Consider the following 136471-nt stretch of genomic DNA (forward strand, 5'->3'; position numbering starts at 1 on the left):
TTCCATATCATGTCATTCATTAACTATTCTTTCCCAACATTAGCCTAAATGGCTGCATCATATCAATGGAATGTTTCTGAATGAGAATTGACATTTACAAAATGTTTGGGGAAGACTAATCTAGCAGCAGGATTTAGAATGGGGGAAGCATGGAGGCAAGGAGAAGTTAGGAAACTATTGAAATAATACAGGAGAGTGGTGATAATGAGATTATATGGCAAGGAGTGAATACAGGAAACACTGGGAAAGAAAGACTCAATAATCTTGCTCGAGGGTGAGAAATGGTTCAAAGCTAAATCCAGTGGGAGTGCCCTGGGTTTCAGGATCATCCACTTGGGAGATGTCTAGAAAGAGACAGATCATCTTTCTTATCTTTGATCCATAAATCTATCTGGGTGTAAAGGTTTAAGGATGGAAATTAACTTTCTAGAGGAAGAGCTTCTTTCAGGAGAGCAGCAGACTTTAAATCTCAGAGCCCAGGCTTGACACCCATTTCAATGTAGGGATTAATTATTTCAGAGACTCAGTGGTGAGATAGAAAGACCACATGCTTGAGTGTTAAAAAGATGGCACTGCACATCACTGATTTGCCAATTATTGTAAACTTCAGCAAGCCTCGTAACCTCCTTGAGCCTTCTGGTCCATAAAATGAGAGTGATAATATATACTTCATAGAGTTGTTTGTGAGAATTCAATGAAATGATGAACCTACGATGCTGGTCCATAGGCAGCAGGTATTTAAGAAGTGGTGATTTCTTTTATCATTGTAAGAATCTATCTATACTAGTATATATAGAAGGCTAAGTGTCCGTCTGCCCGACTGGTAGCTATGACACACACTAACCACCAGGGGGCAGATGCTCAATGCAGTAGCTGCTATGATGTGCACTGGCCATTTAAAAATAAATGGCACCATGGACCTGGCGCAAACAAACCAACACTTGGCTTCCCCCAAGTGGGACATGGGCCCCGCCACCACCCCGAGCGACACCCCACCAAATTGCTATGGCTAACCTAGGCATGTCTGTTTGGCAATGAAATTACTCATCAATGAAAAGTTAATTTCTGAAACAGCCCCTTTTGTGAGTAGCTGTCTGCACAGGGGCTTATTTCTTGAGCAGAAACTCCAGGGATATGCTGGGGGGTGGCTGGAGAGATTCTATGTGTGCTGGATACCTCCAAAGGTTGTCCCAGCACACTGCAGAGAAGTACACAGCAGAAGCAATAAGGACCTTAAATCAATACCAACACACTTGGTTCTTTTTCTTCTTTCCTTCCCCTTTTACTGGCCCAATATTTCTCTATAGTCTCAGAACACAGGCACTGATTATAATAAGTCTACAGTCAAATTAGCCTCTCTCAGTTGTAGTCTTTCCTTCCCTCGAGTGGAGATTACTGCTCAGGGTAGATCTGAGGAGCAAATGGAGTACTGCATTTGAAAGTGCCTACCATGATATCCAAGAGGAGTGGACACCACCTACTATTGAGTTTCTTTTGGGAACCTCTCTAGGCCAGCAGTAAGTAAACCAGGCCAGAAAATGGAGTTGTTTCAGCTGCCTAGAAACCATCTAGTGTATGATTAACAGAGACATCTAAAGAGCCATCACTCCCAGCCCCCAACTTTCCACAGCCAACAACTCTCCGACACAGCAAGCAACACAAAATATCCATCCTCCTAACTTAACTACTGTCTCTTGAGGTTGGAGGAAGAGAAAACTTTGACCCAATTAACCACTCCCCATTTGCCTTAGACGACATGAAGTGCATTCCTACATGGCAGTCAACAAATGCTTCTCCAGAGAACATGGTGGGACCTGAGGGTCTGTCAGAGAAAGTAAGCCAACATTTATTTGCTCGGTATCTAGTACCGTAAGGCAAGCCCTGTTATGTGCACTTGTTTAATCTGATTTCACAACAAGCTCATGAGATGGTATTACCCTCATTTATCAGATGAGGAAACAAAGACTCAGAAAGATTACGGCGATGCACAGCACAGTTGGTAGTAGCTACCTCTCCCCTATCCACCTTTCTTTTAATTTAGTTTCCCAACATATGTTCCTGTTATCTTGGTTGCTTTACAGACCAACAAACCTCCAGCCCACACAAAAGGAGGAGCAGTAGCATAGACCATATTTCCATTTTTGGATCAGTGTGCTCAGTTTCATTGGATCCTAGACACATTAAATTCAGTGACAATAGTATTAAACTTTACTGTCAATCTACTATGAACAGTAAACAGTAAAGGTGGAGAATTATATTTTTTAAGTTAAAGCCTGTTTACTCATTAGTTGAAAACAAATTTTCACACAGTATGAACCTGTTCCTGATTTATTTTAAACAAGACTATTACGTTTTAAAAGTGAAATGAATGGAAATGTGCTGTTTTCTGCTGCCCGTCTCCCTGCTCCTTCTCTTCCACCCAGTGTGTGCATATTACGGGTTCCTTCCCTCCAGAGATGCTCACAGCTGTTTCCCTTCCTCTCTCTCGAGCTCTCTAGGGCAGCCTTCATTCCTCCACCCCAGCACACCTCCAGCCCCATGGAAACTCCCCCACAGTATGATTGCTTCCACACTTTTATATGCTTTAAACAGAATACAGCTGAGAACTGCTTATTGATCCTGAGTGGGGAATCCTCCCTTACAAAGCAATTTGCCGTTGATGGAGGAATGTGGAGGCATCCTTTCTCTACTTCCTGCTCCCCACCTCCATGCCCACCCACATTCTGACACCCTCCAAACCAGGCCCACCCGCTCCAGTGCCTCCTTTCCTAAGTATTTCTGATGAAGCTGACTTTTCTGTTTCTCAGACACTGATTACTTGAAATGCCGAATCACTCCACTTTAATTAATCTCTATCTAGTTTAGAGATTTTATTTTGAAACCTAAATACGGAAAAGAGTCAGTTGCTCCCCAAGTGAAGTCCCAAGAAATATGGGTTCCACCTATTCATCAAAGGCTCATACCTTCTTCTACCCACAAAGCCACTCAGGGTTACTATTCCATTAGAAGCATTTCCCACCACGAGTTAATAATAATGGAGATAGTAATAAGACCTATCTATGGGGTTACTGTGAGGAATAAATGAAATAAACATCTAAAGCACCTGATAAACATTAGGCATTATAACAGCAAACCTTCAGCTTGGCCTGAATGCTTCAAAAAGACATTTCCACTAGGTCAGGAATGTCCCACTCACTGATTAATATGAAATTATGGTGTCTCATTTTTAAAACTGTCCTTTCAAAATGGGCTGACACATCAGTTGGCTTTAAATAGTCCCAAATGGTACAAAGCCTGCAAGACCATCCACAGATAGGCAGGTTTCTGGATGAGCAGGCTTACCAGTAACCAGTTCACCTGCGCCTGCCACTTCCTCTGAGGAGGCTTTCTCCCCTTGTCCCAGGCTGTGTTGGGCAGATTTATAAAGCTAGGCTCCAGAGCACCCTTGCTTTCCCTTCAGAGGCATCTAACATAACACCATTTTGAAATTTGCCATTTGCATCTTCCATGAGACATAATGCTGTAAGATCAGGGATTGTGCCTTATCCATGTCTGAAGCCCCAGGGCCCAGTACAGTGTCTGGCATATTCTCAATGAATATGTATTGATTGAAAAAAAGAATGAATAAATATTTACTAGATCTAGAGGAGGTTAGATGTCTGATCCTGTATTTGGAAGATCAGACATGATAAAAGGAAGAAAATAATTAGGAATAATCCTTGGGGCTCATTTTTCTCACCTAAGAGCAGGTATACTTCAATGCTTTCCTTTATTTGGGACATTTCCAGATTAATACCTGGATTGTGGTATTTTTGTGATTGGAAGTAACTCTGCCAATCATTCACAAACAACTACCTTCCGTTCTCTTCACCCCAGCTCCTGCCTTTCCTTCCCAGGGTTTCCCATTAGTTCTCTACAGATTTTCAACCATGGAAGCTCTATATTCCAAAAGGGAAAGGGAAAGGTGACTAGAACAGGACTAAACAGGAAGAGTGAATTATCTACAACCAGAGTTAATAGACACACGCACTAGTTTCCATTCTCCTTCCTTAACTCATAACATTTCTATTGGAGCATTGCTTATAGTTGAAATATAGTAATTACTATTTGCATAGCACTTCTCAGCATTTCTACAATGCATTTATCAACATATTTAATTTAATCATCAGGACAATCCCATTGGATAAATTCTTATTCTTTCTATTGTATAAATTAGCAAATTGAGCTCAGTGCAGTTAAGTGACTTGCCTAAAATCTCACAGCCTGTAAGTCTTGGACTAGGGAAGAACAGAACCAAACCCAGCTCTGACACTCTACTGCATGGGTCCTCAAACTTTTTAAACAGGGGGCCAGTTCACTGTCCCTCAGACAGTTGGAGGGCCGGACTATAGTTTAAAAAAAACTACGAACAAATTCCTATGCACACTGCACATATCTTATTTTGAAGTAAAAAAACAAAACGGCAAAAACACCCGCATGTGGCCCGCGGGCCGTAGTTTGAGGACGCCTGCTCTACTGTTTCGCGTTACAATGTCTACCCCATGTTACTTGCTATGCCTACCCCGGAGCATTATAAATGAGGCCAGAGTCCTTTTCTTATTCATCATTGTATTCTTGACAGCACTTACCATGCTTTGCTCCTAGTCAACACACAATGAAATTCAAGAAACTAAAAGTCTTTAAAGATCTGATATAATTACATGAAGCGAATTGTAAAGTGTGAAGCCTTACCTTGTAGACTGTGCCCAGGTAAACAGCACCCAGTGGAGCCAATTCCACGTGTGGAATGCAAAGTCCAATGCAGAAAGGTGGGCAGCTTGCAGCTCACCATCCCAAATCCCCACCACGCCAGGAAGGAAATGCTGCTTGACCAGGCACCAGTTTCAAATGCTTACTCCCAGATGACTTAAGGTACTTAAGAACAGGTGATAATAATAATTAAAAGCAAAACCAAACAAAGCACCTGTGAGCTGGGCCCTGCCATCATCGTGCACTAGAACCGCCCTACTGTAACTTATGAGAGGCTGCGATGGTGGAATCTGTGCAAAGCAGGAACTGCCTGTGCCCTGGTTTCCTTGCCTGTAAAGGGAATGCTACTTGTACCTACTTCGTCAGGTTGATGTGAGGATTAAATGAATTAATACATCAAATGAGCTTAAAACAGGGCCTGGCACACGGAGTAAGCGTGCACTTATCATCGGTGTTATTGCAGCTACTACTGCTGTTAAAGCTAGAGCAACACGGATATTTCAGGAGATAAAAACAAAAAGTTGGCCAACCTCAACCAAATTCTAGACCAAGCCACTTTGTTTTACTAACTTAGATTTAATGGCCACACCTGAACACGCAATGAAATAATTTGGTTAACTCAACTTTGCCCTTGAGTGGAACTGAAGCCTCAGAAGTCGTTTGATATCTTTCTAAATCTCCAGTGGGTCTTCTGGATAAAGTGAAAGATTAAAAATGAAAACACCCCCTTTTCTTTTCTGTCTCCCTACTCTGTCTTCCATCTGCTGGAGAACACTTCTCCAGGCCTATGAGCACTCTGCCCCTCCTATCTGTCACTCTCCTCCTTCCCCTGCCAGGGTCTCCTATTTGTCCTTGGGTCTTTTATGCCTTTCCCTGTGACCGTGAACCTCATTTATCACTCATTTCTCTGAATCCCTATGGCGCTCACCATCTGGCTTACATGGGTCCTTGCAATTTCCTGTATGTTAATCTTATTTCTCAGAGAGCAATGAACTCTGCAAAAGTAGACCAGACACCTGGCCCGCCAAGTTAAACTGTGCTCTGAACTCCTGCTGCCCGCTCCATACGAAGGTACACACTTTCTCTGTCCTTTCAGGAAAAATTGTCAGTGCGTGTGATGGGTTGAGAAAATCTAGTCATGTATTACAAAAGACCTTCAAAAATGTAGACTAACATATGCCAGAATAACACAAACCAGACATTTATTTTAAAAAAATTTTTCCTGGGTGCGAATTTTTTACATTTTAAAAAATTGATTTGAGAGAGAGAGAGAGAGAGATTTGTTGTTCCACTTATTTATGCACTTATTGGTTGCTTCTTGTATGTGCCCTGACTGGGGATCAAACCTGAAACCTTTGTGTATCAGGATGATGCTCTAATCAACTGAGTATCCAGCCAGGGCCTTGGTGCTAATTTTAAACTCTCTTCTGTTTTCATAGAAGGTGCTGCTCCCTTGACATACAGGTTGGGGCAAAAGTAGGTTTACAGTTGTGAGTATGTGAAACACCGAGTTTATCTTGTATTAATATGTATTAGTTATTGTATTATTTTCCATATGAATAACTGTAAACCTACTTTTGCACCACCCTGTATATCTTGAAGAGTTTTTCCTTCCCAGGTACTTGCAGGGTGCAGCCCTACCCAGTTTTGACGCTAGTCTGACAAAGACCAATGTGTTTTCCAGAGATTCACACCATTATTTGCTTCTGCCTTTATTCCCTATTGAATACTGCCTTCATGGGCTGGCAGGCACTCTGCCCGAGTCTCAGTTCACTGAGCCATCCAGCCTGACTGTCCATTCCAGACTCCCATGGCAATATTCCATTATAAGCATTTCCCACCAGGAGTTAACCCGGATTTCAGCCTTAATCGTCAACAAACTTGAGCTTGCCTCCTAAGGCAAGTTGAAAGCCTTTTGGCTGGCAGTTCCCTGCTCCCCTAACCCAAAACCATAAAGTCGTGCCAGGCCTGACTCTATGTGACTATCCTCTATTGATTGCTGCCATATTGATTCATTATATGTTGGACCTTCTTGGATAGCAATGGCTTCTAGCAAGTCTGAATTCACTGGCCCCCTCAATTGAGCCCTAGACATTGGTCATCTTTCTAGAAATGAGCTCCTGAGTCAGAGCTCCTCCAGCTTCCCACCCTGTGCCTCCAGCCCCTGTAACAGAATCCCTGCCCAGCCTGGTGCCATTTCCTCTGAGACTGCACTTTCTAGAGTTTTCCTTCATGGGAGCCAGAGTTCAAAAATAAATCTAAGGATGAAAGACCACACCGGTCCTTGCCATGTTACCTAGAGGCTCCCGCCTTAACATGACGCCCAGTTTACAGTCCTTTAACCAAGGTCCAGGAGCTGCCACTGGCTCATCAAAACAGGGCAGCCTGGTACTCTTCCCCCGCCCTCATTCCCCTGATGCTGTCATTTCCAACTAAGAGGGTTTTTATTCGGTGTGCCTGTTTGCCAAAACCTATATAAATCAGAATGTGCACTTTGCAAGACTTAGGTTTGATTAATCTTAAAAAATTTAGAAGCTGCATGAGTGGGGTTTGAGATTAAGTGTGCAAAGATGTTAGGATCAGCCTCCCCACCAGCCTTCAGATTGAGATGGATGAGGAGCAATACCAGGTTTGAGCTGCCCATAATTGAAAAAGTGTGTGCCCAAAATATCATATTTATCCCGCATTTCTCTGAGAGCCATAACTCTAAGGCCTTTCATTAGAACCTCGATAAAGTAAAAATGTCTTCAACTGTAAGAGTCCCAGGCCCCCTGGGCGTTCATGAATTGCTTAGAGAACAGGGTTAGGAATGCTGAGAATAAAAGGTATTGGGGAGGAAGAGAAGGGTGAATTCCCTAAAGGCAAATGGGCCCTAGGTTTCCCTGAGAAAGCAGCACAAATTGGAGGAGAGTAGCATCTGTGAGCGAGTGACCAGTGGGAGTGTCAGTGTAAACCACCAGAATCCCATTGGCTAAGCTGGGAAGGCTGTGCCCCTAGTAGTCACATGGTCCTCCCAAGGGCATCGCGGGTGCAGAGCTGTCAGGTGCCCAGCTCTGGGTCGGCACTCACACTCTGTGCTATGTAAGCGGACATGGTTCCTGAGGTTGTGCATCTTGGTGGCTGTGAGCAGTGGAAGCCACTAGAGACCCAGGGGCAGGATCACAGATCTTCTGGCCCTTTCTCAGCCCTGAATCTGTGCCAGTGGTGTCGAAGCTGAGGGACGGCACTCTCGTGAGAATTCAGCAAATTCCGAGCACGTGTCCTGTGCAGTTGTGTGCATGGTATTGTGGGGGATGCAAATATGCCTGAGAAACACTTAGCGACCTGAAGAAGCATGTGGGGATGGGCTGCAATCTCTTACCTGGCCACGGCTCATGCCTGACCATGATTTTAATGTGCTGACACCTGGGCTGCTGTTCGCTCCCTGACCACCCAGCCCCATCCTTGTCCATTTCACCCACCTTTGTTTCTTAAGTCCGCTTGTTTTAAATGACACAATGCAGACCCCAAAATATAAACAACTATAGATTAGACACTGGACTTCGAATCTTTCCAGAAAATTCACTTTGTTCTCTGCTCCCTTTGGAATACTCAGATGTTGACACTGAAAAGTTCTACTGGTGTTTTGTGTGAGTGTGTGTGTGTGTGTGTGTATGCATTCACACCCATCACCCGCACACAAAGGATTCACAGAGGACATTTGTAGTGAAGCTCAGGCCCAGGGCTATAAAATAAACTTTCAATGTGAATCATAAATTAAACTTAAATATTAAAAAGTTGGCAAGCAGCTTAGCACGAGATTTTATTTTCATTGCAGGTCTGTGAATCAGGGTCACGCATAGTAACTAAACAGGCTGATTCTCCTGTTTACTTTTTGAAGGTATAACACAGGGGCTAAAGAAACAGTGTTCACTGGCACGGTATTTTGACTACTCGTTGGAGCTGGTGGAGCTGGTAACACAAAGAACTAAGGGGCAAATTCACAGACACGTGACCTGGTGTGAGGCTCACTGGAGGGCAGTTCAGAGCTATCAGCACATCAACACTGCCTGGGCCTGTGCAGAGAGCGGCGTGGCACCCCAGGCTGTCCTGAGGTCCTATGTGAAGAGGTCTGGGATGATTTACTTTAATCCTCACTGAGGATCTGTTTTTATTGATTTTAGAGAGAGAGAAAGGGAGAGAGAAAAACATAGATGTGAGAAACATTGGTCAGTTGCCTGTCGTATGCACCCCAAATGGGGATTGAACCCACAACCTGGGTATACACCCTGACCGGAAATTGAACTCGTAACTCTTTGATGCATGGAAGGACACTCCAACCAACTGAACCAGGGCTCTGGGGGTGATTCTGACAGAGGTGGCCAGGGGACTGTATGGAGAAACTCACATGCTCAGTGAAAACTGCTGACCCATGGTGCATCTACATGAAGGGCACACGGGAGAGTTCATTGGACTATTCTTGCAAGTTATTCAGAGGTTAAATTTGTTTAAGATACGAAGTTAAATAAAACAAAAGACCCATCCTCTCACAGTATGCCAAATTCCCTCAAACACAAAAGCAACAGGACAAAGGGAGGGGTGTGGAATTCTCCCCCAGCCCTCACTTCTTGGCTCAGGCTGGGTCTATGTGTGCCTTGAAATTCTTCGACACTTGTTGAAAAGCCACATAGGGGATGCTTAGTCAGAAGTCTGGCCACTTCAGATCAGGCTGGATGACAGACTGACAGCACATAGGAAGGGGTCCTTTTGTCCGGGACCCTCTGGAGGACAGAAGAACGGCCTGCCAGACCCACAGGTGTGGATGCATCTCCCCCAGGGGGTGAGGAGCCGCACTCAGAAATTCTTCTCCTAGGGCTAAGCACCCAACATATGCGACTGATTAGAGCTAATATCTCATTTCTAATTCCATTGATTCCTCGGAAAGAGCAAGTCCCAGAGACCACGGCTATTCTTAGCAATTGCAGCTCCTCCCCCACCGCTCGCTCACGGATTCGGAGAGGGAGAAGGTGGCCAGCAGGGACTGTCAGACGTTGGCAGCGAGGACTCGGCCCCCTCTGACTGTCGGTGGGGCACGGTGTCCAAAGCACACGCCTGCGGTCAGCGCAATACAAACCCACACATGGGTCTCTCCCGCCTCGCGTCTTCCCCATTTCCAAGCCACAGCTGTGGCAGAGCCACCATTAATAATGAGAAGGCTCCTCTCTGGGCCCAAGAACTCTCTGACTTCCAAAACGCGTTCCTTCTCCTTAGCCCTTTAATCTTCCTGTGGTTTGGTAGGAAAGCTGCTCCATGGCCTTCCTTTCTGTTACCACAGGAAATAAAGAAAAGGCCTGGGTCTCATCCATCCAAATAAAGGATTCCAGTCCTCAGAGGGGATTTTTCAATGCAGACCTAGTGATATCCCAGGAGGCCCCTCAGCACAGAACTGAGAAAGGAGGGCCTTGCCCAGCCTGCTGAGCCCGGGGGGTTCCACCTGATGCCTCACTGGTTTTCCCCGGGGTGGACTCAGGGAGCGTTTGTTAAGCTGAGCTGAATTAATCACAGGGAATCTCCCCGAGCACGCTCCAGGTGTAGCCTGCCCTTGTCTGTGAGAGGCCCTGTGGTTTCCCAGATCGCGCCTCAGACCCAGAACAAATGGCTGACGTCTGTTTCCAGCACTGCCACTAAGGGGCTGTGTGACCTCAGGGAGGTCTACTGACTTCTCTGAGTCTCGTTTTCTGCATGGGTGAGAACAAGAGCCTTGATCCCGAATTACTCGTTGTTTTCTATGCTCTAAGGAGGTACAAATAAAGATCTGGGTCAATGCTGGTTTTCCCTTAAGTGAAATTTCCACCAACTTGCCAAAGGCCCCTGTTCTTCTGGCTTTGAAAACAGACCAAGCTGAGTGTGACCTCATGGTTCATATTTTTTAAAAAAGAAATGGTTTTATTGATTTTAGAGAGAAAGGAAAGGAGAGGGAGAGAGAGAGAGAGAGAGAGAAAGAGAGACATTGATGAGAGAGAAAATCGATCAGGTGCCTCCTCCACGCCCTCTCTCCCCATCCCCTACACATCCACTGGGAATGGAGCCTGCAACCTGGGCATGTACCCTGATTGGGAATCGAACCAGTGACCTCTTGGTTCACGGGTCAATGCTCAACCACTGAGACACACCGGCCAGGCAGTCATATTTATACAGCAAAAATCAGAGACCCCAAAGCTAGTGCTAGGGATAAAATGATGATAAATGGAAACTAACTTTATCATCCAAAAATACCCCCTCAAACTCTGAAGAAATATTGATAATAACTCTCCATCTGCTGAATAAATCAGAACAAGACTGGAGAGCCTACCCAACATTGTTTGAGTATGGAGGACAGCCAGTAAAGTACTAGAGTTTCATGAAAACTGATCTCAGGGGAACTGACATAAATAAAATATGTCAAAATTTTAAAGAGGAAAATGAAAATAAAAGCAATAGCAGAAGTATTTTCTGTTTATTATCATCCTCATTGTAAAGAATCTTTTCAGAAAGGCCTAGGAATTCAGATGCTTGACTTCTAATCTAATCTTTACCACTATTCCCACCTAAACTTAGTGAAATCATGTCACCTCTCTATACAGAGAACCTTGCTTGGTGACTGGGAGGCATAAATAAAAAATGAAATAAAACATTTACAAAGTCTGTGTGTGTGTGTGTGTGTGTATTCTGCAAGTGCCTAAAACTAAGATGTCATGTGAGTAAACCACATGGATAATTATAAATAATAGTGAAATAACTTCTCCAAATACTTCAGGAAAAGAGCTGTGTCAGGCAGCAGCTGCTTTAGGGCGCCCCCTGCAGGTTGGCCCAGATGTTGGCACCAAGCTAGAGCCCAACATGAGGGAATCTGAGCTGAGCCTGGGCTAAGCAGTGAGACCTGTGGTGGGGATGAGTAAGGGGTGGGGTGGAGGGAGCTGAGTGAGAAAGCTCAGTTTAGCCTTTACTGCCAAGATTCCTACAATGCTATTATTAAGGCCCGGTGTCCCCTCCCTACTGACAAGCCCCAGATCTGTTGGACAGAGCCCAGGTTTTAAAAGTGAGGCTGTTAGTTCTCCTGGCCTCTTGCTCTCTTCAATCTAAATACCCTGGAGGAGAACTCAGGTTCTCCCAAAAGTCATCTCAAAGTGTGGGGTGGCCCTGGGTGACTGATGGTCTGTTGTTATTTGGGGTTGTTGTTCAGGTTAGGGGGCCTCCACCAGGCTGAAAAACTGTTGGCTTATATTTGGATTCTTGTTGCCTCCAGTGAATATCTATTATGTTCCCCACCCCCAAACAATGTAATAAATGTAGTCCACGGTCTAAATGACTAATCAACCATATACATGGACCAAAATATCTTCTGGGGCTAAAGTAAGAACAGCTGTAATCACTGTAGTACATAGCTGGAAACTCAAACTGGGATAAGTCCAATAATTTATAGGTATCTCTGCATGTTTATATGAAAATGATCAAATGCCAGGATTGCTAGCATGTACCATATGAAAAATAAAAATCATTCTTTTGCAGCGAGGGGGCTCTCTTAGATATCCTATCTGGGAAAGGACTTAAAAATAAATGGCATAGACAGTAGGGCAACCAATCCGCACTACATATAATAATCTTTGGGAATTCAGCACCACAAAAAATTCTCCTTTTTAAAAACGGTGTTTTCCAAATTTTTCATCTTCTTTCTCCCTCTTCCCCAGGTCCTGAGCTTCTGATGCTGATGAAATGCCCGAGGCTGCAGCTGCAGAGGCACACCACCATCGCTCTCAGGCCTCTGAGATGATGTGTGGGAGCATGGAGTGTCAGAGATGGTGTCTGACTTTCTAATATTGATGCAGGGGTAAGGGGTCCCCAAAGAGAAAGAAAAGGGGATTGAGTTATCACTTGGCTTCTCAGTCATGATATAGTCAATTTCCACAGATTTTAGGGGGTTGAGAAGAAAGCTGGGTTCTTGGAACAAAATGTTATTTCAAAAAATCATAGAATTTTAGAATTTGAGGAAAATTTAAAGATCATTCTATTTTAGAGATGAAGAACTCTTCCCCAAAGAGGTAAAGTGGCTTATTTAAAATGTATTAGTATCAGAGCCATGACTTCCATTTGAAAAGATGTGTAAAGAGGCAAAATAAAGAGGAAGAGGCAAAGGAGGGAAGTTATTGGAGAGAGAGAGAGAGAGAGAGAGAGAGAGAGAGAGAGAGACACAGAGAGAGGAAGAATAAAGAAATACACAAGAGACTTGAGAAAAAGACAAGGCAGTCTTGTAAGAGGGCAGAAAGACAAAGTGGCTGTTGCACAATTATGAGAAAACACCATGATGTATAACAATATCCCATGCTTCCCTCTCTTGACTTGCTCTGTATATGAACCAACCCTCCAATTTACCAAATGGGACATCTTGGAAGAAACCTGATTTCTGGGCAATCTGGGGCATTGGAAAGCCTGCCACCAAATAGCTTTAACAAATAATCCTAATTTGGAAAATCAGTGCTTGGAAGAGATCTGAGAAATCATTTTTTCATTTTCAGTTTCGTGTGTTTTTCCCCCTCAGCCACACCTAAACCATTCCAGAGGGATGAAACTCCAGTGATTCTATTCACAGAAGGAGCTGACTGCCTTGAAGCATCTGGCCTGGTGCCCTTGTGTTGTCACAGCTCATAGCTCATCTTTCTCTATGCCCTGGGCAGCTGATCTGAATATAGAGTTTACATGAACTTCAAAGGAAGCTGGCAGGATGGAGTTGGGGCCTCGCTGCTTTAATCAAGATGGATTCAAAACCTTTGCTTATCAAGTAGAAAACTAAAACCAGCAATGGAGAACTAATTGACACTGACTAAAAAGGAAATGGCAATGGAAAGGTGCAGGGAGCTCAATAAGATTATATTTAAAGTGGTAATACTCTCCTAGCAGTTGATGATGGATTAAGTTTACCTCTTGCCTCCATAAATAATATTAGCACATGGAATAAGATAGCCTCCTATAAGGTATCAGATGAGAAGTTCAGGAAAATGTGCAAAAGCTCAAAAACATTGTTTCCACATGCATGTCATGGTAATGATATTCCTCCCTCCTAGGGCGGGGGGCTGTCTGTTTAAGGTTCTTTAGCAAATTGTGGGAGCTGCACCCCTGGCCACGGTCCACAACTCTATACCTCAAGGGGACATCATTCAGCACTCCACCTGCCTCTTCTCTTCTCAGGCTCTAGTTCATATGGGGACCGTTCACATGAAATGCATCAAATGTTGACTTAGGTTCTGAGTTATTGTCCCCCAAGTTAGTCCCCATGCAGGGAAACATGGAGTCTGGCACACAGTAGGTGCTCAAAGATGCTTGTTGAATAAATGAGGGAAAATAAGCTATTGTATCATTCCTGTAACCTGGCCCAGGCACCCAGCACAGTGCTAAGCACAGAAATATATCTGAGCTTCATTCATAACATAGACTGCCCTGGGGACATGATGGAGTCCCTATGGCTCAAGACTAAGGAATTCATTATGTCCTTTGCTGAGAGGACACTTGACAGCCACTAGTAAGCCTTTCAATGCCAGAGCGGGAAGAAGAGTTTGGGGAGAAGGAAGGTGGACGGGAAAAGAGGTGACTGGAGCCAGTCCTGGCCATGAATTTCTCATTAACTTTTTTATGGATTTGTTCTTTTTTTAATCCTCACCCGAGGATATTTTTCCATTGATTTTTAGAGACAGTGGAAGAGAGAGGGAAAGTCAGAGAGAAATATTGATGTGAGAGAAACACATCGATTGGTTGCCTCCTACATTCACCCTGACCAGGGCCTGGGCCAGGGAGGAGCCTGCAACTGAGCTACATGCCCTTGACCAAAATCGAACCCGCGACCCTTCGGTCCGCAGGCCAATGCTCTATCCACTGAGCCAAACTGGCTAGGGCTGTGTGTTTTTTTTTTAAAGGTCTCTCCTTCTCAGACAAAGAAACATGACTTCTAATACCTCTAGTTCCCCCACTCTCTTATAGATATCAAAGGAGGAATTGTTCAAAAAACGGGACCCAAAGAGAAAGATAGGCAGTAACAGATTGGGAGTTGTTACTCTCCCTTAGGGGAATTTTTTTCAAAGTACACAAACAAGAACATTGTCCCCTTCCCCTGATGTGCTTCTGCTGTACAGTTCTCTCCAAGCAAAAGTGCGACCCAGGGATACACTGGGATTTCCCCTGATATTTTAAGGGGAAGAGGAGAGGGAAAAGAAGAAAACTAGAGAGAACTAATAAAAGCCAAATCTCTCTAGGAACATGTATAGTATTTTTAAAAATAGTTTTCAAAGAAGATATATTAGTGGTTAATAAGCACATGAAAAGATGCTCAACATCTTAGTCATTAGGGAAACGCAAATCAGAATACCACCTCATGCTCATTAGGAAGGCTAAAAAAACAAACAGATAGTTACAAGTGTTGATGGGGAGGATCTGGAGAAACTGGAACCCTTGTATTTTGCTAGTTGAAATATAAAATGGTGTAGCTTCTTTGGAAAACAGTTTGGCAGTTTCTTTAAAAATTAAACATAGACTTATATGATCCAGCAATTCTCCTAAGTATACACCCCAGAGAATTGAAAACATATGTACACATAAAAAGTCATACACAGATGTTCATAGGTGTATTATTCATAATAATCAAAAGATAGATACAACCCAAATGTTCTTTAACTGATAAAATGCTCTATATCCATACAATGGAATATTATTCAGCCATCAATGGAATGAAGTACTGATACATGCTATAACATGGATGAACCTTAAAACCATGGTAAGTGAAAGAAGTCAGATACAAAAGTTCACATATTGTATGATTCACTTATATGAAATGTCCAGATTAGAAAAACACAGAGGCACAGAAAGTAGACTAGTGGTTGCCAGGGGTTGGGTGGAGGGGATAATGTGGAGTGACTGCTAATAGGTCAGGGTTTCTTTCAGGAGTAAGGAAAATGTTCTAGAATCAGATAGAGGTAATAGATGCACAACCTTTTGAATATATTAAAAACCACTGAATTGAACATTTTAAAAGGGTAAACTGTATGGTATGTAAGTTATATATCAATAAAAACATTTAAAAGAAGAATTTGATATTGCTCGAAGGCCCTAATTATAGGGCCTTGCTGGAAACTCTATTCCCTACTTGAAAAGTTTTTCTAGTTTACAAAGAGTGCCAGCCCCCTCCCCTTTACCCCACAACTCCCCCTGCACCGCAGCCCAGATCCACAATCCCTAAAGAAATAACTAGGAGGAGAGACGTCAATCAGCAGCTGGAGGTGAACTGAGACACACTTGACATTTGCAGACATTTTCTGCAAGAGGGTGGGGAGGAGGGTGGACAGAGGAATGAGAATAATGAGAGATGAGCTGCCAGATCCTGAGAAGAGATCGCGTGCTGAACATGAAAGGAAGGCATGATGTTTTCAGAGAGGCCTCTTGAACCCCTTCCCAAGTGTTGACTATCCGCTAGTGTGGCCAACATAATCTGCTTTAGACACAGTCGTGATTTGACCGGAAGATGGGAGGTCAATTCTGAGCAAATGCCAGGCTTGTCTGCCTGCTGGGCTCCTCCCTGGGTTCCCACTTTGCTGGCCTAATCTCTCCCCCGGCTCAGGGCTTCCAGTTCCCCGCCCTCAATCCCCTTCTCTCTCCTAGGAAGTGTGACATCCTCTGAAGGGATGTCAGTGTACTTACTACACAATTAGTTGCTTATTTAACCACTTACAAAGTCAATTTTAAAAAACCAAATTCGTATCTTTAGAAGACGTTGGGGAATCAACTATTTTAAAAAAAAAAAAAACCTTTATCCTGCCTTTCTTAAGCAAACTATACTACTGAAAAACAAACAAAAACTATATGGGTACTGAATTAGAATATTTCTTCAAATTAATGAAGGAAGAATAATAGAATTGAATCTTAATGAATTAAGAAAGAGTATTGGATACCAATAGCTACTAATATCACAAAAAAGAGAGAGACCTTGAGACCTGCATGCCTCCTGATGAAGAACACATCACTCACAAGGTTGTCATGCCAAAAAAACAAAACACCAAAACCAAGAAGCCCTGGGTTAGGATAAGTGGAAACATAGAGACTAGAGCAGTGGTCAGCAAACCGCGGCTTGAGAGCCACATGCGGCTCTTTGGCCCCTTGAGTTTTTAGCAAAGGCCAGCTTAGGAGTACCCTAATTAAGTTAATAACAATGTACCTACCTATATAGTTTAAGTTTAAAAAATTTGGCTCTCAAAAGAAATTTCAATCGTTGTACTGTTGATATTTGGCTCTGTTGACTAATGAGTTTGCCGACCACTGGTCTAGAGGAACAGACTAAACTTTGTTCTGGGGAAGCCACCAGAAACATCCAGACTGCAGAAAACTGCAGATAAGTGATCCCACATCTTCAATAAATAAATTTTAAGAAAAATAAGGAGATACAGGAAAAAACCTATGGATCAAAAGATGCTTAAGAGATTTTTTTTTAAAAAAACGCAGGCAAAACCTATGTACACTTAGGTGACAAGACTGTAAAGAAAAGTAGGAAGTGGTTGCAATTAAACTTAAGATAGTGGTTACTCTAGCAGGGAGGGCGGGGTGGTGGTTGAGAAGGGGTCCTACAGGGGGCTTCCAGGGTGACTGGAAGAATTCTCTTCTCATGGGTTGTGTTTACAAGAGAGCTCGCCTTAAACAATTATTTAAACCTGCACATTTCCTTTTTATGGTGCTCTGTTACTTACATTCTAACAATAAAAAGTTATATCTACAGCCTGGTCGGTGTGGCTCAGTGGTTGAGCGTCAACCTGTGAACCCAGGAGGTCACAGTTCGAGTCCCAGTCAGGGCATATACTGGGGTTGTGGGCTCAATGCCCAGGGTGGAGCGTGCAGGAGGCAGCCGGTCAATGTTTCTCTCTCATCATTGATGTTTCTATCTCTCTCTCCCTCTCCCTTCCTCTCTGAAATCCATAAAAATATATATTAAAAAGTTATAACTATAAAAAAAACTTTCTAAAGTAAAAATTAAATTAATTAAATAATCAGCTATGATGGGAAAGAAAACCCAAGAAATGGAGAGGAAAATATTAAGAACAAGAGAGGAAAAAGGATCACATTTATGACCACAAAGAACTTTTTGTAGCAAAAGCAGACCCATTTCTTTACCACAAGGATGATTCTTGGTGTCACCTGGGGCTTCCCTCTTTAAAATGCACAATTAATTTAGCCACCTGTGTCTGTGGCAATGGAATTAAGGCCGGCTAGGGGACAGTACGTGTGTGTTGGGGGAATGGGAACATCTCGAGGCCACGGCTTGGCAGAGGCCTGGGTGGCAGCACGGGAAGCATGGGGCACAGTGTCTGCATTGACCCCCGTCAGGGAGACACCAGCATCCCTGGGAGCAGCTGGAGGTCAGGAGCCGTGCCGGGAGATGTCAGCTGTGTCACAGCCTTGGGGGCAGAAGAGTGAGGCCTCTGTGTCTGCCTGTCCACATGTCTGTCAGCGTAACATTTTGGGTCAATAAATATTCATCAGGATGCACCATTTCAGCTGACCCACGCCACCCCCTTGGCTGGCGGAGAAAATAAACAGGGCCTGTGGATGCGGAGGACTTGGGCCCCCTCGGAGCTGCCACTGTGCTCTGTGTGTGAGCCAGGAGCTCGGACACATTTTTGCTTCCCTGAGTCCCTTGGAACTTGTGCCTGTATTATCTGGCATGGACCCAATGCCTTCCCTGTGTGTTACGTGGTCACAGAGTGCCATCGACGTGTCAACTCAAGAGAATAACGTTCAAGGGGAGGTTAGTTAGTTCATCAATGAGCAACTCTCTCTGTAACCTGCCAGGGGGAGGGTCCCCCAGCACAGTTTCTTTCTTCCTCCTCTGTGCCCCTGACATTTATTTCCAGACATCTGTTTTGGCTTTTGCGCTCATTGCTCACGCATTGCTATTGTCTATGTATCTGTCTCCACAGCTAGACTGGGAGCCATTTATTGAGCAATTCATATGCACAAAGCATTATGCTAGATGAAGTGGCAGACAAAATAGTACCTACCTCCTAGAGCTAAGGGACAGAGATGTAACGAACATACAAATAAATGCATAATTGCACATTTTGTGAGTGCTAAGAAAGAAGAGAAAAAGGTAGGATGAGTGATTACATAGGGGCATCAGTTTGATATTGCCAAATCAGGCAAGGCTTTAGTGAGAAAGAATAAGTAGAGACTGGCCAGGAAAGAGTGTTGCTGGGCAGGGAGTGTGTCCAGAGCACAAGAGTGAGAGGAACACTGGTACAAGGCAGGGATGGAGAGGTAGGCGGGGCCATAACATGAAGGGCCTGGAAGACCTTGACAAGGAACCTAAGTGCAAAAGGAAGGAGCATATGTTTAGAAATGGGTAGACCCGCCCAGGTGGCATGGCTCAGTGGTTAAGCACTGACCTATGAACCAGGAAGTCATGGTTCAATTCCCGGTCAGAGCACATGCTCGGGTTGCAGGCTCAATCCCAGTGTGAGGCATGCAGGAAGCAACCAATCAATGACTCTCTCTCATCATTGATGTTTCCATCTCTTTCTCCCTCTCCTTTCCTCTCTGAGTGTGTGTGTGTGGCTTAAAAAAAAAAAAAAAAGAAATGGGTAGACTCATAAGGTGACTATTTCAGTGATGATGGAGGGGTAGATGAGAGTAGAGAAGGTATTGATGAAGAAAAGTCAGCAGATGTGAGGTGTATCTGAAAGGGAGATTTGATAGGAATCTTGGGTGGAATAAAGGTTCATTCCACAACTTCTGGAAAGAATACCCAGATAGATGGAAGGTACCATTCATTAGCATAACCCAATATACAAACAAGACTAGCTCATGTATATGCACAAATGCTAAGTCATGACTAAACTCATTAGCAAACCTATTCTGAGTTTTGGAGAGTTTCCCACATTGTAACCCCTAAGGTAGAGCCAGAAGTCACTGTCCCAGGCTCCCTGGCTGTTGCCATCAGATGTGTGAACTAGGTGTTGCCAATCAGATACACCCACGTGAGTCCTCAGCTTGGAAGCTAATGCTACAAGGAGGTAGGTATGAATGGCATCCATCCCAGGTGAACATCACCACAGGGGCTCAATGGCTCAACTTCTGGCATCCACAACCAAGCATTATAATGCAAGCTACAGTGTCTCTCCAAGAAGTAGAGTTATTGCCAAGTGTTGGCAGCGATGGTGTTTTCACTGGAGCAAATGCCACAGTCTCATTTGGTGTTGTTTCTGGCCTCATCGCTTCTAAGTCTGGTTCCCTTGCCCTCCAGAGAATTCTGAGTTGCTTAATATTTATAACAAATTATTTTTTTCTGTCTAAACTAGCCAGAGTGGATTACATTTTTTGCAACAAAGAACTGTGCCTAATAGTATTACCTTTATCTCCATTTTATAGATGAAGACATTGGGTTTTCTAAAAATGGAGAAAATTTCCCAAGATTACACAGCTAGTAAATAGTGAGAGGCAAGACACAAGTCCCAGACTTTTGAATCAATCTCTAGGCTCTTTGGGAATTGAAAATGAAGATATTCCAATATTCACCACGAAGAAAGCTCGTAATAAAAACAAAGTTACCATTTAATGAATAATTACTATGTGCCAAAATTGCACATCAGCTGTGAGAAGAATCCTAGAGCTCGTGTTAACCACTCTAACTAAGGAGAACAGGGCCCAAACCATGATGGAATTTGGCCACTGTTGCTCAGGGAAGTAATGGCAGTGTGAGAGAGAAACCCAGGTTGGTTGATGCCCATTTCCTTTACATCCTGGGAGGGTAAAGCCCTTTCTTAATCCACATAGAAATGCTTATATTACACAAGTCCAATGCCTAGATGTAAGTCCTGTTTAAATGTAAGAAAAAATAAATATTAAATGTATAAGGAATAACCACACTTAAAATATTGCCAACCAGACATATGGACACTCTGGACTATACCACCATCACCCCTTTGGGGAGTGTAACTGCGAAGCCTAAAATAGCTTTTGAGAGAAACTTCATGAAAACATTGCCTGGGGAACTGAGATCACATTTCCACCTGGCTCTGAAATACAGAATTTAATTGACCAGGTTTGATGCAAGAAAACTGTCATTTCTGCAGAAATTGGAAAAGTTGTTAGAACCCTTGTTAATCTGTAGAAAAAAGTAAGATTGAGTGTCTAAATTTTTTTAAAGCAAGATATTTTTAAATAGACATTACTATCTGCACATACATAGATAATAATTTTTGTTTCAATAAAATCCAAGATTTATTTTACCCTAAGGGCCATTTCTATTGACTCTGGGGGAAAAAAATCTTGTGTCATACAAGGAAAACTGAACCCTTAAATTTCTGATTCATTTCCCTTTAAATCATCCAAATATTGCTTTTTATGGGCTATGTAATAGCCAAACAGTCTCTAAGGGGGTATTAAAGCATTTCAAGCCTTGCTTCCCTTAAAATAAAATAAAATAAATGTTTAAAAGGAGGAAGTAGGCTCCAAGTGAATCCACTTGGTCTACAAAACTTCTCATCAGCCCAAGATCTAAAATGTCTAAGTAGGCTTCGGAGTTGCTAAATTCTCATTTTCTCGTTAAGACTTGACCCCTGCATGGAGGCTGCTTTGAGTGCTGAAACCTATTTTTCTATCAGAAGAGAAGAAATTTTGTCCCTGAAACAAGAGCACCCTGTTTTTCTCCATCAGAAATTACCTCAAGATGTTTCAGGATGAAGATATTATACCAATCTAAACCATTTCTTGTTTACATCTAATCCAAGAAATAGTCATTAGAAAGCTATACTTAATGAAGAGAGTCTACTTTTCCAAAACCATCGAGTGTCTCAAGTAGTTCAGTGTACAGTTCATTAATGGTCAAATTAAGTAGAGTCACAGATTAATATAATGGTGACTCCTTCCTTTCTTTATCACTATTTTTGAGATGAACGCCTCTGAGTTGTTGAAAGAAATCAACTACTAAGGTCATTTTTGCCTTAAACTCCCCTTTATTTCATTCTCCCATGAGCCTACTTAGATGAATAACTTGGGTAATTTGGAAGAAGGTTTAAGAAGTCTAATATTAAAGAAGCCTTTTCTCAAACAACAGTTTAAGACACTATGCCAGTTATTATGAAGAAATCCACAATAAATTCTCCATTTCCAGACAATTGGAGAATTGGCCATTTGGATTTTTGGCTAAAGACTACTTTGAATCTGAGGGCACGCCTAGCAGAGATAACAACATAGCATCTTAAGCAGAAGTCAGAGGAAGCCATTCAGAAATTAACTAATTCATTCCATTAGTATTTATTCATTGCCAACTATGCATAGGCAATATGTGTGGCACTGATGATATGACAGTGAACTAAAAGAGACATGCATTTTCAATGCAATTGGATTACTGGAGATCTGTTTGGGAGGGCCGTGATTTGTTAATAACATGTGCAAAAGCCTAGCAGTGTAAAAGCAAAGGGATAGAATAAAGAATTCAGAGACTGAAATATCTATGAACATTTGGCTTATGATAAAGGTGACATTGCAAACTGGGTAAGGAGGAGAGAATTCAAAATTTTTTCTCAATGGTTAGACAACTGGCTAACCATTGAGAAAAAAATATTAAAACTATATTTCTCTCATCAAACATAAATTCCAGATGGTTTAAAGATATCTATAATAATAAAAGTGTAATATGCAAATCTACTAAACGGCTGAACAGCGGAAAGACTATCGACCTTCCGGACAAAGCCGGGGCTGCAAAGGCCTACTCTTGCACAAATTTAGTGCATTGGGCCTCTAGTAAATGTATAAAACAAAGATTTAGAAGAAAACATAAGGGATAACAGAGACCTTTCCTTCCCATTTAAAAGGGCTGCAAGCATGTCAAACTCAAAGACTAACACACAGGCCAATAAATGAGGCATGTGGCCCGTGGGCCTTGAGTTTGACATGCTTGGTCTAGAGAAAACGATGCCTCACAAAGGAATGGAAACAGTTCCTGATGCCACCAACCACAGTGAAAAACCTCCAAACTCACGGGGCATCAGGTAAAGCGCTCAGAAGAGTTCTGCCTCATTAATGGGAAAATATTCACCAGGCATCCAATGAAGCAGGAAAATATGGCCCATAATGTGAAGAAAAATCAATCCACAAAACCAGACCCAGAAGGGACTAAAATAATAGCAGTAATATATAAGGACATTAAATCAGTTATTATAATTCACACATCCAAGAGGTTAAAGAAAAGATTAAGCATGTCAGGTCTTATCCTTGCATTCATCATCTAGTAGGTCATTCAAATAGAAACCAAAAGAGTCATTTTCAATACCATCTTCCTCTTTTTTATTCCTCACCCAAGGATTTTTCCATTGCTTTTAGATAGCATAGAAAGCAGAGAAGGAAGAGGGGGGGATGAGAGAGAAACATCGATGTGATAGAAACACATCACAATTGATTGCAACCCAGGTACATGCCCTTGACCAGGAATCAAACTAGGTGCACAGGCCAATGCTCTAACCACTGAGCACATGGGCCAGGGCAATACATTTAAGTTTTGTATACGTTTCTATATATGAGTGACAAAGAAGCAATAGATTCTGCTTCCCTCTTTCTAGTACATTTAACTTTTAAATTCACGAGATTTGTACCTGTGACCTAGTTCCACATGTGGCTTGGCCATAAACTAGGCACAACCATCACTTCTATGGCTACTTCCAGGCATAGTTTGTTCTCATAACAGAAAATTGGGCCTTAGCTATTTCCCTCTCATGATTAGACCCAATATTGTCTAACAGAGCAGTATGTTGGGAGTGGGTGGAAATAATGAAGACCTTCCCTGGATTATGGACTAGAACAATGGTTCTGAGTCAGAGACAACCACACAGTCACCCAGGAGAGGCGAGGAATGCTGCTCCGTCCTACAGCGCACAGGACAGCACCTCCCTCCCTGCCCACCCCCAACAACAAAGATTATTTGGCACAAAATGCTAATCATGCAGGGTTGAGAAACCTTGGCCTAGAATAACCTTAAAGAGAAACTCAGAGAGAAGAGAAGAGAGTTTGGGAATATGCCTGGTGATTACAAAATTAATCAGCAGAAAATAAAAGCACACACATAAAAATGGTTGGAACCGAGGATGTAAGATATCAATTTATAATAGCAACCAAAAAGAAATAAAATTACCAAGAAATTGACACAATTCACAAGAATAAAACTTTAACATGCTACTGAGAAACACACACACAAACACATATAGACAAATGGAAGAGCGTATCATGTTGTTGGGGAGGAGCAAGCAATATCATAAAGATGCCTACTTTCCCTAAATTAATCTATAAACTTAACATGCCCCTGATTTTTTAAAATTCTAAAATGATATTTTTTGAACCAGACAACCTGATTTTAAAATTCATATGAAAAAAAGGGAAACAGCCCTAACCGGTTTGGCTCAGTGGATAGAGCATCAGCCTGCGGACTCAAGGGTCCCAGGTTCGATTCCAGTCAAGGGCATGTACCTTGGTTGTGGGCACATCCCCAGTAGGGGGTGTGCAGGAGGCAGCTGATTGGTGTTTCTCTCTCATCGATATTTCTGACTCTCTCTCCCTCTCCCTTCCTCTCTGTAAAAAAAAAAAAAAAAGAAAAATCAATAAAATATATATATTTTTTAAAAGGGGAAATAAAAATTCTGAAAAAGAAGTAATAAAGGTGAGCTATTTCTATTAGATAATAAAAATTTCTGAAGCTACAGATAGTTAAAATAATGTGATATTGGCATGATAGACAATTTAGATGGAACAGACTAAGAATCTCAAAAAGAAGCACAAATGCAATGGGAATTTTATATATTATAAAAGTAACATTTCAACTCTATAAAGAATCTATTATTCAATAACTGACATTGGGACAACTGGGTAGCCATCTGGAAAAACAAAAAACTTGACTTATCTGTCATTTATGGTATATGAGTACTAGAAGAAACCATGGAATTTTTAAGAAACAATCTTAAAGTGGGAAAAACTTGTCAAAGTATGTCACAAAACCAAAACCCAGGAATCATGAAATAATGATTTCAACCCCAGTGTGGCTCAGGGGTTGAGTGTCGACCTATGAACCAAGAGGTCATGGTTCGAATCCTGGTTAAGGTACATGCCTGGGTTGCAGCTCGATCCCCAATGTGGGGTGTGCATAAGGCAGCTGATCAATGATTATCTCTCATCATTGATGTTTCTATCTCTCTCTCCCTCTCCCTTCCTCTCTGAAAGAAATAAAAATATATTTTAAAAAAGTGTAAATAGAAAAGAATGACTAACAGGAAAAATATATTTGCAATTTATATCAGAAGGAGCTAATCTCCCTAATATATAAACAGCCCTGCTAAATCAATAGAAAGCCAGCAACTCAATAGAAATGTAAAGAAAGGAAATGGACTGTCCACTGAAAAGGGAATTCAAATGGCTGTTAAATTTGTGAAAAGAAACCAACCTCACTCACAATAAGAGAAATACAAAAAAATGACTTACTTTTCCCCTATTAGATTGTCAAATTCAAAAAATTTTGTGTGTGGGGGGGTCGGGGAAACAGGTATTTTTAGACATTAGTGGTAGGTATATATTGACAAGTCAGACTTGAACTAGACACCCTGTTGTATATACCTTTTAACCCAGGAATTTTATCCTCCATATCTACTCACACATGTGCAAAATGTTAAGTTATTCAGTGAGACATTGTCAGTAATAAAAACTTTGGTAAGATCCCTAAATGTTCATTGATAGTGACTATAGAAAATCGGAAAGAATATAAATGCTCATTAATTGTGGACTAAAACATTATATAGTACATTTATAGTATCGATCCTATGTAGCCATAAAAATACTAACGGAGATATTTATGTGTGAATTTGGACTAACCAATCTCTAAGACATATAGCTAAGAAGAAAAGCAAAGAGGATAGCAATGCACATAATATATCACCATTCGTAAAAACTTGGAGGTGAGGAGATACACATAGATATAATACATACTTGATTGTATATACATGAAATATCTCTGGAGAGGTATCACTCCATAGAAGCATGCTACGCGGATTGCTGCTTCAGAGTGGGTGGGTAGGTGTCAGGAATAGAAGCAATACTTTCTGTTCACCATATAATACTTCTGTACCTTTTAGATGAACCAAATGCCACTATCACCGATACCAATCACAAATCAATCAATGAGAACATTTGAAAACAAACCCTGCCGTAATCACCATGGCCTCCAGCTCTGGTCAGCCAAGTTTCTTGTCCCTTCCCTATCTCTCCTGCCTTGTACAGGCTGTCACTGCTGAGGAAAACTGGGAATAGAGAGTTTAAAAACATGGGGTTATCTTTCCTCCACACGCATCCAACCAAGGCTAGAGCTCTGCATGGGTTCCCAACAGCCTGCTTTTCAATCCACAGGGGTGGGGAGCTTAGCTTATTTTTAAATTGGGTGGAATTCAGAAGAGAACTGCCAAAATGATTAAATAGACTGGAGAGACTGGTTCATAAAGAAAGATGAAAAGACCGAAGTGTGTGTAATTTGGCTAAATGACAGCAGGGCCAGGTCGTGGTCAGCACCTACAAGTATTCAACAAGTTCAAACACCAGGACTGGAGAGGAACAGTCGAGGAGGTGGAGAGGAGAAAGATGAAAGTATGAAAAGAAAACAGTATCTCGGTCTTTTTGTCTGAATGTATCTCCAGAGCAGCCTCCCTAGGAAAGCGAGGGATATCTTGTTCCTTGGATCACATCCTAGAAAACCTTTACCTTTGCGGAGTTATGAGCCCACACCAGCTCCCAGCCGGGGGTGAGATGTCACCACCGAGGCCTTTTCATCTCTATGAAGCTCCCCTTCCCCACTACCCGTCTCCTTGAACAGGTTCTCTCCTGGATCCAAGTGGCCACTTGGCTTGCTTTTCCTCCCTTTTCCATGCATACCCAATCAGGGGATGCTGTCTGTGCACAGTATAGTCATCATCTGCATATCTCAAAACCTTGCTGGGTGCCTATGATCAGACTGGAAACAGAACTGCAGTTCCCTGCTAATATCATGAAGTTCATGATAGCTCATGATCGTTCTACCATCAAGAAGTGACCAGTGAGGTGGCCAGGTTGCCACAGAGCAGGTTAGCAGCAGCACTGGGCTGTGCCCTAGGTCCATCTCCCTAATCAGCCCCTCATTGATCCTATCCCTGGAGCATATAGAAAATGTACTTTATTGCACTGCCATTAAAAAATGAGTACCATGAGGATGCTTTGTTCTTTTGTAATCTGCCTGCCTCATCTTTTTAACTGCATTTCTTGTATTTTCTTTTAGCTGAACCTCAATCCACATTCCTTTGAGCTTGTGTATCAGTGTACCAGAGTATATGTATCGATGTGGGAGTATATATAAAAGTCTATGTGTGCATACATGTTTACATGTACCAGTCTGTGTGCATTTCTGGGTTTACAGTTCATGTTGCTGTGTATCTAAGAAGATGCATATATGGGTAAAATGAGCCAAAAATAATGAGTCACCAGGCCAGCATGGCTCAGTGGTTGAGTGTGAACCTATGAACCAGGACTTCAAGGTTCTATTCTGGTCAGGGCACATGCCTGGGTTGCAGGCTCAACCCCCAGTGTGGGGTGCGCAGGAGGCAGCTGATCGATGATTCTCTCTCATTGGTGTTTCTATCTTTTTCTCCCTCTCCCTTCCTCTCTGAAATCAATAAAAAAATATTAAAAAAATAAGATGAACCCAAAATAAAAGTTAAAGACCACTCTGGCAGGGATTCCAAAACAAATGCCTAAGAGTATATTTTAAAACTATTTGTGGTTTATGTCTATTTAAAACTAGAGGCCCAATGCACAAAATTCATGCAAGGGGCTCGGCCCTTGCAGCCACAGTGACTGCCTCAGCCCTCACAGACCCTGCTTCGTCCAGAAGGTCGTCCGGAAGGATGTCTGGTCTAATTAGCATATTATGCTTTTATTAGTATAGATTGTCACCATTTATCAGATGAAGGAACTGAGCTGTGGCTAAAACTTGAGCCCAATGTACCTACTATTTGGTAGCAGCAGGTGAGAACACACCCCTGTGGGCAGAGTAGGATCTGAGGGAATAATCATTATAATTCTCAATTATCTGGAAAAGAGACAGCTTCTGGGTCAGGAGATGGAAAAATTGGCAGCTGGGCCTTATGCTGTGGATAAGGAGAGAATTACTTCTCTCTGAGCAATGGTTCTCTTGGGAAAACGTTCTGAGGAGTCTAGACACACTAAAGGGCTTTCCCATGTGATGGAGAGAAGCTGGGCTCTGCCATATGCAACCAGATCAGGAGCTAAGCAGCCTCAGAGCAAGGGTGAGAGGCTGGCTCATTGCTGCTGTGCTATGATTGGGTTTGCCTACAGATTACAGAAAACACAAACACACAGAAAGGAGTCCCAGAGTAACTATTCCAAGGATACTGCGGTGACCATGTAATCAGGGATTCTATGACTTTCTCTCTGCTCTACCATTCTCAGCACATGAATTCCAACCTCAAAACCACCTCCTGCTCTAAGATGGCTGCTGGAACCCCCGTCATCACATACTCACTTTGGGCCACAGAAAAGGCAAGTGAACATGGCCCAGTTGTATCAGCTCCTGCAAGGAGCCTTCCCAGAAGTCCATTTCTGTTGTGTTCGCCAGAACTTAGTCTTGTGACCATACCTAACTGCAAGACAGGCTGGGAAAAATATATTTTTAGCCTGCTTCATCCCCCAGGTAAAACTGTTTTTCTGTATCAAAAGGAGAGAATGGATTTTGGGGGTGGAAGGTTTTTCTGCCATAGGTGAGCAGAAATGTGGTCTATAGCAAACAGACTGCATAAGGATGTACAGCTGCCAGCTGGAGAATGACTTTGGTATATACCGTATTTTCCGGCATATAAGACCACTTTTTAACCCAGGAAAATCTTCTCAAAAGTCGGGGGTCGTCTTATACGCCGGGTGTCATCTTATAGGGTGGGTATATCCCAAACTCTATATTTTAACTGGAAAAGTTGGGGGTCGTCTTATACGCCCAGTCGTCTTATACGCCGGAAAATATGGTACTTCCGTTCGGTTATACCTGAGGCTGTACACACACACACAAAGTGATATTAAATGTTGCAACCAATTGGTGGATGTGCTAAGAGGTATTAAAGGAAGGATCTGTGTCCACTCTTGGGCACAGGGGAGAGCAGCACCCAGAGGCAGTGTGGTGGTGGCTGTTGTGGCCTCAGAGAGCACTGGTCTGCACCAAACCGCAGAGAACTTTCTGTAGCAGCAAATCCACTTCACACTCAGAGACAATATGTCTAAGTTTTTACTACTGAGGGGGCGGTGGCAACATAGCAAGACACTTCCTAGAGACCCCCTGAGAAACACTGCAGGGTAAGAACACCTCTGAAGTTGGCCAGGGTCCTGCTATCCCATAGGTGAAGGTGACCAGGTCAGTAAACCTTGTGCTGAACCATATATACCTGCTCATGTATTCATGAACCACGAGGCCTGGGGGATATCTGAGTGATCATAAATAAAGGGTGCATATAAAATAATTTGTTTTGTAAAGGAAGAATTGGTTAAGAAATGTGGATGCATGAATTCTAGACTAAGTCCCAGCTTTTTTTAAGTGAATTTTTAAAAGAGGGTTGGTGCTCACTTTGGTGGCTGGTAAACTTCGTGATTTTCAAGGCATGTTTCATAGAACTCTCTAGTTTCATGGAGTACCTCAGTGGCCAGAGGGAGGCCAAATGGTCCGCCAACTTCCGTTGCTTACACCATATTCATATTTTTGTATTCCATATAAATTTTCACTTGAAAAATTAAAAATTACTGGCTTAGGTATTAAACTTATTAATGATGATTAGCTAATAAAATTAGTCTCATTATCTTAAACAGAGAAATACTGCAGAATAGCTGAATAAAAGAACATGAATATATACCAATTCTAAAAAATAATCCCAGCCTACACCGACATGAACTGAAATATGCAATACTAGGCACTATGATTTAGATACTAAAGAAGGTTCTGGACATCATCAACTAAAACATTTAGGAGGAAAGGAAGAGATTATACATGAAGACAAGCTTTGAAAATTATCATTTATTCATCTGGAGGGAATGGACAGATGGGTAGAGTAAGTAATAAAAATCTGATTAAAGTTTTCCAAGTCATGGAGGATTTAGAAGTGGTGAACCATAGACTCTTTAACCAAATCATGGAGTTCTCAAACCTGGTGCAACAACCTGAGTTTAAAAGAAGCAGATACAACAAATAAGAGGAAGTACTATTCACAAAGCGGAGAGTGAATTTATAAAACCTATTATCTCAAGTGGGCATACAGGTGGAATATAAATTAGGCACAGAAAAGATTTCAGTACATTGTAGATCACATGAGTTCTTTAGGTCTTGACTTCTATGAATGGACCTTAGAAACCTGCAACAGGAAAATTGAGATAAGCTAGAAATGGCTTGAAGCCCATCCTAATCTTTGTGACCAGTATTTTTTTAGGGACTCATTACTTTCCACACACAATCCTGGAATTCTTTCAGACTCAGATACTGGTCTGGGTGAACCCTGGACTGACATGTATTCTTATGGGTGTTTATATACTGGTAAGTACTAAAACTTCCTCTACAGCCAAGTTTTCCCAAAGCAATGGGCTAAAACATAAATTTATAAGACATATATTGCTGTTACTGGCCATGTGAGAACATATGCCTGCTTTGCATGATTGGCTTTATGCTTTGTTTACCATAACACGGATGGTAATTACAACAAGCAAGTATTTATGTCACACTATGTTAATAAAAATGCTTTTAGCAATGGCTACAGACAGGCCATTACTCCTGATTAAAAATGAAATGTCACTGAATGCTGGCTTTGTGCCATAAATTAAGGTACTGTAGCTATATACTTACAGTTTTTTATTCAAACTACCTTTATTACTGAAATCCCAGCAGGAAAAAAACATCAATTCTGTTACTGAAAATTTAAGCCTTAATCTTCTAGCACTTCGCTTTGCTTTGAAACTATGGGACTGGGGAGCGCAGGAGGTGACTTGAGGTATAATTCTTGCATGACGACAGAGCTGCCTTCAATGGGGAGCTTTGACTAGACACACATCATTATCAGCAGGAGGAGATGTGATTCATTAAAGAGAAATAGCTGGGCTGTGGTTCAGGCCACTCTGGAGAGTCTGTTCCAACACTGTGAGAAGTGTGGCCCTTCGCAGAGAAGAAGGGGATCGCTGCTGAATTAAAAAGCTGCAAGTGACCTTCCAAGGTCATCTAGTTCATCCCCTTCAGGCAGAAACCCTTTGAACCCACAGTGATTCGCTGCTACGGCGGACTGAGCCTGTGCATGCATTCCAGAATCACTCCAACACTGAGAACTTCATTGCCAAGAAATTCTTCCTGGATTGAAATTTAATTTCTCATGCTATGGCTAATTTGCTTTTGTTTTTGTTTTCTGTTTTCTTCTCTTGAAAGACAAATAAGCTGGTCCGGTAAGACTAAAGGACCCAAAGAATACAACCTGGCCAGAGGTGGTGAATTCAAATCGAGAGAACGCATATATCCATTCCTTCTCCCAGGTCTAAAGAACAGCAAATGCTATTCTTGGCAGGCAGAGGACACTGGCAGGAGGCAGCTGGTCTACCTGTTTGCGGATAACTAAAATTCTTTACGGCTCAGGGTACAATGCACCAGGGAATCATTTCTAGTGCCAACCAAAAAAAAAAAAAAAGTACGAAAAAAGGAAGGAGAGCAGCAATTTAAAAGTCTATAAAAAATATAAAACACGAAGGTACGTGGGTCTGAGCCTGGTGCTTGAGCTTGAGGGTGAGCAGGGGGTCTCTTTTTCACCCAGGTAATGATGGTGTGAGCCCCATAAGGAGATGGTTAAATCAAACACTGAGATGACTGCTCTTAAGAGGGGGAAAATATGTCAATCACACTTTGCCTTTGACACAAGGAAATTCCTTGAAACTGAGAATGGAGAGTGGAAGGGAGGAGAATGTCTCCTGATGTGGGTGGCCAGGAAACCAGGGGCCAGAAAAGTATGAGAGGAGAGAGGGAAAAAGAGACAGAGAGGGGAAAAAAACACAAGATTGAATTCTAATCAAAATGCTATGAGGCGTTCACACCAGGCCTTGAGAGAATATTAACAAGGTTACCCAAGGGGGGGCCTTTAGCCCCAGGAATTATTAGTGAATATGGAATTATATTTGCACAAACATTACCAGATGCAAGGAGCTAAATGTCCTGCAGATGTGGAAGGAGCCGGCGTATGTTCCAAATAGGCGGCAGCTTTATTTGTTTTACCCTTCTTACAAGGCTGGGCAGCACGCTTCTGAGGGGCTACATTCTGGAATGGCCACCCCAGCACTCGGCCCCTGTCTCAAACAGCAACTGCTGCTCGCACCAGCCTCTAAAGCATCTCTAGCCAGGGCGAGGTGGAGTGGCCCCCGGGCAGGTTTCACAAACTTAACCAGCTCACCTCCACCCCGTCCGGGTTCCATGACGCTCCAAGGGATCAAGGTGCTCCAAGAGGGATTTTCTAAAAAAAAAAAAAAAGAGAGAGAGAGAAAGAGTTCAGAGTCAGGTAAATCACAATAATTGAAAAGAGGACTTTTGAACTAAAATATAACCAGCTGATTCTGGGGGAAGAAGACAGCAAAATACAAAAAAAACCAAAAAGTTTCTTTCTGATATGCCACTATCAGATCCTCAAAATTTGATTTCATTTAGATTCACCACTGCTGAAGGAGACCTGTAACATCTCTGTGGTTAGAAAGTCATTGTCTTTGGGGAATCTCCTGAATTTGTAACCATAAAGCCCCCCCGCCATCTTGCTCACTTCCAGCAAGACTAGCCAGTGTGAAGGACAGAACTCCTCAGCACGTGGATATGACACATAGAGGCAGGCGACTATGAAGCTAATGGCACGAGACCTTTCCAAGTCTCTGGTGGGGGCTCTATCCTTGTGTGGGCCTAGTTATATGTTTTTGTAAAGTTTATAAAACTAAGGTATTTAACACCAATTGGTTAATACTGCCCTGACTGTCCCTCTGTCCCATTTCACTTTGTATGGATTGATTTTGGAGTTGAGTTGAAGATACATTTAGCTTGAGTGGAGTGGGATATATTATGTGGTTCGTATCACTTCTGTGTATGGTTGGTTGCTAGCCACCTGGTTGTGGGAATGAATTCTAGAAACACTCCTATCACTGTCATTGCTTCTTCATCCAGGGAGCTGCGAGAGCAAGGTATGTCATGCTGGGATGTGAATGTGTCCTACAATGCCCAACCCCGAAATTAGGAGGATAGTGGAAGAGAAACAGAATCAGAAGCTAGTCCATGGAAGACTTATCTAATTCTTACCACTCTTTATTAAAACCTTGATAGAGCCTGGCCGAAGTGGCTCAGTGGTTGAGTATCGACGTATGAATCAGGAGGTCACAGTTCGATTTGTGGGGTTGAGGGCTTGATCCCCATTATGAGGCATGCAGGAGGCAACCAATCAATGATTCTCTCTCATCATTGATGTTTCTATCTCTTTCTCCCTCTCCGTTCCTCTCTGAAATCAGTAAAAAATAATAATAAAATTAAAATATATATATATATATATATATATATATATGTATACATGTATACACACACACACACACCAAACAACAACAACAAAAACATTGATAGAAGTTTTTCCAAATTTGACAACAATTATAGAATTTTGCATATGTTACAGGGAACAAGTTGTGGTGCTGAAAAAAATTTCCCAAACTATCAATAATAAAAAATAAAGTTTGATGAATCATACTGGAGGAAAGTTGAAATATGTTTTTGTTCTCTTCATACATATTTACATGATATAATTTTTTGTCATGTGAAGAAGCCATCAAAATATGTAGCATATGTATATCTGTATGTGTGTATTTATAAACATACTTGTGCACACGCACGCACACATAACATAGAGGTATTTCAGGTAGTTAATAAATTAAAACTTCATGTTGTTTTACTGGAATTTGTTATGTTTGTGATGTTTGTTTGTTGGGCACCTTTTTAAGTGATTTGTTGTGATATCTTTTCTCATTCTAAGTAAATACTACCTAATTTTATAAACAAACTGTGTATTGTTTTTTTTTTAAAGAAGGTCTCCAATAATGCATAAGCCTCAGACCCAATATAACCCAAATTTGCCTCTGGTGTAAGCAATTTTCATTTTATTTTACTTCACTCACCAACTTATAAGGCTAGTCTTATTCAAACCATTTTCCCCCTTGAAAACTTTTTGTTTTTTAATCATTTTTTATTTTTCAATTACAGATGACATAAAATATTAGATAAGTTTCAGGTGTACACACCTGACATTATATAACTTACTAAATGATCATCCCAATAAATCTCATACTCCTCTGATACCATTCATAGTTATTAGAATATTGTTGACTATATTCCCTATGCTGTACTTTACATCCCCATGACTATTCTGTAACAACCAATTTGTACTTCCTTTTTTAAAAAAATATATTTTATTGATTTTTTACAGAGAGGAAGGGAGAGGGAGAGAGAGTTAGAAACATCGATGAGAGAGAAACATCAATCAGCTGCCTTCTGCACACCCGCTACTGGGATGTGCCCGCAAACAAGGTACATGCCCTTGACCGGAATTGAACCTGGGACCCCTGAGTCTGTAGGCCGACGCTCTATCCGCTGAGCCAAACTAATTTGCACTTCTTAATCCCTTCACCTTTTTCACCACCCCACAACCCTCCTCCCATTTGGCAACAGTCAAAATGTCCTCTGTATCTATGAATGTGTTTCTGCTCTGCTTGTTCGTTTACTTTGTTTTTTAGCTTTAATTGTTGGCAGATCATACCATTTTTAAAAAAGGCACCTGAGACTTTAATCACATAACTTCTAAGTGGCTTTGAATACAAGGTCTGTCTTATTCCAAAGGAAGTCAGTTAGTCCTGGCCCTCACTGTATTTCCCAGCCCCACCAGAGGGCATGCTGATCCTCCTATGCTTTATCTAGTTTGGTTTAATGGCTTCCACTGACACCCTTCCCCCTACCACTCTAACCCATCTGCCCTTTGAACTACCTCATTGTTAAGAGATCTGAAAGATCTCACTGTCAGAAAACTTCTTCATTTCCTCTCCATTACTCTGAAATGTGCCCTTGTGGACCTTCAGTCAATTCCTTCTTCTTGTGATACCTGACAATTTTCTTTGTGTGGTGTTTACACTGCATAGAAACAGGAAAGACATTTCAAAGCATCTGGGCTGAAGAACACACCATCTTTGAAATAGTTTTTTTAATTGAAATTCAAAGCACACCCTCTCCAGGAAGCCCACCAGATTAATTCCAGGCAGCAAAATCCCCATGCCATCCCCTTAAAGTCCCTTTATAACTTGCTATTGGCTATTCATAACCACATTGGATGTGTTTGCTTATATTCTCTTAGAAAGATCAAGATTAGCAATGCCTAACAATCTTTACTACTTAAACCTAATAGCATATTTGGATTCCAAAATTTTTGTGGGAACTCAGTACAATTTTCAGACTATATAATATAAGGAAGTGAATTCTGTTGTAATTTTTCCTTCGCTACACCTCAGCATCAATCATGTTGCTTTCAAAATGAAAAATATGCATGTCCATTTTGTGTAAAAAACAAAAAAACCTCACTTCTGTGGTAGAACAAAAGCTCATCAAACTCCTGGCCTGGGTCTCCCAAGCTCTAATGTATGGCTTTAGCTCTTTCAGTGTGTAATAGTGGTAGACAAAAATGCTTCAGTTTCTCTATCTGTAAAATAAGAATCGAGTTATTTCTTTCCCATTCACTTCACAGAAGTCTCCTGGGGAACAAGAGTTAAATGATTAATGACGGCAAGTCCCTGGAAAAACACAAAATGCTTAATAAAAATAATCCCTTCTGACCACAGTGATAGGCACCAATGACCTGATGCTAAACCTTGACTGCGATTCAGATAAACTATAGGCCCTGCCCATGGATCCAGGCTTCTTTTCCCCTGGTGAGGACATTCTGGACTCCTGTTCCTGGACTCCCTCCACTGACAGGCTTCTGTTCACAACCCTCCCGCCCCCAGTGGCTCATACCCAGCCCCCAAGTAACATGAAAATCCGTTCCCTGGTTGTGGAGGAGCAACATGTGGGAAAATGAAATGCCCCATTGTGAAGTCACTATAATTTTATTCTCCCTTTTCCAGGGAACATGCTTGCTCAGCCCATACCACATTATTAAGAAATAATGATGAGCCTGGACGGCATGGCTCAGTGGTTGAGTGTCAACCTATGAACCAGGAGGTCATGGGTTTGATTTCTGGTCAGGGCACATGCCCAGATTGCAGACTCAATCCCCAATAGGAAGTGTGCAAGAGGCAACCGATCAATGATTCTCTTTCATCATTGATGTTTCTATTTCTCTCTCCCTCTCCTGTCCTCTCTGAAATCAATAAAAAAATATATCTTAAAAAAATGTGCCAAGGAAGAAATCTATATGAGATCAAAACTCAGTTTTTCATCTAGTTTAGGTCCTTCCTAAGAGAAGCTCATGCATAGCTAGGAAAGGGACTCCAGGTGAAATACACTTCCTGTCAAGACTGAATAAAACCGGGTGTGCTTAAAAAGCATATACCTGTCTCTTGGTAGGAACTGCAAAGGTTATTTTAAAAGGAAATAAGGGATTCTGGCATATTTTCAGTTTACTGTGTTTATGGAACATAATGTATTCCTGGTGTTCAGGTATAAGACAGCCAAGTGAAATCACCCTGAACACAATCTGTGTGTAAATTCAGAAAACTCAAGATGCGTACTTACTTGACCTGCTCTGCTGCATGTTAAACTGTCTTGTCCTAAATTACTTTCTTTTTATTCTCTTCTTTAAGAGAATGAAAGAAAAATAAGGGAGTTCCCGTTAGAGAAAAGAACCACCAAGCTCCGTTATGATTCATGAAGCAACATGAGGAGCTGGGCTTTGGAATCAGACAGACCTGGTTTTGGAATCTTAATAATACCAGTTACTAGCCATGGGGTCTTGAGCAAGTTATTTGACTTCCCTGAATCCATTCCCTTGTCTATAAAGATGGATTTAAAAAAAAGTATATACATCCTAATAAAGAGTGAATAGATATTGTATCAAGTGCCTGGCAGAGTGCCTAACTTACAATAGACAACCAATACATAATAGCTGGTAATAATCATAATAATGAAAATAACAATATATTTCTGAATTGTCAATAAATCTATTATAGCAAATCAGCAAAAGTTTTGGAGGAGCTATGGGAACTAAAGGAAAGGAAAATACAATGACTTATACAAAATAAAAATGGCCCTAGAAGATCAGACCATATAGTTTCATTTTTGAAAATGTTCGTAAAAGTATCTCTTTATGCAGTCTTTGCTTTTGCTTAAAGTATATGCCAACCATAGCATAGGTTCTTAAGTTGGACAGGTTATAACACTATACCACAATACACTCATTCCTCAGAAACACTGCATACCATAAAATTGCATGTTAAAAGTCAGAGGGAAAAGGAGAAAAATATATTCAACTTGGTAACCAGAGCACTAACGAAAACAATAATTATTGCGTGGGACATAACTTGAATGCCCAGGAAGGCAGACCCGCTAGAGGTTGCCTCAGGGGTAATTTTAGAATGAATAAAAGCAATAGTGTGGGACTTCTGCTTCTGGCCAACATGGAGTATAAAGAATTATATTTACCCAGTTGTGTAAAATAACTTAAAAGAAGAAAGAAAAATAACTAGACAAATATATGAAACAATAGCTCTCAAGATATTGGAAATAAGCAGGTCATTGATTTCTGAGTGATGAAAAGCAAATGAGGTGACCCCCAGGATTGCCTAGCTTCCTGAAGAGTTTCCAGGACATCACACAGAGAGAACTTGGGTAGAGCCCAGTGATCTCCTTGAGTTGAGGCAATGGGACTGGAAGTACAGGTATGCCAATGTGGCGAGAGTTCTCAGAACAGAGGACTACACAGGAGATAATTGCACAGAGAACCAAGATGTTTAAAGGGTTCCCTTCAAGGTTTTGGTTGGTAACTGATCAAGAATGTGACTAAGGAAACTATCTAGAACTAAGGGATGAACTTACAGGATAGGAGCACAAAACTAGAAGAAAGATAGAACATACTAAATAAAGTTATGACCTTCTACATATAAAAACTAAAATATCTGAAATGTAAAAATACACTGAATGGGATTGACAGCAGATTAGACTTCACAGAAAGAAAGATAAGTGAACTTGGAGATACAGTAATAGAAAATATCCAAAATTAAACATAGAGATTTTAAAAAGAACAAGAAAGACAAAACAAAACAAATAAAGCATCATTGAACCATGGGACAATTTCAAGCGGTCCAATATGTGTGAAATTGGAGTCACTAAGGAAAAAAAGGCAAGGGGAGGCATACAAAAATATTTGAAAACTAATATCCAAAGTATTTTCAAACTTGATCAAAACTATAAACCCACAGACCCAAGAAACTGAATGGACTTCAAGCACAAGAAACATGTAGAAAATTACACGAAGGCACATAATCCATTTGCTTAAAACTAGTGATAAAGGAAAAATCTTAAAAGAAGCCTAAGAAAAATGACACTCTACATACAGAGAAATAGCAGTAAGGATGATAGATTTCTTGTCAGACACTATGCAAGAGAGAAGATAGTGTACAACATCTTTAAAGTACTCAAAGAAAAAATACTATTCAACTAGAATTCTGTAGTCCACAAAAATATCTTTCAAAATTAAAGTGAAATACTTTTTCAGACATATTAAGAGACAAAAAAGAAAAACTAAAAGATAATCTATGATCATCTCAATAGATAGACGAAAAAGCATTCGGCAAAATCCAGTATCTATTGGTGATTTTAAAAATGCTTCTACAAACTAAGAATAGAAAAAAATTTTCTCAACTTAAATACGATCTAAAAAAACCCTACAGCTAATAATCATACTTACTTGTGAAAGACTAAATGCTTGTCCTCTAACATCAGGAATAAGTAAAAGATGCCTGCCCCATTTCGTCTATTCAATATTATAATGGAAGTTCTAGCCAAATAAATACATGGTATCCAGTTGGGAAGAAGGAAGTAAAACTGCCTTCCACCACAGGTGACATGATAACCTATGCAGAAAATCCTGGGGAAGCAACAAAAAAGCTATCAGAACTAATTAGTGGGTTCAGTAAAGTTGCAGGATACAAGATCAATATACAATAACCAATTGTATTTCTCTACACTAGCAACAATGAGAAATTTAGAAATACCATTTATAATAGAACTTAAAAATATAAAATAGTTAGGGATAGACTTGATAAAGGATGTTTAATATCTGTATACTGAAAACTACAAAATATTGCTAAGGGAATTTTTAAAAGACCTAAAATATAGAATGATACATTGCATTTATGGATCAGAAGATTCAATATTGTCAAGATGTCAGTTCTTTCCAAGTTGACTTCTAAATTCAATACTTTCCCAATCAATACCCACAGGCATTTTTCTATAGAAATTGACAAGCTGATTTGAAAAGTTATATGAAAATAAAGAAGCCCTAGAATACTTAAAACACTTTGAAAAGGCAGAACAAAGTTAGAGAACTTACACTATTTGACGTCAAGATGTATGATAAAACTATTGTAATCAAGACAATATGTATTGGTGTCAAAAAAGATAAATAGATCTATGAAACAGAACAGAGAGTCTGATCAACTGATTCTTAACAAAGGTACAAAGGCAATTAAGAAGAGCAAAGATAGTCTTTTAATAAATGGTGCTGACACAATTTTATATTCATATGCAACAAGGGGAACTTCAATCTATAACTCACACCATATACCAAAAATTAACTCAATATGGATTATACATCTATATGTAAATCCTAAAATTATAAAACTTCAAGCAGTTGCTTATTTGCTGAACCATTTGATGTAAGTTACAGGTACCACAATATTTAAACCTAAGTACTTCAGCATGCATTTGAAAAAATTGATTGTTCTGTTTCCATGTTGCTGTTATCACACCAATAAAGTTAACACTGATACAATAATATTTCCTGATATGCAGCCTATATTCAAATCTCCTTAATTGACTCAATACTGTCCTATTCTTGCTATTTTTCAATCCGGGATCAAATCAAGTGTTATGCATTGCATTTAGTTTTCAAGTCTCTTTATCTCTATAATCTAAAATAGTCCTCCCCCTAGACTTTAAACATATTTATGACATTGATATTTTTTAAAGGCCTATGCCAGTAGTCTTGAAAGATGTCCAACAATCTGGATTTGTCTGGTTGGTGCCTCAAATTTGGGTACAGGTTAAATATTTTGGGCGCATATACTACATGGGTTATACACACTTCCTGTTGCATCACAGCAGATACACCTAGTGGCATTTGTCCCTTTGGTGATGCTAATTTGAACCACTTAAGTAAGTGGCATCTGTGGAATGTCTCCACTGTAAAGATATCTTTTGCTTTGTAATTAATAAGCATCTGTGATGTAATATTTTGAGATGTATGAATATTATGCACTCCAATTATAGCTCAACATTGATTTTTTTAGTCTTCATTTTTTATTGAGATATAATGGACATAATATATCTGTTTCAGATGTACAATGTAATGATTTAATATCCTATCTAATAAAAGAGTAATATGCAGATTGACCATCACTCCAACACACAAGATGGCTGCCCCCATGTGGACACAAGATGGCCACCACAAGATGGCCACCAGGGGAGGGCAGTTGGGAGGGACCAGGCCTACAAGGGAGGGCAGTTGGGAGCAATCAGGCCAGCAGGGGAGGGCAGTTGGGAGGGACCAGGCCTGCAAGGGAGGGCAGTTGGGAGCGATCAAGCCTGTAGGGGAGGGCAGTTAGGGGTGACCAGGCCGGCAGAGGAGGGAAGTAGGGGGCAAACAGTCTGGCAGGGGAGCAGTTAGACATCAATCAGGCTGGCAGCAGAGTGGTTAAGGGGTGATCAGGGTGGCAGGCAGAAGCAGTTAGGGGCAATCAGGAAGGCAGGCAGGCGAGCAGTTGGGAGCCAGCAGTCCTGGAGTCCCAGATTGGAGAGGGTGCAGGCTGGGCTGAGGGACACCCCCTCCCCCTGCACGAATTTCATGCACCGGGCCTCTAGTATGTATATATTGTAAAATGATCCCCCCTATACTCTAGTTAACATCCACCACTGATCTTTATTTTTTTTAATATATTTTATTGAGTTTTTACAGAGAGGAAGGGAGAAGGACAGTCAGAAACATCAATAAGAGAGAAACATCCATCAACTGCCTCCTGCACACCTCCCACTGGGGATGTGCCTGCAAACAAGGTACATGCCCTTGACCGGAATCGAACCTGGGACCCCTGAGTCCGCAGGCTGATGCTCTATCCACTGAGTCAAACCAGTTAGGGCTGATGATCTTTATTTGACTCAATCATTGCATGGATGGTTGCAAAATGGTAAATTTGTAATTTTATCATTCCTTCTACATTAATGAATTGACATTCTTCTGTACTAAAGAGCTTTCCTCCCTTCCCCTGCCTTGCTTTCTTGCCTCTAACTGCTCTCTCCCGGTCTTCTTTTAATGAATAGTCTCATATTCTAGCCTTTACTTTCCAAGTAAAATTTTATTCCCAAAAGAGTTACAAACAAATGTTCCCTATTTCTTTTTTTAAATATATTTTTATTGATCTGAGAGAGAAAGGGGGGGAGGGGGAGAGGAGAGAGAGAGAGAGAGAGAGAGAGAGAGAAGAGAGAGAGAGAAACATCAATGATGAGAGAGAATCACTGATCAGCTGCCTCCCACACACCCCTTACTGGGAACCAGCCCACAACCCAGGCATATGCCCTGACTGGGAATCAAACCGTGACCTCCTGGTTCATAGGTTGACACTCAACTACTGAGCCATGCAGGCTGGGCCAAACAAGAGTTCCATATTTATTTAATCTTTGTTAATTACAAAAGAAAACACTGCCACTGTATCAAGTGTACATAGTACAGATGTCTATAAAAGCAAAACGTTTTTTCCTGAACCCCAGAGGTAAGTTATGACAGTGTTTATAGGTTATTTATAAGAACAAATTCCCAGTGATGGTCGCTAATGGAAAACACTCCTGTGCACTATTGTTGCGTATATACATTGGTTAATGTTTTTGGTGATAGATTAGGAGATAATTATCAAGATGCAAATATATATAAACTCAAAATTAGTCATTCCACTTAAAAAAATTTCCCTGCAGATACTAAGATTTATTTTCTTATATGTACAAATATATATTCACAAAGATGTTCATGGAAGCTTTGTTTGCAACAGTCATGATTTAAAAATAATCCAAATGTTGACAGAAAAGGGACTGTATAAACAGACTAGAGGCCCAGTGCATGAAATGCGTGCACGGGGGCTGGGGGAGGCAGTGTCCCTCAGCCCGGCCTGCGCCCTCTCACAGTCCGGGACCTCTCAGGTATGGTCCCTAGGTCTGGCCGAGATCAGGCCTATTGGGGCTTTCCTTCCCCCGGCTGCTGGCAGCTGGTCCCACCCCCGCCGCTGCTGCTGCTTGCCATCTGTGTGGTGCTGCACCTCCCAGCCCCTGCCACTGGTAGTCTCCCTCTGTGGGTGACAGGCGTGGGGTGCGATCGCTTGGCTGGTCTGGGCCTCCCTCTGTGGGGCAATCGCTGGCCCCACACACCTGCCACAGCGTTGCTGGCTGATAGCCTGGGCCTCCCTCTGCGGAGTGATCAATTGTGGAGCCCCCCTATTGGTTGCCCCGCAGAGGGAGGCCACACCCACTCAGTCAGGGTTCCGTGATTGATCGCTGTGCAGAGGGTGGCCTGGGCCTCCCTCTTTGGGGGCGGTCAATCGTAGAGCCCCCCCCATCGATTGCCCCGCAGAGGGTGACCTGGGCCTCCCTCTGCAGGGCAATGGCGCCCCCCCCCACCCCACCCCCGGCCCCGACCAATCGCATCACACCCGCCTTGGCTGGCCTGGTGCCAGTGCATGTCATAGCATGGTCGTCCAGACAGTCGTTCTGCTGTTTGGTCGTTTGGTCAATTTGCATATTATGCTTTTATTATTATAGATAATGATATTCTCACTCAACAGAATACTATGAAGCTTGTAATTTTCTTTTAAACTGAGATATTGATGTTTACTGATATGTAAAAGATGCTTAATGCAATAAGAGAAAAAATGAAGTTGTAGAGCTTGTTGGAAAGGAAAGCATGTGGATATTAGTGGCATCTCTGTACTATGCAGAGGATGCTTCTGGAAGGATGCGCAACGGCTAACAGTGATTCTTTGGGAGTGGGATTCCGGAGTTGGGGTAGGATATTGGAGAACAGAACTTTGACCCCTTGTTTTGTATTTTTCTTTACAATGTGATTTTTTTTTTTTTACCCTGTACATGTATTCTTTTTAAAATAGAAAACAAAAGGTATTTTAAATAATCAATTTCCAAGTCCTTGGGCATGGCTTCTAGTTCCAGTTCCCCGTTAAGCAGATCATGATGCCTTCATTTCCCACTTGTCCCAAGAGCTTTCTTTTTTCTACATCTTTCCTTTTCAGCAGCCATTCCACACACCAGAGGAAACACGGTTGAGTTTTGTCTAAGTTATAGCAGGCCCAGAAGGGACACGGTGAGCAAGCTGGGCTTTATCTTACATAATTCTTTGTTGTGCTATCATAACACATTTAAACTCCAGGCAACACACCAAGATACGCTTAAGCAAAAAGGACGAGATCAGGAGATTTGAAGTGGATTGCTTGGGGTGGAGATGTGCCCAACATCTGCCTCCCTGACGATGATCCGACCATTACTAATTATTTGTTCTGTTTGTTTACTTTCTCAACCCTGGAGACCAGAAAATAGTTTTCTCATACCAAAATTACAGTTGTGAGATATGCATGTTTATTTACTTTCTTATCAGGGAATATTTGACCAGTCTTTACTAGAGAAAAATTAAGAATTACTAGAACTTGTAAATGTACAGCACAAGGAATATAGTCAATAATATCGTGATAAGTATATGTATGGTGCCTGGTGGGTACTGGAAATATCGGGGGAACATTTTGGTTTTTGTTTCTAATTTCAGAGAGGAAAAGGAGAGGTAGAGAGAGACAGAAACATCAATGATGAGAGAGAATCATTGATAGGCTGCCTCCTGCGCACCCGCAACTGGGGATCGAGCCTGAAACCTGGCCATGTGCCCTGACTGGGAATCGAACCATGATCTCCTGGTTCATAGGTCAATGCTCAACCACTGAGCTACACTGGCTGGGCTCAGGAGAACATTTTGTAAAGTATATGATTGTCTAGCCACTATGCTGTACATCTGAAACTAATACAAAATTATATTGAAGGTAAACTGTAATTGAAAAATTACAAATACAAAAAATAAAAATAAATAAAACAACAGAAAAAGAATTCACTAGAACTTACGAAACTAAGTTCTAGTGCAGCTCATGAGGACTAGAGCTTCACTAAGGCTTTATGAAATAACGTCTGACCACCTTGAACCTATAAAATATTTACAGCCACACAGAGAGGTAAGTACCGGCTGACCCTCAGAGCTGGCCAAGGTGAAAACCAGGTAGCACTGGACTGCAGGACCAACGGCATCTTATTCTGAGGAGCCCCAGCTGCACCTCAGAGTTGCAGCAGAGGATGGCTGGCCATGTCATTCCACAGCACTAACATCTGCTAAAAGCGCTGGATGGCATATTGAAATGAAAAAAAAAAAAAAGAATATTTAATATCATGTTTAGAATATTTAGAAGTATTTTGTAACCCCCGCTGGAAAAGTGCCGGCTCCTTGGACCAATGCAAAGCCAGGGCCAGCAGTCCCTGCCAGAGAAGAAACTAGCGTCAACTGCTTCTGAGAAGTCGGGAATGGTATGAAATGGCACCAGGGTGTGCTGCTGTCACTGGTGTGATTTGACTTTTAGAAATTAATCAACAGTTCCCCTCCTTAACTAGGTACCTGAACAGTGTTATTGTTCAGAGGTTTCTTGAAATCCTGCACTGCTGCTTAAGTGAAGGCAAAGCCTAAGTACTTCCCCCGTCATCTCTGACCCACTCCAGCGACGGAAAGCCATCTGCCTGAGCCCAGAACAAGTCAATGCTCTGTGCAGTGAACTGCCACTCCTCCCACCATCCAAACACAGATGTCGGCCTCAGTCTGCAAGGGACTGAGGGAATGGGCGGTTTCTGTTGCAGCTGTGGGAAACCCTAAACATCTGCAACCCACTCTAGAGTTTTCAAAGCATTTTCCCTCATATATCGTGCTCCTTCTCATACACAACCACAAGTTAGAGGGCAATTAAATGTGGTGTGTGTTTTTATGTATTCAGTCTGCACCACCACCCCTCAGCCTGTCAAATAAAGCTGAAATGCCATTGGTGAATGTTTATTGGAGAATTGTGGGAACATTTTTATGTTTTCTTAGAAACAATCGATTAAAATTAAAAACCATTTTCCAGTCTTCCAAGATGAGAGTTTGACTTCAGATGTTTCAAAATGTGCCCAAACCAGTACCTACATTGTTTTGTTCTATTCAATCCAATGAAACAGTGATTTATTGAGCCTTTCTTGGCTGTTCTAGGAGGATCTTAGGGGGTCTGTGGAGAACAAAGACAAGTCAGGAGATGGGATAAGGGGTGAGGGACCCTATGAAATATGGGAGCGTGGGGTGCCGACGGAGCACCAGGAGGGGTGCTAACCCCACCTGGGGAGAAGAAGGTGTCTCCTCCGGCTTTACAATCGATAGCCATCACATCGTCACAGTATGTTAAGGAGAAACATGCTGTTTGGATTATAGAAAGTGGTGTGAAAGCATCCTGTTTGAGGAAAGCAAATGAAAACATGCATATTTGCCTCTTGGCTTTGCCCTTGTTCATCATATTTTCTTCCAAGTCCCTCCCTTATCTCCTCATGGGCTCTGACTCCTCGTGAGCTGCACAGAATGCTGGCTCTAAATAGATGGCTGGGAAAGGGCCTGAAAAATGCCTGTGTCATGCCAGGTCGTGGGAGGCAGTGATGAAGGAAAAGGCACCCATAAAACAGCCATGGCCAGGGATAGGCAAGCCCAAAGGGCCCAAACCTTGATATTGATCAGACCACTCAACTGAGATGTTACTTTTGGGATTCTCTACTTGCCACCTCTCCACCCCAAGGCCAAAGTGACACTTGTGTTCTATGATAATTTCTGTTCAGTTGCCACCCCTGTTAAACTGTATATATAGTTCAAGAATTTTCTTTATCTCCAGTGTCTGCCATCATGCTTGGCTCACAGTATCTCTCAGAAAACATTTGTTTCTATTTTTTAAATTTAAAAAATGCTGGGAATCCTCAAATTAAAGTAAAAGATACTCTGTTAATTCCACTGCTTTTAAAAAATATTATAGACATGTAAAAGTTCCCCTTTCATATCCTTCCTTTTTCTTTTGCTAAAACACATAGATCAATACATATAGTAAATGCTGGTTGAATGAAGTAATAAATGAGTGACTCAATAAATCTAAAGAGTTGAAGAGACTTAGAGAAAAAAAAAAAAAGCCAGAAGTTAAGCCAACAATCAAAAGGATCATCCCCATCTCAAGATGCTTAACTTCATCCCATCTGCAAAGTCCCTTTGCCATGTTTCTGGGCATTAGGAGCCCATTATTCTGGAGCCCATTATTCTGTCTGCCACAGAGCCAGGGGGAGGAGGGGGCGCAGAGGGACAGAAGATCTAAGTGCTTATTGGTTCGGACTGTTCTTCTAAAGAACAGTCTCATACACTTGACCTCATACACTTTCCTTCTTTGGATCTTAGTTTCTTTATCGGTAAACTGGGGAAATTCATTCAACAAGTGTGTTATTAGCCACACACATGCTAAACTTAAGGAATATAGAATAAAACAGACAGGAGTCATTGTTCTTATGTGCTTACATTCTAGAGGAGAAAAAAAATGAATTAAGTAAAATATATTAGATGGTGCTCTGTGTTGAGCGGTGGGTGAGGAGACCAGTGTGTCCTGAGCAGAGCAAGGCTGGGGGAAGGGAGGCTGGCATGAAGAATGCAGATCACTTGGGTCCTATAGGTTTGGGTAAGGACTTGTTTTTTCTCCCAGTGACATGGAAAGCCACAGGAGAGACTATGATTTGACATGCATTTTAATGAATTCCTCTGGCTGCTGATTGAGAGAACAGACTGAAGGGGACAAGGATGGAAGCAGGGAGATGTGTTAATACCTTATTCTCTTGACCTTCACCTTTTTGTACACCTTGTTCAACTACAGACCCAGGTTTCCTTCATGCAGTTATCCCTCTTAGGAGCACCTTGCTCCTCTTTCCAATTCAAATTCCAGCTCAGCACTCATCTCCGAGCTGTAAGGGCACCCGAGCAGCTCATTACCCTTTGCCCCCATTCTTGGATGTGGAAACTGGGGCGCAGACCCTGCCCAAAGTCATTCAAGTAACGGGTAGGGGAGCCAGGACTGCCTCTAACGTGTGAATTGAAGGAAAGTAAAAGATCTTCTTGATACAAAGATGTTTTCCCTGAAATTCTGTTTGCTAATTTCAGTCTCCCCCATTAAATCGTGATCTCAGAGAGCGTGGAGATCTTATTCAGCTTTGTGTACTTAGCACTTAGCACGGTGTCCGGCACATGACAGGCACTCAGTATTTGCTAGATGAGTCGATAACAGAAAGGCAAGCCCTGGAGAGTCGGTGTTTGTGTTTATGTGTTAGTAACATCACGTGTCCCTACTCCACCGCACCCCACCACTTCATCATGTTAAATGTCAGACAGTGGAAACGTCTAAGAATCTGCGAGAGCTAAATTGAGTGTTCTAGGAAATGATACTTTACTTTTTTGTTGTTGTTAATCCTCACCCGAGGATACTTTCCCATTGATTTTAGGAGATAGTGGGAGGGAGTGGGAGATACACAGAGAGAGAAACATGGATGTGAGAGCGACATATCGAATGGTTGCCTCCTGCCCATGCCCCGACCAGGGCCAGGGATTGAGCCTGCAACCAAGGTACATGTGCTTGACTGGAATCGAACCCGGTACCCTGTGGTCCACAGGCCGACACTATCCACTGAGCCAAACCGGCTAGGGTGATACCTTATTTTTTAACAACAACAACAACAATAAAATGTGGCACCAGGATTGGAGTGGGATCTTCCTAACACAGTAAGCATCAGAGCTAGAGAGCCCTTTCTTTTCCTTTCCTCCCTGGTTGCCAAGGATAACAGAGATAAAATAAGTTCTAAAGGGATGTTATTATTTGAGAAGAAACCCCAGTCCCATTTCCTGTGACCTTCTGTGCCCTAGGCATGTGGGCCTTGTTCTTACTGAGGTGAAACTAGCAGTGACAATGTAACTGGTAAGTGTAGCCAGGGCTGGTGTGGGAGCTGTGCCTGTGACTGGGAGAGAGGCCCTGAAATGTGCATGCCTGTTCTGTCTGTGAACTTGTGGACTCATACTGTTATCTAATTGCTAATATTTTAAAACTTGGGGGACTTTACAGTACCATGTCTGTGCTCTAGAATGACAGCTATCCTGTTATAGCTTAACGATTTTACAAAAAAAATCTTCCTCGCTATCCTCAGCTTCTCCATGGTGAAATCCATGTCTTTATCCTCTGTGGATCCTCAGTACCTTAGCTGTCCAGGTGAATAGTAGGTGTGGGAGGGAGAAAGAAGGATGGTAGTGAGGAAGGGAGGGAGGGAAGGAGGAGGGAGGGAAGGAGGGAGAGAAGAATGCTGGCTTTCCAATTCCATTTGTCTCTGAGGTTTCAGAGTGGGAACTAGGCAACTAGAGCCAAGAGAAGAAGGTAATACATATGGTAACATATAAAAAGAAGTATATGTGGTACCTGTAGTGACACAAGATTACCTTTCTAGTCTTTAGTTTTATGCAGTAAGCATGCATTAAATATTTTAAATGAGTGAATTGTATGAATGAATAAAAAGGTATTGGCACCTCTGCCTAACAAACTTTACATGGTTCTCCCATCTCGTCCAGTTCTTACTCTGCCTCCAGGCTCTCTCCTCTGGCACTAGCTCCCAAACACCCCCTATAAAGCATATGGTAATACTAGAAGACTCATTATTCTACCTTTGCTTATTAGCTAATGATTTTCTCACTAACAATGCTCTCTCCAAGTTAGTCACAGTTCAGGTTCAATTTCTCCAATACTAGGTTAGCGAGACACAGTCTGGACAACGTTACAAGTAAAGAATCACTGAGGTCCCAGCAGGACCAGCTGTCACAAGGGCAGGATGTTTCACCTGTCAGCCTTGTAGGTGTTACGTCCAAGTACTGGAAGATCCTTGGGTTAAAAATGGGACACCTGCAGGAGCACACAATTACAGAACTAAGGGCTGGAACCGTGATAATCAGTTGGTTCAACCACTCCCATTTTTTAAGATAAAAAGCAGGCTGAGAAGTTAAAAACTTCCCAGTGTCACCGTGCTAGTTAGGGCAGAGTTGGGATTGGGAATTGAGTTGTGTTCTTTTCAGGAACCTGCTACCTCCTGGAATGCAGTCTCTTCTCTTCTGTCTTGCTTCCCATTGTCTCAACCCTCCTAATGGAAGCTGATCCTCTTAGATGCAAAACTGGTATGGATGTTTTAATTTTTTAATGTTTGAATCCTCACTTGAGGATATGTATTTATTGATTTTTGGAGAGTGGCAGACAGAGAGAGAGAGAGAGAGAGAGAGAGAGAGAGAGAGAGAGAGAAAGAGAGAGACAGACAGACAGACAGAGAGACAGACAGAGAGAGAGAGATGTGAGGAACATTAATCAGGTGTCTCCCATACGTGCCCTCACCTGGGATCAAACCCACAACCTAGGTATGTGCCCTGACTGGGAGTAGAACCTGCAACCCTTTGGTGTATGGGACGATGCTCCAATCAACTGAACCATCCGGTCAGGGCTGGACAAATTCTTAAAGAGGGATGTTGGCAAACAGAAAACTTGATGATAAATAGGGAGATGATGCAAGAGAAAGGGCTGAATCCAGAAATAAATCATATCTTCACATAGTGTTTACAAAAATTGTGTTTTGAATAATTTCCATAGAAATTATTTTACCCACCACAGGAATGCTGCTCCCTCCCACAGGGATCTGACCAAACAGAAAGAGAAGCAGAATGAAGGAAAAGCAGTAATTTAGATTTATATATAAAACATTAGTTGGAACCTAAGTAATAACCCTCGACTAATCAGAATATTTTATGCATTCTGCTTTTTAGTGGAAAGAGCAAACCACAAGAAAGCAAGCATATATCAGAGATTTAGAAAATGTTTCCAGGGATTATTTTAGGCTTTAAAATTTTCCCCCCAATTCCCTGCACTGTCTATCTTTAAAATATCTCACCGCACACCTCCCTCTTTCTCCTCACATGTGTTCATCTGCTCATTTAATCAACCTGCCAATATTTATCGCGCTTTCCTCTGATGTCAGGTCCGCTTTTGGTCAGAGATGAAAATGTGGTCTTGCCTTCAAGTTTAATGCCTGGTTAGAAAGTTATCCTAAGACTACTCAGATTTTTATCACTTTTTTCACAGTTATATTTCTAGTTCTGTCCTAAATATTTCCATCTGGCCTTCCAGATCCACTATCTACCATTTTTGCATCCTGTTTTGTGCTTCTGGGGGATGGTGGGGGGGGGGGGCGCGGCGAGGGGGAAGGACTGACCTTTATGGTTCAGATAAACAAGTTCCTTTGCCCTGAGGTTCAGTGAATGGAGAAATCAAAAGACCAGAAGATCAGAGGGTGGGAAGAGATAAGCAGAGCTGTTGCCTCCCCCGCCCCCCAACACACACCTCATTCCCCACACCTGCCAAGTTGTGGGGGGACAGTGGCTATATTCCTCTCCTAAAGACCACAGAACCTATTGGATAACATTCTCCTGGAACTCTCAGGGATCAGCAGCTGTCATACAAATCATTGTGATGGCCAATTACACAATAACGAGTACATTTCTGAGAAACAACAGAAAGCAACACAGCTGAGTTGGAACTAAGGCACTGCTACCTAAAGTAGCCGGAGAGAATGAAAATAGGTCAAGACGCTCTTCCTACTTACCCTCTGCAGAGAGATCTGTGGAAAGCCACTTCCTGCTCACAGCTGGGTGAGAAAAGTTTCCTATTCTCTGTCCTTCATACACCGAACGCTGCCATGACAAGATAACACGGAGGGGCAGTTTTACTTGGTTGAGAGTAGCTGCGTGGTGCACCGTCTTGAGAAAATTTTGCGACCCCTTCTCAGTATTTGTATCTCGGGATCTGCCATGGCAAAACTGAAGCTGTCTTACTTTGGGCACATCATGAGAAAGCTGGGTTCTTTGGGAAAGACAGTCAGACTGGGGACAACAGAAAGCAGCAGGAAAAGAGGGAGACTAGCTATGAGATGGATTGACTCTATAAAAGAAGCCATAGGCATGAGTCTACAGGACACTGTGGATATCACTCATTCATAGGGTCACCAGGGGTCCGAACTGACTCAACTGCATGTCACACACACACACACACACACACACACACACACACCTGACATGGACAGGAGTTCAGGTGACATGCTTTGCAATATGGATCCTGACTGTAATATCTATCTTTGCATCTCTAAATGAATCTAATTTGGAACCAAACAGAAACTAGTTTTTAGAACCACAAGAGTTACAATGTATGTCATCTAGCCCTGTTATTTTTTACTCTTTTCACAAAAAGTACATATAGGTTAAATGGTTCACAGAGATCAGTAATGGGTCTATCACAGTGATTTTCAACCTTTTTCATCTCATGGCACACATAAACTAATTACTATGTCTGGCATGCAGAGACAACACAGTAAAATGTTCTTTCTGAACTTTAATTAGCTAGTTTTTAAGCTCCACTTCCTCCATGGAGCACGTCTTAAGACCGAGGGTGAACAGTGGGCATGGGGGATATTGAAAATAGTCTCTTTTTTTTTTTCTTTAAATATATTTTATTGATTTTTTACAGAGAGGAAGGAAGAGAGAGATAGTTAGAAACATCAATCAGCTGCCTCCTGCACCCGCCCCCCAAACTGGGGGTGTGCCCGCAACCAAGTTACATGCCCCTGACCGGAATCGAACCCGGGACCCTTGAGTCCACAGGCCGACACCCTATCCACTGAGCCAAACCGGTTTCGGCGAAAATAGTCTCTTACCTTTCTCCAAAAGTATTATTTCCATTCCAGACCTACACTTTATTGAGGGAGCAACTTTCCATCTTCTCTGAAGACTTGTACTCTGCTGTCGAAACGGCAATCTGACAAAGAGTATCGAGAGAAAACATTCAATATGAACAGGGATCCCAGGGCCTGAAACATCCTATGTAATCCATTCTCCTCGTGATCCTGCACCCTAAGGACTCCAGAAGGAATGGAGTCAGTTCTCTGAAGATCAACATAGGCAAATTATTCACCCAGGTCTGCTCTGACTCTCCCCACCCTTCTCACCACCTCCCAACCCCAGTCAAAATGACCATCATCGCAGAGTAGGATAGAGTCCCTAAGGTAAGAAGTTAAATCTGGAAAAAAAACAACGATGGCCTTGGCCCCTAATTTTAAGGAAAAGGTATTCTGAGAAAATTTCTAGTTTGCTATATACATCACCCAGTTTCTCCCTTAACTTTGCTAGCTGACATCTTCCAGGAAGAAAGGTCCTAGTACTATAATGCCTCCCTGAAAACCCCTAAGTAGCTTTCCCAAAGACCAGTCAGCCTCTGATGATTCTCCTCACACAAAGAAAGGGCTATAATTTGCACTTCCAGCCCTTTAGTAGTTAGCCGTTTCTCGCTCTGGGGATGAAGCATGGCCCAAGGATGTGTGTTTCTGTGAAGCCTTTCCCCTGGACCAGCTCTGGCTGGAACTACTCGGCGTCATAGAGCTGTCACTGAAAGTAGGGTGCTCATCTGGCATGGCTGGTGTGACTCAGTGATTGAGCGCCGACCTATGAACCAGGAGGTCACCATCCAATTCCTGGTCAGGGCACATGCTCAGGTTGCGGGCTCGATCCCCAGTGTGGGGAGTACAGCCAATCAGTGATTCTCTCTCATCATTGATGTTTTTATCTCTCTCTCTCTCTTCCTTCTTCTCTGAAATCAATAAAAATGTCTTAAAAAAAAAAAAGAAAAGAAAAAGCAGGTCACTTGTCTGGAAATTAAAGTTCTTTCTATTCCTGCTCTAATTCCTAGTGTGATTTTTGTCAAGATACTTGATATCTTTGGACTAGCTTTATCAGCTATAAAATTAGGGTGGAATTAGAATTAAGACAAAGGTGAGAAAGAACAAATCTCCAAATCATGATCATGGTTTCTCGTATAGTTAGACTCTTGGAAGTTATCTCACTCAAGGGCAGACTCTGCCTCACTTTAAGTCCTTTTAATGAATCAAGTATAAGACAGCATGACCAGGGAATGATAGTTGCACCCAAAATTATGAAAAGAAGGGTTTGCTTGCATTGTGGGATGTATGCCACTATTTTAAAAACATATGCAATATCAATTAAAGGTCAGAGGGGAATGGCTGTGCCTTAAGTAAGTTTTGAACACAGATGCCATCTAGTCTCTGCATTCTGCAAAATTCTTCTTTAAGTGAATAAATGTGTAGGATAACTCTCCATTACCTTGATCAGCATCTAATATCAACCTGACACTTAGAATTAAATTAGAGAAACAAAATTGGATACTTTGAGTCTTGAGGGCTGATTATACTATTGGAGCTGGGAGTGGATTTAAACTCTTTCCTTATCCCATTTAAATCTAACTAGATATAAACTCTCCATTACTGAGGAACAGAGGTGTGTCTGCAGAGGTGGAGGTTCCCCTTGATGTTCTTGGACAAGGAAACCTAATCCTTTCTTCTGACACACATGGTTGCAATAGAAAGTGTTCCCCAACTGCCAGTCTGGTTTTAATCTATTGTTTCAAGCAGGACAGGATTTGTAGGGAATGTGAAGAAAAGAGCAAAATTACCAGAACTTACTATAAAATAAAAAGTGTTGATGAGAAATCAAATTTTAAACAAGTGTTCAAAATTGTAAGCATGAACCTATTATACAGCCATACAGTGCATAAGTGTATGACTATAAGGGCTTTTAATTGTAAGTCTATCTAAAGTCTGCTTCCAATACAACATTTGTATCTCATTTTACGAAAATTCTTTGGCTTACCAAATGATAGCAATGGTAAAATATTGCAATAAATACAATGTTGCTTCATTTAAACAACACTCTTGCACATGAGATATTCCATAAGTGAACTTCCCATGTAACCAAACTAACTCTGCATTATATAAACTTTAAAATGTTAATTAACCATTTTGTATAAAAACATTTCAAAAGTGTATTACATATCTTTTCTTTAAAAGATGCACCCAACAACATTATCTTTTCCTGAAGGTTCAGGATTAGCATTTAAAATCCTTATTAAAATATGCTTAATATACTGTACTTCTTAAAAGAGAACAAGATGGTGAGCTTATATGATGGTGAGCTTTTTGGTGATACTTTCCCCAACACCAAAAGGTTTCAGAATGCTGCTGTAAAAAGTACAAAAGCAGACAAAACTAGCTTCCTCTTAGTGGATCTAGTGTCTTTTCTGCTGTCCGCTGTCCCTTCTGGCATGTCAAAAGCCTATCAACCTCTGAAAATTAATCAAGTACTTTGTCAAAATAAAATTTAGATTTAAAAGATATGCCTACTCTCTGTAAGGCACTCTACTACATGCTGGGGGAAATGTAAAAAAATACAAAATATAGTCCTGTCCAGGGAGCAACCTTGCTGGCGGAGTGACACTCAAGTCATCAGGTCACCACTGTGGTGGGAAAACACAACTTATTACCTCTAAGTGTGAAAATAATTTACCTAAAAAATACAGGTACTGAAATGACTACACTTGTGTTCTGATATACCTTCTTCAATGGGAGTATGTCTCACGTGGAAATATCAGTCGTGTGAGTCTTAGCAGATAAAAGACGAAAATTGCTGCTTGAGGAACTAGAGTAGGCAGACCCTTTGTCAGCTATCTGCTGTAACCCTCATCTTATTTTTAGGCTTCATTTTACAATCCAGATGGCGTAGGATGTCATAAATCTAATCTTACTAATTCCTAAGGTCAGTGAAACTAATTAATAACATCTGTTAAAAAACAACAACACACAACACCCTGTATTTTAATGCTTTGCTGGGTATATGAGTACAAAACATTTAGACATTTTAGAAAACTGCATATATACAAGGGATACTGTGTATCGTTTTAAAGATCATCACTGGCACTCGTTGCTGGGTTTCAGTGTTACTACATTTGGAGGTTTTTAAGTACCGTATCTTTTGGTTACTCCTACTTTTATTCCACAAACACCTGGTTTCAAAGACTTCCTCCTTGGTTTCAATTACCATCTGATTCCTAGTTCAGACCTCTCTTCTGAGATCCAGACAGACTTATCTATCTAACGGGCGTCACATTTGGGAGTACCGTAAGCACCCCTAATTTGACAGAGACAAAACCAGTTTTGTTGAAGAATGAGACTTAATTTTCTTAGATGCTCCCCTCCCCGCCTCCCCATCCCTACAATTCCTTCCCTGCTTATATTACACCAATTATGCTTGAACTTCACCAGTGCTTTGTACCACTCTTATGAGATTTTAATGTATGGCTTTAATTTATAAGTTGTGATTTCACCTGTTAGATTCCAGTTCCTTGAAGAGTATGGGCAGCCTTACTCCATTTATCTCCTACTTCTCCCTCTGGAAATGTGGTGATTTTTAGTATGTGTTCCATGGATAAATACAACAAAAACGGAAAGGAATTCTGACGAATCTCTGCGTTGTATTTTTACTGCTGTCTGTCTTATATGTCTGGGAGCTGTGGGGTGCAGTAACAGAAGCAGCAGCACTGTGATCTTCTCATAATTGAACTCAAAACAGAACAATTCTTCTATCAGGTATCACCTTCTTCTGAGGCCTGCCTTGGACGGGTCTCAGTCCAACCCGAACCACCCTTCCTCCCCAATCTTGGTGTGGGCCTCTGGGACAGCTGAAACACTGCATCGTTTATGTATCTACTCCCCATAGGCCGTACACTTCGTGAGAGAAAGATGTGTGTCTTTGTACCTTCAGTGCTGTGCCTGCAGAAATGAGGCTATCTATCCAGGTCTCCATAGAGGACTTGCTGCTCTCCAATAGGACTGCGAAGGCCCCATTCCTACAGAAACTTCTTTAAAGCTGCCTCTGGGTGGCTAGAGTCCCAAAAGCAACTTCCTAGCCTTTCTTCCCGTCTACAACGCCGCCCAGAGCCTCTCCCTCCAGGAAGCCGGTGCAAAGATTAGGTCTCCCAGGGAAACGCTGAAGTTCAGCCCCGCCCCGTCCCTGTCCCCGTCCCCACCTGCTCTGCAAAGACCTGACAGTCCAAGGCCGGTGCACAGCGACCCGCCCCCGAAGGCAAGAGCGCAGGCGCAGCAAGCAGGAGAGCAGCGCACAGCCACGGGATCTCCGAGCAGATGTCACTCAAGACAAGAAAGCTCCGCCCTCCTCAACATGGCGCTGCGCTCCATGCGGAAGACGCGTGGGTGCTGGGGCTTCATCCGGGCACTTCATAGAACACCCGAAGCTGCTCCTGTTCCCCAGGTAACCAAAGCTGGCCCTTCTCCCGCTCGTCTCCCCTCCCTCCCTCCCTCCTTCCCTCCTTTTGCTTCTCTCTCTCTCTCTCCCCCCGCATCCCCCGGCCCCCGTTTCCTCTGGAGAGTGCCCGGTCGCTTCTCCTGTAAAGTCGTCTCCCTTAAGACTGCCCTTCTACCTGGAGCGTGGTGACGTTGCAGGGATGCGTGGTGACGTAACGCGCCCCTGGTGGGAGGAGCGTACCGCCGCCTGCGCACTGGGACTGCCCACCTTCTGGTGTCCGTGCGGTCTTCCGGTCCTTTCCCTGATAGAGAGCCTGGGGCCCGCGGGGAGTCAGAGAAGGCCTGTTAGTGATTGGGAGGTTCACGTTGGTGCCGCGCTGCGCGGTACCTGAGCGAATGTCGGTGCATTTTCCAGTGTTTCCTCTCCTTTACCCCAAAGTAGATCTGCCCAAGTGCGTGGTCCTGTCCTGGGCCTGGCAGCACTGCTGTGACCGTTACTCTGTCGTGCTGAGAGCAGGACACGGCCTTCAGCCTGTGCGTCAGTATTTGGAATTTTACCCTCGTGGCAAAAGAAAAAATAATATATATATATATGTGTGTGTGTGTGTGTGTGTGTGTGTGTGTGTGTGTGTTTCATTCATTCAGACCTTTACTAAACGTCTTCCAAGTTTAAGCTCACTGGTAGGCACATGCCATACATCTCTTGGGAGCTGTCTTCCGGGAAGTAGGAAGAAACTCCAGATTCTGTGACTATTGGGTGATTTCCTGGCATCTGTGCACATTCGTTGTGGTATTGCATAGGCGTGAGGATGTGGTAGGGCAAGTGGGTGTTTTGGAAAGAGCACTAGCCTGGAAGTTAGGAAACCAGAGGTCAAGGGATTTGTCAGCCACTTGCTAGTGGGGTGACATGACAAGTCACTCAGTCTCGCAGGGTTTATTCTCTTTAGGAAAATGGGTGGAGGAAGGATTGGACCGATTGCCACATTTATGTTCTTTCAAGCTTTGGGAAATCTATGGCTTCATGATTATGAATCCAGAGTACAGCAATGAGATTATGAAAACCAAGATTTAAGTTCAACTTGTTTTTCTAATCATCCCATAAATCTCTTAATTTTCGGTACTTAAGTTTTCTTCCTTGATATGAGCCTAATAAGATTCTGGTGAGGATGAAGGGTATTACATCAGAAAGCTCATCATCAACACAATAGCTATTTAAATGTTACTTTACATTTCAGGCAGCAATGTTAGGGAAGAATTGATTAAAAATTAGATAAATCCAATACTCCCCTCTTTGAAACCCTAAGGCCGGATTCTGTAGAACCTGAATTGGTTGATTACTATATTTATAGCTAATAGTAGCCTGTTAAAAGCTATGGTATCAAAGTAACTAAGCCTTAGACCCCAACTTCCTCTCATTCCAAACAAGAGCTAAGAAGGTCATGAGAAATAGAGAATCAAAGAGAAAAGAAAAAGAAACTACAGCCCACTAACAATTGCCCAGGGAAATTAAGGGGACTAAATCATTATAAATGCTAAAGAAGAAGTTCCTTAAACATCTATTGTTTCAGTGGCATTTACCAAAGTGATTATCTTGGAGTTAATCAACTATTAACCTAGATTGTTTCAAGATGTAGAATTTCCAGAACAGAATAGTGTTTCTAAACCTTTGATTTAGCTTTGATTAGAATAAGAATTAAACGTGAGAGTATCTTTTAAAATTATAAATCTACATATAATTTTCAGTCATTAAAAATGATGGTTTGAAGGACACTTTGAAAAAGACCAATTGAAAAAGATACAAAATTGCATTAATAGTGTAATTATAATAATATGTTTGTAAATAAATATTTCTATAAATATATGCACAGAAGAAAAAGAAAGACTGGAAGGAAACAACCATTCTTTTTTTTGTTTGGCTAGGTTTTCCTAAGTAGTGGATTAAAAATTATTTAAGCTCTGGCTGGTGTTGCTCAATGGTTAGAATGTTGGCCTGAATGAATGGTTAGACTGAAGGGTCTTCAGTTCAATTCCCGGTCAAGGGCACATACCTGGGTTGCAGGTTCGACCTCTGGCCCAGAACGAGGTGAGAGTAGGAGGCAACCAATCGATGTCTGTGTGTGTCTCTCTCTCCATCCCTTTCTCTTTCCCTCCTTCCCTCCCACTCTCTAAAAATCAATGGGAAGAATATCCTTGGGTGAGGATTAACAAAACGAAAGTGATTTAAATTTTCTTCTTTAAGCTTTTCATATTTTTCATATGTTCTAAATTGAAGATATATCACTTTTAGACCCAGAATAAGATTTTAAAGTGTAAATCTCCGTATAAATGCATAGCCATTAATATCATCTGTGCTATTTTAGGTCTTAGAGAGATACTTGTCCCACAGTGCTGTTATTAAAATGGCCTTAGAAAAGGACTACTAAAAATTTATGGCCACTTTTCCTGTGTGTATCTTCTTTTTCTCTTGAAAAGCTTCCTTTGAAGTCAAAGAGATTTTGTGAACAGATGCAGAAATATGTGAAGGAAGAATTGGATTCTTAAACCAGATGCATTAGACATTTTTATGATATCTCATAACCTTTGTAGAAAACAAAAATTATTTTTGCAAGAGAGTAGTATAATAGAAAGAAATGCATATTTATCATATGGATGATTCTATCCTAAAACTAAGAAATAGCCAAGTTGCTTGTTAGTAGTTTTGGCTGCACAATTACTCCCTGAGGTGAGAAGCAAAATTGGGGGAGCTACAGCTCCTTTGTTAAAAACTATGACTGATAAAGTATTGTGATTCCTCGGTTGTTTTGTTTTCTTAAAAAAGCAAAATCTTGGGTAATAAACTTGGCACTGGGGACCTTTAATTATCTCAGAGGCAGGCTTTTGCGCCTCAAGGCTAGATGTAGACTCAAGTTTAAAATAAAAAGGAGGGGGGAAGCAGAAATAACAGAGTATCAAGCAATAGTCATTTTGAGATGCCTACAACTTATATGAAAGCGGTTTTATTTTGCCAGGTGTTGCCTGACAGAAAACTGTTGAAGTCTGACAGGATGGGAGTAGTCCCAGAGTCAGAATGGAGGTCTGACATGTTATGTTTAAATGCTGCTGGCATTAGGTAAATAAAAGCCTGTCATCATTAGTCAAACACAGACTCCATACTTTCTCAAACACTGACTTAGGATTTTATTGCGCAAAGAAGGCAATATTGATGGTTACTGGAGTTTTGCTTGAATATTTATAATTATTCAGTTGAAATATAGAATGGCCCCATTTTATCACACTTGAACAACACACTTTGCTATTAACTGTCCCAACCTGGGTTTGGCCCATACTGGATTAATATACTGTTCCTAATGGCCACTAAGTGTAGCCATGAGATGAAGGAATGATGCCTGCAAAAACAATAGACAATGTGTTAGGTTTTTTTTATCTTGTATTTCTTTCTTACAATAAGGCTTTTTTAAAATTGCTCTTTTTAAGTAAAATTATTTTAAAATAATTTTAGATTTGCAAAGTTGCAAAATTTGTACAGAGTATTCCTATATACCCCTCACCAAGGTTCTTCTTACATAATCACAATCCAATGATCAAAGCCAGGAAATTAACTTGGTGCAATGCTAGCAGGTTTTCTATTAGCCTCTTCCTGGCCCAGGATCAAATCCAGGATCCCATACATATTGCATTTAGTTGTCATGTCTCCTTCAATCTATGGCACTTCCGTAGTCTTTCACGACCATGGCACTTTTCAAGAGACTTGGTCAATTATTTTGTAGAACATCTCTCAATTTGTTTGATATTAGACTGGGTTATGGATTTTGGCAAGAATACCATAGAATCCCTGGTCAGTGTGGCTCAGTTGGTTGAGCATTGTCCCATGCTCCGAGAGGTTGCTAGTTTGATTTCCAGCTGTGGGTTCAACCCCTGCTAACCTTTTGCACTCGGATGTCGAGTGTGACTCGACACGGTTAGCATTAGGATAAAGGAATCGAGAAAAAAGCAAGCGAGTGCAAAGGGCTAACAGGCATGTGGGAGGCAGCTGATGGTTCCCTTTCTCATCGATGTTTCCCTGTTTCTCTTCCTCTCCCTTCCTCTCTCTCTCTAAAAGGATCAGTAAAAACATAGTTTTTTTTGTTTTTTTTTTTTTTAAAGTACACCACAGAAGAGGTAGGGTTCATAACAAGGCTTTAAGGCAGGTATCAGCACCTTCTTTTAAATCACGAGGAAGTAGACTTTAGTTAAGTAACTTGCCTAATGTCACAAAGCGAATTAATTGGGGAGTTAGGATGGTAAAATTGACGAAATGGGATTTCGTTCCATATTTTGCAATTAGTATTTGTTATTGTAGGTCTGTGATCTAATGACATTAAACACTAGTGGTTCCAGTGACTTTATCCTTAGCTCTTTTCTGCCTTGTATTGTCCACCCAACATGCAACATGAGCTCATCAGCATGGAGCGCTATGAGGAGCTGCTTTAGCCATCCGGGAATTTTGCTGGATGATAACTGTGCCAGTTCGATCAGCCTCTCCATCTTTCTGTGCTTTTCTTAAATGGTAAGTAAAGGTATTGCGTGGGTCCACTCTAAAACTCCTCTTAAGCTCAGTCAGTCTAAGAGTTCGTTTGTTTAAAATGCTCTATAGCCCTAGCCGGTTTGGCTCAGTGGATAGAGCATCAATACCTGTGGACCGAAAGGTCCTGGGTTCGATTCCATCAAGGCACATGCCTGGGTTGCGGGCTTGATTCCCCAGTAGGGGGCGTGCAGGAGGCAGCTGATCAATGATTCTCATCATTGATGTTTCTATCTCCCTCTCCCTCTCTGAAATCAATAAAAAAACATTTAAAATAAAATAAAGTGCACTATAGGTTGGTTTTCCTTGTGAACTGACTTAGCTTATTAGAAGTAATATTTCACTTTAAAAAATATCTTTCAGTTAATGAAAACTCTTAGTATCTACAAAAATATCGAGGAGGAATAGTAGATCAATGCTGAGGATTTATGCCAGCAACTATTATGGCAGCTACAGCCAGGAAATGCAGAAGAAATTGAGGCCACTGACCCCAGATCCTTTCTCAGCATATCTGTTGCATGACTGCAGGTTATAGAAGAACTGTCTGCAGAGGCTTGTACCATTATATATTTATACATTCCTTAAGCCTACAAATATATGTATATACACACACATGTCCCTATGTCTTTCAGAAAAGGAACTAACAGTTAGCTAGTGCCTGCTATGTGCTAAAGCCTTGTACTATGTGCTATTCATACTTTTATATTATTTACTTCTCACAACAATCCTGTACATATTATTTTTTATATATTTTTATTGATTTCAGAAAGGAAGGGAGAGGAGAGAGAGAGAGAGAAACATCAATGACGAGAGAGAATCACTGCCTCCTGCATGCCCCACCCTGGGGATCAAGCCTGAAACCTGGCCATGTGCCCTGACCGGGAACCGAACTGTGACCTCCTGGTTCATAGGTTGACACTCAACCACTGAGCCAAGCTGGCCGGGCTTACCCATTTTATAAAAAAGGAAACAAAGGCACTAAGAGATTAGGTCACTTTCTCAAGTCACAGAGCTAATAAATGGCCGAACCAGGATTCAAACTCACCCTTGCCTATGCTTTTCCCATTTGCCCAGTAGTGGTGTGTTATCAGATGTAATATTATATGAACCCGGGTTAGATACATCAGATAAAAGCAGAGCTTTTCCGGTTGAAGGAGTAGCGGCAGCCCTGCTTGTTGACCTCTGCACCCCACCACGCCCCTCCCACCAGGGGCCTCTGAGGTGGTGCCACACAATCTTGGATTCTTTATGATGCATTCGAAAACTCCTTCAGCTTCTTTAAATATCCAAGTGAGTTTGTTGGCTCAGGACCACGTGTGATGGATGGGTTCGTTTTAAGGAGCTGCCCTGTAAATGAGTAGTTTGGGAATATTTACTTTGATATATATGTACTTTATCAGTGAAATACAACATATATTCTATTTATCTAAAGCTACACAAGTACTTCAGATAACAGCAGTCAATTTTCCTTCCTTCTTTCTCTCTAGACACAGCTTCCTTCTGCATAAGGTGCTGATCTTTGTGCACAAGATGATTTTATGGATTCATTTAGTCAATGCTATGATGAACCTGGCCTCTTGCCTCCTCATAAAGAACACTTACTCCAGGTCTGCTCTTGATTCCGTTCTACCACCACCACTTGGGGCTCAGGAATTTCTCTTCTGGAGACTGCAACCTGAGGCCCGAGGCTTCTTCCTGAATTTCCCCAGGAAGAATTTACTCCTTTCGGGTAAAGCTGCCCTGCCAGTGTGAGACACTAGATGCAGAGAGATAATTTATAGGCGCAGGGATGATCCATTGGCTCCAGCTTGACTTAATTTAACTCGGCTCAGGCATTCACAATTTGCTCTATATATCATTTCTGAGCAATACTCTATCTTTTATTCCCAGTTGGAGGGTTAACACTTTTTCTTCACTTCCCTGCGTACTGAGCGAAGCAAGGTCATATCTAGGTCTTCTCACTGTCCCTTCATCTGAGGTCTATTGGTCCTCCAGTTATTTGTCAGAATTCACCTGGAGCTCTCTTTTTTCTTGGCCCACAGTCTTCCTTGCATCTCTCGAACCTACTCAGGTTGGCTAAGGGACTGCCTTTCTGATTGCCCCTCTGTCTCCTAAAAGCAGAGTCAAGCCACCCTGATTCTCACAACTTCTGCTTCACCATCCATTGCCCTCTAGGCCAGGACACTAAGCAGTGTGCAGGGATGTCAGTCTCCTTTTCATGCCTGTTCTGGTGTTCCAGCTGGGACTTACTACAGTGCCAGGCAACTCCACATGGATGGAGCCCTGAATAAATGACCTTGGTTATGTTTTCTTTCTTTAAATATGGTTTTTAATTGGTTTTTTAGAGGAAGAGAGAGGGAGAGAGATATAGAAACATCGATGAGAGAGAAACATCATCAATCAGCTGCCTCCTGCTTGCCCCATGCTGGGGATCCAACACACAACCTGGGCTGGGAATCGAACCAGTGACTTCTGGTTCATGGGTCAATGCTCAACCACTGAGCCACACCACCCAGACTGTTGCTTCTTAGCCCAGGTCCTTGAGATGATAGTTGTAGATTTTTCATGAAGGTATTTGAAAGCATAAAATAAAAGAACAAATCTGGCCTTGTAAAACATTTTCAAGTGGAATCTCTTATTATAATATTTAAAATGCTTCATGTTTGCTCATTAATCTTCATTACAAATACAAAATTTCACTATTTAGTCATCTAAAATTTTTACTCACTGATTAAATTTTCATTGTCTTCCTATTTTTTAAACCAATTTTGTAAGATGGTGAATCTAAATAAGTAAATGTCAGTATTCCTTCAAGTTTTAGTTCAGGGGGTATTATTTTTTCATTTGTACTAAAATTAGTTGGATGTGTGATTTATTTGGGGGACCCGATTGCCATTGCAATTATTACTAAACATGATGATGGGAGAGGTGATACTAGCACACATCTATTGGGTACTTACTATGTACCAAGCATGGTTTGAAGCACTTGACATACATTCACTCTTTTAATCCTCATAACCCAATGAGCTAGGAGCTAATATTAGTCCTGTTTTGTAGGTGAGGCTACTGAGAGGTTAAATAACTCACCCAAGGTCCTATAGTTAGCAAGTGTTAGAGCCTCAGTATAAACCCAGATAGCCTGATTCCAAACTGTACACTAACTATAATAGATAATAAAATGATATTAAATTCTGAAACAAATTATCTGTGATAATAAGCTGATGACTGCTTTGCACCTTTTAAATCTCTTCCATGAAAGCCACTTGTGTATCTTGCCATGGTGACACACAGAGCAGAAATGATAAATCATCCTTTGTTGTTGCTGTTCCTACAGTCTTGTTTGGCTCCATGAATTATGAGAAAGGAGCAGAGCTGTCTTGTAAATTTATCTCCATGTCTCTATTTGGCTACTGCCACTAGGATTACCCTGTGTAAAATAAGGGCTTTTAACACATGAGTCCCAAGGTGCATGTAGGAAGTTCTGTTTATACACATTCTATAGTGAAAAGGTCAACCTGTGCACAGCCCTGCAGGCAGAGGGGAGGTGGTGAGTGTTGAAGCAGATGGATGACCAGGGGACCACTATCTAGGGTCTAATTGGGATTTATGGCTAGAGTACTTTCTTCAAAAGCAGCAGAGGTGCAAAGTGGGAAGAGGAGAGAGATGAAAGTAATTAGTGTGGTGGGCCATTTTAGCAAGGGATAAGTTAAGAATTTTATTCCAAAGGATTCTGATTCCAAAGAGTTCTTAAAGGGACCTATAATTCACTGATTGAATTAAAGTGGATTATTACCAATTAGTACATTCATTAGGAATCTATTGAGGCTTTAAACTTAGCAATGTTAAACAGTTTATTTTATACACCAAACAAAGGGCTCCTCATGAACTGTTCCTTATCGTCCCCATGGACAGAGACTTTGCACAGGCCCTTCTACTTTATATTCATTCGGCCCCATGCTTTCCTCGCTGTGTTACTTTAGGCCCCTTTTGGGAAGCAGGAGAATGTAATGGTGAAGGGAAATGGAGCTGTTTACTCAAATCCCCGAGTTGGATTCCTGTCCTCCCATGAGGAGAATGGTCTAAGCAGCCAGTTCATAAATTTGCTGGAAGAGAGGAGATCTCTTGGGCTGGGGGTAAGTGTGCAGGATAAAGGTGGAGTCCCAAGGGAGATATTAAGAACCAGACTATGTGGAGCCCTTGCCAGTTCTGGGGAGAGAGCCAGGTTGGCCCTCTGTGGATACTAGTTACCTGGCCATCTTGGTTGTGAAGGAAAATCCTTCTCTGCAGGCAACTTTGGCTTCTCCACTGGCTGGCACCTTCCCAGCCTCCCCCATGCCACCAAGCTGTGAAACGCAGTAACCTAGAGAAGCAAGTGTCTAGAGGATAAGTGGTCCCAGGAACATTATACTTGTCATTTAAAGTTGACCGGCTCTTCACCAAGAGGAAGTGGATAAAACAGAAGGTGTGTGACTTTGGGGATCAGTTGGGCTTGGCTCCACCACATACGAACTGTGTGTTGCCAGGCAAGCTATTTGACCTCACCAAACCCCAGTGTTCTCCTCTATCAGGTATTAATAATAATACATTGTAGGAATTTTATGTGGATTCGAGATCCTGCCATGTACATAAAGTCCCTTGGCCAGTAGCTCAGTACCTACTGGGTCCTCCATGCCTGGCGATGATTATTTCTTTAATTATATGTAATTCTATTCAACGACCTTTCTCTCCTCCACCCTTATCAATCTTAATAATCCTTTGATTCCCCCCATAGCCACATTCTCCTGTCCCCTCCACCCCCAAAAAAATCAGTCTGACCAGATTAATCTCCCAAAAGCAGAGCTCTGATTCTTCAAGCCCCTTTGGGGGCTTCTCATAAAGTTTAGACTCCTTGTAGCCCCACATTCAAGACCTGTCACCGTCCAGATCCAAAACACTTTCTAGGCCATGGCTGTCTTCCATGGATCCTCTGCCCTGGCGTTCATAGAATTGCCACGTTTGCTTGGAGCTGTTCCCTTTCACTTCTTTGTTAAAACCACTCTTCTTGGAAAGGCCTTTCTCCCCATCCCTGTCGGTATCCCACCATTCTTTAAAAATGAGGCAAAACCCAAAAATCACTCATGTGTAGGTTCCAGAAAACTTCGTTCTGAAGCTGGAAATGATTGCTCCCATTTTGAAATTTTATAGGACTTTATACTTTTCTTATAGAAATTAACATATCCTTCCCTATATTCTGTCTCTGTTTATAGGTATTTGCTTAGGACAGATAGAGAACATGCTCTTTATAAAATTTAGATCTTTCTGAACTCTCCAGCAGGAATCAGTTTGTAATAAATACCTTGTTCCATAGGTACAGCCTTAGGCTGCCATTCAGCAGGCAGACCTCACCAGGAGTATGTACCTGCTCACCTCCAGTAGTGAAAGGTGGGCAGGAAGAACTCTTTTTTTTTTTTTTTTTAATTTCTGTTTGTTTCTTAAATATTTTTTTTTATTGATTTCAGAGTGGAAGGGAGAAGGAGAGAGAGATAGAAACATCAATGATAAGAGAGAATCATTGATTGGCTGCCTCCTGCATGCCCCACCATGGGGATTGAGCCCACAACCTGGGCATGTATCCTGACCAGGAATTGAACCATGACCTCCTGGTTCATAGGTCAATGTTCAACCACCGAGCCACACTGGCTGGGCAGAAAGAATTATTCCTGTTGCACCTTAGCTGTGATAACTATTCATGTGAGAAAGGGAGGTATTACTTAAATCTTTGGCTTACTAATTCCTGTATCAGAAAGAGTTCAGTAAGTATTTATTGGGTTAATGAATTCAGTGAAAAATAAAACTGAGATAAGAGAAAGTACATCCCATTGGCATTTAGCATATTGTTGAATTTAAGCCATACATTTTGTGTATATTTTAAGTATTTAATTACAGAAGATGCTCAGTGTTTGCTAGAGTTAACAAGTGATCTCATTATTGCCCCAAATATCTAGATGATTGGGAGTTAATATTAATGATTTTCCAAGTAGGCTGTGAATTTCCAACTTGCTATAAATGACATTTTTCATTACTTTAGCCCCAATTTTATTTTTCATAAGTGTAGCTAATTATACTGGAGTTTTCTACCTCTGTATATTATAGTAAAGCTTGTTGCCTCTGCATATAGAAAAAAGTATAGGGTTAAGGATTAAGACGAGACAATTTTATTTTGAGGACCATTTTGCCTCAAGAGACTGGTTCAGTAAATGTACCGTATTATCTATACAACAACTGACATTGTAGTTTTTACTATTATAATCAAAAGTATGTTTTCTCCAACTCATTAAGGAAATAAGTTCACTTATTGTATTAACTTTGCCATTTTTCTTAATTGTTTATTTTGGGTCCCTTTAAAGCAACCTGTCAAACCATGCCTAGTACCTTTGCTTTATAGATCTTGGTATGTTCTGCGTAGATACAGAAAAAGTCCTATGTCTCACTGCACTGTTACACTATGTAGACAATAAGGCCATTTGTAAGCTTCCAACCTAGTGCTATTGCATTTTTCTTTGCACCATGATAAAAATGAAATAGTGTGACTTAAGTGCAATTTATATGTACATTACAAAGAACTTACATTTTCTTCTTTTAAAGTGGCTGGTAGTTGGTAAGGAAATTTAAGTAGTTGGTAAGGAAAGTTTCATTGTTACACTTGCTTATCAGTTTATCATTAACATGTTTCATAAAACCTGAAATAAACCAAGCTTAATCATAGAACTGTCACAGAATGTCATCTCTGCTAGAAGAGGTTTGATTATAGCATCTTCCTGATAAGTCTGTGACTACAGTGGCCAGACATCTTGCTAAATCAAGGACCAATTGTACTTATAAATCTTTTAAATGTCTTGGAAATTCCAACATTTCAGCATCCACATGACATTTCCCACATTGTTTTTCACATTCTAAAATGGACCAGAAATTCTTCAGCAGACCATGTGTCCTTAATTTTGATTGGGAATATATTAACATATCTATGACTCAAATAGAGACACAGCTATCCTCTCATCTTATTTTTCTGTCTAAATAGCAGACTTTTTGGTCAGGCTTGCATGACACCTGTCTTCTTGAAAGTCAAATGCCCATCTTTAGACTAACCACGTGGAGATAGGGCCATCCAGCTTCCATTTGGACCACATGTGAAAAGCGATGGGGAGAGAGAGGAATGTCTCTTCAAAGAGCAGTAGTAAAGCCATGACCACTGATGGGAGTACTATCAGCTGAATAACACTTAAATTTGTTTTTAATACAGAAAGATCATCAAGAAAAGCATGTAAAGTGGGAAAAATATTTTTTTTAACCCACTGTAGGCTCAAACTGGGAGAGAGACCAGAGTTGAAGAATCCAAAAAGGAGACAGAGGTGGGAGACGATTCATAGAGTGTGGATATAAGGGTTCTGAGGGCCTAGAGAATTTCAAAGAAAAAAAAGTGAGAAGTAAGATAGTAGGTATATAGTATGATAGAGACTAAAATTTATCCATTATAATTTATAATTTGTATATCATGAATGATATTGACAACAACAACTTAGAAAAGTTATGAGTGCAGGAGATTAATTATAGGGAGATGAAAGGTGAGGAAGTGAGGATTGCTCTTTCAAGAAGTCTGAATGAGAAGGAAGTGCCAGAGAGGGTGATGGGAGCTATAAAGAATGGCCTGACCAAGTGAATTTTTTGGAGGTAGGATCTTTTAGGATGGAAGAGACTTGAGCATGAGCATGATTATAGGAGCAAGTAAAGATGGGTAGGCTGCAGATACAGGAAAGATATGGAAAGCAATGGAAGAAATGCAATCCAGAGCAAACGATTGAACACTAGGAGAGATAGATCTGTTCTGAGACTGGGAAAGAGAGGTAGAGGTGGCCGGGGGTCTAGATTAGCTTGCTGGGAATGGGCTGGGAAATCTAGGGACTCCAAAACCTGATGGATGTAATTGTCTCAGGGGATTTAAGTCCCAAGGAGATGGAATAGGTTAGTGCCGTGGTCGGCAAACTGCGGCTCTCGAGCCACATGCGGCTCTTTGGCCCCTTGAGTTTGGCTCTTCCACAAAATACCACGGCCTGGGCGAGTCTATTTTGAAGAAGTGGCGTTAGAAGAAGTTTAAGTTTAAAAAATTTGGCTCTCAAAAGAAATTTCAATCGTTGTACTGTTGACATTTGGCTCTGTTGACTAATGAGTTTGCCGACCACTGGGTTAGTGGTATAATGTATGAGTTCTAAAGTCAGACTCTCTGGGCTCAAATTCAAGTTATTCCACTTGATAACTAGATGTCCTTGGGCAAGTTACTGAACCTTTCTGTGCCTAATTTTCTTCTTCTGTAAGATGAATTAAAAGTTAAAAGCTTGAGGCTCTGGCCGGTGTAGCTCAGTTGGTTGAGCGTTGTCCCATACATGAAAAGGTCAGAGTGCAGGAAACAGCTGACCACATCAATGTTTCTCTCTTTCTCTCCCTCTCCCTTCCTTTCTCTCTAGAATCAATAAAAACATTTTTTTAAAAGTTAAAAGCCAAACTGCCAGGGTTTAGAGCTAATAAACCCTACTACTTAAATCCCCGATTAGCATTATGTCCTGGGCAATTCACTTAACCTATAAAACGTATAAAGGGGGGCATATTCTTTCCTTAAATATATTAATGTCCCTATCTTGTTTCTATTAAGTCTTATCCCAATAATAGCATCTATCTCAGAGGATTACTGTGAGGATTAAATGAGTTAATAAAGTGTGTTCAAGCTATCAAGGTGTATAAGTGAAGAATGAGTTGTCTAAACCTACCTAGCTAGCAGGGGAGGGAACCAGGGCCTTAAGCTTGGGTTGGTTTTGCATTATGCTGCCCATTGTAGTAGTAGGATATGAAATCAGATGGCTAATAGGAAAGTGGAAGTGAGGAAGTCAATTGTATAGAACTTTAGAAACAATTGTAAGAGTTGAAAAGTCACTGGATGGCTTTGTTTGGAAGAATGACATGATCTGTTGTAGGTTTTAAAGCCTCACTCTGGCTGTTATGTGAAAAAATAGAATAGAGGAGCAAGGAGACCAGTTAGGACCTAATACAAGATTTGAGTGAGAGATGATGGTGGCTTGGACTTGGATGAGTAGTGAAGATGGTTTCATGAGAAGTGGTCAGATTCTCGATATTTATTTTTTAAAGGATGTAGAACCAACAATATATATTTTAAATTAATTAGATGTAGGATGAAAGATTGGAAAGAGTCAAGAATAATTCCCATGTTTTTGACCAGAGCAACAGAAAGAATGAATTTGACAATGAGATGGTAACGAGTGAAAAGGGAATAAATAAGACTTTGAGGGGTGGAGATCAGGAGTTGAGTTTTAGATATGTGGAGTTTAGATGCCTCATGAACATCTACATGGAGATGTCAGGGAGACAGTTAGATATAGACCAAGCTCAAGAGAAGGTCTACATAGAGATACAAATTTGTGAGCCCTCAGTATACACTGTGTCTAAAGCAGTGATGGGCAACCTTTTAAGCTTGGTGTGTTAAACTTCGCCAAAAAACTGAGCATAACTTGGGTAGTGTGTCACTTTGAGGAAAAAACATTATTTCACAAATGTTTCATCCTCAGGAGCAGCAAATGTTTCATCCTCGCGTGTCATCAGAAATGGCTACGCGTGTCAGTGCTGACACACGTGTCATAGGTTCGCCATCACTGGTCTAAAGCTAAGTGATTGGGTGTGATCATCTAGGCAGTATTTGTAGAAAGAGAAGAGAATAGATCCGAATACTGAGTCTATGAGCATTCCAATATTAAGAGATTGGGATGATGAGAAGAACCAGCTAAGATTGTAGTAGCCAGAGAGATGGAAGAAAAAGTAGAAGGTGACATCCTGGGAACCAAGTGAGGAAGATGTTTCTTAGATAAATTCACATGTATCTGTGCACACACATAGACACACACACGTATACATACATACACACATGCACACGACATATCTATATATATAAAAGCCTAATATGTAAATTGTCCCCTCGGGAGTTTGACCAAGAGACCGGGAGTTTGATCACTCTCTATGATGTGCGCTGACCACCAGGGGGTGGCGCGGAACGAAGGAAGGCCCTGGCCAGCAGCTGGAAGGCCGTGATTGGTCCTGATCACCGGCCAGGCCTAGGGACCCTACCTGTGCACGAATTTCGTGCACTGGGCCTCTAGTATATGAATAAAGAATGATCTTGAGTACCAACTACTTTTACTCATTGATTGTCAAAGTCTCCATTTGCAGGCAAATTTATTTGGGAAGCCCAATTATTAAATAAGATAGCTTGATAGGGATGTTCATTGGATCACCTCATTGGCCAGTATAATCAAGTTATGATAACCCAAAGCTCTATCTCCATTATGGGACATACTTCTTGGGCTACTGTATTGCTGGCCACTGTCATAGCACCATTTCCCTTGGTCAGCTCTTTAAACACATGGCCAAGATTTTTCCAATAGAGCTTCTTTTTCTAAGCTTCCACCCATCCAGGGGGCATAGTCTTTCTTTAGATATGTTAATGTCCTCCATCTTGTTCCTATTAAGTCTTATGCTAAGTGTTCTTATACTTTGGGAGGGGAGAGGTGTCACTATTTCCTTTGATTAAAATGTGGACCTAGAAAAATATGTGCATAAATTCTCAAAACTTTGTTTACAATTTCATCAACCCAGGTTAAGAACTCCTACTTTAAATCACCTTATCTCCATTTTGCTGACTCACAGAGGTTAAACTTGTTCCCTTCTTTCAAATACTGAGCCCTTCTCCTCACGGTTGCCTCCTCTACAGCTTACTCATTACACAGCCCGTCTTATGATCCACACAATAAGACTTTCATGTGAAATTGTTTTATAATGAGGTATTTCTGGTACTTCAATAAGCCTGGAGAGTGAGGTAGACCTTCCTACCTTGTTCCTTCCTGCACAAATGGCTTTATAGTGAAGTCCTAGTCTATGCTTATACAATAATAAAAATGTGTAAGACTCATGCTAGCCCATTCTGAATTTCAGCTTGTAGTAGGGGTATGAGAATCCTATATAATAAAGAGCTAATATGCTAATTAGACCGAACAGCTGAACAACCATCCAGTCGACCTTCCAAACAAAGCTGGGGCTGTGAGGGCCAAGGCAGCCAGAGCATTGGGCCTCTAGTCTTACTATAAGATGTTGCTGCTAAAACATTTAGGAATATGTATATATTGGTGTGTGTTTATATATGTATATGTATGTGTGTGTGTATGTGTATATATGTGCATGTGTGTGTATATAATTATATATGTACATATATGTATTGTATATATATAATAATAATATTATTATTATTATTATTATTAAAATTTTGGAGGAAATAGAGGAAGACTGAAAATATTTGCCTGAAGGGAGGAAAATGCTGTCGAGAATATTAAGAACAACACCCATCTGAACTTCACACAAAGTATCATTAGAGCCTTTCGTTCCCTTCTTAATTTAAAATGCATTAAAAACTGTAAAACTGTTTAAAAAAAAATGAAAGAAAGTGTCATGAGAGTATCAGTGATTAGAACTGATCAGATATTTGGCTGTCCTTTTCAACCAGAAGATGGATTTGAACCAGATTACCACATCCATGGTTTAGTTTTGAAGAGGTGGGGGGGTGGGGGGAGCCAATTATTTGTCTCTTTGTTCAAAGGCCTTTTTTGTATTGTAGATCCCTGAAAAGCTGGTAGAGAAGCCAGCCTTTCACATCCATTAAGGTTAGCCCTGAAACTGTTGAATTTGATCTCTTCCATTTGCCATCTGGATACAGTAGAGAAAAAGCTATTCTGCATTGGGTTGCTGGACACCATCCAGAAAATAATATGTCAGGGGCATCAAAGGCTTGAGGCACTTGGTCCAGTCTGTCTAATGATCACAGGCAGGGTCTGCTCTCCAGTTTTGCAGTATATATGTATATATATCCCAGTAAAATAGATCACAAGGATTACTGCCAACTTGTCAAAGCTAGGATTCTTCCATCATAGACTTCAAAAAAAGACCAGGTTTTAATTGGGCCAGGCTTGCTGTCCAAAACTGAGGAAGCTCCGTCTCATTCCAGTCTACCTCTTACGGCGAGCACTTAATATAAGGAGGATTTTAATTCCTAGATGGTTTCATCCCACACCCAAATGCCAAATTTAAAGTCTCCTTAAAATTGACCTCATTTAAAACTGTATTCCTTATCCTCTGGATAAGTGGGCCCAGTATCTGGCCAGCTAATGACCAGACTGGCAGCTTTCCAGGAATCTGACAACCATGTCTCATTATTCACACCAACTGGAGCCAATTGTGGCTGATTTTTTTTCTTCTTTTTCTTCTGTTATTTTAAAATGTGGATAGGAAGCAAAAGCAAGCAATGGCATGTCGTTCGGTCTCCTCTGGGATCGGGGAGGAGCCTTGCATAATGAGACCTGTAATACCAGGGAGCATATGGCTGTGTTTTAAGGTAGCTGGAGGCCATCTAACTCTAAGCTCCGATAAAGCAGGCTTTGGCTGGGGTGTTTGCAGGATGTACTGAGGGATGAATTTATAGCTTCTGCAGTAGGTAAAACTGTAGGACCGTTGCCATTTTATCTCTTGCACAGAGATGGGATGGCAGGAAGAGTTGCCAAGCCCTACCCATGAGCACGTTTCCTAGAGAACAGGAATGGGCCCCAAGCTGCACCCTAAATACTAGGGGAACTCCCAGATCTCTCCTGCTGACCTAGGAAGCTGGAAAAGCCCCTGCTGGCTGCTGGCCAGCTCACTGAAGGGAGTGTTGTGGACAACAGCACTCTGGTTTTGTACTTTTTTCAGTGTATCCAGTAGAGCCAAAGTTATTTCTCATTCTGCTCCAAATTGGTGCCATTCAGAGACTTTACTCTCAAAATCTCCCTGTCCTTCTCTTCTCTCTTCAGATATCTTGGTATTGGCGAATTGGGGGAAAACAAGTAGGTCTAGATTAAGAAAACCAACCAAGCCCTGGTTGGTGAGACTTGATTGTTGGAGCATCAGCCAGCACACCGAAGGGTTGGGGGTTCAAATCCCAGCCCCCGGTCCGGGCGAGTGCAGGAGGCAACCAATCGATGTGTCTTTCTCACATCGACGTTTCTCTCTCACACCCTCCCTCCCTCCCTTCCACCCTCTCTAAAAATTAATGGAAAAAATATCCTTGGATGAGACTTAATAAAAAAAAAAAAAAAGAAGAAAAAAATCTCCAAACATAAATCAAGCAAAGCAATGTTGATGATTCTTAGCAGCATTATCCCTGCTAAGCTTTGTGCACATACAGCAGGTCCTTGAATAATGTCATTTTGCTCCACATCATTCCGTTATAACATTGATGAGATACCCTAGGAACTTAACTCTTGCTTATGTCAGTTAGCCTATGGTAAAGTTAGTTTTGTTTTATGTCATTTCACTTTAAGTTGCAGACCCTATTGACAACTTTAAGTGAAGACTTACGGTACATGTAACATTTTTTAAAAAGATTTTTAAAATTGATTTTCAGAGAGAGAGGAAGGGAGAGGGAGAGGAACATCAATGTGAGAGCAAAACTTCAACGGGCTGCCTCCTGCACGCCCCCTCATCTGAATAGTCCGTTAACTTTGAGATAGTTCAGATCTTTTTGAGTGGCTAGCATGGTGTGTTCGAGAGGCTTGGGAACCTGTATCAGATATGAAAACTGAATGTCAAGATCCCAGATTTAATAGCATGTGCCTTTAGTTCAGTAAAAGCCTTTGAAGGGAAAGGGGGACAGGGATAGTCATGTTTGAAAAGCAAAGGAAAAATACTTATTTTTCTATGAGAATAAAAAGGAACCTGGTGATGAAACTCTCATTCATTTAGTAGTTATATATGGAGCAACCGTGGTCTACAGAGGACATTCCTTAAGATGAAGCTAGTCAAATGTGACTTGTTCACTGGGAAAATGTATTCATAAAATACAGCATGGTCTTGTTATGATTTTAAATCAGTGAACTAATGTTCCAAATGGATTATTTCCTAACAAAGGGAAGTTAAAATGATCCAGATACTAAAACATACATTTCTCCTCAACTTCCCAGTCAACATTAGGAGCTTGCCGTTGCTTCATTACTGGGGACACCAGTAGGACCAAAGCCTTTTTCTCCACGTTGCTTTTGGTTTTAGGAACCGCCACAGTGGAAGCCTTGACCCCTTGAACCATAGCAGCAGCAGGTAAGTGAAGGAGGAACTAGATTTCAAAATATTTTGTTTTAAGAGGTTATTTGTCGTGTTGAAGTCGTCACCCGACATCTGATGTTGATTGTGAGATTCTTATTTTACCCTTCTTAAAGATTCAGATTAAAAAGACGTTAACCCATTTCCGCTAGGTTTTCCCATAAACCTCATTTCTTAACTCAGAACATCCTGGTCCTGCAGCGAGCGCTCTGCTGTGTTTCTGCCCCTGCTGGACCAGGGGTGCGCCTGGTCCCCAGCGGGGTGCATGCGATGCTTGTCCTCCAGAAAAGAGGAAATGACCCTGTATTGTAGGTTAGACACACTCTCCCCAAGGGCAGAGCTGACTTGATACTATGAGCTCCTCTGTACTTGTGAATGCCTCTTTAACAGCATATTATTAAAATGAAGTGTCAGGAAATCATCACATAAAATTCACTCTGAACCTTAACGTACGATTGATTGCATTCTACAGAGAGTTGAGCCACTGTTTAAGGGGTTCGTAAAAATATTTTTCAGGACATTTTATTCCAGGAGCATTTTAGTATAGATTCAACTAAAGTTACAAAACATTAAGAATTGGGAAAAGCGTCCTGAGTGATGTAGATATCGACGACTGAAAAATAAGTAGCATTTGCATGGGTAACGTGGGAAGGGATCATTTGAAAATGCCCTGCTAGTCTTGGTAAATATCCTTTCTCATTCTCCTCTCCCCTGGGTGTCAGGGAACTTGAGACTGATTCCCAGCTCCTGCATTATCTAAGCCACACATAGTATTCATTTCTATTTGCTTCATCTATGTATATTGAACCTTCACCTTTTTGATATTAGGAATAAAAACATGGTTCTGACCCATGAAGATTTCACTGGCTGCTGACGGTGGTAGTCTTGTAGGGAAAGTGAATTACAGAACAACTCTGTGCTATAAAGGAGGGAGAACAAAGCATTGTAGGTCTTGTGGGAGGAAGACCTCACAAATGTAACCTCTGAACTGGTTCTTAAGGGATAATTGACATTTGTCAAGTGGAGAAAGGCAGCTAGGCAGAGAGAACTGAATGTACAAAGGGCTGGAGCTGAAAAAGAGTCCAGTTCTTCAGGGAACTAAGACGGGATATAGCTAATTCACGGAGTGGGGCGGGGGCAGAAAAGGGCTGAAAAGGTAGACGTGGGCCTTGTTAACTCAGCAGTGCTGGTGGGGTAGGAACCAGCAAAAAGGGAAAATTGTCAGGAACGTGGGAGAACTTGTAAAATACTTGTTACATAAATCATCTGAAAGGGCATTGGGCTGTTCCCTTCTGCAACAGATCTTTAAAAAAATCCTCATCAAGCTCTTACCGGTTTGGCTCAGTGAATAGAGCGTTGGCCTTCGGACTGAAGGGTCCCAGGTTCGATTCTGGTCGGGGGCATGTGCCTTGGTTGCAGGCACATCCCCAGTCGGGGGTGTGCAGGAGGCGGCTGATCGATGTTTCTCTCTCATCGATGTTTCTGGCTCTCTCTCCCTCTCCCTTCCTCTCTGTAAAAAAAATCAATAAAATATATTTTAAAAAATTCTCATCAAGATGGAAAATAAAGAAAGTCACTCACTCTTTTTGCTGTTTGGTGGCTCAGATTCGAGCATTTGCTATCACTTTCTCAATAACTATGATTATTTGATAGTAAGATCAAAATAAAAGTCAATGTTATTTTTCACAAAAATGTCAAAGAGTTACTGCTTTTGACAACTAGTGGTGTCACTTGTAGTATCAAGTATTTTATGATTAATAATTGTTCAATAATAAGTAGATGAAAAATAATATATTTTCAACAATTGGAATGAAATTGTTGAAAATGAGAGCAATATTCTATTATTTATTTTAAAATTTTTCTAAATTATTTTACCTACTAAATTATTTTACTAATTATTTTACCTATTAGAGCACTAATTATTTTATCTACTGAAATTTATTCACAGAAGAGAATTATGTACAATGTAAACATTTCCAATTGGAGAGCGAGTGGTCTGAAAAACTCGGAAGTAAATTGCATTTGAAATCATTATACTTTCAGTGTGAGTGCTGATTTTGTGGTGATGCTGTTGAAAAATTATCATTTTTCACTCAAAGCATATTTACAAAAATAGAATATACCCATATAAACTATATAATATATAAAAGCAAAATCAGAGTTGAAAGCTAATTGGAAAACAGCATTAACCCCAAAGGGGTCATGATAAATACTCACTGGCAAATAAAGGCAATTTTTTGGAGTTATTGGAAATCAAACTAAAATATAAAAGAGGATCATTATTATGGTTTATACATTCACAACTTTATTAGTATAGGAATGCATAAATTCCAAATGAAATCATTGGAATTAGAGGAATGAAACTATAATGCTACATTACCTTCGTGATAAAATAATTATTTCTTCAGCTTGAACAATACATGATGAGGCAACTTAATACCAGAATGAGAAAAAAGTCACCAATTTGTGTAAACAATCAGGAAAGGGAAGGCTCTTGTAATTAAAGAAATATCCTTGAATTTTAGTAGGCACAATGAGACAACTGACTGCAGACTGTTGAGTTATTTTATACACTCAGATATACACATACATGTACACACAGAGTGATACATATCAGAATTGTGATGTCACCATTAAATAGGAGTAGAAAATTGAACGTGATGGTGAAGTTTTACAGTAAGAGCTAAGCACTCGATTGTGGGAAGTTCTAAGGTTTATTGGTAAGTGTGAGGAATTGGAAATTCTGAAATGCCTCCAATACTGATACTTCTCTGACAACACCGTCTCTGCATCTACGTAGTACACTTTCAGAACTGTGGAAGAGGCCCAGAGATGCGACACGCAGGAAGCTACGTGGCATGTCAAAATGTGTTGGACTCTTTGTTCCCTAACGTTGTGGCCTATCATCGAGAGCTCCCAGAGATTATTCAGATAATCTTTCCAACATAAAAAGGGATATGAATTCATGATCAGCTGATGCTGCTTTCCAAATGTGAATTTTTCTCATTTTCTCCTTAAGTTTATTTATTTCATACAAAGCATTATAAGAATCCTTTCTAAGGAGCTTCAAAAAAATAAATAAATCACAGACATGATTAGACTTATTTTTGATATGGTATTAAGTTTGAAGAGCTGCTGGTGGGACTTCCAAATGGATATGCCCAATAGATATTTGATAGTAAGTACCAGAAATAATATTTGGTGTTAAAATTCATCTTTTCTCAAAGAGAAATTATTGTTTTAATGTATACACTATGTAGCTACGGTAGAACATGAAAAATGGATGATATTATCTCCCAGCTCAAAACACCAAGAGTGTTGTTAGCAGGGAAATCTTCTTGGAAGTGTCCTCTCAGGCTCTCTTTACGTTGAGTTGAGTATGTGAATAACTACCTTACCTGGAAGCAGGTAGAGGAGGGGAATTCACTCATTATGATTTGTACCCACCCGATCATAAGTGCATTTACTTCCCTACAAGCTCCCCTCCCACCCTCACCCTTTGCTCGGCGCATTCCTCCAAATATACCCCTGCCTCGCTCAAGCCACGGGGTACTCCAGTTCAAACCCGGCTGTTTATGGGAACTGCTTTTGTGGAAATCATTAAAGACAGAAAGGCCTGTGAATTCCCTGGCCGGAGCGCTGCCTGCTTTCTGTGCCATTTCAGTCTCATTAATCAGCGTTGCAGCAAGGTAGACACTGCGCTGTGTGTTTCACTGTCCCCAGCACAGCAGCGCCCGCGTCTCTGCCCCCGGGCCGGCGCACTGGGGAAAAGGAGAGAGGGAAACCATCAATCTTCCCGGTTGCACATGTCAGCGGTGATTCCTTCCCCCTTCCGTTGGCTGTCTCCCTCACCACCTGTGTTTAGAATTAGCACGGAAGCTGCTGCCCAGATGAATAAGAACCACTGTCCCTGTCACCTGCCCTGGTGCCGACCACCACTTCTAAGTGAAAACAAGACCTACACAGGGCAGTTACCTTTGTTGTGAGGAGAGAGAGAGAGAGAGAGAGAGAGAGAGAGAACGAGAACCACCCGTCTCCTTAGAAGTTCATGATAATGTAAAATTAAAGCAGATTTGAGGTCATACTTTCTAGAAGGGTAGCATCATTTATTGGATCAGAGGGGGTAAAAGCAAACAATGCTTTGCTTATATCCTCCTAGTCTCCCTCTGCAGTATAGACAGCTGAAGCTGATCTGTGTAGGTTCAAATCCTAACTCCACTATTTCCTTTGCTATGCAAAAACTTTTTAGTTTGATGTAGTCCCAACTGTTTATTTTTTTCTTTTGTTTCTAACGAAGTGGAGACAGACTCATGGATACAGAGAACAGACTCACAGCTGTCAGAGGGGAGGGGGTCAGGGGCTAGGTGAGAAGGATGAAGGGACTAAGCAAAGAAAGACTCATGTATACAGACAGACAACAGTATGGTGATTGCCAGAGAGAAGGGGTGTGTGTGTGGGGGTGGGGGAGGTAGAAGAAGGTAAGGAGGGATAAATGGTGATGGAAGGAGACTTGTCTTGGGGTGACAAACTCACAATACAATATACAGATGATGTGTGGTAGAATTGTATACCTGAAACCTATATAATTTTATTAACCAATGCCACCCCAATAAATTCAAGTTATACATATATACAATGATATATATGTGACACTTAAATTTTTTACCTTCATAAATGGTCAGCTAATTTATGGGTTGTTCACTGCATGCCAGGCACCAAGCACTTCACACTTCAATCTCATTCCAGTCCCCCAGCCACCCTGTGAGGGGGGTATACTACTATCCCCGTGTTGTGGATGCTCAAGGCCATATAAGTAATAGAGACAGAACTTCAACCCAGGCAACCTGGAGCTAGAGCTCGCTTCTTAACCATGGTTAATAACCACACAAATTATCCTTACCATATTTTACTGCTTGCCTTTGCCATTTTTGTAACTTAGTCTAAAGTTGAGTTAATCCGAGCTGACAGAGGGTCTGAACTGATGTGAATGTTGAAAACAACCCTGGGGATTGTATCCGGCTACAGGGTTGGATGATGAGAAAGGGGCCATGGGTTGCTGGAAAATGAGACTTCTTTCTCCTAGTAGTGGTCAAGACAGCCAAGAGAGTCAAGTCATTCTCTCTCTCTCTCTCTCTCTCTCAACTATCTTTATGCCATGAAAATAACTTTAGAAATGTTTTCTCCTCTGGACTGTACCTTGTAACAAATTCTCCTCAGAGGTTCAGAACACTGGAGATGGTCATGGAGTTACTTCACACGTGTGTATGAGACTTTTTGGCATCTCTTTTAGCCAAGACCTCCTGTTGTTAGTCCAGGTTTTGGTCATCTGATTGAGCTAACATGAGACTCACAGCTGCTGGAGTGTTGAATTCAGACTCTCTGATAGGGATCAGAGGGCTTTAGAGGATATATTTGCAGAGATGCTTGTTTTCTACCCATTACAATTCTGAGGTCAAAACCTCCTTAGTGGGATTATTTTCGTGGTGAAGTTCGGGCTATATAGGCTCCCTGAATCCCTGAGCCGTAAGGACTCCGGTAAGTTCACCGAACCATGGAAGGTGGTGCGCTTACCTGTCACAGGTGCCTTTCTCCCCAACCTAGAGGCTATAAGCACACCCTCAAATCTGCTGACGTGGGTGGCTGCTGAATGGGACATCAGAACTGCCTGAAGCCAAGCAGGCCTCTGATCACTTGTTAATACATAACTGTCTCAGGGATTGTGTTGCCTTGAAATGTAAATTATAAGTGGACTTACTTTTCACATTTTTACAGTCTTTTTATTTTATTTGTGTGTGTTTCCTAGCAGATTGGCAGCTGCGGAGAATGATTGTGTAGTAGTTGGCTTAGAGCAGTGGTTTTTCCATCTTGGCTGCACATTAGAATCACCTGGGGAGCTTTTAAAACTCCCGATGCTCACGCCAAATCCCAGACTGATCGAATCAGAATCTCTGAGGATGGGGCCCAGGCATCGGTATTTTTTAAAGCTCCCAGCTGATCACTGTGCAGCCAAGACTGAGAACTGTTGGCTAAGAAGATGTCTTCCCTTTTTCATTTCTAGTGTTTTCATCTGGACCTCATTTTACGTAGTTGAAAGGAATTTGAAGCATAGACATTGGTGCCCCTAAGTCCCTTTCTAACGGGAGCTTATATCAGAATGACCTGAGGGCTTGTTCAAGCCCAGGTTGCCTAACTCTTCTCATTTCTGCTTCTGGATTAAGCTCACACTTAGAATTTCTGCTATGATACTTCTGGGTGAGGACAAAGAAATTTGTATTTCTTTTAAAAAAAATTTTTTTTTATTGATTTCAGAGAGGAAGGGAGAGGGAGAGAGAGATAGAGACATCCATGATGAGAGAGAATCATTGATCAGCTGCCTCCTGCACACCCCACACTGAGGATCAAGTCCACAACCCGGGCATATGCCCTGACCAGGAATCGAACGGTGAACTCCTGGTTCATAGGTCACACTCAGCCACTGAGCCACACTGGCCGGGCTTCATTTCTAACAAGTTCCCTGATCTGGTGCTGCTGCTGGTACACGGTACTAGCACATACTGAAGGGTCCAGTGCCTGGCTTCCGCCTTCCTTCTGTTCTTCCTCGTGGCCCGGGCAGCTGCCCCCAGCTGTCCGCACAGTGCCAGTGTTAGGAAAGCCAATGGATGCTTGAGGAAGCTTTGGCACGTTGCCCCACTTTTAGTGATCATACAGTCTAATTTTTGAAGTCTATTCCCTATGCAAATGCAACCTTGTCTTCACCTCAGATTGCTCCCCTTAAGCCCTTTCGACTTCACTGTCAGAGCCACCGCTGGGTGGGTTTCTGGTGTCCCAAATCGAACTTGGAGTTCATCTTCCCACAGAAACCATTTTATGAATGGTGTTTAGGTAGAGCTGAAATGGGATATGAAAACCATTCTTCTGGAATACTGTGGGCTCAACGAGGCTTCCATGGGCTGCCTTCCAGGAGCTTAACCACCATTTAAAGAGTTGAGTCTGTGCGTTTCAGAAAACCAATTTTCAAACAAGCTCTTAGAACATAGCTTGTTTAAGAACTGCCTATAACTGGAACATTTGGTCCATTTTGTTTACAGTTACTTTGCCCTTTACATTTGGAGCCAAAGTGGGGGGAAAAGATTTGTCATTCATTCTGCTAACATTTATTAGGTGCTCACAATGTACCTGGCACTGCTATGCACTGGGGATGTAAAGATGAGAGAGACAGCCCTGGCCTAGAGGAGCTCGTATTCTAGGTGGGAAAATATTTACTAAGCAAATAAGAAAATATTTACCAAGTTACCAGTGTGATATGTGCAATAATGAGGAGCTGGTGAAGGAGGGGTCTGTTCTGCTTGGGGAAAGAGAGGGAGGGAGGCTAGGGATCCCTGGGAGAGTGAGGGAGGGAGGGAGGGAAGGAGGGAAGAGTCCTTGGGAGAGGGAGGGGGGAGAAATCTCTGAGAGAGAGAGGGAGGTGAAGGAGGGAGGGGAGGAGAGAGTGAGAGCTCTGGAGTTCAGGATTCTGGTCCCAGCTGCTGTGTGCCCTTGGCCTTTTGGTAAACCTCTCTGTGGCACACTTTCCCCTTCTGAGAAGTGTGTGGGTGGAGGGGAGGTGTTGGTGGGAGCGAGGGAGGGTTCCTCAAGGCCAGGCCAAGCCAACCTTGAAGTCAGAAATTCTATCTGGATGCAGCCCGGCATGAAGGAAGGAGACAGACTGGGTGGGAGCTCGGATCTGCTGTCTGGTGCAGGTTATTTAACCTTGCCTGTCCTTCCCTGGAAAGTGAGGCCAGTAATTCCTGTTCATCGCCTGAGATGAAGATGGCAGGTGCCAGGGAAGTTCTGATAGTGGACGTTCCCCCAAGAAGGAAAAGTCTTGTGTGAAAGCATCCCGTCAGCTGATGGAAGGACAGCACAGGCACAGGGAAAAGGTGCCCAGCTTTTAATATTTGGAAGTGGCTTAAATAAGTCTCTAGGAAACTTTTAAAACTCAAGCTTATTCCTTTTAAATTCTTTCACTGGCCTAACAATAGGTACCAAGTGCTTATCACCTATGCCCTTAAGAAAATCGCAGTCTTTTTTAAAAAGGTAATTTTCCCCCTTTTTAAAAAACAATCTTTCCTTCCGTTTTAATTGTTGACCTACATATTATTTCTTGTTTGGGGGCCATATATGACCTGCTTTCTCTTATACTGAATTAATATTTACTATATTGATTCCCAGATCTGAGCATCTGGTTTCATTTCTAAGCAGAAACAAACCCATTTTTCTCAGTGCTGAGTCAGCACTTTCTCTCCAGACCCCGGGCTCCTGTATTTTCTGGAAGAAAGAGCTGACTGCAGCAGAACAATGCTGAGCCATGGCCAAAGAAAGCTTCAAAGACGCAGCACCTGGGTCCTCCCAGCTGAAGTGCTATTCTGCTATGCAGGGTCGCCTCTGTTTCAGCTCTTAAATCACTAATTGGTAGTGGACACATTTTAAAGAGTTTTGAGGAGATACTCGAGGAGCCTAGGATTGAAATAGTTGGATGACATAAAGGATAGAATTGAGAAACGCTAACAGAGAGCTAAGGAGTGAGAGTGTTAAGCTGTATATTTTATTTACATACAGAATAAGTAGACTTACAGAAAGAGACTTTCATCCCAATTAGTTGATAAGATTGTTGATTACTTAAAAAATATTTTTGATTGATTTCAGAGAGAGGAAGGAAGAGGGAGAGATAGAAACATCAATGATGAGAGAGAATCACCTCTTGGCTGCCTCCTGCACGCCCTCTACTGGGGATCAAGCCTGCAACCCAGGCGTGTGCCCTGACCGGGAATTGAACCTGTGACCTCCTGGTTCATAGGTTGACACTCAACCACTGAGCCACACTGGCCAGCTGCTTACTCCTTTATCACAATCTGTGATAACATGCCATTCATAGGACCAATTGGACATAGTAGCTGTTCAGCCAAGTTTTGGGTTTACCTTTGACTGTGGTTGAGACAGGTGTGATGAACAATTGACGTTGCAGCTGGCTGTAAGCAGGATTCTGTAATGAGTCTTGAAATCTTTTGTTGATGTCTGGTTCCCACCGTCATTGAGTTTCAAAACTAGTAGGCAGCCTCCTTTTAATGTATTTCATTCACTTTCGATTAAATACAGAAGCTCTGTTAATCACAAAAACTATCTTTTCCCATAATTAGCAGCTTGGGATTTTTCAATTGTATTTGGGTGCCCTAGTTAAAATTAAGATCATTATGATTTTTGCATATGCACTGTTCCTTCAGTCAGGAAGAGCTTTAGCTACACCTGCCAGATTGATCAGTATTTTCTCCCTTTGATTCGCACACCCACCCTCTCTTCTGGAACATTTCCGATCCCAGGGCCGCAGCTGCCCACTGGGAGTGCTGGTCCTGTTACAAAATGAGCCAATCACTGTACTGGATGGAAGTGGCATTTGTTAAGGAAATACACCTGAAATAAAAATGAAGCCCTGTTTTGTGAAAATGCTCCTTTTTTGCTCTCAGTACTCTGTGATGGGATTGTAGGTGGATGCTCCAGGCTTCCCATGAGTGAACGAATGCCTGTGGCTAGTCCTAAAGCTGTTTTCTTTGTGGTTTGCCTCCCGTCCACTGGGAAGCCCAGGCTTTCCCCCCGCCCCCCACTCTAGTGCTTTTGAACACAGAACCCCCACCCTCCCACCATCCAAACTCCACATTCCAGCCCTGTGATTTCATGGTACCAGGCGCATCTCCCCCGCCACGCCGCCGGGCTGCCTGCTGACTCTTGCCCGGGAACAGACGCGAACATAAACTCCCCGCAGGATGCTCTCTGTATATTTTTAAGACCAAAAATCCAGTTCTCATTTACAGGCTGTATTTGCTTAATGGCTGCTTAAACATTGAACGAAACATTTCTTGTTGCTCTTACTTCTTGATAACATCATCCCCTCTGCGTGGACATATAAAATCACAGAAACTAGAGGATGAAAAAGATGTATTAGATCCTGTTCGGGCCTGTCCCACTGATCACAATTCCTTTTTCCCCTCTGTCTGTCCTCTGGTGCTTTTCTCTTCTAGTTTTCTCAAGAATTCGTTTCTCCATTTCTCCTGGGGAATAATTCCTTAGTTTGACCATGGAGGGATTGATGTGGAAATATTCCCACTCTTTTTTTTTTTTTTTCAGTTGATATTCCTAGTCTTCATAACTCTTTACATTAACAAAGAGTCTCTCTTCATCCTAGGACAAGTCAAGTATTTCTGGATGGTATTTTTCTCTCTCTTCCATTTATTAAATTCAGAGCTTGTTTTTCTGCTTTGCTTTCTCCCTTCATCAATCAGACCCTAACGCCCATTAATCATTTTTACCTCACTGAAAGCTCCTTTGCTTATTCCCATATCAGGAACCCAGGGCTGGTTAAGGTCTCAAGGTACTGGAGGAAGCCTCAGTGATAGGTACTTATTCTATGCTAATTCCTCTCTCTTTCTCTCTCCATCTCTTCCTTCCTCCCTTCCTACCCTCCCCCCCTCCCTCAATCCCTCCCTCTTTCTCTCCCGCTCCCTGAGCCTCAGTTCTCAACTATGAACTATTTCTAAATTATGATTTGGGGAGTTAGTCATTTGCAGGCCTATTTTGTGTGTGTGTGTGTGTGTGTGTGTGTGTGTGTGTGTGTGTGGTTTTAATTGGTAAGGTATATTTGTTTGCAGTTACTTTGAAGATATATTTCATATCCTCAAAGTCAAAAATCTTTTAGGTCTTCTGAGTGCTTAGATCAAGTGCAACTTTGGATCTATGACATGGCATTCTACTTTTAGGGCTATCATCTCAGGAGCAGAGAGAAAAGTGAGCAGCTATGGGGAAAACAGACCGTATTTGGAGTGTTTGGAATTCCTGGGGACGGGAAAGGCAAATATAAAATAGCCTTGGCACTCACATATCTCTCTTAGGAGCTAGTATCAGGTATAAAGATAAGGACTTTTTAATGTTACTTTTTTAAAAGTTCAGCTCTGTTGAGATATAGTTGATAAAGTTGTAAGATATTTAAAGTGAGCATGGAGATAATATAATTGTGGAAGGATTTCCCCCATGTAGTGAGTAACATATCCATCATCTCACATATTCATGTTATTTGTTTGTTTTTTGTTTGTTGTGGGTTTGTTTTTGTTGTTGTTTTAGTGAGAACATTTAACTTCTGGTCTCCTAGCAAATTGCAATTACACGACACAATGTTATCAACTACAGCCATGGTTTTTACCTTAGACACTCATATACTAAGTGTTTCCTGTATTGGAGGACCCACTGTATGAAGATGTTGGTTCTCCTCAAAGCAATCTATAGACTCCACGAAATTTGATCAAAAACCCCAACCATTTTCTTTTCTCTTGGAGTTTGACAAGATGATTCTAAAATCATCTTGAGTAATAAGTGTAAAGGGCCAACGATGGGTAACTTCTTTTGAAGAAATAAAAAACCAAGTATGATTTATCAAAGGAAAAAGAAGCTGAAGTAAGAAAAAGTTAAGTAACTTTATCAAGAGGTAATATTAGAAATAGAGTGTAGGTTTCCAAATTTCTAGCCCAAGATCCTGCACACTTAATTATATTAATTATATAACTAACTACATTTAATATATACACTTAATTATATAATATTGCTGATATTACATCGGCAATTATTGTTAGAGAAAACTGAATTAAGTAAATAGTAGCCTTTACCCCTAATCTATGGCCTTCATTGCCTTTATTCAAAATGAATGAAATCGCATGAAAAACCCATGAGGTCCCTTTACTTTCCAATGAAATTTGATTCTATGTCTGAAGTCTTTCTCACGGGATCCACAGTCATCTTTTCTTTCTGAGAACTCCCGCCTGTACCCCACTATTTATCTTTCCAAACTGATCAAGGTCATGTCGCCACATTGTACTCTTATCTTTTCATAAACATATCCTCTCTCTCCAATTAGATTGCATTCTCTTGGGGAATGCAAACCGTTTCGTATATGCGTCTTTGTAAGTTTTTGAGTCCAAAAAAACCCATGTTTTATTTATTTTTTAAAATATATTTTTTATTGATTTCAGAGAGCAAGGGAGAGGGACAAAGAGATAGAAACATCAGTGATGAGAGAGAATCATTGATCAGCTGCCTCTAGCACGCCCCACACTGGGGATCGAGCTGAAACCTGGACATGCGCCCTGACCGGGAATCGAACCATGACATCCTGATTCATAGTTCGATGCTCCACCACTGAGCTACGCCTGCTGGGCACACCCCACATTTTAAATATTATTTTCTGTCCCTAATAGCACCTAACGCTGTGCTTTGCACAGAGTAGGCACAAAACAAACGCATAAGAATAATGACTGTCAGATTGCAGTTTAAAAAAACAAGCCTAGCCATTATAGCTATGGTAATCTGGACATACGATTCGTGGATTCTACCCCAGAAGCAAATATGTCTGTTTTCCTCTGTTCCAGAAAGATGCCGTGAGGCGAGTATTCTCCGGCATTCAGCCCACAGGAACCCCTCACCTGGGCAATTACCTGGGAGCCATTGAGAGCTGGGTGAGCTTGCAGAACGAGCCCGGCTCCGTGCTGTACAGCATCGTTGACCTGCACTCCATCACTGTCCCCCAAGACCCAGCGGGCCTGCGCCAGAGCATCTTGGACATGACTGCGGCTCTCCTTGCCTGTGGCATAAACCCAGAGAAGAGCATCCTTTTCCAGCAATCTCAGGTCAGCTTCTCAGATGGGAACCCAGAACACTTTTATTTTCAGATTCTTTGAGGAAGTTTTTGAATGGGTTTACCTAGCTCCAGTTTTTAAAAAATTGGTCAGGGGTGATTTCATCCAATGTGATTGTTTCATTTAAATGTTTTCCTTGTATTCATATCATTAAGTATCACTATAAAGCAGTAGTATTTTTTCAACTTTCCCCCTACTATACGTGGTAAGTGTAATACCAAAAGTTGCGTCTTATTAGTACTTCTGACCCTGGAGTTGTTTTCTGTACTGGGTTGCATTCAAACTGATGACTTCATACTGTTGCCTAATCTCCTGGGGATCAAGGATAGAATTTAGCGACCAGTGGCTTACGTAACTCCAATGTTGCTTTATTGGGGATTGCATTTAGGAGTCCCATTGGTCATTCTTTGTATAATAGCTTTTGAAAAGACTTGAGAGAAGTAGCTGGGAAATTTGGAAGGCAATGTCCAGTGACTTGAGTCCAAGCCAAGAAAGGCTTCAGAACAGAGCCAAAATATTGACTCATATCTTCACTGCGGATGAATCCGTTTACTCTGGTACAGGCGGATAGCCTGGCCTAGAGATAGGGTCCTTAAGAGATTCCCTAGCAAAAAATATGAAAATGTTAAATGGATCATGTCCTCATTACATATCTGCTTTCACCTTATGGCAAAGCCCCAGCCAAGGAATGATATGTTTGGTGGCCATAAACCACCATCCCACTTAGTAGCTCATCACCATTTTAATAGTGTGAATAGAAACTGTGCTTGCCTAGTGCCCATAGAGTGCCTAGGAAGGAGTGCCTAGACATCAGTCCTTTAGAATGACCATAGAGTTTCATTTATTCATGGGGGAGGATGGTAAGTTACTCCTGATGGTTTATCCTGAAACTGAAGGCTTTTGCTTCTGATAGCCATTCTCATGCAGAAGTATAATCAAATAAGCTAGTCTCCCTTTAGCAGCTATTATTTTAAACACCTGACCTCGTGTTCGCAGTGTTCTGGAAGGTGAAAACATCATCATAGTTTGCCGGAAGCCAATTCCAGCATGTCATAATTGCAAGAGTTTCATCAAAAGGTTGATGGAACTTGGGGACTCAACAAGGGCTGAGTCACATATGTTATCACCTGCTGGGAATGGCTAAAGGCATTTCCCCAGGCCTGAAAAGGATGATTGCTTATTGCCAGACAGCTCAGGGCATCTCAATCTACATGTTATTGCCTCCTGTTGGCCAAACACCTGAACAGCTGAAAGCAATGCCCCAATCTGACAATGGATTCTGTACCTAACCCTGGCCTTTGATGTGTATGTCTCCACCTTGCCTTAGGACAAATTGTGTTAATAAAAAGCAAGGGGTCCTGAGACAAGGAGAACTTGGTTTCTTCAGCCAAGCTCCTCTGCCCCTGCCAAATGCCTTTCAAAATTATGTTTCGTCTCTGGACTCTATTAATTTACGCACAGTCTCTTCTCCAGGTTTCCTGAACCCTTCTAGATGCCAGATCAAGACCGCCGGCGTTAATAGTTGTTCATATTTTATGTCTTGCAATATACAAATCAACAATTAACAACTGTTTTCATCAACCTATGCAGTCTCCAATAGTTGGGGATTGGAAAGAAAATACTCATAGCATTTTTAGATCTAGGAAAAAATATTGAAAGTAATCTTTATTAAGATTTATGAAGCCTTTTCATGTATATGATCTCTCTTTTCATCCGCAAAATAGCATATAAGTCAGGCATTACTGTTCTTTCACAGATGAATAAATTAAGGTATGAAAAGAGTAAATAAATTAGAAAATACACTTAAATCCATCTCTGAGAGGTTCCTCATACTTAGTAAAATGCTTAACAAATATATCTTCTTAATTAGCTACCTGAGGCCATACAGCTAGTAGGTGGCAATTCCAGGACTTTTGTTCTCCCCAAGGTACCACTTCTGGAAGATACACTCATGGGAGAGAACCTTATTCTGCCTCCACCAGCCCTTTGCCTCAGGAGCTGGTGGCACACGGGCAGTGGAGAGCCAGACTGACCTCAAGGCCGTCATTATTTCTTGCCTGGACAATTAATTACCCTTTTACTCCTGTGTCAGTCTCAGAAATGGATAGTCCATTTCCCACACTGTCGCATGGTCATCTTTCTACTTAAAATGCATCGGCACCTCCCTTCCAGCCTCGGGGTGAAACTCTAAACTCAGTTTAAGGAGAGCCCTTAGAATGAAGCCCCAAGAACACCAGGCCAGTGTTTCTTCCACTCCACCACTTTCAGTCATCAGATTTTTTGTGTTCCTTCAGGCTATCTGATTAACTTTCACCAATAACTCCGTAGAGCAGAAACTGGAGTCTTTTCTCTGGTTTTATTTTTAGAAAATTTGATAAATCAATTCTTATAAAACATAACTTAGAGACCAGTTGTTTACATTCTAACAAGGATTTTGTTAGTTACTTTATATTGGGAATTTCACAGTGCATTTAATTGATCATTAAATATGTCACAGAGAAAATAGAAATTTAGAGTACAATTGTACTTAAAGTGTTGGGAGCCACTGCCATTTAAAATTAGTTATACCTGATGAACAAAAATAGAACTAGAGACATAGAAGCATCGAACAGACTGTCCAACCTACGAGGGAAGGCAGGGGGTAAGGTGGTAAAAGATCACCAAAGGACCTGTATGTATGCATATGAGCAAAACCAATGGACAGACAGCAGGGGGGTGAGGGCATGTGCTGGGCGGGTGGGAGGGGCTGGGGAGAGGTCAATGGGGGAAAAAGGAGACTCATGTAATACTTTAAACAATAAAGAATTTAAATTTAGAAAAAAATTAGTTATACATGTATTCCTCTCCCCCCTGTCCCCCCCGCTACACGTAATTGTTTACAAGTAAAATTAAGAATATTTGAAATTGTGAATCAGAGGAAAACATTTTTGTTTTAGATAATGTACTCTTTTCACATGTCTCTGTTGTGTTAGGCCAAGTGCTTCCAACTAAACAGAAAGGCTGGTTCCCCAGGTGCTACTGTTGTCTTCAGAGTGAGTTCTAGTAACATTTGAAGCAGGAAAGAATTTAGCTAGGTTATAATGCTGATTTTACCAATAATTTTCATCTCCAATCCTTTGCATTCTTTCTCAGCGGTCTGACTGGAACAATTTAGGCTTATTGAAGATTTTTCTCATTATTTTCCTTTTCTTTCTCTCCCACTGGCCTCTAGTCATGGTGCTTCCCCTAAAATATGTTTGCCATATGTGGGGAACTGTGCAGTCTCTCTGAAAGGTGTGTGTGTGTGTGTGTGTGTGTGTGTGTGTGTGAGAGAGAGAGAGAGAGAGAGAGAGAGAGAGAGAGAGAGAGAGAGACTGTCTATGTGTGTTTGGCAGAGGTTTTCATCCCAATGCCAAAGTCAATGGTCTTTCATTTCCAGCATGCTCGAGTGCAGATCCAATCTGATTCCCACAGCCGTCTGTGAGGCGTGTGTCTCCACATCTTCAGCTGTTACTCTCCTTGCAGTGAATCACCCTGCAGATGGAAAATAAAAGCTGGAGACCGTAGCTTGCGGCATGCCTTCCTGCAAGGCCAGGAGCAAAGGACAGGACATCTTGTTACATAGGGTCCAGACAGTCCAGGGAAGAGTTGAGGGAGGAGAATGGAATCTGCGGCTTTGGAATGTGGCCTCATTCGTTAATTAGAGTCATGTTGTGTTTCCCAGGAAATGAAAATCAATAATAATAAAGGAAAGGGAGCTACGGGGGAATTCAGTTTCTGAATGAAGGCCCGTGGAACTGACTAGATGAATCTTGGCTCGCTGAATACAAACAAAAGTTATGCCTGACCCATGGCCTCTTATCTGAGAGGTGTAACACTGTGGCATAACTGTGGACAGAGAATCTCTTGTGTTTTCACTGGTCCTAGTCATAGTGGAAGCATATCTGAGGACAGATTTGACCTCTCAAGTGGTTAGACCACCAACAACAGGTGCATGTTCAACTCATAACTGAAAAGAAGCAAACAAACATCTGACAGATGGATGGACTTGAGGGATCTATTTGTAAAACGGGCATCATCTCCCAAGTTTCCAGGGAGCAGCAAAGGATCTAAACGGCCCATGGCATAAATAAGAATAACCAAATGCCTCATGTTATTTCCTTCTCTAGGAAGTTTGCAGGTAGTACAACTCCCCCTTCTGCCCCCCATCTATGCTCCTTTGTGACTTGATGAGCAAGTTGTAGTGTTTGTACCTCCTCCATTCTGGGCCACAAGCCTGAACCTCACTGTGACACACTGGGCAATTTTACTCAAGCTCTCTGAGCCCCCTTTTTATGTCTATAATGGGATATTTAAATAATATGATGTATAATACCTAGCAGATGATAACTTCCTCTCATCCTACCCTACTACGCACATACTGCCCACAACCCAGGCTCCTTGATTTATTTATGGGTGGAGTGGAATTGGAAGATGGAGTGGGGGGGAGTGTGTCAAATTAATAACAGTGCCTCTCTTTCTACTCAATAATAAAAATATTTTTTAAAAGAGTTTGTTGTTTGTTTTGAATACTCAGAAAAATATAGTTTTTATTTGCACTTTCCCAGTGATTACTGATTTGAGCATCTTTTCTTTGCTTGTTGGCCATTTCTATTGCTTCATTGGAGTAATGTCTGTTCAAGTCCTTTGCCCATTTTTTTAATCAGGTTGTTTGTTTTTTTGTTTTGAGTCATAGGAGTTCTTTATTTATTCTTACTCTCTTGCTCTTTTTCCTTCTAACTTGAGAATAGCATGTTCTAGATGGGGGTACTTCTTCAGTCTGGGTCCTGGAATGAGAAGGTGTATAAAGCAGAGTTATACCAGCCTGTAACTACCAGTATGTAATGTGAATGAGAAAGAAACCATTGTGGTAAGCCACTTATATTTGGAGTTGTTACCCAGCATAGTCTAATGCTATAGATAAAAAATATACAAGTACACACATATACACAACAAGCGATGGAATTTAGATGGAGGTGTCTTTTAAGTCAGGAGCAGACTGATAGAAGTTGTTTAGTCAGCTTTGGAAATATAGGACTAAGAAAAAATATAGAAAAATCCGTATGTGTACTGAGGGATGTTCATTGGTAAACATAAGGAGGCAGACTAGTTGAAGGGAGTGAATGAGAGTTTATCATTGATAACAGAGCTCTTTTAATTAAAATCAGATCCCCAAACAAGGTTTCTGTTAAGGAGATTTGTCATGGGCATGATAAGAGTTTAATAAAAATAACTTAGCATGAAATTACTAGTTTCCAAGAGGAAATGGTAATTGGAATTTGTGAGTCCAAACGGTTTTCCAGGTGTCCTAACCAAAACAGGACCTGATTCCTGGGAAGATAACATTTATGGGAAATAGTAAAATTCCAAGGGACACTGAGATTATCTTAGACATTTGATCCAGTATTAACTGAACCAATTAATTGCTTAAATGGGTTTGACACCTAGCAACTATATCTTTTGAAATCATGCTATTCTGTATGCTTTTTGTTAATTGAATATTTTGGAAAAATTTTTTAAATGCATTAAATAGTATAACAAACATTCATGTTCCCAATACCAAGGATGAATATTGTTAACATTTTGTTATATTTGCTTGACTTCCTTATATTAAAATACTAGAGGCCCGATGCACGAAATTCGTGCAAGGGGCTTGGCCCTTGCAGCTGCGGTGGCTTGCCTCAGCTCTTGCATCCCTGGCTTCGTTCCGAAGGTCGTTCGGCTATTCAGTCTAATTAGCATATTAAGCTTTTATTATTATAGACAATTACAAGGTTGAGAGCCCCTTTAATTCTTTTCCTTGCCTATTCCCTCTGCCCCTCTTCCCTGCATCCCTTTTCTCTATCCCAAGGCAACCAAAATCTTAGATTTGATGTGTATCAATTTAGCTAGTTTTTCATACCTTTTTTGTGTACAGTTCTATTATATATTCAATAATATATAATAAGTTGATGTGTGTGTTTTTCTAATTACATAAGTGGGTGTCACATTGTAGTACCTTTTTGAAATTTTCTTTTTTCACACAGCACTATGTTTTTGTGATATTTGTTTATATACACAAATCTAGCTCATTTCCTCTATTTGTTGTAAAATAAAATATATTATATTTATATAATATGCCATTATATAAATATAATATATTTTATTTAGACATTCCCGTGCAGGATTTTGAGCAGAGAAGTGACATGATGTATGTTTTAAGGGGTCAATTAGGCTGCTATGTTAAGAATAGACAGTTCGGGAGCTAGTGTGGAAGCAGAGAGACCAGTTAGGAAGGAATCCAGCTGAGATTCGATGGTACTTTAGACCAGAGGGGTAGCAGCAGCCGTGGTAAAAACTGGTAAGATTCTGAAGATATTTTGAAGGTAGACGCAACAAGATTGGCAGGCGGGTTAGATACAGAGTATGAGAGAAAAAGAGGAGTTTTTACCAGAGTAACTGCAAAGATGAAGTTGCCACCAACAAAGATGACAGCTGTGGATAGGGCAGGTTTGGGATGGACGATCAGGAGTTTGGTTTTGGAAGTGTTGAGTTGGAGATGCCATTAGATAGCCACAGGAAGATGCTGGATAGATAGTTGGATATATGAGTCTGGAGTTCAGTGAAGAGGTCTGGCTGGAGTTATGAGTTTAGAAGTCATCAGTTATACAGCTTGCATTTGCAGCCATGAGATGAGATGAAATTGCAGAGTGAGTGCCAAAAAGAATGGGAGTAAAGAAACAAGGACTAAAACCTGGGTGCCTGCAATCATAAGAGGTCAGGGAGATGAGTGGGAACCACACAAAGAGACTGAGAAGAGAAACTATTGGGATAATGAGATAGGGAGAAGAACCAGGAATGCAGTGTCTGGGAGCCAAGTCAAGAAAATGAGTCATGGTGGAAGAAGTCATCAGTTGTGTCAAATGCTGCTAAATATGTTAAGTCGATGACAGCTTGATACCATCTCCATTGCCGACAGTGACGAGTGGTCATGGAGTGGTAGAGGTGAAAACCTGGTTGGAATGGGTTTAAGAAGGGGAGTCTCACCAAACATACTGGCAACTCTGGCATCTTTCCGCCACTGAATTGTCTTGGCAACCTTGTTGAAAATCAGTTGACCATAGATGTGTAGATTTATTTATGGACTTTAAATTATATTCCATTGATCTATGTATTCTAGCCTTATACTAGTACTACTTATTGTGGTATTATTGATTGATTTTTTGGATATTAAACCAAGCATGCATTTGTGGAATAAATCCTACTTGCTCAGATTGTATCATTTTTTATATATGTTGCTGGATTCATCGGTTAGTATTTTGGTGAGGATTTTTGCATCTATACTCACAAGAGGCATTGATCTACGGTTTTCTTTTGTTGTGATGTCATTGCCTGCTTTGGTATCAAGGTAATACTGGCCTCTTAGAATGAGTAGGAAGTGTGCCCTCCTTTTTCATTTTCTGGAAGAGATTAGTGAAGAATTGGTATTAATTTTTTAACTCTTAGTGAAATCACCCTACACCTATGGTTTATTTTTATGGTTTGTTTAGTGATTTTTTGCAGTCGTTCTATAGTCTGTTTTCATTGGCATGTTTGGCCACCATAGTCTCTGCTGGGATAGCTTGTGCTCAAGTATGATTGAACAGAAATTTCCAAATACTTTGATCCTATACTTTCAATCCTTGGCTGAGGGGCTTACACGGGATCTTAAAGTGAGACAGAGGTGAGCGAGTAGGGGTTTCTCAGGTCTTTGCTGGACATGTGCATAGCCATGCACATGCATGTGGCCTTCTAGATGTGCAGGAATATGTCAGGTCTTTTCAGAGGGCATATCATTTTGCAGCTTTTCTCTTTAAGTTGCTTGACCAGCCTCTTGTTTTCCCCTGCTGGTATTAGCACCTCAGGCAGCTGCAACATTAAGTCTTTGCTGCTGATTATTTCTGAAAAACGTCGTAGGGATAGGGTTTTTCCAACAGAGTGAGCTCTAAGTCAGGTGAAATAACAGCAAATTCTGCACATGGGGCTTTTCCAAGGAGCTGTCAGACAGGTCCAGTAGTGACAGTTATCTGGAGATGAGCCTTTATGAGGCACTCCAAACCCAGTCATCCCCTTCCCGTGACAGCTAGGCTGCAGTTTCCATGGCTACCACCCACCTGGAGAGAAGCGGATGGGAATAGGGTGAGTTAAAATGCCACAAAGCTCTCTGATTTTACTGAGATGCAGGTATTTTTGTTAAAGAAATACTCTTCAGATTATTGCCACCGTGGGTTAATTTCCAGAGTTAGAAAAAGTTGACTTTGACAATTTTTGCTAGTGTTCTCATTGCTTTTGTGAAGGAGCAGATTTTCAGGGGTTACTCGGCTATTCCAGAAGTCCCTCCACCTTGTTTTAAACAACAACAAGGTTTTCATTTATTTTATTCAAGGCCCAATGTAGTTGGATTTACTAGCCTCTTTCCTGTTGTCACAAACTGAACACACCCATGCAACTCACACCCAGAATGCTCTTCCTGCCCCTTTCTAGCCGCTAACTATCCCTCTCCCAAGATAACATATTTTTGAAATTAATATCATTTGAATTATTTATCACATACTGTATGGTGTATGGCTTCTTTCACTCAACATTGTGTTTCTGAGATTAACTTGTGTTGTTGAATGCAATTGTTCATTCTCATTGCTGTAACATTCCATTGTATGAATATACCACAAGTTATCCATTCTACATAGGTGGACATTTGGATTGCTTACAGTTGGGGCTGTCACATTTTATTTTTGAGAACGTTCCTGTTAGATATATACCTAGAAATGGACTGCCTTGCTCATATGTTATATAAATGTTGAGTGTTAGTGGATACAATTTTTAAAGTTGATATACTACCAGTTTACATCCCACAGCAGTGTATAAGAGTTCTACTTACTTAATAATCTTGCCATATTTGGTATTATTCAGCCTTTTCACTCTAATCATTCTGATGTGTGTGCAGTGCTATCACAGTGATACCACTTTAATTTGCATGTAATGCATTTGGCCAATTTTCATAGGGTATTCTGCTTTTCTTTTATGAATTTGTAGGAGTTTTTTACATATTCTGTATACCAATATGTTCTATATAGGCTTATATCACCTCCTACTCTGTAACTTGCCTTTTTCCCTCTTTAAATGGTGGTGTTGGATAAAGAAAAGTTGTCAATTTTAATGTGATTTAATTTATCCAGATTTTTGCTTTGTGATTAGTACTTTTTGGATCCTTTTAAAAAAAATCTTTATTGGCCAAAGAAAATTAAAGATGCAGCTGAATTAATTTTTCTGCAAAATATTTTAAAGACCTATCATTTAGGCAGAACACTTTAGTCTATCTTGAAGAATACCAATGTTTCCCAAAGAATGTATTTTACAAATGATTGCCCTTTTTAATTCACAAAAACATCCCCAAAACATCAAGCCTTATATAACTCTATTCCAAAAGGTCTTTTGTTCTTTCCTATCAAACCCAGCAATTCCGTTGAGTATATTCCTTATCCCATTTGTTTCTAATCACCCTGTCTTCTATTTTCAGAGATAATAGAGCCCATTAGATGTGAAGTCCTCTAACTTTCTGCTCTCTGATTCTATCCCACAAGATATAACCTCATCTTATATTTATTTCCCCCCCTGTTTCTGTGGAAGATGTTCTGAAAAGCAGGTCTGTCCTTAGTTAAAAAATAAAACAAAATTTTATTCTCTAAACCCTACTGGTTATTGCCATCTCTCTCCTTCCTTTAAAAAATGTTTCAGCCTGGCCAGCGTGGCTCAGTTGGTTGAGCGTTGTCCTATGCACTGAGAGGTCACCAATTTGATTCTCAGTCAGGGCACATGCCTGGGTTAAGGGCTTGATCCCCAGTAGGAGGTGTGCAGGAAGCAGCCGATCGATGATTCTCTCTCATCAATGTTTCTCTCTCTTCCTCTCCTTTCCTCTCTCTATAAAATCAATAAAAACATTTTTTAAAAGAAAGACATGTGGTAAAATTGCATAGAACTGTATATACCCACACAATGAGTGCGTGTAAAACTGGTGAAATCTAAATAGGGTGGATGGATTGTGTCAAATTCATTTTCCTGGTGGTGATAGTGTACTATAATTACGCAAGATGTTGCCATTGGGGAAACTGGGTGAAGGGTATACTGGATCTCTCTGTATTACTTCTTACAACTATATGTGAGTCATCTCAAAATAAAAAGTTAAAACAAAAGTCTTCCTATAAAGTATCCATAATAAGAATGATCATTTATTGAATGCTTACTGTGTGCTAGATACTGTTCTAAGACCTGTCAGGTGGATATTATCATTAACCTCCTTTTCTAAATGACAAAACTGAGGCACAGAGCGGTTAAGTCACTTACACAGGGTCCCCAGCTAATAAGTGGCAGGACTTGCTTTATGATCCTGGCAGCCTCACTCCAAAGAGAGAGCTCTTAACCACTCTGCCACACTCCTTGTACATCTGCCTTCCGATCCTGCCACCTACTCACACTTCAACCGACCTCTCTGTATTTTAGCTTCCATCCAGTCACTGCCTTGCAACTGCTTTTGTTACCAAGTCTGTTGTTAACTCTGATGGATTCTCTTTGATCCTCACCATTCTTTCTGCAGCCTTTGATATTGCTCATACATTCAAGTATTTATTGAGCACCTACATTGTGTCACGCTCTTGTTCTACAGCAGCAAACGAGATAGGCAGAACTGCTGTAACTGACGAGCGCATGCGTCTTTACTGTGACGATTAGGGGGTCAGAACTTGAGTCAGTACTGGCTTGTTTGTGGATGGCCACCTCATGGGTCCAGGCTTTTGTTTTTCTGTGGCTAAAACAGATCATATTATTATTTTGTGGTTTCACAACATAACTCAAAACAGACTATATTTAAATACCATTTTCACTTTTCTCCAGATACAAATCTAAACCTTTCCAAGCAGTTGTCTTGGATATGAGTAAATTAAAAGAACCAAGTCCTGAAGAGTACGACCCTTCTTATTTAATTAGTAATAATAAATTTTGAAAATTAATTCTTTGACTTTTTACCTACATTTTTATGTCTAAGAATAATTTGGATTATTGTTCTGCCCCCTTATTTGGAAACACCAGGAAGATCTCTGCAGAATATGAAAGTCGCATTCCCTATGTCCACATAAAAAGCTACTCCAAGGGAAATACTTGACTTCATGGAGACCTGGTGCTAGCTTTTTGCGTATCGCTCAAGCTGAGCACATGAGCCCGGATTGAAGGAGAGGGGTCATCTTGTCTCTGTCCACACGCCCATTGTTATTTTCTGTGTTGTCATTTCTTTCCCCAATTCAGCAAAGAAGAAACAGAAATCCTCTCCAACTTCTTCATGCCAAAACCCAGCTCTTGTTGTATTACTTCTAATGGGAATGTGTTTTGCTTGATGATTAAAAGCAACCAGAATCCTCTTGCTTCCATCCAGCCTCACTGTTTGTCCGATAGCTGTTTGTTTACGGCAGCGGCAGCAGTTAGCAATTTGCAGGGACAGTGCTGTCAAAGTCGCTGCCTCAGTGAAGCCTGAATGGCTCTTGGAAGAAAGATGACAGATTCAGCCCAGCAACTTGCAAAACTTGAAAAGCGATTCCTTGTCAAATACGTGAAAAACAACTCTTCCCTCCCCATGACTTGAGGGGAAAAATGAGAAACTAGCTTACGCCAGATGGCGATTCCTTGCTAGTAAAATAGGCCTGTGCTGATTCAGCCCCATTCCTTCATGTTCCTTTTGCAAAACCCACAAAGAACACATTTGGGGCCACTTTTCAGAGTTGGCAACGGTCTCTGCTTTTGAAGGAAATCATATGGACACAAATAAAGCCACAATGGATGAAGGGCTCGGAATCCCCGGGGTCCAGAAACAAGATGCATGGGCCTTACATTCCAGGTCATCAGTTAGAACCTGGCCTGGGCCCAAGAATCATCCCAATTGTAACCAGGTTTGGTTACTTGATTAAACTTGGTTGCAACAAAAACAAATTGGGAAAATGTTATATTTTCTTATTGACTAGACCTCTTCTTAAAAAAAAAAAAAAAATCCTTACCTGAGGACATGCTTTCATTGATTTTGAGAGAGAAAGGGAGAGAGAAAACCATTGATGTGAGAAACATTGATTGGCTGCCCCCTGTACACACCCCAACCAGAGATCAAACCTGCAGCCTTTATGTGCATGGAACAACACTCCTACCAACTGAGCCACCCGACCAGCGCTAGACCTCTTCTTTTACAACAAGAAAAAAAAAAGAAGGAAGAGGAGGGACAATAGAAATTATAGTTTGGGATGATAAAGTGATTCCTAAATTTCAACTTATTTTAGGTCTAAAGGATCAATCTGTAAGTCTGTACCTTTCTCTACCATTTACATGGAAGGTATCATGGCTGCTTTCATATATTTATTTTATTTTTTAAAAAAAACATGTTTTTATTAATTTTAGAGACAGGAAGGGAGAGGGAAAGAGAGAGGAACATCGATGCAAGAAACATTGATCAGCTGCCTCCTGCATGCCCCCTACTGGGGATCGAGCCCACAGCCTGTGCATGTGCCCTGATAGGGAATGGAACTGGTGACCTTTTGGTGCATGGGATGACGCTCAACCCACGGAGCCATAGCCAGGGTGCTTTCATATATTTAGAATTTATTTCGACTGGATTTGAACCTGTGTGTGTGCGTGTGTGTGTGTGTGTTTCTTAATAACCTTGGCTTTTTAAAGATGGAACAGATGTCTCAGGACTTAATGAAATCCTCTCAAAACAGTCTTGCTAGGGATGTTGTAAAGAGGATTTAAACACTATACTAGCAATCATATTGTTTGGTTTTGAAGATTTCTCCTTCACCTAAAATTCTGTGCAAGTCCCCTTCACCTGTCCTTTTTTCAAATTACCTTGATTTGGGGTATTTTCAGCCATTTAAGGTGATATCTGTCGTCTGTTTAGTTTTGTCATGTATGTAAGGAAATATTGACCACCTTTGTTAATGTTCTATGTTATTTCTTTAGGTGGCGGAACACACACAATTAAGTTGGATCCTTACCTGCATGGTCAGACTACCCCGATTACAATATTTACACCAGTGGAAGGTAAATGCCAGTAATCTGATTAACAAACAGAAAGGAGTTCAAGGTCCCCATTACGGCTATATCTCCCCCTCCCCACCCCATCCGGCTTGCTTATTTCTGTGGTTGGCTCTGGGAATCCCAAGTTTACTGCCTACCTCGTCTGCTACTCACTAGTGACTAGAAAAGCTATGTTTAAACTCTGTGTCTCAGGGTATTAAATGGAAATGAAAAGGGTTCTCTAAGATTCCTTCCAACTTAAAAACTGGATCAAAATATCCAACATAGTTGATTTAATCTGTATATGGCTGAATCACAGGGCCCTTTGGATAGACTTGGTAATGACCTTGAAGCTACCACATTGTACTTAATCACAATTTCTGGATTACCGGACTTGAAGTTATCCCGTCGGCACTGGAATTACCTGGCAGTGAGGCAAGAATGTTTCCATTGTGGGGGGAAGAGACAGCCTATTTTATTTAACATTTAAACAGGTCGAGTCCAGGCAGCAGTTCAAACCCACAGATAAACTAAGGCTGTACTTTTTCTTAGAAGTTCAACTAAGAAAGGTAAATTGGATAATTCATAGTACTTTACTTCCATTTATTTTTGCAGTTGGATAACCCAAGGGCAGATAGCCCCTGACTCTGTCAAGGCTAATTCCAGTTTCAAGCTGCTCTCCAACAAGATGGTTCAGCAGCCTCTGTATCCGCTGCAGAGATAAGCAGACAGAGCTCAAAAGTGACGGTGCTTAGATAAGATATTGATAATGCTGCAGCATTATTACCTGACAAGAGTGACCAACAAAATTGTTAATGCTTTTGTTTTAGGCCAGGCTTTTCCCGGTTGATTATAAGTCCTCTAGCACTCAATGGAATGCTGAAATCCTCTTTTTAAGAACTGAATACTAATTTCATGGGAAACATCCTGACTTTAAAATAGTGTCTAAGGGCCTCCTGATAACACATCCCTAGTGAATGCCCTGTTGATATCCTGGAGAAGCCTTCCCACGAGCCTGCCAATTCCTGATTTGTGGGGAAAACATGGATTTCAAGTGCCAGCCTTCACCTAGAGCCGTGGTCGGCAAACTGCGGCTTGCGAGCCACATGCGGCTCTTTGGCCCCTTGAGTGTGGCTCTTCCACAAAATACCACGGCCTTGGCGAGTCTGTTTTGAAGAAGTGGCGTTAGAAGAAGTTTAAGTTTAAAAAATTTGGCTCTCAAAAGAAATTTCAATCGTACTGTTGATATTTGGCTCTGTTGACTAATGAGTTTGCCGACCACTGCCTTAGAGCATGTTACTGCCTTCCGTGGTCATCTCTTCGTGAACAAATATTTGTGATGCTCCTGCAAGCCTCCTGCCATGCTAGGTGCTAGAGCCACAGCAGTCAACAAGGCAGGTGGACACAGCCCCTTTCGTGAGGCTTGTAGTTTGTTCGAGAAAAGGCAATTAAACAAGTCATCAGAAAGTGTGAAAGAGCCCACCAGCGTGGCTCAGTGGTTGAGCGTCGACCTACGAACCAGGAGGTCACAGTTCAATTCCTGGTCAGGGCACATGTCCTGGTTGCAGACTCAGTCTCCAGTAGGGGGCGTGCAGGAAGCAGCCAATCAGTGATTCTCATCATTGCTGTTTCTCTCTCTCCCTCTCCCTTCCTCACTAAAATAAATAAATAAATAAATAAATAAATAAATAAATAAATAAATAAATAAATAAATAGAAAGTGTGAAAGACCAAGAGGAAAGTTTCCAGTGCTGTGGCCGGATCTAAGAGCTCCTACCTTGGTTTTGATTGGCACAGTGAGGGGTGGGACCAGAGGCTAGAAGGGTGGGCTCAGGGCTGCTGAGGTCAGGGCTATTTGGAGGATTAATGAGATAATACAGATGTAAGGCATCTGGGGTTGATAATAGGCACTCAATAAATATTAGTGCTCTCCACATCTCTCCCTTTTCTTTGTAATTTCAAGATTCAGTATTCTAATATTAAAAGACTATAAATCTAATGCAGCGGCAATTTTAAACAACTGAGTTCTTTTCCCATTTGCTCATTTTCCAAATTAAACTTTCATTATCTTTACCCAGTGATCATTGCCAACTGGCGTTTATCATGGACTTTGTAAGAAGGAGATACACTGAAGTTCAGACTTTCAAATTTTCTTTGAGTGGCCTATATAGCATTAGTTGCTGTAAGTAAGAAACTCCTGGTAATAACCAGAACAGTTAAGTTGAACAGTAACCAGAACTGAATTATGAGTGAGAAGCTTTTGCCTTTCAGAATCCGACTCAAGGGGTGTGTTTGCACGTTGGTGGGGGAAGCCCGAGTTGTGGGCCTTGTTGAGCTTGGTCCTTGGGATCATGCTAGTCCATGCATTTAGTTGTTCAATTTATTCAGAAATAATAGGACCTCTGAGGGGTGATTATTATTAACTAATCAAATGAGATTTATCTACACACCAAAATACCTATTTATCATTTTACATGTAATGATATGCAATTACCAGTGAACTGCACCACAGTATTCCCTGCTAATAAGTAGCCCTACTCAGAGAACCAAGTTACCCATCAGCACTATTTAACCGCAGGAGGTAGCTGGTATTACTAGGGCTCATATTCAGTGGGTACACACTAGTAATTTATAGCTGGCACCCATTGCTCACCAGTTATTAAATATTTCTGATGTCACCTCTGGTGTTTCCATCAGCTTCCCCATTAAGGAAATATTCTGGTCTATGCAATTTGTCCAGTTCATTTGAATCACTTTACTCTCACTGCTGTAGCACCTAAAGATCAATGCAGGTAATTAGGATTGGGAGATTAAAATTTCTCTTCATTTTATTTTTAAAATGCCATGATTTTCTTTGTAGTTGTTTCCTTAAATGAGATATTTTAAAATTGATTTTAGAGAGAAAGGAAGAGATAGAAACATCAATTATGAGAGAGAATCATTGATTGGCTGCCTCCTGCATGCCCCCTACTGGGGATTGAGCCCACCACCCAGGCATGTGCCCTTGACCCAAATCAAACCTGGTACCCTTCAGTCCACAGGCTGACACTTTATCCACTGAGCCAAACCGGGTAGGGTCTGCAACCCAGGCATGTGACCTGACTGGGAATCTAACTATGTCCTGGTTCATAGGTTGACACTCAACCACTGAGCCACACCAGTCAGGCTTAAATGTAATTTTAAGGAAACAGTCCAGTTTTGTTAACAGCACAGTGTGAGACTTTTGGGGAGGTTTCCCCGGATAAACAACAGGCATTTGATGTTAATTCACGTTAATTTATAGACATTTAATTTCATGATATTTTCTGCCCTTAACTGTGAAATCGGGAATTATCTGATTTGGAACCTTGAAAACTCTTATGCCTTTGCTTTAATAAAATGGATGGGAAATAGTAGCAGTGTTGGAGTGGATTCACCTAGTTCCTGCCTAAGCCTGGGGCATGAAGACAAGCCACCAGAAGATGGCTAGAGTTGCTAGAAGGAACTGAGGTGTAATGTCATTGCAGGCGCCTTTAGATTACCCTTTGCTTGCTTTAAAGATTTCTTAATTTACAGTATAATTAGGCTCATGTCAGATTTCTTTCTCTCCTCTTTTCACACCTACAGGCAAAGAGTGCCAAGCAGAAGCACGATGGAACTGTGGGCCTGCTCACGTACCCGGTGCTCCAGGCAGCCGACGTCCTGCTGTACAAGTAAGGAGCGGAGTCCACCCCGGTCTTACACATACGCATGCGTAAGAGGGTGTTTTATCCTATTCCAGATATATTTGGTTCACAGGGAAAGGGGACATAGAAAGGCTCAGACACGTAAATCAGTTTTCATCTATTCTCCGGTAACAGATACTAAATTACAGATGGATGTTCCATAATTTAGTATCTTCCCCAGGAGAACTAGACTCCTTTGCCTGTACGTGTGGTAATAGCTTGGAGATGACAGTATGTGTGCCCTGTGGCATGACCCCAGCACCCTTGTGCAGTTATGATGGAAACAGCCAGAGAGCAGCTGCTTAGCTTTACAGATAAGGAATGTCCAGTATTACATGCAGGCTATTTAATTCTGATTTTAAAAAATATATATTATATATATATATATATACATATATATATATATATATAGATTTTAAAAATATATATTTTATATATATATATATACATCTATATAAAATATATATGTGTGTGTGTGTGTGTATATATATATATATATATATATATATATATGATATAAAAAGTGTCCCCTCAGGAGTTTGGGAGTTCGATCGCTCACTATGATGTATGCTGACCACCTGGGGGCAGCGCAGAATGAAGGAAGGCCCCAGCCGGCAGCCAAATGGCCCCGATTGGCCCTGATTTCTGGCCAGACCTAGGAACCCTACCTATGCACGAATTTTGTGCACTAGGCCTCTAGTGTGTGTGTATATACAGTATATATATATGGTGCCTTTGTTGTATTGACTTGAGTCCTGGGCTTCTGGTAGCATTTATTATTTATTATAAATGACTTTTGGAAGTCTAGAATACTTTTCTCCAGGAATAGCAAGTGAGAGGCTAATGAAGATCCGATAATTTCAATTGTAAGGGCTACTTGTTTCTACTTGTAAAAAAACCTTCATTTCTTATCTGTAAAATAGGAATAATGATCACCCTGCACAGGATTACTAAAAGATTAACATGAACTATGGGCCAGGAAGTGCAGTGACTGGGAGCTCCATTATGATCAATGATGGGTATGTTTTTGACAATGACAGCCCTATATCTAATTTAATTTTCAAGGGCTACTTGTTTCCAGAGCAATGGGCTGAGATTTCTTCGCACCAGGATATGGGAGCACATGAGCATGGTGAATTTCCTTAATAGTCCAAGAGCTGTAATGGGAAAGTCCTCTGAGCTCAAGGCTGTGAAAAGGAGTAAAGTTTACCAGGAAGGATTGCCCTCCTTGCGATACCGTGGCCCACAGCATGGGAAAGAACTTTAGACGACCCCTTCTTCAATTCCTTTGCTTTACATGTGGCCCAATGAGGTTCAAGGTTCAACTATTTTCCAAAAGCCATGCAGCCAGTCAGAGGACAGTGGAGGCTCAGCACATGATTCTGGTCTCCCAAAGCCAGTGCTGACCTTCCTTCCAGCAATCATGTCAGGAGACAGGATCACCAGTGAGCAACCAGAACAATCCAAGATCATGTATGCTAAAGTGAAGATGGATCTATTTTTATCAATTGCCCAAAATGCATTGGGCAGAATGAGAAAACACTACAGTTTTTCTCATCTACAAAGTGGGTTAATGGGATATCGCTCAGAGGTTATTAAACAAATTCTGTATGAATTGAATCCTCTAGTACATAGTCAATGCAAACATTTTAGGAGTACAAGAGCAACATTTGAAAAGGCTGAAATTGGCAAAAACAGTTCCTTAAGATCCTCAAGTCTGTATATGTTTTTATATATAAATACTTTAATATATAAATATCTGTATATATAAAAGGCTAATATGCAAAGTGTCCCCTCAGGAGTTCGACTGGGAGACCAGGAGTTCGATCGCTTGCCATGACGTGTGCTGACCACCAGGGGGTGGCGCAGAATGAAGGAAGGCCCCAGCTGGCAGCTGGAAGGCCCCAATCGGCCCTGATGGCTGGCCAGGCCTAGGGACCCTACCTGTGCATGAATTTCATGCACTGGGCCTCTAGTTTTTATATATTGTAAATACAGATGTCATATATTATATATTTCTATTTACATATTATCATTTTATGTATTACTTAAGTATTACTAGTGCCCCGATGCACGGATTCATGCACATTGAAAGGAAATTAATTAGAAGGTGGCCAGCAGGGCAGGACTGGGCGAGACAGGCCAACCTCCTGCAGTCCCTCCCCGGCTGGCCACACCTGGGGTGGCGCTGTGGCTCGAAGGTTGTCTGCAGAGTGAGTGGGGTCCCTCTGGCAGGTGGGGTCCCTCGGCCTGGCCTGCAGGGATCGGGCCAAAACCGGCTCTCTGACATCCCCTGAGGGTTCCTGGATTGCGAGAGGGTGGTTCTCAGGTGACATGCCCCAAAACCGGGCTCCCTCCTCTCTGGTTCCAGGTGTGTCACCTGAGAACTGCCGCTGCCAAGTCACTGCAGCTCAGCAGCTCCTGTGTTGAGCATCTGCCCCCTGGTGGTCAGTGCGCATCAGACCTACTGGCCGGTCAGACAGTCGGACGGTCGCTTAGCCTTTTATATATATAGATATTTACATGTCAAAAAATATATAATATATAATTTCTTCTTAATTGCTTGGTAATAAATAGCAGAGGCAGGACTCAAACCCAGGTCTGATTTTTAGCCTGTACCATTGTTTTCTCTGTAACAGAGTTCAAGCACTTGGACTATTTTTGGTTGGATTTTGTTTAGTTTTCGTTCAGATATTGCTGGATTTTGAAAAAGTCATAGCCAGAATGTGTGTGAATATTTAAATTATAAATGTAGACAGATACCAAAAACAAAGGTAGATAGATAAAACATTTGTATTGTCTCCTACCAGCAAATCTTCTATACGTGCCCTCTTCCTAAAATCCTCATGCAGGGCAAGCATAGAGTTAGTGTTTGCTTTTGTCAAAATCAGCATTAGAATGCGTGGTGCCTGGTCCCTGGTCTGCGAAGGGAATGGAAGAGGAGCCTTTCGGGTGAATGTGTGGCAGGCTGATGTAATTGTGTTGGCAGAAAGGAATCTAGAAATGGAGAGTGGAGACCATCTTAAGCATGACCAACTTAAGTATAATAAAGTAGCAGATATTTGAAGAGAGGCAAAATACTCAAAAATAGCAAGTGTTCATAATTTTTATTTTGCATCTGCATTATTTTTCTGAGTAATTTCAAATAGCTGGCTATATATATTTAAGTAAATATTTCTTTCTCTCTCTCTCTCTCTCTCTCTCTCTCTCTCTCCACATACACACACATAATTTTTATGAATATACAGCAAATATTGGTTAGTACCTGTAATGCCATGAATCCAGAAAAAGGCACTGCACTTGGGCATGAGAGAAAGGGGAGGAAGGAATTAACGTGTGGTGAGCATTATTTGCCTGGCACCATACTAGCTGCTGCACACACATTACCTATTCAGATTCTCTCCACAACAACCGCTCTGTAACACAGCTAAGCGGGATTCTCCCCGTTTCACAGATAAAGAACAGATAGCCTACTCAAATAGAGACGAGAGTGATTACCTGGTTAATGACTTGCTCGTCCTCCAGAATTTGAACAGGGCAATATGGGGTTAGCGTAAGAAGATAGTGAAAGCAAAAGCTGAGGTGATGGGACAATGAGGAAACAGGCCTCCTGGAACGGTGAGTAAGCAGAACCCAAAACAGAGTACAGAGAGGGAGACGATTGGTTGGAAATGTCCTGCTTGGTAATTCCAGGGAAGAGCTGAGTCATCGTAACTCCGAGGATCTGACTACTGCCATTGAGGACCGCTGAGATAGTCAGTTCCTCAAACTGCATTGGAGACGTCCAGTTCTTGAATTATATCCTTTGTCTGTGAGGCCAGTCTGTCCCACATTTTTTTGAGGCCCTGGAGAATGCTGGCCAAACCTCATGTCAGCTGTCGGCTGATGTCTGCATACCCACCCACAACTGCCAAAGCAATCATTTCTCCTCTTTCTCTTCCACCTCCCAGCTCTCAGGCAAGTGCCAACACTGACCCAGAGTCCCCTGGAAGGCACCCTGGGAAATGTAGCTTTCATGCTGCCGGCCCCTGAAAATCGAGAAATAGGATAGAAGGGAGAGACGGGCCCTGAGATGTCAACAGACACTCCAGTCACCCTCCTAAAAGCAATGGGAGGCTGTTGGTGCATTTTAAGGACAATGAAATAGCTCCATGTGCACTTTTAAAAGAGGACTGATTAAAATGCAGAGAATAAATTGGGGGACAAAAGCAGCTGGGCGGGGAGGGCGGCGTCCATTAAGAGGCTCTTTTACTAGTCTGTTTGGACCATGATGGCAACAGTGAAGACAAAGAGAGTAGACAAACTTCCAAGATGTTACGGGGGTGCAATGGATAAGACCTCCTAATGATTGAATGTGAATGAGGAGGAGGTATCAAAGCTGACCCCAGGTTTCGGACTGTGCTCCCAGATCGATGGTGTTGCCATTCACTGAGGTAGGAAAACTGCAGGGGGCCCCGCCAGAAGGAGGTACAGCTTCATCCCATGTTCTCTCGCCTCCTGGAAGCCTTAACTCCCTGGACGGTAAAACCTTGTCTATCTGCCAGTACCCAGCACCAGGCCTTGCACATCGTAGGTCTTCCATGAGGAATTGCTACATTAGAGAGTCATCACCGCACATCCAACACGACCAGTGATGGCGAATTAATCTTTTATGAAAGAAAAAACAGCCCCGAACTCCTGTCCCAGCTGGGCTGGTTAAAGGCAACAGCATGGAAAACTCACAAACAGCCAAAGAAGTAGGGAAAAAAACCACACCAAGAGAACAAATCTCTGCGAGCAGATATATGTAGGCCACGATTATTCATCTAGACACTAATTCTGCCAAAGGGTTGGGGTGGATCCCGAGTACACGTAAAGGCAACGAGAAACTCAGCAGAAGAAAAATGGTTTAGTCACCAGAGAAGATCAGACGCATTATTATGTGACAGAAGTTATAACAATCAAAATTATGAAAGACTTTTGTTTTATGTTGTGTCTAAGAAAGCACACTCGGGGTAAGAAAAAAAAAAAGGATGTGGAGAAAAAGAGAAGGCATTAATATGGATATCGTTAAGGAGGGTATAAATTTTAAAAAGAGCAGCACTAAATTATTTGAAGTGAAAGGAAGACTATGAGGAGAGAAGTTGCAAATGTGAAGAGAATAAGCCCCATAAGTGTGCAGAATCAAAGACAGGCCGAATTAATGTAGAGTGTAAACTCAGTGGAGGAGAAGGAAGGGCCAAGATAAATTACAGGAGGTGAAAGGAGCAGCAGGAGCAGGGGGAGGAAAGACCAGAAACAAACAAACCGAAATCAGATGAAGAAGCCAAGTGCAGCCATAGGACCAGGTGAAAAAAATTAAAATTTTTAAAATCTTTTTTTTTTTTTTTTTTAAAGCAAAATCTCACAGAATGGCAAGAAAAGAGGCGAGGGTCCGGCATGAGGCAAAGACGCACGCAGAGTCATTATGAAAACTAAATGTGTTTTCTGTTTAGTTTGGTTGCTTTGTGAATCTGGAACCATTTTGACATGTGGAAATATTCATTTCGATGTGCTTAAAGTGTATTGATTATGGTAATTGTTTTTTCTGTGTTAGTTGCAGTCCATTGTGATTTCCTATGGGCTACCGTAATTGCTTCTTAACCTGCCCTGTTGGCTAATTTGGTTTGGGAGAGGCAAGGTGACCTCTGCTTGTCAGCCTCACTGTAATTACAAAGACAGGAGTAGCGACGTCCAGTCAAAGAAGAGAAATGTGGGAGCGGGGGCGGGGGAGGGGGGTGCACTCCTCGGAGAGGAGCGTGTGCAGGGTGGTGGGCACTGGAGCATTTTTGTTTTTACCACGCACTGGGCCAGTGACTTTTTGCTCCAGGCTGTGTGGACAAGAGCAAGGGACGAAGCCCGCACCATCCTTTTGTAGAATTTCCTGAATTCATCGACGGACCTTAGAAGAAGAGAAACTACTTCCTGATCCATTGCCATGGTCCCTGCATTTTGCCTTTCCCATTCATTGTTCTGTCCCTGTTTTCCTGGAATTAAAGGAATTCTCAGAATCCCTATAGCATGCCATTTATACTTTGGAATTACCTAATCAGTGAACGGTCAGTTTCAAATATGTTTTGCACCCATACCTGTCAGGATGGCTGCCCAGGTTTGTGCCCGTCTCTGGGATTACATGTTGATATTTAGGTTTATGGAGGGAGGCAGCTATGAACAAGGAAAGTGATCATGGTTTGCAGAAAGTCACCATGTACCTCATACCAAGGTATCTAATAGTCTCGGGATTTCTTTCACTATTTTATCCTGCATCGTTGTCAGATATGAATATTTGTTATATCAATAGCTAGTGTTTATTGAGCTCTTACTATCAAGTACTATGCTTGGTTATCGCATTTAGTGAAACAACTGTATAAGGTAGGCACTATTATGATCTCTATTTTACAGAGGAAACAGGTTTAGAAAAGGTAAGAAGGTTGGCTATGACGTGCCTAGTAGCTGGTGGAGCTGTGATTTAAATTCAGAAAGTCTGACTTCTGAGGTCCTGGTTTTATCCTCTCTAGTGATCACAAACTGACTGACTGCATTATACATTTTATTTTGATAGGAACTATAGTGACTGTATAGGTTATAGTGGCTTCCTCTTTAGATCATTCATTTTTTGAATGAGAATTTACTAAGCTCCTCATGCATACCAGGCAACTCTATTGGAAATATATTGAAAAGCAAGACAGACAAACTCTCAAAAAGCTTACTTTATAACTTACTTTTAAAAGCTCATTTTATTTTTAGGGTCTCGTGGTGGGAGAGTCAAGCCTCCCACGGGTTAATTTAATATTCTAATATCGTTAAAACATTCTTTCTATATTCATTAGGAAAAATTAAAAATCACTGCTGCTGTTTGTTTTTATTACCATATTGGTGCATTTCCTTCCAATCAGTTTCTTAAGCTAACATTTCTTGTTTGCATACTATGTGCCAGGCACCAGACTGCGAGCTTTGCGCACATTATTTTACTCCTCAAAGCACTCCTTGTGCAGGAACTATTACTAGTCAGTTTTTAAAATGAAAAAAAAAAAAAAAAACCAGGCTGAAGGAGGTTAAATAAGTTGCCCAGGAACACCCGGCTGGAGCGCAGGAATCTGACCGCAGGCTGCCTAACACGAGTCCCCACTCCAACCACTGTGGCTCCTTCTTCACGCCAATACGTGTATTTCCAAAAAAAAAATGGGCATCCTGGCTTTTTTGTCTTATATTTTCCCACGTCATTGAAATGTTTTCTGATGTTTGTGTTATTTTTATTTCTTCCCTGTGTGTGATTCTTTGTCTTCTATCTTTTGCTATCTAGATTGTGTTTGCTCTGCTTTTATCTCTTCCAGTGACTGGAAGGTGTGCTTTCTGTTTCCCATTCTAGTAGCGGTTGTCTTTGAACTAAACAAAGACCACCCAAATGAGAACACACAGACACTATTTATTCAGAGCTGGCCGCAGCGAGGAGTCAGCCGCCCTCGCTTGTGATTCTCAGAGGCTCGAAGCAGGAGGGCAGTGGAAAACTTTATAGGAAAGGAAGGTTTCAGGTATGCTTTCTGTTTTGAGGCTGTTGCCATGGGGAAGCTGAAGGCTGGCTAAGGAGAAGCGGGGCATATGATGGGATTCATTCGGGGAGCATTTTGACTTTCTCTGGTGGGTCCTGAGTTGGACAAAGCGAAGACAAAGAATTGGGAAGTTGGCAGTCATTGCCCAAGTCTCGACCATTCCAGGCCAGTGGCTGCAGAGGTGGTGATTTGGCTTCCTGGTCTGGTTGCTCCAAAGGTTTTGGGTTATGGTTTTCTGGTCATGTATTGTCTGTCCATTGCCCATTTGTATATCAGTTTCTCTCTTTCCAGGAATTATATTTGGGGCCTTGTTTTAATCGTTCCAAGTACAAAATGATATCATGTGGTCAGATGGGTTATTAATCGCATTGAGATCCTCAGTTTACACTCACACTTCCTTTTGATTCCATTAACTAACCTGGGATTTTCAACAAAGGTTGTTATAAATGTATTGATTTTAGATTGCATTTTCTGCCTCAAATTGTGACCAAAATTTAGATTCTGTGTTTTAATGTTTACAGCCTGTCTTTATACCCCAGCATTTCCGCTTCTGAGATCTGGAGTCCTTAGGTTTGACTCAGAATTGTTTCCAGTCCTTGACATGCCTGAGAATTTCTCTCTGTTTAGCTTGCTTCCTCTGTAAAATGGGATTGAGGACAATAATAATAATACATTAAAAGTGCTTGGCAAAGTGTACAGCATATAGGGGGTGTTTCCTAGCCACTAGCTACTTTATTATCATCATAATAATTATTATAGTTCACAATAAAAGGCAGCTTGGCTAGGTTTTTAATACCTTCTACTCTCAACCCTATAAACATTGTTTCATTGTTGTATTATTAACCTGATTTTTCTCATTTTTATTTTTATTTTTCTGGCTGTGGAATAGAGGATTTTTTTAAAAACTTATTTAACTTTATAATTCAGTGTGGTTTTTTTTCTGGGTTGTGTTGCAGTGTGAGTCTCTGGTGTTTTTCCTGAAACTTGTTGAGCCCATTCAATATGCATACTCAGTTTTGCTTGCTTCCTTGTTTCTCATCGAGTGAAGTTCCCTCCAGTTTTAAGGTTATGGCTTCAGTTCAGATGGTCCTGGTGCCTTCCTCTGGAGGACCCTAATCATAGACCAGAGGAGGGTCCTCCAACCCATCACTTGCTGGTCCCGTTTCTCCTTTTCCTCCGGCTCTGAGTTCTTGAGGAGCTTCGCGTTCCTCACCCAGGCCACCGATAACGACCTGTCCTTAGACTCTGCTCCTCCCTGCTCCTGGTTCTGTGATTACATGTTGGCTTTTCTTTATTTCATCATTACACTTTCTCTCCATTTTATTGTTTTCTCTCACCGATGTTATCCTCCTTTTGTGACTTCTTGCTCTTGTCCTAAAACAACCATGTCTTTTGGAGTCCTATTGAGGTTACCAAGCAGTTTTCTTTAAAAAAAACAAAACTACCTGTTTCTTGTAAAAGTTCATTTTCAAATGTCTGATCTTCCTCAGAGTCTCCAGGGTAGAATTGCCTTTCCCTTGTTCCACATTATTTTTCATAGGCTCTGGATCGGGGTCTTCTACTGGCTTATTTGTTTGATTTTTATGTGCTGGGTTTTTGCACTTGATCTTAGCCAAAAGGCCGAGAAGAGATGTGTGCTGGGTTTTTAAAATCCATACTGGAACAAGGAAACTAGATTCAAATAGTGTCAGCCAATAGACACAACCTGCGGAAGGCCCGTGAGTCCTCCGGCCACTTGGACGCTATTTGAACTCTGTGCTCCTAATTCCTCAGGAAGGCAGAGCAGTGTGCTGCACTTTGGTCCAGTGGCTGGTGTTGCTCAACTAGGTTAGGCCTGCTGGTCTGAGATAGGGTTTTCTCCTGCTGCCTGCCCTCAGCACTTTACTTTTTATTTTATTCAGTCCACAAATGTTCCCTGAGCACTGCCCACCCCTAGCCGGGAAACGCTCAGTGTCCTGGCGTACGGGAGTGGGTAAGACCAGCACGTCCCTGCTGCCATGGAGCTCACCTGCTCATTCTCAGGAGGAGGCAGTGACTGTGACCAGTGCCTGCTGCCTCCACTGCTTGTGCCGTTGGTGTTTTCTGAGAGCTGTCTTCACGGCTGAATGTAGAAGGAGAGAGTCAGGCTGATGACGAACAAAGGGCCAATAGCAATCTAGCTGCCGTGGATGGATGTCTGCCCTCATCTCCGGCTGGGGCAGGTTTCCAGCAAGGGGGGCATTTGCTCCAACTACATATGACAAGAAGCTCAACCAATGGCTCTTTCTAGTTCAGTTCTGTTGATCTTCACCGTTAATGAGAAGTCTTCTCAAATTCTGTCCTTAGTTTTAACTCTTAATGCTAGTTTCTAGTTATTTAGAGTTCCTCTATCTTCATGGGTGTTCTGGGTAAAACATTCAGACAGGTTATTTTCTACCACAGTGATGTGTATCATTTCAAACCGGGAGCGTGGATTCTTCACTGTTGAGTTTGGGAGTGAATGTGGGATATTTAATGCCAGTGTCTAGTAGGAAGGCAGAGATGCAGCCCTGAGCCTGCAGGGAGCTGGCAGAGCTAGCAACAGAGCCCTAGAAATCAGAAGAGAAGGGACATGCGGATCCTCACGTGACAGTTGTTATGCTCTCCAATGATGAGAGGAAAGCAGAGGGCAAAGACTGTGTTTTTAGAAATGTCAATATTTAGGGACAAAAGGAGAAAAATAAGGGAATTCATTGATCTGTGTTGATTATATTTTATTTTTACTCTTCTGTGAAACTTTATATATAAGTAGATATCCTATGAGGTCTTGATTATCCACTTTGCTAAATATGCATGATGACCTGGGATTTTTTTCCTTTCACAAACTGTCCCTATGTCTGGAGAGAAGTTGGAATCAGAGTCAGGTAAGGATTGAACCTCTAGTTCTTTAGGAAGTGTGTCTTAAGCACCTTTCTGAAATAGAACACATATATACCATTTGAGAATCCTATTCTCTACCTAGCTACCTTGCTTTGAAAGCTTGCCAAGTTGCAGGCACAGTGCTAAGCACTTTACATGCATTCTCGTTTAATCTCCACAACAATAGTGTGGGGTAAATCACTGTTACTACACCCAATTTACAATGAGAAAGTTGCCTATGACAGAAATTCTGTGATTTACCCAGTTACATAAGACAAGAGTGGCAGAGTCAGGATTTGGTGCTAGCCTAGTCACCAAGCCCGTTATCTTACATGAGTGCTTTACTGCATCTGGCATGTGCTCACGCGCGCTTACACAAACACACTACACACACACACACACACACACACACACACACACTACAACTGCATGAGTATATGAGGAACTATATATGTCAATGTTCAGGAATTTTTTTAAATACATAAAATGAATTTTATTTGACTTCCATGCAAAAGAAGTGTCAGAGAGTTGCTTTGAAACCTATTGCTTATTCTAATACTCAAAACATATATCAGCTCTTCTTTTGGAAATATATTCAGAATTATTTTATCAAACAGATATTAGTTTCATGAATTGACAGTCACACCTTGTTTCTGACCAGAAAGTATAGAACATTCATTCACCAGATTTGTCTCCAGATGACTTTCAGTTATTATAAAAGATAACTTTCCCCCACTCCAATAAAAATTTCTTCCTATATGAATCTTTAAAAAAAAATCTGCCACAAAATAATGTAAGTCCCTTATGGTTCTGTAACTATAATACAGGAACAATCTATGCATCTATTAAAATTCTCTGAATGAAGACCACATAGAAACATGGGAAATGCCATATGTTAACATGAAAGGTGGAATGCATACTATGTCTGCTTTATGTAAAAATACATATAGACAACTACAGGGACTGGAAAGTAATTTGCAAAAATAAATACAATTAGAATTATGAGGGATATTTCAAACTTTTTCAAAATGTTCTCAAGTATTTTACTATCTTAAAGTAGCTGGTCTTTATGCTAGTCAAAACCTCCTTCACGTTCTCATGCTCTAGGCAACTACGTTAAATGGACCAGAAGCCTATGGACAGTAACTCGCAAGGAAAGTCAAAGGTCTCTGCCAGTTCTTTGAGAATCACTCACTAACCCTGGGCTAGGAGGTTCTCCTTTCTATAACAAGGCACCATAGCTTTCTACCAGTTTTCCTTTGCCGTGGCTCTTTTGAAAGCTGTTATTTTCCCTCTCAAATGTATAATTATTTAAATATTCAAGTTCACTTAAGGCTGCTTTCATAGGGGGCATATCAAACTTCCTTGATTAAGAAACTACAGCACTTTATTCACTGTATTATCAAATGTAAACTCCCAGCCAGCATTAAAGTCTTCAAATCACCCATCGTCTCCCCTGGTAATACTTCAGTAAGCTTTCCCCAGAAAGACTTCCCTATACTGGTTCCTTCTTCCCTTGTTTGACATAACTCACCATGATCTAACACTTTACTAGTACTTATGGGATTAAAATCATTACAAATATGGTCCCCGTATTCTGATAATTTGTGTTTCACCTCTTTATTTTTTTAATAAAATAAAATCTTACAGATAAGATCCAGGTCTCCTTTCCTCAAGCCCCTTCTTTCCCTCCTTCGTTGGAGGCAGCTACGATCATGAATTTGTGGAGGGGCTTCCAATATGTTTTTTAAAACATTTGTATTGGGTTCAGAGAGGAAGGGAGAGGGAGAGAGAGATAGAAACATCAATGATGAGAGAGAATCATTGATCAGCTGCCTCCTGCACTGCCCCACACTGGGGATTGAGCCCGCAACTGAGGCATGTGCCCTGACCAGGAATCGAACCATGACCTCCTGGTTCCTAGGTCGATGCTCAACCACTGAGCCACGCCGGCTGGGCCAAATATGTTTTTTAACTTATATATGTATTGGTGCATAGAATTTTCATATGTGCTTTTAAGATTTACATAAATGTCATTGCTCTCTACATCTTCTGCAACTTGCTTTTTCCATTCAACGTTGTTTTTGAGATCCATCTACATTGTACTGATAGATTTTGATCTTATTCATTTATTTTAAGTTCCCTGCAGCATATTAATTGTCCCGTGATTGTTGCAATGTACTGGAAAACAGAAGAGCATATATTCCTAAAAGATCTGAGTCACTCCCTGTGTGGCAGGAGGAAGACTCTCGCCTGCAGAGCCGTCTGCCATGTTTGATTTGAGGCGTGGGGTGGAGTGTGTCTTTCAAGTGTGAGCACAAGCTCTGAAGTAAGAAGCATCTGGTCCAGGCCAGGATAATGTGTGCTGACTGGGTGAGGGACCGGAGGGGATTTAAAATACAATTATGCTTAGAGCCTGTGCTATTTAAGATCCCATACCTCCCTCCCAGCGAGATCCTGTCCCACTGGTGTGGTTGACGGCTGTGTTCTTCCGCTGTGGACAAGAGAGAACTCGAGTAGCCTGACGCCTCTTTGGCATTTGTCTGGTGCACAGAGACAGACGCGGGTCCCGGCATCCCCTCTGTAGTTGGTGAGCGGTTGTTGACCACAGTGAAACAGGCACAGGAAATGCAGCTGCTTGCAGTATCATTTCCGTGTAAGCAGGCACCCTGCAGAGTTCTTCTGTCTGTCTTCCATTAAAGGTCCACACACGTTCCTGTCGGGGAGGATCAAGTCCAGCACATGGAGCTGGTTCAGGATCTAGCACGAGGGTTTAACAAGAAGTACGGGGAGTTCTTCCCGGTGCCCAAGTCCATTCTAAGTAAGTAGCAAACATGTGATTGATAAGTTGGGGCTGTTTATAATCCTTTTGTATTTAAAAATTTTTATTTTTCAATTACAATTGACATACAATATTATATTATATTCCAGGTTATACAACATAGTGATTAGACATTTATATAACTTACAAAGTGGTCACCCCGGTAAGTCTAGTAATCAGGGTATGTGTCAAAGAGAAGTCTGAATAATGGACCAAAGCTTAGAACTTGCTTGGAACTAAACTTGGCTTCTTTGTGGACAGGCTTCAGGATTTATAACTAGAATCCCCATCTTTTTCTGTCATGTAGGACTAGTAGACCTCATTGGATAATTGAATGAAATAACCAAAAAAGCTTGAAAAGCAGGGAGACTAAAACTAAAAATAATAATTTTTATGTATAAAGTATTATATAATTTATCACACACACACACCCTCATTTGGTAGAACAGGTAGCTTTCCCTATGTTATGGATGAGGAAACTAGGGCCTGGCAGGGCTAACTTTGTGTTCAAGTCCTGTATCTAATCAGTGGCAAACCTGGGCCCTATATTGAGTTCTGATTCCAAAACCAGCTTCCCTATTCACAACAAAACAGAAGTTATGAGATTGAGAACTGCTGGGTCATAATGTAGATAAAACAAGAGGGTGTTGATCATCCTCACACTCTGCCTTCTTAAATGCACAACTGAGGTGGAATGTACAGTCCACCTACTGAATCTGAGGCCTCGGCTGCAACGTGCCGGGCTGTGCTAGTCCGGAATCTCCTTGAGGAAAGAAGCTGTACGCCTCTATCAGCATACTTGTAGCTGTGCAAAGCTGTGGCAGGGCAGAAATCACGAAACCTAAGCTCTGTCCATCTTTGTTAAACTGACAGCATTTTAAGGGAGTATACCATGTACCCAGTATCCATCTAGAAACCTAAGTTGGGTATAAGTGTCTAAGTTATTCCCACAGATAAATTCAGGGCACCCCACACACCCAAATCAACCTTCTTTGAGTAATAACATTTTAATGTTTTGGCCTATTGTTATTTTACCAATTTCAACTTTATATGCTTCTGTAATAGCCATAAAACAGGCACTTATTACTAACACTGGTCTGTGAAGCACAGCTTAACATCTTGATTCTATCAGAGTAATAAACAAGCTTCTCGTGTGTGTGTGTGTGTGTGTGTGTGTGTGTGTGTGTGTGTGTGTGTTCGTATATACTTTTATAATCATGGGTAAAGAATTGGAAGGATTGACACAGATGGTTAAAGTTGGTTTGGGGACAGGAAGGGCAGTGGTTATGGGTAGGGGGTGATTAGCCAGTAGAGAAGCACAGGGAGGAAGAGAGAGGGAGAGGCAAGAAATAGACAATTTTTTAACGGTGTGCACAGCAAAAACAGTGTGATTGATACAATTTTGTTTGTATAATACTATTGTACATTTTTATGTGAACATGTGCATCCAAAATGTGTAAAGATATGATCAACAAAATGTTACAGATTTGTTTGATGTTTACTTTCATACTTATGAAATTCTTGAATTTTGCACAGTGAGAATTTAATATTTATATAATCAGATAAAAATAATAGTTACTTGGGGTTCTTGGATTTTTAAAGATCAAGATTGACACTGACATTCATGATGATTTTTTCTTACTGTTGTCATTGTTTTGTTCGTTTTGTTTTGTTTGGGATGTGTGTGTTGTGTTTTTACCTAAGCATCGATGAAGAAGGTAAAATCTCTCCGTGATCCTTCTGCCAAAATGTCGAAATCAGACCCGGACAGACTGGCCACCGTCAGAATAACAGACAGCCCAGAGGAGATAGTGCAGAAGTTCCGCAAGGCGGTGACGGACTTCACCTCGGAGGTCACCTACGACCCGGCCCGCCGTGAGGGTGTCTCCAACCTGGTGGCCATCCACTCCGCGGTGACAGGGCTCCCCGTGGAGGACGTGGTGCGCCAGAGCGCCGGCCTCGACACCGCCCGCTACAAGCTGCTGGTGGCAGATGCTGTGATTGAGAAATTCGCTCCAATTAAGAGTGAAATTGAAAAACTGAAGATGGACAAGGACCACTTAGAGAAGGTTTTACAAGCGGGGTCAGCCAGAGCCAAGGAATTAGCATATCCTGTGTGCCAGGAGGTGAAGAAGCTGGTGGGGTTTCTGTAGGAAGTTTCAGCCGATCACAGAAAGGCTCTTCTGGTTTGTGGGCTGTGCGCTCCGAGAAAGGCAGCCTTCCTCCTGGACAAGCAGGAAATTGTAGTTTGGGGATATTTAATTCGGTAAACTTGATAGTGGCTTCATCTGATGAAGAATGTTATGTGGCCTGCAGATAGAGCAGTATTCTAAATCCCATCAGCAAAATGCTGTGGCCAGGAAAGAAAAAAGCAAAGAAGGCAGAGCTTTCTGAATCCTCAGTATTTGAGGCACACACTCCCCAGCCTGGTTTACATACACACATGTGACTGAGGTGACTGGTAATTTGGCAAAAGGGGGTATCACCTGTGTCTTTCTCAAGTGGGCACTCTCATAGGCGGTCACCTTATCTGTCCCAACCCTTTTACAGTAATAGGAAGAGGTCTCAGACTTATTAGTATAATCCTTGGGATGCCATTGGGACCAACTTGTATTCAGATCTCATAAAAATGAGTTGATTAATATAGTTCATTTGTCACTGAGATGGTGCCTGCTTTAAAGCATTTAAGCTGCTTAACTTGTTTCCCAAGAGATTATACTGATTGTTTTGGCAAGTTGTTTTTTTTTGTGTGTGTGTGTTTTTGTTTTTAATTCAGAGATGCATATAATCTTTTAAAAAGGCTGCATTATTTCAACTTGATATATTTATTGTTCAAGAACCCAGGCCCTAGATGATGTTCCTAATAGGTACTTCCAACCCCCTGTGAAATATATGAGAGGAATTGCCATTTTACATGGCGGAAAGGGAGGCTCAGAGGACAGTTAGCTTGGACAGAATCTCTCGGGAAGTGAGAGGCAAATCCAAGATGAAAACCTTTGCTCCTTACCTGAGCCTCCAACCTTTTGAAGGGGGTCCTGGAAATATAAGACCTGAACTACTGAGACTGTTTCTATCAGTAACTCAACCAGTGCCGGGTCACATTTGCTCCTCATAGTCCCGACGCAGGTCCCACGTTCTGTCTCCTGTACTTCTTGCAGAGGCGCTTCCAGTATACCTTGCCAGACTACAACAGTGGGGAGGCCGGAGCAGTGTGAATGGAAACCTCCCATCGCCTTCTACCTCGTCTCTCTAAGTAATAACAAGTCACTCTGAAACCTGCCCTCCCATTTCCCACACCTGAAAATGGAAAGGGTAATCCTGACTTGCCAGGGTCTGTTAGCAAGATTGATTTTGTAATAGAAATTGCTTATCATTTTTTGCCAATGGGTATAATGATCGTCATTTATACTCAAAAGACTAGTATGTTGGGCAAATAATTTTTACTCATGCTTCTTAAGAGAGGGCAGTAAAAAGGTCCTTGTATTAACAGATATAAATCCACAGAACACTGCATCCCAGAATCCAAAGTAAAAGACCCTTTTTTGGATCCTTGCTTGGGATGGGGTATCACTAGTCCTAGAGGAGCCTCTTGGGGCATATTTCTTCCGAGGCTGTTTTATTTTTCCTTTCAAATGAACCCTATTGTGAATACTGGACAAAGACAACATTAAAGGTGGATCTATCAGACCAATGTCTATTTGTTTGTCTCTCTGTGTGTTTCTTTACCCCCTTGCAACACCTTTTGTCCACAGAACTACAGGCACCATGGAAGGACTCTCAGATGAGAGAAACCAGACGACGTGTGACGACTTCGAGGAGCAAAACCCTGCACAGGTGAGGTCGGCTTGTGTGCCTCCTGCTGTTGTTACTCCTTGAAAGTGACCCAAGGGCTCAAGCCCCAAATCAGCCTGTAATGACTGAGACATGCCCAATGATGTCGGACAATGGGCTAGAGATTCCTAATACAGTGTGGGGTTGGTTTGTTGGTTTGTTTCTCAGAAACCTCTTGATGCACACCATGCAGATGCTGATCATGAAACAGTAACTGATATCACTGAGCTCTCACTATGTGTCCGCCATCACGCTAAACGTCTTACAACTGTTTTTCTTAGTTACACTGAGTGAATATGATTAAAAAGGGGGGTTGGGGGGAGACAGACAGGAAACAGCAGAAAGTCAAGACAATAATTATGTTTTTATGACTGGTTATCGATTTTCTTCTCTCTCTCTACTCTAAACTCCTTTTGTCCAAGGTCCCCAGAGCAGCAGCATGAGTACCACTTGGGGACTCATTCAGAATGCACCTTCTCTGGCCCTACCCCCCACTTACTGAATCAAAACTTCAGGGATACACATAGCAATCTCTGTTTTAAATAAACCTCTTATTTATGTGTATTCTCTCATTTCCTCCTAACCCAACAAAGCGATACTGATATATTACTAAGGATGAAACCGAGGCATAGGCAGTTGAGTAGGTTGCCTAAGACAGTTCAGCCTCTGAGAGGTAGAATCAGGTCATCCAATCCAGAGCTCACGAGGCCACAGCAGCTCCTGCACTGTCTTCTAGTGTGTTTGGTGTAGTGTGCTCTAAGGTACCCTGTTCAATACAGTACATGCCCATTTTAATTTAAATTGTGACTAAATAAATAATTCACATCCGCAGCAGCAACTTCAAGGGCCCAGTATCCTCAGTGGCTGATGGCTAGTGACTTGGGTAGTGCAGCATCATCCTCACCTGGGAACTTATTAGATATGCAAATCCACAGACAGCCCCCCGCCAGGCTTACTGCATGGCAATTTCTGGGGGTGGCTCAGCAATCCGTTAGCCTTTCAGCTAATCAGATGCACATTAGTGTTTGAGAACCACTGTGCTGGGGGATAAAAAGAGAATAAAACTCAGCCTCTCTCAAGGAGTTTAGAATAAAGGAAGAGAAGAAAAGCAATAACCAGTCATAAAAACGTAATTATTGTCTTTACTTTCTGCTATTTCCTGTCTCCCTCCACCTCCCCATTTTTTTTTATCATATTCACTCAATGTAGCTTTGACTGTTTTTGTTTATATATGATTATTATTTATAGACAGTTTAAAATTTTAGGTCATTTGGGCCTATGAAAGTCCTAAAAGGGGAAATGACTGAACTTACATTTGTAAATGGAGTAAACAGAGATTTGATCATCAATACCAGAGTTAACGAGGATCTCCTGAAGCCAAGAGAGATGAATAAGAAGAGGGAGTTCTTTTACACAGTGGGTAGTAAAATTATAGTACTTATTACCCTGTAAAGGGTTATATGACCTAGAAATAAAAACAGCTGAGCCTGGATTAAATTTATGAGTGAGACAGTCACAAAATTGCATTAAGCACAAGTTAGGAATGTTCAAATTATGTCTGAAAGTAGCTGATGTTGATATAGGAACCACCACCTTTGCTGTCACCGCCCTCATTCTCATCATCTTCCGTGTTCAGAACTCTAGGCTAGACCAGAAGAGACCAGTGTGGCCCCAACAGTTCCATCTTTCATAACTATCTAATCTCTCCCTAATTTAACATATTAAGTGTTTGGTAAGTTCTAACTAACCATATTTCATCTTCACAAACCTGTGTAAAGCATAAGAATTGTTATCCCCATTTTACTGTGGTGGGCTGGAAAGGAGCCTGCTTGAGAATAGAGACTTGTATACTTAGTGTGTTTTGTAAAAACCTGTACACACTTTGGATTTGATGGGCAATAAAGGTAAAGTAAATAAGGGAGGCAGTGGATGCCATTCTTTAAACAATGTGTTGTGATTTATGATTAAAGCCCGTGTGCCATTAGTCTTATTCACAAGAGACAACCCAGATCATTGAAATCATCCAAAACTTAAATAAAATGTTATTATTACTACACACAGTGAACTGATACTATGTCTTTGGCATTGGAGCTAAACACTTTGGATGGTGCTAACATATAAAAGCATTAGCACATCCCAAACTAGCCAGACTTGAAACTTAGAAACTCGAGACTTTGTGATAATGAAGAAGTAGCAGTTAGTATTGCCCATCTTCCCCAAAGCTGTGTGAATCTCTAGAAGAGAGGGTTTAATTTTCCCGCCCACTGTTAGAAACAAAAAGTCATTTTGTATGTCTGCCATTTGCTGCTAGAAATGATTTTAGCTCTGGTTTATATGTTGTTGTTGTTGTTTTAAATCTTGCAATATCTTTAAACTGCCTTCCAGTTTGGTAAAATACAACCACTTTATTTCCTTCTTTTCCTCCTTTATCCCTTTAAGGAGACTTCATCCATCTTCTATCCCAAAATACTGTCAGTCAGGATTTCTATTCCAAATAATTTGGAGTCAAAAGCATTCAACAGTTTGGAGGCAAGTGAGCTTTTTATTGGGTTTTTATTGAGAGTAAATTGAACTGTGTGGGCAGGCGAGAGAGGGGTTCCTCTGTGAGGCCCAGCATGCCCCACCGCTGCACCCCAGCAAGGACTCGTGTTACAAGAATTACATCACTAGGATCTGCTTATATTGGCTGACCAGGCCCAACAGACCCCTGGGCGCAGCCAGGCAGGTTAACTCCTTCTTGATCTTCATGAACCTTCCACAAGAGAGCTTACGTGGCCCCCAACAATTTTGTTTTTCAGAACTTTCTAATCTTTTCCTAGTTTAACATATAAAGTGTTTGGTAAATTCTAACCATATTTCTTCTTCACAAACCTGTCTGGAGCATAAGAATTTTATCCCCATTTTACAGATAAGTTTTCCCTGAGTACTTTGGCACCAGCTAATCTGTTTATTGAACTTGAAGTTAGCACCATATATGTACTTGTTGGGGATTTTATTGTTTTTGTTTTATAAATTACTCATGGTCTGGAGCAAAGACTGGCACAGAGTAGATGCTAAATAAATGCTTATTGGTTGAAAACCACCCGAGAAGAGAGAGAGTTGGGGATTGAAAATTCATATGGCTTCACGAGACAGGTAACATTGTAATTTTATGAAATAATAAATATGACTTCAGTCAAAATATCGAGGAACCAAGATGGCGGCATAGTTAAACAACTAATCTGCTGCCTCACACAACAATTTCAAAACTACAACTAAAAGACAAAAACGTCTACCACCCAGAACCACGGGAAAGCTGGCTGAGTGGAAGATTTACAACTAAGAAGAGAAAGGAACACAATCGCTGAAAAGCTGAGGTACGGAGGCACGAGAATCGGGCCGGCGGCGGGCGGCTGGGTGCGCGGCTTTTCTTCAACCCACAGGGAGACAAGCTCCCGATCACTCTGAAATCCAGTTTCTGGGGATACTCGGGGGACCCAGGCACCTACGGGGAGAAGCTGGACTCTCGGCCATCGGGTTGGAAAGTGAGAGTGACTTTTTTGCGGTGGTGCGCCCAGCAATCATTGTTTACTGCGCCGGAGCGCAGGGCGCAGGGACTTGGAAACGGGAAAGGCAGAGACGGCTGACGGCAGCCATTGCCGTTGGCCACGCCCCAGCCTAGTGACGCCCTGAGACCCTGCCCAGCCCTGAGACCCCGCCCCGCACATTCTACAAACCCGCCCAGGCTCCACTCAGCAGCTTTTGCATATAAATGGCCTGTTCTGTGGCAGCTCAACCAAATTAACTGCAGCTCCAGTCAGACTGCTCCAAAACCGCCCAAGCAAAGGAGAAAACTAGCCCTTGCTGTAGCTCCTGCTGGGGGACACACAGTACACAAGGGTACACCAAGAGTGTCCACCTCAAGTAACTGGGAGGCTGACCCGTTGAACCAATAGGACACCTTGTACACAAAACTACCCTACCAACTTAGGGAAGCAGAGAATATGAGAAGGCAAGGAAACAGATCACAAACCAAAGAAATGGAGGAGAACAAGCGAATGGACATAGAGTTCAAAACCACGGTTATAAGGTTTTTCAAGAATTTCATGGAAAAGGCCGATAAATTCAATGAGGACCAACTAGAAATTGAACATACACTGACTGAGATAAAAAATATTATACAGAGACCCAACAGCAGACTAGAGGATTGCAAGAATCAACTCAAAGATTTGGAATACAAAGAGGCCAAGGACACTCCTCCAGAGAAGCATGAAGAGAAGAGAATTCAGAAAGTTGAAGATAGTGTAAGAAGCCTCTGGGACAACTTCAAGCGAACCAACATCATAATTATGGGGGTGCCAGAAGAAGAGAGAGCAAGATGCTGAAAACCTATTTGAAGAAATAATGAATGAAAACTTCCCCCACCTGATGAAAGAAATAGACTTACAAGTCCAGGAAGCGCACAGAACCCCAAACAAAAGGAATCCAAAGAGGACCAAGACACATCATAATTAAAATGCCAAGAGCAAAAGACAAAGAGAGAATCTTACAAGCAGCAAGAGAAAAACAGTTAGTTACCTACAAGGGAGCTCCCATACGATTATCAGCTAATTTCTCAACAGAAACCATGCAGGCCAGACGGGAGTGGCAAGAAATATTCAAAGTGATGAATAGCAGGAACCTACAACCAAGACTACTCTATCCAGCAAAGTTATCATTCAGAATTGAAGGGCAGATAAAGAGCTTCACAGATAAGAAAAAGCTAAAGAAGTTCATCACCACCAAACCAGCATTATATGAAATGCTGAAAGGTATTCTTTAAAAAGAGGAAAAAGAAGAAGAAAGATAAAAATTATGAACAACAAATACATATCTATCAACAAGTGAATCTAAAAGTCAAGTGAATTAAAAATCTGAGGAACAGAATAAACTGGTGAACTTAATAGAATCAGGCATAGAATGGGAGTGGATTGATAATTCTCAGGGGGAAAGGGGTGTCTGTGTGGGGAGTATGGGAAGAGACTGGACAAAAATCATACACCTATGGATAAGGACAGCGCGGGGGGGGGGGGGGGAGGTAAGGGCAGAGGGGGGGGTAGTAACTGGGTGGTGGGGAGATATGTGGGGAAAAAGGAGAAACAATTGTAATCTGAACAATAAAGATTCATTAAAAAAATAAATAAATATGACTTCAGTGCTTACTATGTGCTGGGTGCTGCTCTAGACACTGGGGATACAACGGTGAAAAAATAGACAAAAATGCCTGGCCTCTTGGAGTTAACATTGTAGTAGAGAGAGACAGACAATTACAACAACATGGAAAGTAAATGGTTGGTCACCAGGTGATGAAAGCTATGTTGAAATACAAAGCACATGGGGATGGAGTGTGTTAGGGACTGACTTGTTCTTCCACCCCCGAAATTCATATGTTGAAGCCTCTACCCCCAGTATCTGAGAATATAACTATATTGGTAACCTTGTTCAAAGCAGTTTGGGTAGATGATGGGATCAAAAGTCTAACTGAATATATTTAAGAGTAAATGGAAGAAGAGAAATTAAAGACAGTGACCTTGACTACTTTTGCAAGGAGTAATGCTCTAAAGAGCAGCAGAGAAATGGGACAGTATGGTAGTGCACAGAGTCAAGAGAGGGTTTTCTTTCTTTTTAGGTTGGGAGAATAATTGCATACTTCTATGCTGATGGGGATGATCCAGTAGAGAGGGAAAGTTTAATGACACAGGAGTGAGAGAGAACAATTACTAATGCATGTCTTTGAGGAAGTAAGGAAGAATGGGATCCAGAGCACATGTGAAGAGGTTGGAGTTAGATGGGAGACCAGAGAAGACAGAGAAGAATATATGGACACGGGCACAGATGGATTTTTACATGTGGTAGAATAACAAGTAAAAGGCCTCTGTTGCTTCCATTTTCTTAGTGAAATAGGACTCAAGGTCCTCAGCAGAGAATTAGGATCAGGGAAGATGTGTTGGAGGTTTGAGGAGTAAGGAGGAGGAAGAGGTGTGAAATAGTCATCTAGGGAAAAGGAGAGGGAAGGACCAGGGACATGCAGTAGAACAGCCAGGCAGCATTTAAGGGCTCTCTTGAGGCTAGAAAACATGAATTTACGAGAGCAGCCAACCAGTTGATTGTTTTGCTCCAGCCACATTCCGCTGTGTGGGTGTAGGCAGAGCGTAAGCAAAGTTGGATTAGCCTAGAGCTGGATTTTGCTAAGTGATTACAACAAAAGGGCAAAGGGGCAAAGGAACTAAGTGCGTATAACAATGAGCCACCGCCTCCCAATGGGGCAAGGGGGAATGAGGATGTGAGGGGTGTGGAGACAGGGGACTGATGGGAAAATCAATTGATTGAAGGTCCCAGTGGTGTCAAAAAAATGATGGAGTGAGATGAAAACACAGATGTTGGTCTGAGTTTGTATTCAAGATACAGGCATGCAACTCTTGGTATTGACAAAATTGGAGGTATGGCTTGAGGAATGGTTGTTGAAATAGGTGGAATATATGATCTTTAGGAGAGAAAGTAAAAAAAAAAACCACTAGGGAATTATAAAGGCCATTTACTTCAATATGCAACCACAAAGACTTTGCCCAGAGTAGCAATGGAGACAGAGTAAACTAGGAAGAAATTTTTCAAAAAATGAAGGGGAGCCTGGCTGGTGTGGCTCAATTGATTGAGCCTCGTCCTATGTACCAGGAGGTCCTGGTTCAATTCCTGGCCAGGGCATATGCCCAGGTTGCAGGATCAATTTCCGGTCGGGTGCATGCAGGAGGCAGCTAATCAATGTTTCTCTCTGACACCAATGTTTCTCTCTCTCCCTCTCTCTGAAATCAATAGTATATACGTATAATGAAGGGGAGTGGTCTTGAGAGTCTGGCGGCTGATGATATGAGTCCAAAACCAGAGGTTTTTAGGGAGAGAGAGGGATAATGATCTGGAAGTAACAATGAGGAGCAAACGGGACACTTCCTCCACCTCCAGCTGCCAGTATTGTGTACGGGCTGGAACATAAGATCCCCCATATCTCCAGCACATCCTGGGTGGCGGGGCTGAGCATGGAGTCTCTTTGGAGGATTATGTTGGGGACATTCAGAAATCTGTGATTGTCGTTGGACTGTTACTTCTTAACCCATAGATGCTCCATCATCATTTGAAAAAATTAAAAATATGTTTTTATTAATGACTTTAGAGTGAGAGGAAGGGAGAGGGAGAGAGAAACATTGATGTGAGAGGGTAACATCAATCAGCTGCCTCCTGAACGGCCCCTACTGGGGATGGAGCCTACAAACCGGGCATGTGCCCTGATCAGAATCAAACTGGCCACCTGGAGGTGCACGGGACGACACTCAACCAACTGAGCCACACCAGCCAGCGCACGCCATCATCAATTAAGCCTTCAGCACATTTTGAGAGTCCACTTGTTCGGCCTTACTAGTTTATTTCTTATCTAAAGCATTTGTTTATTTGTTTGTTAGAGGGTTTGGAAATGTGAGGGGCCTGACAGCTAATTTAGCCCAATTCCTCTGAGACCTTCATAGAACATCTTAAAAACTTGCAATAGTGATGCTGTCCTGGAAAATGTTCTCTCTCTCAAATAAGGGACCAGAGTATCTGGGGCTCCCAGGTGGGTGCACCTCCTGGAGGAATCTGCCCTGACTTCCGGTGCTGTTTTGTCCCAGAGGTCTGGAGCCACTGGACGATGTTGGCACAGTCACCCCTTTGCTGGCTGTCACAGGGAGATCACTGAAGTGACACCCTTTCTCTAGGCAGAGACGATGCTCTGCACCTGACACGCCAGCTTACAATTCCTTCTTCAGCATGAGCGGCAGCTTTGGTTCCCTAGTAGTGGGCAAGGAAGAAAAGGGTATTGGAGTCAGTGATGATGTGGTCTTTCATGTGGCTGCGAAACTATCCCTGAAGTCATTTCCAAACATGGCATTCCAAAAATGTTTGCAGCAGTCATTTGAATAAGATAGAGAACCCCAGGGTAACTTCTTTGAAGGACAACTCAATTCAAATCAACTCTGGTATTTAAGAAATACATATCAACCCCATTACTTTCTGGTCAGCTTTCAATCCCTGAATCCTTGAACAAAAATTTTAAAAACTGATCAAAGGAAAGAGCCTGCCTTGGTGACAGTTGCTACTCACCATCATGAGATAAGACGCGGGATGTGTGGCTGAGGTGGAAAGTACTTCTGATTTGGTGGATTTAGGATCAAACCCAACATCGTTTGCCTTCTAATTTAGCCGACATTTAATTCAAATACTTGAGGCTTTTGTACATGCTAACGCAGAAGCATAATGAGGAATCAAAGGATGAACTAGTCATTGTTAGGAAGGCAAGCATTTTAAACGTTTGTGAACTGTGCTTTACATCTAAATAATGAGATGGCTCCAGAAAGCAGGAAGTCTATCTGGAAAGCCACAGTGAAATGATGAACAACTTGATCTTGAGTGCCTATCTTTATCTTTGCCTTGGGGAAATTTTAAACAAAAAGTACAAAAAGAGGCAGAAAACAGAAAGCTTCTTGAAAGTGAGTTTTATGTCTTTTTTTATTATATAGTCTATCTAACACAGGCAAATAAACCTACATGATGCCTTAGTTTGTACAGGTAAAATCCAATTAGCATGCCTTTTTTTGAAACACATTATCTCCTGTGAGGAGATTAAGGGGGGCTCTTTCTCAGTTCCCTTTGCCCAAATAGTAACATACATTTATAGGAAAGGCTATCATGGATGTGCCTGGAATGGGCCAAACTGACTAGCACCCAAGTGGGTGGGTATTTTGTAATGATCTCATTAGTACCCGTAAAAACCCACTGAGCTAACCAGCCACCGTAGCTTACAACGGAGCAGCTGAAACAGCTCCGGGTGGGGGAGTGGGGTGGGAGGGAAGGAAGTCCTCCTCAGCCAAACGCATCCCCCTCTCTGTGCTTTCCTGGCCTGACGTGGGGAGGCAGAGGAGACAAGGATGTCGCTTCCGGAAGTTGGGCAGGAGGAGATATGACCCAATGGAAGACGGAATCTGAACAGAGATGTGCCTGCCCCGGACCACCGCTGCCCTTTCACTGGGAGACCAGCACTGCCCAAAGGGGTGCCTGCACATGAAACTTTCCTTCTCCGTTTCCAGGCCGAGTCTTCCCCTTGACCAAACTCTAAGACGGGGGATCGGTGCACCCAGCAATATGCAAGACACTGTGTATAACGAACATAACAACACTGAGTGTCTGATCTCGGGATATTACAGTTTAGTCAGGGAGACAAAACTTAAGCCTTTTTATAAAACATGGTCACAATCTAGCAAAAATAGTCTTGCTTTGGAGGACACATTCACTCAAGAAATGGATCAAGGAGGGTGTTTTTTTTTTAAATAAATGAAGTTAAGTATGCAATCCTTTCTGTACTCCTTTGCTTTATCCTTCTCAAACAATTTGTCCATTCATTCTACAAATATTTATCGAGGGCTGTCTGTTATGAGTAAGGTACTATGTTGGGCACAGGGAAAACCTTGCTAACCCTAATGCATCAAAAAGTATTAATACTGATCAATAATACTCCAGGCAAAAAATAAACTTGATTCATCTTGAAGTATTCTAAACAAATGATTTATTCCAATTTGGTTATTATCTTCCTTTTTTCCTTCCTGATGTGCCTCTTCCTTTTCCATCCTACTATAAAGTACTGAAAGTATTTTGGTGGCGTGAGGAAGGAAAAAACACGTTTGTGTTGTAAAGTAAATGGCGTTGGCACTCTCTTCTGCCCTGGAAATAGGAGGAATCTGCTTGCTCTGGGGGTCCCTGTTCTTCAGGAAGCCCTCAGCTGGTCTTTAGCAGCAATGATGACATAAAGGAAAATTACATTCTGATGCAGAATTCAGCCCCTTCATCTTTCTCCTGTCTCTACAGCATGGAGCCAGGGGCCCATAGAGGATCTAATATCAAAAGGAAGAGGGTAATACCACTACATGTAGAAAAAAAATAATTACCAAATTTCCTGAATAGTAAACAGCTTAGAAAAAAGAAGAAGCTGAACCCTTTGATAGCTTGGCCCTTGGTCTGCCCGTGAATGCCTTAAGGATTATATCATCCGACTGCCTCCAGCAGCCCGCGCTATTGTTTCAGAGCAGGAGACGCGGAGGGGGCTGGGGGGAGAAGAAGAAGAGGGGATGGGGGGGAGCAGCAGGTCTGCACCTCGGGGAGAGGAGAGTTCGATTTTGAAAGGGCAGTTATTAAACGTCAATGGCAGTGCGGCTAGAAAGACAAATTGAACAATTTCTCAGCGTCTGTGGGAAGGAGGTTTCTCGGGGCCATTACTCCTGTTCTTGAGAGATTGATGTAAACGTTTGGATCCAATAACTTCTACCACAGATGACATTGGCTCAAAAGGGAGAGAAAGGGACTGCAAGTTGCCCACAAATGTTATTGCCGAAAACCATCACCGGGGGGCAGTCTTGTGACTGTTTAGTGCCCTTTGCCTCGTTCTGGTACGGATTTTACTACCTTTTTTTTTTTTTCTGGATGTGCTCAGTTTCTTTATCCGAGGTTAAGGTGTGAGAAAAGGCGCAAAGGGGGAAGGCGGCTTAGGAACGGAGCCTTACACCTCCCCAGTCAGCCGGGAGGGATGCCGCGAGAACGTGCAGGAATTGAGAAGAGTCACAAAAGTCCTTTGGGTCTTTGAAAGGGAAGCCTCCGAGGCTGAGAGGCGGCGGGGTGGGGGCCGCAGACTTGGGGTCCTGAGATACCATCGACCTCAGCGTGGATGGCGAGGCCGGGATTCTCCGCATTCCGGGGATTGACGGAGCCCCCGCCCCGCCCCCCCCCCCCCCCCCCCCGCCTCCCTGAGCTGCTGCGCGCGGCCAGCCCCACGGCTGCTGGACGCCCCGCTCCCGCCCACGACCGCGCGGGGACTTGGGCACAGGGAGGACGGGGACGCGGGCCCCGCAGGGCGCTCCCCGACTGCAGCCGGGGAGACGCGGGCGCCGTCGGGCTCCCAGGCCTGGAAGGCGCTGCGGCCACAGGAGTTCTGGGCTCTGGTTCCCAGGCGCGCGCTCCTCGGTTCGCTCCAGGGGGTGCGAGGGGGGCTCCGGGCTCACTGGCGGCACCTTCCTTCGCAGCCAGCCCGCGAGACTGCCCGTTCCTTCGTGCCCTTTCCCACTCAAAGGGCAACGTCTTAGCGTAGGAACTCCAAGACCTTCGTGTGCTATCGGATCAAGTCCGGGAAAGAGAAGGCTACCGCGGCCTCCCCGGATCCGTGGGCGGAAGCGCTGGGTCTGGAAGGTGGTGTTCCTTCGTGCGCATATGTCCTTCGTGCGCATATGTCCTTCGTGTGCCATGCGTCCCCTCACGTGCACGTGTGCCGGGCAGCCCGAGAACAGTCTGAGCGCGCCTGCAGCCGGCCGTGCGCGCTGGGAGAGTGGAAAGTAAACCCGAGAACACCGGGCCCGCCCCAAACAAAGCCAGACCCTGGCTCCGCGCAACAGCGGCGGGGACCCTCTCAGGCTTCACGAGGGATGACGTCCCCAAGGCTTTACCTCCTTCCCCACGGCCGCCAAGCCGCAGAAGGGGCGCCCTCACAAGTTAGGGGGAGGCTGTTTCCCGCGGGGGGGGGGGGGGGGACGTCAGCGGGGGAACTTGGGGCAAATATGCGTTTGGATGGCTCGGCCTCGGCTTTCCCCACGAGCCCGTTCGGAGGCTTCCGGCCCTGGGCCCCACGCCGGGATGAACTGGCCGAGTGGAGCGCAAGGCCAAGTTCCACGGAATTCGGCGCGCGGGCCCATTTCTCCGGAAGTTGTGTCCTTGGGGCAGGCCCTTGTTGAAACAGAGGGAGAGAGCGCTCAAAACGGCATTGTTTTCTCTCCAAGACGACGGAGAAGAGGACACTGTCTGGCTTAGCGTGGAAGGCGCGCCTCCGCCCTTCAACTCCGAGCCCCTAGAAATAACGGCGAGGCGCCCGTGCCCCCTCTCGGGCTGCGGTTCATGCCCTTGCGGCGCGCTCACGTGGGAATTCGCGGGGGGGGGTGGGCGCTTGGGAGTGGACCTTGCCCGTAAACCTCGCGAAGGGTCACAGGGCGCCGGGAAGCCCACGTGGAAGGCTCTCCCGTGTCCGCAAACGTGTGAATTCGCGGGAAACGTCTCATTCGAAGTCCGCGGGACCGGGAGGCGCATTTGGATGCAGGGCTGGCTTCCAAGGGGGTCCTGGCCCGAGCTCGGGCGCGAGGCCCTTTTTTAAAAAACTCCCCACTCCCTTCTTGCAGCCCCACGCGAGCTCCGCGCGGCCGTTTCCCGCCTGGGACAAAGGCGGGCGCAGCCGCCGGTCTCGCCTCTGAAGGTCGCGGACACGCGGAGTCGCGCTCCGCTGGTTGGGGACGGAGCCTGGCGAAGAGGCCACCGCTCCTGCGCGACGGGTGGAGCGCGCAGAGCCGCGGTGGGTGCGCTCGGCACCGCCCGTTTCCTGCGCCGGAGCAGCCGGCGGCCGGGCTCCTGCTCCCTCCCGGCTCCAGCGCGGTGGGCGGCTCGGTCCGCGGGCGGCCTCGCTGCCTCTCCCACCGCCCGCGTCCCTGCTGAACCGGGCCCCGCTGCTGAACCGGGCGGGAGGGGAGCTGCGGGGCAGCCGCCAGGCTGGGCAACAGCGATCCAGCGCCGCGGGGGTGTGAGCGGGTCTCACCTGGGCAGGTGCATTGGGAATGATTGTACGCGTACCGGTCCGAGGCCACATTTCCAAAGTCTCGATGGGAACGTAAGAACGAAGTTCCGGAAAGGAAAAGCCGTTTGCGCCACTTGTTCAAGGTGAAAGTGAAAATGTGTTCAGCTTGCGAGCGGGATGCTTTTCTCCGCTGAACACTTCACTGGGCACAGCCGCGGCGAAGGGCCTCAGGGAGGTCGTGTGCAGCTGCACTGTCCTCGGAACATAAAGGAAAGGCGCCGGTTCGGGTGCCTCTGCGTTGGGAGAATTGCACCCGCCTTGGCCGTTGGCCTGGGTGTGCTTGAGCGCCGCCGCAGCCACCACCGCCGGCGCGTCTGGCAGAGTCCCTGGCGTTCAGCCCCCACCCCTGCTTTTGCCCCCACCCCGACAGCGGCAATATTTTCCACTTCAGCTCTTCTCTCTTTGGGGTCATTTTACCTTCCTCTCCATCGCTTTGTCACCCCTTCTCCAATTATTACCCCCCCCCCAAGGCACTTATCAGACGGAACCCCTATCCTATATTGGTAACTCTCTGCTTGGCCTGGATCTTAGAATTCAAAGTCACTGCCCAGGAACATTCCTGTACATGCAAATGCCTACACCAAGGCTGCTGAGCCTCCAGTAGGTCTCAGAGGGTCTGAGCATTGATAGCAGGGGGTATAGATCTGATTTTAACCAACTATGCCATGAGGCCACAGGCCGCGGGATGATGCACGTCCAGGCTAGCGTCTGCGGGGCTGGGTACGCACTGATGAAGCAGATAGGTTGGTAAGGGCACATGAAAATTACTATTAAAAACGCTGAGTGATGTTTTGAGTCTACCTATATAGTGTCTTAATACCCCCTCCTCCCATTCTACTTTTTTTTTGTAGGTGCACTTACACTTGTAAGTGAATTTGTATAGTAACGTGTGGAATCTGTGCATACGTGTCAGTGTGAGCGTGATATTGAAGTGCGCACCTGTGGAAATGGCCCTAAATCAATTTCTCTTCTCTGGCATATGTACTGAGAAGAAATCCTTTGGTTGCAGGGTTTGTGATTCCCAAGCTTCTTAGAAAGCCTCTGGAAGGGAAACGGGCTTTAGGAATGGAAAGTATTATTTAAAAGGGATTTAGCATCCTCTGCTTCTCAGCATTTCCCTTAAGGTAGTAGGACGGGACTTTGTAGCTCAAGACTGTCCCTCCCCTACTTCCGAGGAAAAGTGTGAACTCCTGCAGACTCGTGACCACCTCTGGCCATGACCCCAAATGTGTATGTATCCTGAAGTCTAAGCCCCATCACTCGGACTGTTCTAAGCTGCAAGTCCCACAAACCTGCCATGAAGCCAAATCAGAGCTTGCTGGATGGATCTGTACTCAGACACACACGTGTTTGTTTGTTTTCTTTTACAAAGGAGAGCTTGGTAAAATGCCCCACATGTGGTGGACATTCGGTGGTTATTTGTTGAGAGAATGAATGAACTCATGTGTATATTTATTCTGTCCAAGGCCAGTTTTTTTCTCACTAAATAAGCTGGTACATGCATATGTCAGATATATGTGACAAAACATTGTGCGCCCAGAGTATAGGGGGACTTTCTGTATCTGTCCCTTTTTGCCTTCAAGCTCTCCTGCGCAGCCTCCTCCCCCATGTCCCCGCCCGAGGCGCAGGTCTCTGCAACTTGTTGGCAAACTTATCCAACCCCTGCCAACGCCTGTCAGTCAGCCAGTAAAAGCACATGCTTTCCTTTGGTCCTGTCCTTCCTTCCCTCGCAGATCACACTCAAGTTTCTACAAAGGTTCTTCAGCTGGCTCCACCCCGCACACTCCCACTTGCCTTTGCATCCTCTCTAGGTGGAACACTGCTTGGGTTCCACAGACCTCACAGACCTGCAAACAGGCAGGTCGCCCCTGCTCACTGACGAGCATCGGTCAGCATTTGCACTGAGTGGCCAGGGTTCTCGGAAAGCTTGGGGTCTTCATTTTGGAGA

At 42.2% G+C, this 136471-nt stretch overlaps 1 protein-coding gene and 1 long non-coding RNA gene across 2 annotated transcripts; one reads left to right on the forward strand and one right to left on the reverse strand.

Annotated features, from left to right (window-relative positions):
- Positions 1-32077: 32077 nt before the first annotated feature.
- On the reverse strand, positions 32078-55617 carry LOC129147857 (uncharacterized). Its single transcript, XR_008555078.1, has 4 exons — positions 55516-55617; positions 52001-52101; positions 50897-50984; positions 32078-32324 (listed from the first exon to the last, which is right to left on the reverse strand). It is a non-coding gene; the product is annotated as an uncharacterized LOC129147857 (long non-coding RNA).
- A 614-nt stretch (positions 55618-56231) lies between these two features.
- WARS2 (tryptophanyl tRNA synthetase 2, mitochondrial) lies at positions 56232-121691 on the forward strand. Its single transcript, XM_008147243.3, has 6 exons — positions 56232-56459; positions 87674-87931; positions 100967-101047; positions 104629-104714; positions 117874-117992; positions 119697-121691. The coding sequence occupies exons 1-6, from the start codon at positions 56370-56372 to the stop codon at positions 120143-120145; spliced, it is 1083 nt and encodes a 360-aa protein (XP_008145465.2). The 5' UTR covers positions 56232-56369; the 3' UTR covers positions 120146-121691.
- Positions 121692-136471: the final 14780 nt, after the last annotated feature.

The sequence above is a fragment of the Eptesicus fuscus genome, chromosome 22 (genome assembly GCF_027574615.1).
Source record: "Eptesicus fuscus isolate TK198812 chromosome 22, DD_ASM_mEF_20220401, whole genome shotgun sequence".
Taxonomy (NCBI): domain Eukaryota; kingdom Metazoa; phylum Chordata; class Mammalia; order Chiroptera; family Vespertilionidae; genus Eptesicus; species Eptesicus fuscus.

Bases quoted from the DNA above. Each gene is read 5' to 3' on its own strand.
- WARS2 (XM_008147243.3), top strand. From the start codon at position 56,370: ATGGCGCTGCGCTCCATGCGGAAGACGCGTGGGTGCTGGGGCTTCATC. The intron at 56,460-87,673 runs GTAACCAAAGCT...CCTCTGTTCCAG, and splicing joins AAGCTGCTCCTGTTCCCCAG to AAAGATGCCGTGAGGCGAGT. The intron at 87,932-100,966 runs GTCAGCTTCTCA...TTATTTCTTTAG, and splicing joins TCCTTTTCCAGCAATCTCAG to GTGGCGGAACACACACAATT.